Source organism: Aquarana catesbeiana, linkage group LG01 (genome assembly GCF_042186555.1).
Source record: "Aquarana catesbeiana isolate 2022-GZ linkage group LG01, ASM4218655v1, whole genome shotgun sequence".
Classification (NCBI taxonomy): Eukaryota; Metazoa; Chordata; class Amphibia; order Anura; family Ranidae; genus Aquarana; species Aquarana catesbeiana.
Window position 1 is genome coordinate 875921647 of NC_133324.1, and position 144179 is coordinate 876065825.

The window sequence follows — 144179 nt, forward strand, 5'->3', positions numbered from 1 at the left end:
AATGACGTGGGGGGTCCCCCTAAATTCCATACCAGGCCCTTCAGGTCTGGTATGGATATTAAGGGGAACCGCGGCCAAATTTTTTTTAAAAAAATGGTGTGGGGTCCCCCTCAAAATCTATACCAGACCCTTCAGGTCTGGTATGGATTTAAAGGGGAACCCCGCGCCAAAATTAATTCGAAGCTCATCCCTACTTCCTACCAATCATCTTTTCAGAGCTGAGAGATCCTGTGCAAAGTCTGCACTTTGAATGGATGTACAGGACAGATAGCTATAAATAAACAGGTACAACTTATATAGGAGGATTTGCTTAATCTCTGTGTATCACCTGAGGTCAGTCACTGCACTGGATATATGTGAGGGTTTACAACCACTTTTCCAAAAACAGTTACATTCAAAGCATGTTATGAAATATAACTATGACGGCTGGTTGTGCGCTCAACTGAACTGTCAAAGCTATTAAATTTCTTATAACTGATACGAAGCACCTCAGAAGCACCTCAGAAACTGCAGATCAAACACAGTGGCATGCATTAGGGGCGCACGGGCGCCGCCCCCCTATCCGATGGAGGGGGTGTGTTTTTTTGAGGCATGTGATTAGAGCCAGAGGCTCTAATAGGCTTCAAAAAAGGGTGGGCTCCACCCGGTTGTGTGACGATAGCGAATGAATATTAGTTATCACCACACTGATCCTCCTCCCCGCCAGTCAGGATGCGGATCTGAGACCAGTCACCCGATTGGCTGAAAGGACAGGTGATCCAATTGGATGCCTAGCAGGAGGAGAGAAGAGATGCACGGCGGAAGCTGCTGTGATCTAGGAGAGGAGCACAGGAGCCACTGCCTGACCCACAGCTCGCCGCCCATCACCCGATGCCTGACCCACAGCTCGCCGTCCGTCACCCGATGTCTGACCCACAGCTCGCCGCCCGTCACCCGATGCCTGACCCATAGCTCGCCGCCCATCACCCGATGCCTGACCCACAGCTCTCTGCCCGTCACCCAATGCCTTACCCACAGCTCGCCGCCCGTCACCCGATGCCTGACCCACAGCTCGCCGCCCGTCACCCAATGCCTGACCCACAGCTCGCCGCCCGTCACCCAATGCCTGACCCACAGCTTGCCCCCTTCACACAATGCATGACCCACAGCCCGTCACCCGCCACCTAGATGGGGTAGGTGCCAGACAGACAGGTGCTAGTTAAGTGCCGCTGGCCGCTCAGGGGGAGGGGGATGTTTGATGCCCCACCCCCCATCCCACAAAAAAAACCCACACCAACTGCCACTGATCAAACAGTAGTTAAGATGGCAGCTTCATTGGCTGTAGTTCCTCTTTAATTACTATACAGGGGCTTTACAATTTCTCCTCTATGCAATCCACCCACCCCCATGCCCCTTTGATGGAACTGCTTCGTTATCTGCAAATTCACAAATACGCTGCCTAAAGCACACTGACTCCCTGCTGGCTGGCACACTGACTCCCTGCTGGCTGTCACTTCTTTCGAACTTATAAATCTCCATGACCCATGTTCAAAAGGTATCCTCTCTATGATTTATATTCTCCAGTAGAGCAGCTTCCAACATCCATCATCCTATGTTTCCCTATGGGAGAGAGAACTTTGTAGAGTTGAGTTCCAATTTGGAATACAAACAGCTCATGTTCTGCTTGCTCTGATTCTAATTATAATATTGTATTCTGCTGGTACATGGTACCTCAAAGACTGTCAGGGCTCAAGCACCTAAGATCTCAGGGGCTGCAAAACAATAGAAGCACTTGCTTATGTTTAGTGGCCAGGGTGGATAAAAATAATTTAAAAATAAAAAAAAAATCTGATTTTTTTTTTTTAATTTAATTTTTTTTTATAGGGCGTACACACGGTCGGACTTTGTTCGGACATTCCGACAACAAAATCCTAGGATTTTTTCTGACAGATGTTGGCTCAAACTTGTCTTGCATACACACGGTCACACAAAGTTGTCGGAAAATCCGATCGTTCCGAACGCGGTGACGTAAAACACGTACGTTGGGACTATAAATGGGGCAGTGGCCAATAGCTTTCATCTCTTTATTTATTCTGAGCATGCGTGGCACTTTGTCCGTCGGATTTGTGTACACACGATCGGAATTTCCGACAACGGATTTTGTTGTCGGAAAATTTTATCTCCTGCTCTCCAACTTTGTGTGTCGGAAAATCCGATGGAAAATGTCCGATGGAGCCCACACACGGTCGGAATTTCCGACAACACGCTCCGATCGGACATTTTCCATCGGAAAATCCGACCGTGTGTACGGGGCATTAAAGTTTTTTGATTTTTATCACATTTAAATTTTTTTTTTCAAATATAAAGGTTATTCAACTCCAACAAGGAGCGAGGACCCCAACACATACAATCATGAGCAGGTGCCGATTAGGCCAAAGCAAGTTCGACAAAGTTTATACGAATAAATGGTAACTGCAATTACATTTGAGAGTGTGGTTATTGGCACATACATACATTTCTTAGTTAAACTTGTATCTGATAAGCCCACACCCTGTTGCAGAAATCATATTCGGGGTGTACCTCGCCTACTTTTCCACTTTACAACCATATAAAGAAAAGAAAGAGGAAGACAAGAGAGTCAAGGGGGAATTAGAGGGGACAGAGAAGAGGAGGGGGGTAAGGGAAGGGGAGAGGGAATGGGAGGCATGGCGGTGATATCTTCAATAAGTTATACAGGACTGAGTTTTGAAGAAGCTCAAAAAGAGCGGGGAGAGTTAACTTCCAAGCAATTGTTGACCCTCATCTGAATAGATGAAGATATTCCAGATATCCCAAGTCTGCTTGTGTACTTCCTGTTTTTGTTGCGCCGAGAGGATCAAGTCTTCCATCTTCTTGACCTCTTCGACTTTACGTATCCACATCGATGTGGATGGGGGACGGCTTTGTTTCCAGCACATTTAAATTTTAATAAAATGCTTTTGGAGTAAAAATCTAAAGATAGTTTTCTTTTTAAGATACATTAATAATTTATTTTATTCAGTATGAAATGGAGCTTGGTATGGAGCATGAGGCTGTATATTCTGCAATATTTAAATTTTTGTTAAACTCATTTAATGAATCCAAGCTCTGCAAGCTGATATAACATGCACTGCATTGATGCATTTGCACAATGTCACAGTAACTATGAGAAAAAAAAGTTGAGGAATATTCCTTCATCCCATTTGTTTTGCAAATCTATGTACACTACAAACTGTATGATTGAATCGGTTCTGATATCGCTGTTTTACTAACCTGGCAGCTTAATATTTTAAATAGGAAACCTTCATTTTGTTTGCAAATATTAAAAATTCTAACTACCAGCAAGAATAAGTCCTTACATTTAACCGCCTCACGCCCGCCCGCTGTCATATGACGTGATGGATTTTGAGCGGGTATATCTGAATGATGCCTGTAGCTACAGATATCATTCAGATATTGCCATTTTCAGCCAGCGATTCCCTACACCATAAGAATGATCATAGCGGCTATTCCGCCGCTTGATCATTCTTACGGGAGGGGAGAGGGGACGTGCTTATTGACCCCATATCTCACTTTAAAGAGGACCTGTTATGTCCTATTCTTATTACAAGGGATGTTTACATTCCTTGTAATAGGAATAAAAGTGATCAATTTTTTTTTTTTTTCAAAAAAGTGTCAAAATAAAAAAAATAAAGTATAATTAACAATAAAAAAAAAAAAAAAATGTAATGCACCCCTGTCCCCGTGTGCTCGCACACAGAAGCAAACGCATACGTAAGTCCCGCCCACATATGAAAATGGTGTTCAAACCACACATGTGAGGTATCGACGCGAACGTTGGAGTGAGAGCAATAATTTTGTCTCTAGACCTCCTCTGTAACTCAAAACATGTAACCAGTAAAAAAATTTCAAGTGTTGCCTATGGGGATTTCTAAGTACCAAACTTTGGCGCCATTCCACGAGCGTGTGCAATTTTGAAGCATGACATGTTAGGTATCTATTTACTCGGCGTAACTTTATCTTTCACAATATGCTAAAACATTGGGCTAACTTTACTGTTTTGTTTTTTTTTTTAAGCACAAAACTGTTTTTTTCCCAAAAAAAAGTGTTCGAAAAATTGCTGCGCAAATACCGTGCAAGATAAAAAGTTGCAACAAACGCCATTGTATTCTCTAGGGTCTTTGCTAAAAAAACATATATAATGTTTGGGGGTTCTATGTAATGTTCTAGCAAAAAAATTATGATTTTTACATGTAGGAGAGAAATGTCAGAATTGGCCTGGGTGGCAAGTGGTTAAAGAGCACCTGTCATTTCAGGCATCCACTCACCTGCTGCCACCATATCTCTCACCTTGTTGTGTCCCTGCCGCATCACCAGCCGTCCCATTAAAGTGAATGGGACTGTCGGTGAGTCAACAGCGGGTCAAAGGAGGAGCAACTGTGGGACAGAGATGACAGTTGCTCTTTAAAAATTATGATTTAAATCAAACCTTGTTACTAGTGATTTAAATCGATTCCACCCTGTTGGTGGGCTTTGCCAGAGTCAAGCATTTCTGGACCAGAGTCTGTCAATTAATATATACTGCACTGGGGGCCATAGCGTCCCTAAGAATCCATATGAAGCCTTACTCAACCAATGGGGTGTACCACTAATTAAGTTAGACTTACATTTTTTATTTTCACAGCAGTCAAACAATGGCCAAAACCTGGCAGTCTAGTATACCCTACAGTCGCAGTTAAAGTGATTGTAAATGCTCCCTTTTTTCTTTTTTTTTTTATGAACCCCTTCTACTGGCCCTTTAAGAGCTTTTAAATGCCAGGATGTGGAGGCGGGCATTCGGGTCATCTGATCGATGTGATTGGCTATAACAGCGGTCACATGTTAGGAAAGCTCCATCGCGAGTATTTATCAGGAGCTGTGAGCTCAGAAAAGTGTTTACATAGGACCTCTCAGCGTTAAAGCCCACCCACTGAGAGGCCATATATATGCGCCACGTTGGCGGAAAGAGGTTAAAATAACAAACATAACATAACAAATATTATATACTTACCCACTCTGTGGAGTAGAGCAGCCCCGATCCTCTTCTTCTCAGGTCTCCCACCGGCGCTCCTGGATCCCCCCCCCCCCCCTCCCCGAGTGCTAGCAAGTCAGCTTATTTTGTCACCTGATGGTGTTGGTCCTGATTCTGTAGCACCAAGCCCCGCCTCCACAGTGACGCTGGGTTTGTTCACATCCGTATAATAAGCCAATAACTCTACATCTCGCTCAAACTTGTGCCCCTCCGCCAGTGACACCTACAAAAGGTGAAATAACATAATTGTAATTATAAATAGCACACTTGGTGCCGTGGTAATCCATCATATTCACTATATGGGGGGGGGGGGTGACATGAACACATGAGATGACTGCAAAATTATAACAAAGGAGCTCTTTTTCAAACCCAATTTGTCATTTTCTTTCAAGATATACATACAAGACTTCATGGTTTATCAACACTTTTCAACCCCGACAGCATTTATTAGAAGTAGTAGTTATCCTATCCAAATTAACAAAAGAAATGAGCCTTGATATTATTCTGTGCCCCACTCACCTTGGCGCTGGTCTTGTCACTATCTGTGTACTCCGGGGGGGTGATGTTGCAGTTGGACACGATCTTGGCGATCTCATACACAGATTGGAACTGAGCAATCAGACTCAGCGTGTACGGGATCTCACCAATCAGCACCTGCGGACGTGTGGCTGTTATGCTGAGATCGTGATCTGGAAGAGATAAAATGAGTCAAGAGATAAAAGAGTCATTCAATGTTCATAATTATGATATATTTCGATATATTAAAAGTGAACATCCGACCTAAAATGTTCCTAAGATAAAAATAGTTCACGTACTCGTGTTAGCCTTCAAATCGATTCCTGTGTATGTCCCTATGGAGCTCCTTGATTCCAGGTTGTAAAAAAAGACCTTGACTTGCTTCCAAGTCGAATTAAATCCCCTCCTAAGCCCCACCCCTTATTTTTCGACTCTCGAATACCCAAATCTCTACTGCCCTGATACCCAGCCTGCTCCTGTCATTTATTTTGTGGGCCTTGCAGTCTGTATTTTCCTTATCTAGGTGCTTACAAAAGACTGGATCAGTGGGAGGAATAGTGCCCCAGCATTGAGGTCAGTGGGAGGAATAGTGCCACAGCGTTAGCGTCAGTGGGAGGAATAGTGCCCCAGCATTGAGGTCAGTGGGAGGAATAGTGCCCCAGCATTGGGGTCAGTGGGAGGAATAGTGCCCCAGCATTGGGGTCAGTGGGAGGAATAGTGCCCCAGCATTGAGGTCAGTGGGAGGAATAGTGCCCCAGCATTGGTGTCAGTGGGAGGAATAGTGCCCCAGCATTGGGGTCAGAGGGAGGAATAGTGCCACAGCGTTAGCGTCAGTGGGAGGAATAGTGCCCCAGCATTGAGGTCAGTGGGAGGAATAGTGCCCCAGCATTGGTGTCAGTGGGAGGAATAGTGCCCCAGCATTGGGGTCAGAGGGAGGAATAGTGCCCCAGCATTGGTGTCAGTGGGAGGAATAGTGCCCCAGCGTTGGCGTCAGTGGGAGGAATAGTGCCCCAGCGTTGGTGTCAGTGGGAGGAATAGTGCCCCAGCGTTGGCGTCAGTGGGAGGAATAGTGCCCCAGCGTTGGTGTCAGTGGGAGGAATAGTGCCCCAGCGTTGGTGTCAGTGGGAGGAATAGTGCCCCAGCATTGGGGTCAGTGGGAGGAATAGTGCCCCAGCATTGGTGTCAGTGGGAGGAATAGTGCCACAGCGTTGGGGTCAGTGGAAGGAATAGTGCCACAGCGTTGGGGTCAGTGGAAGGAATAGTGCCACAGCGTTGGGGTCCGTGGGAGGAATAGTGCCCCAGCATTGGGGTCCGTGGGAGGAATAGTGCCCCAGCATTGGGGTCAGTGGGAGGAATAGTGCCCCAGCGTTGGGGTCAGTGGGAGGAATAGTGCCCCAGCGTTGGCGTCAGTGGGAGGAATAGTGACCCAGCGTTGGCGTCAGTGGGAGGAATAGTGCCCCAGCGTTGGCGTCAGTGGGAGGAATAGTGCCCCAGCGTTGGTGTCAGTGGGAGGAATAGTGCCCCAGCGTTGGCGTCAGTGGGAGGAATAGTGCCCCAGCGTTGGTGTCAGTGGGAGGAATAGTGCCCCAGCATTGGTGTCAGTGGGAGGAATAGTGCCCCAGCATTGGGGTCAGTGGGAGGAATAGTGCCCCAGCATTGGTGTCAGTGGGAGGAATAGTGCCACAGCGTTGTGGTCAGTGGAAGGAATAGTGCCACAGCGTTGGGGTCAGTGGAAGGAATAGTGCCACAGCGTTGGGGTCCGTGGGAGGAATAGTGCCCCAGCATTGGGGTCCGTGGGAGGAATAGTGCCCCAGCATTGGGGTCAGTGGGAGGAATAGTGCCCCAGCATTGAGGTCAGTGGGAGGAATAGTGCCACAGCGTTAGCGTCAGTGGGAGGAATAGTGCCCCAGCATTGAGGTCAGTGGGAGGAATAGTGCCCCAGCATTGGGGTCAGTGGGAGGAATAGTGCCCCAGCATTGGGGTCAGTGGGAGGAATAGTGCCCCAGCATTGAGGTCAGTGGGAGGAATAGTGCCCCAGCATTGGCGTCAGTGGGAGGAATAGTGCCCCAGCGTTGGTGTCAGTGGGAGGAATAGTGCCCCAGCGTTGGCGTCAGTGGGAGGAATAGTGCCCCAGCGTTGGCGTCAGTGGGAGGAATAGTGCCCCAGCATTGGTGTCAGTGGGAGGAATAGTGCCCCAGCATTGGGGTCAGTGGGAGGAATAGTGCCCCAGCATTGGTGTCAGTGGGAGGAATAGTGCCACAGCGTTGGGGTCAGTGGAAGGAATAGTGCCACAGCGTTGGGGTCAGTGGAAGGAATAGTGCCACAGCGTTGGGGTCCGTGGGAGGAATATTGCCCCAGCATTGGGGTCCGTGGGAGGAATAGTGCCCCAGCATTGGGGTCAGTGGGAGGAATAGTGCCCCAGCGTTGGGGTCAGTGGGAGGAATAGTGCCCCAGCGTTGGCGTCAGTGGGAGGAATAGTGACCCAGCGTTGGCGTCAGTGGGAGGAATAGTGACCCAGCGTTGGCGTCAGTGGGAGGAATAGTGCCCCAGCGTTGGCGTCAGTGGGAGGAATAGTGCCCCAGCGTTGGTGTCAGTGGGAGGAATAGTGCCCCAGCGTTGGCGTCAGTGGGAGGAATAGTGCCCCAGCGTTGGTGTCAGTGGGAGGAATAGTGCCCCAGCGTTGGGGTCAGTGGGAGGAATAGTGCCCCAGCATTGGGGTCAGTGGGAGGAATAGTGCCCCAGCCATCATTGGAGCACAGGTGTGTCAGGAGGAGGCTGTCTCTCTGGAGCTGCTGCTGATCTGTGTGAGAGGGGACTGGTGAGGAAATCTATCCCAGCTCTCCTGGCCCCTTTCTGGGGAAGCCATGGAGGCCAGCAGGGCCTCTCCTGCTGGAAGCTCCCAGCCATCTCCTGGGCCATCAGGTAACATGCCTGCTCCTGCACAAGCCATGGCTGGGGATCTCTCTACCCCTGGTGAAGATGAAGGCTCAGAGGCCATCCGGGAGCGAGTGGTAGCCGGGATTAAAGTCCTGAATAGGGAGAGAGACAAGCTGTACAAGCTCAGAGCCGAGGTGAAGCGCCTGAGAAGACAGCGTGAGGGCTTACATAGCCAGAGACGTGGATCCATGGATCCGGAGATCCAACTGGCCAAGGTCCGGGTGGAACACCAGGAGACCATTGTGGCCATGATGGAAGGCAGAGATGGGCCCTTCAAAGAAAAATTCTGTAATGACAGAAGGTTTGCCAGGATGACAAAGATGGAGGTGGAGGAGGAGACCCCCAGTTTAGACCCCCTGTCCCCTCAGGGAGAGGTAAGCAGCCCCATGCCTTCCCAGGACTCAGGAGGCATGCTCAAGGTAATCCAGGCAATGGAGTCTCCTTTGCGGGGTGATCAGCTGGTGTTCCATGAGGAGGACATAACAGATAATGTGCCTGACAAGGTAAAGCCCGTCAAGCCCCATGTGGTGCATAAAACAGTTTTTGTGACTGATACTGACAATGTGCCCAGTGACAATCAGGCTGCTAGTCCTATGTGTAGCAATGCTGTGCCTGCTGATGCTGCAGTACAGCAAAGTTTGCATTTAAAAAATGACATTCCTGCAGATGAACTACAAGATTCAGCAGAGCCAATTAACCCCCATTTAGCTGAATCTGAAGCTGTTTGCCCCAAACCTGCTGAAGACTCTACAGCACAGCTTCAGGAGACAGCTGGCATTGCAGCAGAAACTGTGACTATTCCTGATAAGAATGTGGATATTTGTGTGACTGATAAAAATCATCCCAGTACAAGTGTGATGAACAATGGTCCCAGTACAAGTGTGATGGACAGTCCTACCAACTCCGTTCAAGTAGTGAATAATAATAGTAATGTACAGACTGCTGTAACTTCAGTGTGGGGCCTTGGCCCTGATAAACCCACGTTTGCTCAGGTGGTACGCTCTGCTCCTGGTAGCTCCGCCCCCAAGCGGGGTTTCCCCCTGCAGCCTACCACTTTGGGCACCCCGGGATCTGGTCTTGGGTCTCTGGCTTCTGCTGGGGGTCCGAGAAGAAATGTGGTAATTCTCAAATGGGAAGGTGGTGCGATCCCTCCAGCACGGCGTGCAGTGGTGGATTTGATTTTAGAGATGGGTTTTGGGGCAAATGATCTGTATGCTCTAATACATGTAGCTGGGACACGGGATTATACCATTAGTTTCACCAGGCCAGAGGGTCTTGACCTGTTCTGGGAGCGATATGAGGCTCGGTGCAGGTCAAGACCTGAATGGGAAGGTCTGGCCCCAGTTGCGGTTTCGCAAAGGTCAACGGTGAAAAAGATAACCATCATACTCACTAATGAGAGTGTTCCTGCTCGGGACCTAGAGGTTTGGTTAAGGAACTATGGTGAGGTTTTGACTAAGCCCAGCAAAATCCTTGATGAGCGTAACATCTGGACTGGGGGTTGGTCGGTTACAGTCAGGTTGGCCAGGGATGGGAATGTTGTCCGTCACCTGCCCTCCTCAGCTTTTATAGGGAGGGATAGGATGACTATTTTCTACCCTGGTCAGCCGAAGCTGTGTCACCGCTGTGGAGAAAAGGGGCATTTGAGCTCTTCCTGTTCAGCCTTGATATGTTCAGTGTGTCGGGGTCAGGGTCATATGGCTAGGGACTGCACCGAGATGATCAGGTGCAACCTGTGCCTGCGCCTTGGCCACCCCTACAGCAGGTGTCCTGAAGCCTGGCACAATATGGAGAAGGAGGTAATTGATGACATGTCAAGGCTGGACAGGATGGAGGGTGAGGCCCCTGGTGTACCATCCTCCTCTGGGGTGACCGTCTCCCCTGGTCCTGCTCAGGATCCCTCCCCAGTTCCTGTGGCCACCCCTCCTGTGTCTGTAAGTATTCCTTCTGTATCTGTCTCTGTATCCCCTCCTCTTGTGTCAGAACCTTCCAAGTCTGTGCCCCCTGAGTCAGTTCCCCCCCAGGAGTCTACCCCTCCTAAGTCTGACTCAAAGGGAGCACCCCCCCCACCAGGAGTGGTAGTGGGTACTAAAAAGGTCGCTTCTTCCTCTGTAAAGGAGTCTTCTGTAGAGACTCCAAAGAAAAAAACGGGAGATGAGGGCATCTCTGAAGCTGACCTGCAGTACCTGGAACAGAGAAGGAAGGTTGGGAAGCGGAAGAAGCAGGTGGTGAGGACAGAACAGGCTCCAGTGCCTGTCTCCAACCGTTATAGGTCCTCTAATTGGGATATCTCTTCATCTGGAGCTTCTTCGGAGCGAAGTTCTGATTCCGAAATGGAGTTTGAGGCGGCCTCAAGAAAGAGAGAGGCTTCTGGTGATGAGCAGCAGAGGGGAGCTAAGAAGCAATCCACCCAATAACCCAAATGGCGGTTCCCCCTCCGTTAAAAGTGGTGACAATAAATGTCGCCAGCATTAAGTCAGTAAGAGCTCGTTCTATGGCCTTCTTTTTGTTCAGCCAATTAGATGCTGAAATTTTATTTTTGCAAGAGACTAGGCTCACCTCCTTGGCAGATATTCATATGGCCAAGAGAGAGTGGAGGTATGGTCCATCTTACTGGTCTCTTGCGGCCGAGCCTTACGGCGGTGTGGCGGTGTTGTTTAAAACCGGCATGGTAACTGTCCGGCGGGTTATTGAGGTGGAGATTGGGAGATGTATGGTCTTAGACGTCCTTGTGGGAGGGCAGGACCTGCGCCTAATTAATGTTTATGGACCGCACACAAAGTGGGACAGGAAATGCCTTTTTACAAGGATCAAGCCATTTCTTTTTACATCCCGGCAAGTGGTCTTTGGAGGTGACTTTAATACAGTAACTAGGCCCAAGGACAGGAAGGACTTCAAGGACAGGCTGGGATATGATAGCGTTTTTTTAAATAGTATGGTTAGGGATGCTGGTCTTGTGGATGTGCACATTAAGCACCTCCCGGATGACACTGGGTTCACCTTTCATCGAGGTAATAGTCAGAGTAGAATAGATAGGTTTTTTTTGAAGGAGACCTCTGCTTTCTCACCCCCAGTGGTGCAGGCAGTAGAGTTCTCTGATCACTGTATGCTATCTGTGGTCCTGAATGCTTCAGACGCCCCTCAGAGGGGCAAGGGCATCTGGAGATTGAATTCGACTCTACTCAAGGAAGAACATGTTAGACAATCCTTTGAGGAATTCTTTCAGGCACAGGTGACCATCCTGGACTTTTGTAGCAGCAAGGCTGAGTGGTGGGAGCTGACCAAAAAGAGGATTGCTGGATTCTTCAGGGGCCTAGCCAATAGAAAGCAGTTTAATAAATACATGACCTACCAACGTTTACGGAGGAAGCTGGATATTCTTGTCTCGAGAGGAGGAGATCCTGGGGCAATCTCCGAAGTGAAACTCCTTCTCAGGAAGTGTCAATATGACCGGCATGCCTCTTTGGTTCTGGAGAGGGACTATGGGAAGTACCACTCGCCTGACCCTTACCAGAACTGCAAACAAGGTGTAGCTGTTAAAACGGTTGTTGGCCTTAAGGACAGTACAGGTTCCTTGACAAAGTCCAGGTCAGGGATTCTGGAGGTCGTGAGGTCCTTTTATGCTGACCTTCTTGGGAGGAAAGAGCTTGACCGTGACAAGATGGAAAGCTTTTTGGACTCTACTCCAGGTCTAAATGATGAAGATGTCCCATTGATGAATTTGACAGAGGAGATCACAGTTGAAGAGGTGATAAGGGCAATTGAACAGCTTGCCATCAAAAAGTCACCTGGACCGGATGGCTTGACGGCTGAGTTTTACAAAGCTTTTAAGTCTATTCTGGCCCCACATTTGGTAGAGGTTTTTAACAGTTGCCTTGCTGAGGGGGTACTTCCCTCTTCCATGAGGCACTCAGCTGTGATTCTTCTTTCAAAGGGTAAAGATCCTTCGATGGTTGAGAATTGGCGCCCCATCAGCCTTCTTAATGTCGATAGAAAGATACTGGCAAAGATCATTTTCTGGCGCCTATCGTCAGTAGCAGAGTCTTTGCTTTCTCGCCATCAGCACTGTTCGGTCCAGGGTAGGTGCACCTTCACAGCAGTTTTAGCTGTCCGGGAGGCCTTGGAGCGGTGCAGGGCTGCAGGCTGGGGAAAGTATTTGCTGACATTGGATCAGGCAAAGGCTTTTGATCGTGTTAACCATGAGTACCTGTGGTTGCTCCTTAGTAAGTACGGTCTGCCGGGTGGTTTTGTCGATTGGTTAAAAGTCTTGTATGAGGGGGCAGAGAGCTTTCCTCTTGTTAATGGTTGGGTTGGGCAGTCCTTTGGGGTTGGCTCCGGGGTGCGCCAGGGTTGTCCCCTGAGTCCCCTGCTCTATGTGTTTGCAATCGACCCCTTCATGAGGAGGCTAGAGAGCGGCATGTTGTGTGGGGTGCCAGTGGGGCTTCCGGGTGAGCCGCCTTTGAGGGTTGTTGCCTATGCGGACGATGTGTCGGTGATTGTCACTGGGGCGGATGAAGCAGAGGAGGTGGTCTCTCTGACATCACGGTATTCTGAAGCATCAGGCTCCAAGATCAATCAGGAAAAGAGTGAAGTTTTCTGGATGGGAAAGGAAGGTGAGGGGTTTGATCTCCCGGACACCTTTCCAGTGCCCCAGGAAAGAATTAAGATTTTAGGCATTGAATTTGGACCTGGCGATTATGGCCTCAAAAACTGGGAAGGCAGACTGGAAATTGCCAATACTAAGGTGGTCAGCTGGAAGAGATGGAAGTTATCTATGAGGGAAAGGGTTGATCTGATTAAGACTTACCTGATTCCGATCTTCTTGTATGTCAGCTTTGTCTGCATCTTGCCAGTGTCTCTCTATGCTAGGGTCAGTAGTGTGTTCTTCCAGATGTTGTGGGGGAACAGACTGAACCCCATCAAGAGGAATGTCACCTATCTATCCAGGAGGGAGGGTGGCTTAGGTATGGTCAACCCAGTTCTTTTCTTTTCACTGCTTTTTCTCAAGTTTAATATTGGTAATATGCTTGCAGTGGAACCTCCTGGATGGGCAGGCATATTTAGATCTTGGTTTAGGCCTTTTCTACGACTTTGGGAAGAAGGTGGCCAAGTGAAGAATCTCAGGGGTCATCGTGGTCAGCTACCAGCCTATGTCGCTCCGTGCCTGAAGTTACTACGGCAGTGGCGATTGTCGGCTGAAGATCTCAGATCGGTTCCGAGGAAAGTCCTTATGAGTCGAGTCTTGAGCGAAGTCTTTCATGACCCACTGGCCTTAAGGGATTGCCCAGGCCCAGTTTTGAGGGCAGGGTTAAGACTTATTAATTTGGACAGAGTACCCCCTAAATTCAGGGATCTGGCCTGGTTGTGCTTCCATGGGAGACTCTATGTTAGGGGCAATTTGAAATTCCGCAGTGGGGTGGATCGTAGCTGTCCTCGGGAGGAGTGTGCAGGTGAGGAGGAGACTATGGACCATTTTCTGCTTCATTGCCCTTTTAACATAGAGGTGTACAAACAGGTGGGGCGGGCCCTCGGTGTCCCTTTCCTCTCCAGGCTGGGTTATGCTGAGTGGGTGTACGGAGCATTCAATACTGGTGGGGTTTTTTGTTTAGATACACTTTTTCTAATTAGCCTAGTAGTCCGTTATTTCACTTGGAACGCACGGTGTCAGGTCTGCATTCGGCGTAAAATCCTTCCTGTTCAGGTGGTGGTGTATGACATTTTGCATGAGGTGGAGAAGATTCGGGTGCTTGAGAGAGACAAGCGGAGTCAGGGGGCTTGGTTGAAGGCGTGGAGGGGTTTCAAGCCTCCCTGACTGCCAGGAGTCTCTTTCCCGGGTGTGGCTATCTGTCCCTTATCACCCTAGATTACTATTTTTTTTTTGGATTAATTTTTGATAAATGGCTGCGTACATAGGTGATGGGTTGTGCCTCTTAGGCCCTCTCTGCTGCTTTATGTAAATAATTTTGGTAGTGGATTATGTATATATTGTATATATTCTGAACATGAATGTGTATTCCTTGGATTTCTGTTGAAGTTTTGTACTATGGTTTTGTTTTTTACTTTTGTATAAAATTGGTTGCTTGATTCTTTTAATAAAAGATCAATAGTGCCCCAGCGTTGGTGTCAGTGGGAGGAATAGTGCCACAGCGTTGGGGTCAGTGGAAGGAATAGTGCCACAGCGTTGGGGTCAGTGGGAGGAATAGTGCCACAGCGTTGGGGTCCGTGGGAGGAATAGTGCCCCAGCATTGGGGTCCGTGGGAGGAATAGTGCCCCAGCATTGGGGTCAGTGGGAGGAATAGTGCCCCAGCGTTGGGGTCAGTGGGAGGAATAGTGCCCCAGCGTTGGCGTCAGTGGGAGGAATAGTGCCCCAGCGTTGGCGTCAGTGGGAGGAATAGTGCCCCAGCGTTGGCGTCAGTGGGAGGAATAGTGCCCCAGCGTTGGCGTCAGTGGGAGGAATAGTGCCCCAGCGTTGGTGTCAGTGGGAGGAATAGTGCCCCAGCATTGGGGTCAGTGGGAGGAATAGTGCCCCAGCATTGGTGTCAGTGGGAGGAATAGTGCCACAGCGTTGGGGTCAGTGGAAGGAATAGTGCCACAGCGTTGGGGTCAGTGGAAGGAATAGTGCCACAGCGTTGGGGTCCGTGGGAGGAATAGTGCCCCAGCATTGGGGTCCGTGGGAGGAATAGTGCCCCAGCATTGGGGTCAGTGGGAGGAATAGTGCCCCAGCGTTGGGGTCAGTGGGAGGAATAGTGCCCCAGCGTTGGCGTCAGTGGGAGGAATAGTGACCCAGCGTTGGCGTCAGTGGGAGGAATAGTGCCCCAGCGTTGGCGTCAGTGGGAGGAATAGTGCCCCAGCGTTGGTGTCAGTGGGAGGAATAGTGCCCCAGCGTTGGCGTCAGTGGGAGGAATAGTGCCCCAGCGTTGGTGTCAGTGGGAGGAATAGTGCCCCAGCATTGGTGTCAGTGGGAGGAATAGTGCCCCAGCATTGGGGTCAGTGGGAGGAATAGTGCCCCAGCATTGGTGTCAGTGGGAGGAATAGTGCCACAGCGTTGGGGTCAGTGGAAGGAATAGTGCCCCAGCATTGGGGTCAGTGGGAGGAATAGTGCCCCAGCGTTGGGGTCAGTGGGAGGAATAGTGCCCCAGCGTTGGCGTCAGTGGGAGGAATAGTGACCCAGCGTTGGCATCAGTGGGAGGAATAGTGCCCCAGCATTGGTGTCAGTGGGAGGAATAGTGCCACAGCGTTGGGGTCAGTGGAAGGAATAGTGCCACAGCGTTGGGGTCAGTGGAAGGAATAGTGCCACAGCGTTGGGGTCCGTGGGAGGAATAGTGCCCCAGCATTGGGGTCCGTGGGAGGAATAGTGCCCCAGCATTGGGGTCAGTGGGAGGAATAGTGCCCCAGCGTTGGGGTCAGTGGGAGGAATAGTGCCCCAGCGTTGGCGTCAGTGGGAGGAATAGTGACCCAGCGTTGGCGTCAGTGGGAGGAATAGTGCCCCAGCGTTGGCGTCAGTGGGAGGAATAGTGCCCCAGCGTTGGTGTCAGTGGGAGGAATAGTGCCCCAGCGTTGGCGTCAGTGGGAGGAATAGTGCCCCAGCGTTGGTGTCAGTGGGAGGAATAGTGCCCCAGCATTGGTGTCAGTGGGAGGAATAGTGCCCCAGCATTGGGGTCAGTGGGAGGAATAGTGCCCCAGCATTGGTGTCAGTGGGAGGAATAGTGCCCCAGCATTGGTGTCAGTGGGAGGAATAGTGCCACAGCGTTGGGGTCAGTGGAAGGAATAGTGCCACAGCGTTGGGGTCAGTGGAAGGAATAGTGCCACAGCGTTGGGGTCCGTGGGAGGAATAGTGCCCCAGCGTTGGCGTCAGTGGGAGGAATAGTGCCCCAGCGTTGGTGTCAGTGGGAGGAATAGTGCCCCAGCATTGGGGTCAGTGGGAGGAATAGTGCCCCAGCATTGGGGTCAGTGGGAGGAATAGTGCCCCAGCGTTGGTGTCAGTGGGAGGAATAGTGCCACAGCGTTGGGGTCAGTGGAAGGAATAGTGCCACAGCGTTGGGGTCAGTGGGAGGAATAGTGCCACAGCGTTGGGGTCCGTGGGAGGAATAGTGCCCCAGCATTGGGGTCCGTGGGAGGAATAGTGCCCCAGCATTGGGGTCAGTGGGAGGAATAGTGCCCCAGCGTTGGGGTCAGTGGGAGGAATAGTGCCCCAGCGTTGGCGTCAGTGGGAGGAATAGTGCCCCAGCGTTGGCGTCAGTGGGAGGAATAGTGCCCCAGCGTTGGCGTCAGTGGGAGGAATAGTGCCCCAGCGTTGGCGTCAGTGGGAGGAATAGTGCCCCAGCGTTGGCGTCAGTGGGAGGAATAGTGCCCCAGCGTTGGTGTCAGTGGGAGGAATAGTGCCCCAGCATTGGTGTCAGTGGGAGGAATAGTGCCCCAGCATTGGTGTCAGTGGGAGGAATAGTGCCACAGCGTTGGGGTCAGTGGAAGGAATAGTGCCACAGCGTTGGGGTCAGTGGAAGGAATAGTGCCACAGCGTTGGGGTCCGTGGGAGGAATAGTGCCCCAGCATTGGGGTCCGTGGGAGGAATAGTGCCCCAGCATTGGGGTCAGTGGGAGGAATAGTGCCCCAGCGTTGGGGTCAGTGGGAGGAATAGTGCCCCAGCGTTGGCGTCAGTGGGAGGAATAGTGACCCAGCGTTGGCGTCAGTGGGAGGAATAGTGCCCCAGCGTTGGCGTCAGTGGGAGGAATAGTGCCCCAGCGTTGGTGTCAGTGGGAGGAATAGTGCCCCAGCGTTGGCGTCAGTGGGAGGAATAGTGCCCCAGCGTTGGTGTCAGTGGGAGGAATAGTGCCCCAGCATTGGTGTCAGTGGGAGGAATAGTGCCCCAGCATTGGGGTCAGTGGGAGGAATAGTGCCCCAGCATTGGTGTCAGTGGGAGGAATAGTGCCACAGCGTTGGGGTCAGTGGAAGGAATAGTGCCCCAGCATTGGGGTCAGTGGGAGGAATAGTGCCCCAGCGTTGGGGTCAGTGGGAGGAATAGTGCCCCAGCGTTGGCGTCAGTGGGAGGAATAGTGACCCAGCGTTGGCATCAGTGGGAGGAATAGTGCCCCAGCATTGGTGTCAGTGGGAGGAATAGTGCCACAGCGTTGGGGTCAGTGGAAGGAATAGTGCCACAGCGTTGGGGTCAGTGGAAGGAATAGTGCCACAGCGTTGGGGTCCGTGGGAGGAATAGTGCCCCAGCATTGGGGTCCGTGGGAGGAATAGTGCCCCAGCATTGGGGTCAGTGGGAGGAATAGTGCCCCAGCGTTGGGGTCAGTGGGAGGAATAGTGCCCCAGCGTTGGCGTCAGTGGGAGGAATAGTGACCCAGCGTTGGCGTCAGTGGGAGGAATAGTGCCCCAGCGTTGGCGTCAGTGGGAGGAATAGTGCCCCAGCGTTGGTGTCAGTGGGAGGAATAGTGCCCCAGCGTTGGCGTCAGTGGGAGGAATAGTGCCCCAGCGTTGGTGTCAGTGGGAGGAATAGTGCCCCAGCATTGGTGTCAGTGGGAGGAATAGTGCCACAGCGTTGGGGTCAGTGGAAGGAATAGTGCCCCAGCATTGGGGTCAGTGGGAGGAATAGTGCCCCAGCGTTGGGGTCAGTGGGAGGAATAGTGCCCCAGCGTTGGCGTCAGTGGGAGGAATAGTGACCCAGCGTTGGCATCAGTGGGAGGAATAGTGCCCCAGCATTGGTGTCAGTGGGAGGAATAGTGCCACAACGTTGGGGTCAGTGGAAGGAATAGTGCCACAGCGTTGGGGTCAGTGGGAGGAATAGTGACCCAGCGTTGGCGTCAGTGGGAGGAATAGTGCCCCAGCGTTGGCGTCAGTGGGAGGAATAGTGCCCCAGCGTTGGTGTCAGTGGGAGGAATAGTGCCCCAGCGTTGGCGTCAGTGGGAGGAATAGTGCCCCAGCGTTGGTGTCAGTGGGAGGAATAGTGCCCCAGCGTTGGCGTCAGTGGGAGGAATAGTGCCCCAGCGTTGGTGTCAGTGGGAGGAATAGTGCCCCAGCATTGGCGTCAGTGGGAGGAATAGAATCTTGGATCAGTGGGAGGAAAAGTGCCCCAAGGGCCGGATAAAGGTAAGCAGTTTGGAGACCACTGATCTAAAGGGATCACTCAGGTATGGTGTGTGTATATTATTATTATTATACGAGATTTATATAGCGCCAACAGTTTACGCAGCGCTTTACAATGTATAAGGGGGACAACACAATTACAGTACAGTTCAATACAAAAGGTACAGGAGGGCCCTGCTCTTAGAGCTTACATTCTAAAGGGAGGGTGTGGTGGTACAAAAGGTAATAGCTGAAAAGAATGATTTGATGGGGGTGGCTCAGGGACAGTTATGTGGGTGTGGGATAGGCTTCCCTAAATAAATGAGTTTTCAGGGATCTCCTAAAGGTGGACAGGGTAGGGGCTGATCGGACATACTGGGGCAGGGAATTCCAGAGGATGGGAGAGGCTCTGGAGAAGTCCTGAAGGCGAGCATGAGAGGAGGTAACAAGGGAGCTAGAGAGCAGGAGGTCCTGGGAGGAGCGGAGGGGGCGATTTGGGCGATATCTGCAGATGAGGTTGGTGATATATATATTTACATATACTGTAATCTGCAGCTGCTTGTACACTCACCTGGCTGGTGGGAAGCCACGATGATGAGACCACAACATGGAGGAAATGGCAGCATTTTTGCAAGTTATCTGAAATGAAATAAAATATATAAGTGTCAGATTTTATAGCTGCAGCCTGTGTGACAGAATACAGACTACCAACAAAGTCCTCTTCCCTCCTTCACCATCTATTGTTGATTCTTAGAACCCGCATGCATTCAGCTCATGTACTGTATGTCCTCCACTGGGTGGGCAGGAAGTCAGGTAAAGCCATCATGGCCTTCCTTTTTTCCTGTGTTTATTTTCTATCCACTGGGCACACAAGGCCTTCTGTAAAACTGAACTCCAGGTCAACACATACAACCGATTCAATCATACAGTTTGAAGTGTACATAGATTTGCAAAACAAATGGGTTAAAGGAATATTCCTGTACTTTGTTTTATCTTATGGTTACTGTGACATTGTGTGAATACATCAGTGCATGTTATCTCAGCTTGGATTCATTGAGTGAGTTTACCAAAAATGTAAATATTGCAGAATATACAGCCTCATGCTACATAACTAATATCTATTTCATGCTGAATAAACTAAATTATTAATGTATCTCTAGATAGATTTTTACTTCAAAAGCATTTTATTAAAATAAATTTGATAAAAATAAAAAAACCTGATTTTTTTGGATTTAAAAAAAAAAAAAATCATTGATATTTATCCACCCTGCTGCGAACTGTAAAGCCTGGTCACCAGCCCACCCCCCAGGGAACAATAGCAGACTGAACTCATCTCTGTTGCTCTGCTCTCTCCTCCTATCAGTATATTTGTACGTCCAGTACACCTGATTGGCCCCTCATGCTGCCCCTTGCTCCCCCAGTTGGGGCTTTTTCATACAGTAATACCTTGGATTGAAAGTAACGCGGTTTACAAGCGTTTCACAATACAAGGTACCACTGTATTTGGATTTACTGCTATAAAAAAGAGCATTGCTTGCTTGTATTGCACGCTCTCTGTAATCTCCACTTTGGTCTGCCCTGTTGTAGCTTTCTGTTAAGCTGTATGAAAACAAAAGCGGACAGAAGCCAAGATGACTCTTTTTTTCTGCAGAAAACAAATTCCTTTCCCACTCCCGGCAGCGCTCTCTGCAATCGTACGATCACAAGGCTCACACTGGTGACGCTGAGGGTTTTATATAAGTTATTGAAGATGGGCCAACAAATATAAAAGTCAGGATTGTGGGGAATACCGACAAAGGCATGTCAGCAGATGAAGAAAGGTGCTTGTGTATAAAACAGGAGTCAGTGTATAAGAAGTCAAATATTAAAAGGATCAGTCCACCCAAAACTAAATATCTCACTCTTGTGTCCTGCTGTGACTTTAATGGTGAGATTATTTGTTTTATATTATGGAGAATGGAACAGGAGGATCCGGAACACACAGGGTGGGTGAGGACATCCAAAGTACCAGGTGGATGGGAACAGGTGCGCCAATTATGGCGGGTGATCCCCCAGGGGGCTTTTATTCTCGGAGAATAAGTGCAGCACACCCCCCCCTCCCCAAGTCACCCTCGTGTCTGCCTACCTACCCACCTACCAGTACTGCCCCTTTAAAGTATACAGAACCAAGTATCATGTCGTAGTGCTAAGCATTTTATACAGAGCTTGTCAATAAGGCAGTAAAATAGATTCCTCAGCAACAAATAACAATAGATCCTCAACAGCAACAATAGATCCTCCCCAGCAACAATAGACCCTCCTCAGCAACAATAGACCCCCTCACCTAATAACAACTGATTCTACTCAGCAACAATAGATCCTCCCCAGCAACAATAGACCCCCTCACCTAATAACAACTGATTCTACTCAGCAACAATAGATCCTCCCCAGCAACAATAGACCCCTCACTTAGAAACAATAGATCCTCCCCAGCAACAATAGACACCCTCACCTAATAACAACTGATTCTACTCAGCAACAATAGATCCTCCCCAGCAACAATAGACCCCCTCACCTAATAACAATAGATCCTCCCCAGCAACAATAGATCCTCCCCAGCAACAATAGACACCCTCACCTAATAACAACTGATTCTACCCAGCAACAATAGATCCTCCCCAGCAACAATAGACCCCCTCATCTAATAGCAATTGATTCTATCCAGCAACAATAGATCCTCCCCAGCAACAGTAGATCATCCCCAGAAACAATAGATCCCCTCACCCAATAACAATAGATCCTCCACAGCAACAATAGACCCCCTCATTTAATAACAACTGATTCTACACAGCAACAATAGATCCCCTCACCCAATAACAATAGATCCTCCACAGCAACAATAGACCCCCTCATTTAATAACAACTGATTCTACCCAGCAACAGTAGATCCTCCCCAGCAACAATAGACCCCCTCACCTAATAACAATAGATCCTCCACAGCAACAATAGATCCTCACCAGCAACAATAGACACCCTAATCCTATAACAATTGATTCTACCCAGCAACAATAGACCCCCCTCAGCACAAATAAACTCGTCCAAAAAACCTACAACCCCTGCAGCAACAACAGATCCCCCTCAGCAACAAAAGTCCCCCCCCCCAGCAACAACAGATTGACCTCAGCAACTATAGACCCGCCACCCCCCCCCAAAAAAAAACAACCCCCTCAGCAACAATAGATGCCCCTCCTCTTACAATAAAAGACAATAAAATATCCTCCTCCAGCAACAACAGATCCCCCTTAACAGATCCCCTCGCAGCAACAATAGATGTCCCTCCTCCCACATCAATAGACCCACCTCAGCAACAACAGATCCCTCTCAGATCTTCAGCAACAATAGACTCCCCAAAATCAAATAACCCCTGCAGCAACAATAGATCCCCCTCAGCAACAATACCCCCCCCCCCAAAAAAAAAAAAAAAAAAAAAAACAAGCAACCCCCTAAGCAACAATAGATGCCCCTCCTCTTACAATAAAAGATCCTTCTCAGTAACAAAAGAGCCCCTCCAGCAACAAAAGATCCCCCTTAACAATAGACCCCCCAAAAATAAAAAAATGCCCCGCCTCCCACAACAATAAGTTCCCCTTAGCAACAAAAGACCCCCTCCAGCAACCACAGATTCCCCTCATCAACAATAGACTACCCAAAAACAAAGAACCCTTGCAAGAACAATAGATTACCCTCCTCCCATGACAAGTCCCCCTCAGCAACAAAATATCCCCTCCAGCAACAATAGATCCCACTCAGCTCCAAAAGACCCCCTCAGCAACAGAAGACTCCCCAAAAAACAAACAACTCCTGCAGCAATAATAGATGTCTTCTTCCCACAACAATTGATCCCCCTCAGCAACTAAAGACCTCATCCAGCAACAACAGATCCCCCTTAGTAACAATAGACCCCCAAAAAACAATCAACCCCTTGCAGCAATGGTAGATGCTCCTCCTCTCACAACAATAGACCCCCACAAAAACAGTCAACCCCTTGAAGCAATGATAGATGCCTCTCCTCCCACAATAGATTACCCTTAGCAACAAAAGACCCCTCCAGCAACAACAGATCCCCCTCAGCAGTAATAAACTTCCCCACAAACAATTTCCGCAGCAACAATAGATGCCCCTCCTCCCACAACATTAGATCCCTCTCAGCAACAATAGATCCCCATAAAACCAGCAACCCCCCGCAGGAACAATATATGCCCTTCCTCCCATAACAATAGATCCCCCTCAGCAACAAAATACCCCCCCCCCAGCAACAACTGATCACTCTCAGCAACAAAAGACCCCACAAAAAACAAACAACCCCCACAGCAACAATACATGCCCCCCCCCCTTACAATAATATATCCTCCTCAGCAACAAAATACCCCCTCAACAACAATAGGTCCCCCGAAAAAAAAAAAAAAAAACAACCTCGCAGCCAGCAATAGATGTTCCTCCTCCCACAACAATAGATCCCCCTCAGCAACAAAAGACTCCCTCCAGGAACAATAGATCTCCCAACATTCAGCATCCATAGACCCTCCAGCAGCCAGCAACAATAACCCCCCTTCAACAACAGTAGATCGTCCCGAGCAATATTAACCCCCCCCCCCCCGGAAAAATAGGTTCACCAGCATCAATAGACTTTTTAGCATGCCCAAGTACCTCTTGCCAGTACATACATTCAGTGCTGGAATATCATACATCCCTGTTCCCGATAAAAATAATCCCTGGCAAACTCACAGCTGGAGTATCCAATACCTATAGGAAGCCAGGGCCTGACTCCTCCTACAACTGAAATATTATATAGCTGGGGGCGTGGTCTTTATCTTGCCGTATTATGGGGCATATAAACCTTGTGCAGATGTGTGTTAGCCCTCTGAAAAGTGATCCGCAGTCGATTGCTTTTCAGATGTCAGTTGAGGTGAAAGTTTGCATTGTCAGTGCCTGTTTTAAGCCTGAAAAGGCCAAATCACTGCAGAACAGGGCAGTTGTGGTGTGGCCCCCCCATCCACTTGAATGGGTGGTGTTCAGTGGTGGTACTGCCAGCTAAACGTGACATGTGTACAGCCCTGAGTGGCTGCATGTCCTTCTTGAGGTGGGAGGTCGGGGGGTGTGGTAAAATCACAGCTCAACTGCCTGCTTTTACTGCCTCCCCCTGGCCACATTTGTTAATGAGCGCTAGCAGGTCTTTTCAGACTGTAAAGCAATGTGGTAAAACCTTCCTCGCCATTCCAGCAACCTTCGCAAGGAAAAAAAGTCCCAGATATCTCCTCATCCAACTGCACCACACACACCGTGCCCCATTCATTCCTATGGATGAGCCCTACTCATGGGAATCCTCCAGTAGAAACAATGAAGGTAGCACTCTTTGTGAATATATTCTACCCATATTTTAGTGTTTAATGGGGAAAAGTTAAAACCCGTGTCAGAGTTTCTGTGTCCCATTGGGGGAGATATACTCACTTCCTGTTTCAGACATACACTATATTACCAAAAGTATTGGGATGACTGCCTGTACACACACATGAACTTTAATGGCATCCCAGTCTTATGCCCCGTACACACGGTCGGACATTGATTGGACATTCCGACAACAAAATCCTAGGATTTTTTCCGACGGATGTTGGCTCAAACTTGTCTTGCATACACACGGTCACACAAAGTTGTTGGAAAATCCGATCATTCTGAATGCGGTGACGTAAAACACGTACGTCGGGACTATAAACGGGGCAGTAGCCAATAGCTTTCATCTCTTTATTTATTCTGAGCATGCGTGGCACTTTGTGCATCGGATTTGTGTACACACGATCGGAATTCCCGACAACAAGGTCCTATCACACATTTTCTGTCTGAAAATCCGACCGTGTGTACAGGGCATTAGTCCGTAGGGTTCAATGTTGAGTTGGCCCACCCTTTGCAGTTATAACAGCTTCAACTCTTCTGGGAAGGCTGTCCACAAGGTTTAGGAGTGTGTCTATGGGAATGTTTGACCATTCTTCCAGAAGTGTATTTGTGAGGTCAGGCACTGATGTTGGATGAGAAGGCCTGGCTCGCAGTCTCTGCTCCAATTTATCCCACAGGTGTTCTATTGGGTTGAGGTCAGGACTCTGTGCAGGCCACTCAAGTTCCTCCACCCCAAACTTGGTGTGCAGTCATGTTGGAACAGGAAGGGGCCATCCCCAAACTGTTCCCATAAATTTGGGAGCATGAAATCTCTAGGTATGTTGACACCTTAAGATTTTCCTTCACTAGGAATGGTCAAACATTCCCATAGACACACCTCCTAAACCTTGTGGACGGCCTTCCCAGAAGAGTTGAAACTGTTATAGCTGCAAAGGATGGGCCAACTCAATATTGAACCCTACGGACTAAGACTGGGATGCCATTAAAGTTCATGTTCGTGTAAAGGCAGGTGTCCCAATACTTTTGCTAATATAGTGTAAATTGGGAAGTCATAGGAAGCCTCTCCATAGTGGGTGGAAATCCCCTTGAGGTATTATTGCGACAGGATCCCCCAATGTAAGATTTCCCCTCATCTCCTGTTCCCTGATATCTCAGCTGCCCTCCAATGATGCTGATCATGCACCATTAGCTTCTTCCCCTAGCTATACTGGCCGGGGGGGAAGTGACACCAGGACCTGGAAGAGATATTTTACATGTTGCTTGCGGGTTCATTAATAGGCAGAGGAGACCAGCGAAATCATCGTTCACTGATCTCCCTCCATTCTACTTGGAGGTAGCCGCCAGGCTGATCCTGCTGTACTACGTACGGGGGGTGGCAGTAAAAGGGTTAAGGCCCTCCCACTGTTTGCGCAGTTTTGCCCTACCCACCATTCACTGCATCGCATGATGTGCGCCATTATCAGCCTGCACCCTACTCTGCCCCATTCTTAGGAAATCAGATTGTTAGAAGTTCCCAGGTACAGTGGAACCTTGGTTAATGAGTAACACGGTTAACGAGAGTTTTGAAAGACAAGCAACTTTTTTTTTTAACCACTTGCTTACTGGGCACTTAAACCCCCCTCCTGTCCAGACCAATTTTCAGCTTTCAGCGCTGTCGCACTTTGAATGACAATTGCGTGGTCATACAACACTGTATCCAAATGAAATTTTTATCATTTTTTTCCCAGAAATAGAGCTTTCTTTTGATGGTATTTGATCACCTCTACGGTTTTTATTTTTTGTTAAAAAAATTGAAAAAGACAGAATTTTTAAAAAAAAATTATATTTTTTTTATATTTTGTTATCAATTTTTGCAAACAGTTAATTTTTCTCCTTCGTTGATGTACGCTGATGAGGCGGCACTGATGGGCACCAATAGGTGGCAGTGATGGGCACTGATGGGTGGCGGTTATGGGCACTGATGGGTGGCAGTGTTGGGCACTGATTGGGCACTGATTGATGGCAGCACTGCTAGGTGGCACTAATAGGTGGCACTTGTGGGCATTGATAGGTGGCACTTGTGGGCATTGATAGGTGGCACTTGTGGGCATTGATAGGTGGCACTTGTGGTACTTGTGGGCACTGGCAGATGGCACTTGGAGGCACAGATGAGGCATCTGTGCCTCCTTCCTCTTCGGGACCGATGTCCCTTTGACATAAGCCGGTGATCGGCTTTTTTTTCCTCCTCACGCTGTCAGCGTGAGGAGAAAACGAAACCGATCACTGAGCTTATGTTTACATCATGTGACCAGCTGTCATTGGCTGACAGCTGATCACATGGTAAGGGGCCGGGACCGGCCCCTTACTCGGATCTGTGATCGAGAAAAATAATATGTGAATAGGGGCAGATGGCGCTACCTAAATTGGATAAGTAAAATTGTGTGTTAGCTAAGAAGCTATATATCCTGTGTACTCTCCTCAAAGTGGGCTAAACAGTGCATTTGTTCAAAAAAATAAAAATATATATAGAGTATACTTAAAAAATGTGTGTATATGTGCCCAATGGGATTAGTATCCCATACCTATAGGTGCAGACAAATATATACAAGCATACAAAAGAAATATATATATAAAACAAGTATGCAAACAATACATCAGTGGTGGTGACACCAAATTATAAATACTAAGTGTAGCAGTAACACAGCCCCCCTAATGATGTATAAGGGGTTAACGTAGACCAAATCCTCCTTCCAACTGTTATACTAGCTGGAAATGGCTATATAATCAGTCCACGGCCAGTGCCATATATTGGTTGAATATTCACACTATATCTCCGCTGTGCCCAATATGTAAAGCTGGTGAGGCAAACCCAGCCCTCTTCTTCACCATGAGAACAGACAATTGTAAATTGTGACAGCATATAAAAACCAAAATATGCCAAAGATATATCAAACGTGCCAAAAATTAAAAAATGCTAAATAATTAGTGAAATAATAAAAATCAGTGTTGTGAAAGTCCTAATTAACAATCAGTTCATTCAGGAGTTCCTGCGTAGAGTGACTTTAGTGATGGCAACGATAAATCTCCAGTGACTTAGGTGCTCCCCCTCAAGGGTCCCCACTCACCAGCTCCCCGCACCCCTGCAGGGGTAATAGGTATCTTATATCACCGGTGTTGTCTTGAAATCCAATGGAGTTGTTCCTAAAGGACTTCTGCTCCGGGTGTGAGTGTCCTTCACGATTAGATTTTTTCCTCATACAAAAGAAAACAGGGCTCCCATAGTGTGATACCGTATAAATTTTATTAAAAATATGCTAGGTACAACGACCAAAAATAAAATAAAAAAATAAAAGATGAAATAAAGTTTAAAAACCAATTAACCACTCCAAAAGGAGTGTAGGTATCACACTGCGCAAGGGAGATCAAGCCCGGAGAAGAGCTCGTGGATGCGGACTAACAGCTGAGCGGCGTGCACCCCAACTGCGTTCCACACTCTCTCCGATTTCCGCGTATGACGTAGGTACGTAGCTCCGCATTACGCGTTTCGTCATCGACGTTGTCAAAGGCGTAGCTAACGTACCTAGTAATGAGCTATTTGAAGGCAAGCAGGCATATCTCCTCCCATGGGCGGGATCCCAATATGTGTATTAACAAAAACAGCCCTTAAGGGACTGATCTAAATGCCGGGGGTGCTCGAGATATATTGCCTAAGTAATGGGATTTTATTATCCCTGCTTACCATCATTGAGACAGACTAGAACCTTAACTCACTCCTATACATAAGGCATTAATGCTATTTTGTACATTAACTCGGTATAGGCCACTCTGAACAAATCTTGGATGATACCATTTCTCCAGTCCATATGCACAGGACAAAAAATTGGGGTTTATATATTGTGACCCCTAGTGGTGTTTTAGATAATTACTAATGGACCTTGGGAATATATTTAATTCCACGATTAGAGCTTGATTATGTACTTAATTATAGTAGTGTATACTCAATAGATGTCTATATGTGAGCCGCTACCCTCACCCTACCGGGATCAGAGGTCCTTAGCCAAAACTACACTCGCATATACTGGTTCGGGGAATTGGTATCACCAAAAATAGCATATCTCAAAATACATGATAACTAGTTTATCCAACTCAATGTACATTTACCATACCAAAAGTGGGTGTGCATTAATTAAATGGGTAAGAATAAATCCTTCAGATTCACATCACATAAACCCCACCATGCCCTAGCTGATCTGGGGGGATACCATGAATCTCCCACTCTGAGGGGGGCTTGGTCAATGAGTAAAATGGCCTAAACCAAAAAAACAGGCCACAACTACAAAAAACCAGGGGGCCGAGCAGGTAACTAATATTAATATTAAAAGAAGGCACCACCCAGATCCCAAAAAATTGATGGGGGGGGGGGGGAGAAAGGACAGAAGGATATTGGATTGGGGAGTTTAATGACTGGTCCTCTGACCATAACCTCGGAACCTGTCGTGCGAGATTATCTTACCTAGGGGTCTAGTATAGATATCAAGAGAGCCAATACTTTAAGTAAAAACTAAGGGAGTAATCATGGGGCCTACATAGGAGTTCCCATAAAGTTCCCACTGTCAGCCATCTAAATGCCATGTGGGTACGTGATAAGCAGTTGTATATCTCTCTAGGGATTGGCAATGAAACAGTTTAGGTCTATATCCAAATTTAACCCCTTAGGGGCCAGAGATTGTAAGCGATAGATCCATTCAGTTTCATTGCGGGAAATGAGTGTGAGTTTATTATTCCCTCTCCCATGATCTTCAATGCGATCTATGCCATAGAATACAAGACCTGTAGGGTCCCTCTGATGTACCTCTACATATAGATAGTGTTTGGGGAACCCTTTCTTTATATTATTGATGTGTTCCCTTATTCTAACTGCTAGAGGCCGGGTGGTCCTACCCACGTACTGAAGATGACATGGACATTCCAGAATGTATGTCACATGCGTAGTCTGACATGTGATTAGTTTTTTTATTTTATATTGTTTGTGGTCGACTGTGGATTTAAATATTTCTTTCTTTCTAGGTTGTGGCTTGCTGACCCTACAACCCAAACATCTACGACATTTGTAGAATCCCTTCAGATTGGTACTGATTTTTGCTTGTTTCGGGGGGTCTATAGCATTGTGTACTAGATAATTCCGCAAGCAAGGTGCTCTTCTATACACGAATCTGGGTCTCCTGGGAAGAATTTTTGATAGTACCCTGTCTTCTTGTAAAATTGGCCAATATCTGTTGATGATCCTTTCAACATCTTTGTATTGGTTGTTATATCCTGTAATAAACAGAATCTCTTCTTGTTTGTTCTTTTTCCTCTTGGTGTTATTCAATAAGGCCTTTCTATCCACTTTCATTATCTCCTTCTTTAGATTTACCAGGGTCTCCTTAGCATATCCCTTATCTTGAAATCTTTGAATTAGCATATCCGCTTGCTTATCAAAGTCTGCAGTTAGGTCACAGTTCCTACGAAGGCGCATTAATTGGCCCTTTGGGATATTTCCCTTCCAGCTTGGATGGTGACAGCTGGAAGTGGGTATATACCCATTATGATCTGTGTCCTTAAAAAAGGTACGAGTACAGAGGGATGTTCCTGATTTAAAAATTTCCAAGTCTAGGTAATCTATTTTCTGGGGATTCCATTTTCCTGTGAACGTAATTCCATATTTATTATCACCAAGTTGTGCAAGGAAGTCTTCAAAGGCGTCTGGTGTTCCATCCCATAAGATGATCAGATCATCAATGTAACGCCTGTACATCTTGATCTGAGGGATTTTTCTTCCATAAATATATTCTTCCTCCCACATATTTAGGAAGAGGTTCGCTACACTGGGGGCATAACGTGCCCCCATAGCTACACCTTTGGTTTGTACATAATAATTTCTGTTATACCAGAAATAATTGCATTCCATGGCCAACTTGAGCCCCTCCAATATGTAGTTGATCTGTTGTTGCTTCATTCCTGTGTTTTCATGCAACGCCTTTTCTACTCCGGCTAAACCATCTTTTTGTACAATACTGGTGTACAGTGAATTGACATCTATGGTTGCCAGGATCCAATTTTTGCCTTCTTTGATTTCTTGGAGTTCTTGGATAAGCTGTTGGCTATCCCGTAAATATGATTTGCCTTGTTGTACTAACGGCTTCAGATATATATCTAGATATTCCCCTAGTCTTGAAAATATGGAATTGATCCCACTGATTATGGGCCTTCCTGGTGGTTTTTGTAATCTTTTGTGTATTTTTGGTGTGTAATACATAACTGGAGTTTTAGTGGATTTTGAGAACAGGTATTCAGCTTCTTTAGGATTTAATATCCCCATTTTCTTCCCTTTTTCAATGTAGGCCTTCAATTTCTTCTGGTACCTCTTTTTGGGATTACTCTTGAGTTTCTTGTAGGTATCCTCCACTCTTATAAGGTTTTCCATCTCCTCCTGGTAATCTTTCTTATCCAGGATGACCAGTCCTCCCCCCTTATCCGCTGGTCTTATAACTACTTCATGCCGTTCCCCCAATTTCTTAATAGCATCCCATACATGTTTCCCTTTTCTGTCCATCTTCTTAAGGTTTCTGAGGTCTTCCTCAACCATTTTTTTAAAAACGTTCATGCATTGGCTCCCTGGTGTCTTCGGGTTATAAATAGAGTTGTTTTTAAGGTTGGTTTGTATATATTCAGGAATATCTCGAGTTCTTGTGTCTTGGTTCAGGGCAAAGTGTTTTTTGAGGTTAAGTTTCCTCATGAACTTCTGAAGGTCAATGTAGGCTTCGAATTTATCTAACATTTTTTCCGGGCGAACTTGAGTCCCAAGTCCAACACTTTAAGTTCTTCATCAGAGAAAGTGGAGTTGCTAAGATTAAAAATCCCTTTTCCTAGTATACTCTCCTTCTTTTTCTTCCTACCTCCTCTCCTTCCTCTTGTCTGTCTCTTCTTTCCGGGTGGCTTGACATTAAGCCCCTGTTTCTCTCTTGGACGTTTTCCCATCCGTTGTTGGGGTGTAGCCTCCCCCCTAATTCTGGGATTGATAGGCATTTCTAAGGGGGGAATACCTATTATGGGTGGGGACATTATAGCTTCTGTTTCTATAATGTCCCCACCCATAATAGGTATTCCCCCCCTTAGAAATGCCTATCAATCCCATCCTCCATATAGGAGAGAAGCCGAGCAACAGAGGGATTTTCCCAGGGAAGGATATCGGGACAGACCCCCAGGAAGGTGGAAGACCCGTGTACCCTACAGGACCCCAGGATGGAAAACTCAACGTGGCAATGGAGGAGAACCCCCGAGAGGAGGACAAAGAAGGCTGGGAGACCCCTTCCCTATAGGGAGGCAGGAATTAGGGGGGAGGCTACACCCCAACAACGGATGGGAAAACGTCCAAGAGAGAAACAGGGGCTTAATGTCAAGCCACCCGGAAAGAAGAGACAGACAAGAGGAAGGAGAGGAGGTAGGAAGAAAAAGAAGGAGAGTATACTAGGAAAAGGGATTTTTAATCTTAGCAACTCCACTTTCTCTGATGAAGAACTTAAAGTGTTGGACTTGGGACTCAAGTTCGCCCCGGAAAAAATGTTAGATAAATTCGAAGCCTACATTGACCTTCAGAAGTTCATGAGGAAACTTAACCTCAAAAAACACTTTGCCCTGAACCAAGACACAAGAACTCGAGATATTCCTGAATATATACAAACCAACCTTAAAAACAACTCTATTTATAACCCGAAGACACCAGGGAGCCAATGCATGAACGTTTTTAAAAAAATGGTTGAGGAAGACCTCAGAAACCTTAAGAAGAAGGACAGAAAAGGGAAACATGTATGGGATGCTATTAAGAAATTGGGGGAACGGCATGAAGTAGTTATAAGACCAGCGGATAAGGGGGGAGGACTGGTCATCCTGGATAAGAAAGATTACCAGGAGGAGATGGAAAACCTTATAAGAGTGGAGGATACCTACAAGAAACTCAAGAGTAATCCCAAAAAGAGGTACCAGAAGAAATTGAAGGCCTACATTGAAAAAGGGAAGAAAATGGGGATATTAAATCCTAAAGAAGCTGAATACCTGTTCTCAAAATCCACTAAAACTCCAGTTATGTATTACACACCAAAAATACACAAAAGATTACAAAAACCACCAGGAAGGCCCATAATCAGTGGGATCAATTCCATATTTTCAAGACTAGGGGAATATCTAGATATATATCTGAAGCCGTTAGTACAACAAGGCAAATCATATTTACGGGATAGCCAACAGCTTATCCAAGAACTCCAAGAAATCAAAGAAGGCAAAAATTGGATCCTGGCAACCATAGATGTCAATTCACTGTACTCCAGTATTGTACAAAAAGATGGTTTAGCCGGAGTAGAAAAGGCGTTGCATGAAAACACAGGAATGAAGCAACAACAGATCAACTACATATTGGAGGGGCTCAAGTTGGCCATGGAATGCAATTATTTCTGGTATAACAGAAATTATTATGTACAAACCAAAGGTGTAGCTATGGGGGCACGTTATGCCCCCAGTGTAGCGAACCTCTTCCTAAATATGTGGGAGGAAGAATATATTTATGGAAGAAAAATCCCTCAGATCAAGATGTACAGGCGTTACATTGATGTTCTGATCATCTTATGGGATGGAACACCAGACGCCTTCGAAGACTTCCTTGCACAACTTGGTGATAATAAATATGGAATTACGTTCACAGGAAAATGGAATCCCCAGAAAATAGAATACCTAGACTTGGAAATTTTTAAATCAGGAACATCCCTCTGTACTCTGAATGGATCTATCGCTTACAATCTCTGGCCCCTAAGGGGTTAAATTTGGATATAAACCTAAACTGTTTCATTGCCAATCCCTAGAGAGATATACAACTGCTTATCACGTACCCACATGGCATTTAGATGGCTGACAGTGGGGACTTTATGGGAACTCCTATGTAGGCCCCATGATTACTCCCTTAGTTTTTACTTAAAGTATTGGCTCTCTTGATATCTATACTAGACCCCTAGGTAAGATAATCTCGCACGACAGGTTCCGAGGTTATGGTCAGAGGACCAGTCATTAAACTCCCCAATATCCTTCTGTCCTTTCTTCCCCCCCCCCCCCATCAATTTTTTGGGATCTGGGTGGTGCCCTCTTTTAATATTAATATTAGTTACCTGCTCGGACCCTTGGTTTTTTGGAGTTGTGGCCTGGTTTTTTGGTTTAGGCCATTTCACTCATTGACCAAGCCCCCCTCAGAGTGGAAGATTCATGGTATCCCCCCAGATCAGCTAGGGCATGGTGGGGTTTATGTGATGTGAATCTGAAGGATTTATTCTTACCCATTTAATTAATGCATGCCCACTTTTGGTATGGTAAATGTACATTGAGTTGGATATACTAGTTATCATGTATTTTGAGATATGCTATTTTTGGTGATACCAATTCCCCGAACCAGTATATGCGAGTGTAGTTTTGGCTAAGGACCTCTGATCCCGGTAGGGTGAGGGTAGCGGCTCACATATAGACATCTATTGAGTATACACTACTATAATTAAGTACATAATCAAGCTCTAATCGTGGAATTAAATATATTCCCAAGGTCCATTAGTAATTATCTAAAACACCACTAGGGGTCACAATATATAAACCCCAATTTTTTGTCCTGTGCATATGGACTGGAGAAATGGTATCATCCAACGATTTGTTCAGAGTGGCTTATACCGAGTTAATGTACAAAATAGCATTAATGCCTTATGTATAGGAGTGAGTTAAGGTTCTAGTCTGTCTCAATGATGGTAAGCAGGGATAATAAAATCCCATTACTTAGGCAATATATCTCGAGCACCCCCGGCATTTAGATCAGTCCCTTAAGGGCTGTTTTTGTTAATACACATATTGGGATCCCGCCCATGGGAGGAGATATGGCTGCTTGCCTTCAAATAGCTCATTACTAGGTACGTTAGCTACGCCTTTGACAACATCGATGACGAAACGCGTAATGCGGAGCTACGTAGCTACGTCATACGCGGAAGTCGGAGAGAGTGTGGAACGCAGTTGGGGCGCACGCCGCTCAGCTGTTAGTCCGCATCCACGAGCTCTTCTCCGGGCTTGATCTCCCTTGCGTAGTGTGATACCTACACTCCTTTTGGAGTGGTTAATTGGTTTTTAAACTTTATTTCATCTTTTATTTTTTTATTTTATTTTTGGTCGTTGTACCTAGCATATTTTTAATAAAATTTATACGGTATCACACTATGGGAGCCCTGTTTTCTTTTGTATGAGGAAAAAATCTAATCGTGAAGGACACTCACACCCGGAGCAGAAGTCCTTTAGGAACAACTCCATTGGATTTTAAGACAACACCGGTGATATTAGATACCTATTACCCCTGCAGGGGTGCGGGGAGCTGGTGAGTGGGGACCCTTGAGGGGGAGCACCTAAGTCACTGGAGATTTATCGTTGCCATCACTAAAGTCACTCTACGCAGGAACTCCTGAATGAACTGATTGTTAATTAGGACTTTCACAACACTGATTTTTATTATTTCACTAATTATTTAGCATTTTTTAATTTTTGGCACGTTTGATATATCTTTGGCATATTTTGGTTTTTATATGCTGTCACAATTTACAATTGTCTGTTCTCATGGTGAAGAAGAGGGCTGGGTTTGCCTCACCAGCTTTACATATTGGGCACAGCGGAGATATAGTGTGAATATTCAACCAATATATGGCACTGGCCGTGGACTGATTATATAGCCATTTCCAGCTAGTATAACAGTTGGAAGGAGGATTTGGTCTACGTTAACCCCTTATACATCATTAGGGGGGCTGTGTTACTGCTACACTTAGTATTTATAATTTGGTGTCACCACCACTGATGTATTGTTTGCATACTTGTTTTATATATATATTTCTTTTGTATGCTTGTATATATTTGTCTGCACCTATAGGTATGGGATACTAATCCCATTGGGCACATATACACACATTTTTTAAGTATACTCTATATATATTTTTATTTTTTTGAACAAATGCACTGTTTAGCCCACTTTGAGGAGAGTACACAGGATATATAGCTTCTTAGCTAACACACAATTTTACTTATCCAATTTAGGTAGCGCCATCTGCCCCTATTCACATATTATTTTTCTTGCTTATCTCATCCCTGTGGGGGGTGAGTAAGGGGAGGCTGCAAGCCTTTGGTCTGTGAGCGCGGAAATCTTATTTCCTTTCTACCGGATCTGTGATCATCCGAGTCTCCGTGACTCGGTGATCACAGCGCGCACACCGCGCGCCCTGCAGGGTGCGCGCAGTGCGCGTGCATAGGGGAGGACGTCATATGACGTCCTCCCGGAGATTGAGGTCCGCGCTGTAGCCGTCATTCGGCTATGGCCCGGACCTCAAGTGGTTAAATACTGACTCGGTTTGCGAGTGTTGTCTCGCAAAAGCAAGCAGGATTCGAGCCAATGGGGTGTGCAGTACCGCAGTTGGCCAGAGGTGCGGGGGCACCGGGGACACTCGTAACTGTTCGGAGCCATTCGGAAATACTCAGAAACACTCGGAAATACTACGTTCCCGAGTGTTTCCCAGCCTTTTTGAGGCCTTCCGAGTTCAGCCGAGCTGTCCCCAAATATTTCCGAGGCTCTCCGGCGCCCCCCACCTCTGGCCACATGTGGTATTGCATGTAATAGAAGTCAATGCGGAACAAATTATTTTCGTTTCCATTGACTTCTATGGGGAAAGTAGCTTTAATATGCGAGTGCTTTGGATTACAAGCATGAAAAGTATGAACGGAGGAGGGGGCTACTTTTCTTAGACAAGCTGGAATACAGAGGTCATTTGTTTTCGGGAAAGGTGATGTAAAGGTGAACTAACCCTTTAAACGGTTTCCACGGGAACAGATCTGAGGCATCTGTGTCACTCACCTCACAGCCCTTACCTCAAGAGTTCCCGCTTTGCAGCTCCTCTCCTAGGATTGGCTGCGTGCACACCTGCAGCTGGCCAATCACAGGAAGAGATCCGAAGAGACCATGTCACTCACCTCACAGCAGTTACCTCAGAAGTTCCCCACTCACAGCTCCTCTCCTGGGATTGGCTGAGAGGAAACCTGCAGCTGGCCAATCACTGAGAGAGATCTGAGGAGGTTGTGTCACTCACCTCACAGCTGTTACCTCAGAAGTTCCCCCACTCACAGCTCCTCTCCTGGGATTGGCTGAGAGGAAACCTGTAGCTTGCCAATCCCAGGAACAGGTCTGAGGAGACCATGTCACTCACCTCACAGAAGTTACTGATTCACAGCTCTTTTCCTGGGAATGGCTGAGAGGAAACCTGCAGCTGACCAATCACAGGAAGAGATCTGAGGAGCCCGTGTCACTCACCTCACAGTGGTTACCTCAGGTGTGCCCGCTTCACAGCTTCTGCTCCGGGATTGGCTGAGAGGAAACCTGCAGCTGGCCAATCCTGGGGGGGAGGAGCAGATCCTGGTCTCCACAAAGATGCCACCACTCATATACACTACACACTCTCTTCTGTACTGTATACATCTTCCGCCCGAGTTCACACATATGCGATCACAGACATCGCATTTGATTCGCACCCACACTGCGGTGCCGATCACATGCGATGTCTGTGCAATGCGAATTCAGCCATACAGTTGTATGGATGAACTTGCATTGGATTCGCACAAAAAAAGGCGCTGGATCCTTTTCTTCCCTCGTGCTGGAAGAGGATCGTATTTGTGTTCTCACCCATGCGATCCGATTCCTGTCCAAATCCACAATTCGCACTGCAATCTATGAACTGTTCTGGGGGTGTCATTAACATTGTATTGGCACCCGTAGCGATTCGCAGAGGGCAATGTGAGCTTCCTGCGGGAGAGGTGCGATGTGGGAACCAACACTGGAATGGCGCTTGTTCCCGCATTGCATATGTGTGAACCCAGGCTCAGTGATGATAAATGGATTGTTCAGCCAGGTCCCCAAATTACTCTGTTTTCCTACATCTAAGCCATCGTTCACATTGGAGCGACTTGTCATGCGATTTGACAGGTCAAAATACATTACAAGTCGCATCCTATTGCCAGCAATCACACTGGCAATAGCGATGCTGACTTTGCGGTGCTGCAGCAATTTGAAAAAGTAGTACATGCACTACCTTTGGCGATTTTGGGTGCGACTTAAATAGACATCTGTGTGCGAAGCTGCACTAACATGCGGCTTTGAAATTGTGCGATTTCAGATGCAGTCGCACGATTTCAAAGCCGCAGTCGATGTGAACGAGGGCTAAAGGAGATTTATTTTTATTAGGCCTTGCTTACACCAATGGCAGTCTCTAACGCCCCACAATGGATCGCTTTTCAGAGGGTGGCAGAGCAATGGCTCCTACGCATTCAGAAGCTGAACCTGCCACCCCTGAATGCTGTTTTAGTTTTTCTTTGTTTTAGACAGGAGGTGTATTCTCATATAATTAGTGCACAGCAACAGCGAGCCAAGCGCTCATGGTTGTAGTGCGACCCTGTTGACTTTAACCACTTTAGCCCCAGAAGGATTTACCCCCTTCCTGACCAGGCCATTTTTTGCGTCGCTTTAACTGACAATTGCGTGGCCGTGCAACGTTGTACCCAAACAAAATTGACGTAATTGTTTTTTCCCCACAAATTTCTTTCTTTTGGTGGTATTCGATCACCTCTGCGGTTTTTATTTTTTGCGCTATAAACAAAAGAAGAGCGACAATTTAGGAAAAAAAAACACAATATTTTTAACTATTTTTTATAATAAATATCCCAAATTAAAAAAAAAAAACAAAACAAAATTCTTCATCAGTTTAGGCCAATATGTATTCTTCTACATATTTTTGGTAAAAAAAATCGCAATAAGCGTATTTTGATTGGTTTGCGTAAAAGTTTTAGCGTCTAATAGGGGATAGATTTATGGCATTTTTATTATTAATATTTTCACTAGTAATGGCGGTGATCTGCAATTTTTATCGGGATTGGACACTTTTGATACTTTTTTGGGACCACTGACATTTATACAGCAATCAGAGCTATAAAATGGCACTGATTACTGTAAAAATTACACTGGCAGGGAAGGGGTTAACACTAGGGGAGCGATCAAGGGGTTAAATGTGTTCCCTAGGTGTGTGTTCTAACTGTGGGGGGATGGGACTGACTGGGGGAGGAGATCGATCATTGTTCGTAAGCATCAGATCTGTCTCCTCACCCCTGACAGAAGGTGGATTTGTGTGTTTACACACACATATCCGCATTCTGGCTCTGTCAGGAGCGATCGCGGGTGCCCGGTGAGCGGCCGCCGTCAAACAACGACGGCAGTCAGCAAGCGATTAATGGGCAAGTTAACAGGTGATGTCGCCTGTCAAACGCAACAACCCCCTAGACGTCTGTGTAAATGAGGCCTTACACAGTCTCCATGGGAACAGATCTGAGGAGACAGCGTCACTCACCTCACAGCTACTGTGCACACAGCAGTTACCTCAGGAATTCCTAAGATCCTTCCGGAATCAATGAGAAAACCCCAAACTACAAGAATGTCCCCCTTTTTGTTCAGGCCCAATATATATATATATATATATATATAGGAGGTGTGACAATTTCATTCCCAGAATGTCCGTGGCGTTCACTATGGTAGCACTATGGTGGCGAGTCACACAGCTGTAGCCATGTTCTGGACTACAGAAATATGGAGAAGGAGACAAATCCCCCTTTATAAACAGTTTATTCTCAGTTTTTACTGGACTACTGATGTTGTGCTGCATCATTCTCCTCTAGCCAACAGGGAGAGAGCTAAAGCCTATCTAGCCTGTTTTGTCATATTTAACGACCTGTCATAATTTGTAACGGAAGTGAAGTTCCGCTGCCGCCATCTTGCTACACCCTGCACTCGTACACAGTAAGGATACAGTGAGAAGACGGCAAGCGGACATCTTATTACACCCACCGGAGTCTGGCATTTCACACTTATTTTAACCACTAAACTGAGCTTATATAGTGACATCAGTGTTTTTAAATCCGTCGGACTGTTTTGATGTTGAATTGTAAAAGCTGCAGCAAGCCTCCTGATCTCACAGGTTTGCTAATCTGACAGAACACCAATGCTTTTACAATTCAACATCAAAACAGTCTTACGGATTTCCAAATACTCTATTTCACTATATAAGCTCCGTTTAGTGGTAAAAATAAGTGTGAAATGCAAGACTTCGGTGGGTGTAACAAGATGTCCGCTTGCCACCTTCTCACTGTATCTGTTATGGATGATATGTTTCTTTAAATGCAACTCTATGGTGCATCTCTGTTGTTCTTCTTCCTGTGTGTTGTTTCCTGTTCCTGCTGGGTCTTTCAGTAAACATGGCTTCTGTACAGTAATGGCTTGTGGTGTCTCTTTACACACACATACTTGCCAACAGTCCTGATTTTCCTGGGACTATCCCATTTTTGGGACCCTCGTCCCGATCAGAGCTTGTCCCGATTAGTTTCCCGGGATTTTGCCTTTGTCCCGGGAAAATCGGGAATGTTTTAGGAAAAAACGTCCGGCGGGCTACAAAAAGATTATTTCCCCTTGTGTTCAGTGGAGAGGGGAAGGGCAGCCAATCATCTTCTCTTTTCTCCACTGAACACACACACAAGAAAGCCAGGAACTGCTGGGAACTGTAGCTGCCGCGCTGCTGGGGGACACAGATCACTCTGTAAGGAGGGCTCAGCTGCTGCTGCCAGGGACACTGAAGTAAGGTGGGCTCTGTTGCTTGGGGACACAGATCGCTCTGAAAGGGGGGCTCCGCTGCTGCCAGCTGCTGGGGACACTGAAGTAAGGAGGGCTCTGTTGCTGGGGGACACAGATCTGTAAGGAGGGCTCTGCTGCTGGGCGACACCAGACGTAAAGGACAGCTCTGCTGCCAGGGACACCAGATGTAAAGGAGGGCTCCGCTGCTGGGGGACACCAGATGTAAAGGAGGGCTCCGCTGCTGGGGGACACCAGATGTAAAGGAGGGCTCCGCTGCCGGGGACACCAGATGTAAATGAGGGCTCCACTGCTGGGGACACAGATGTAAAGGAGGCCTAGGCTGCTGGGGACACCAGATGTAAGGGAGGGTTCCGCTGCTGGGGACACCAGATGTAAAGGAGGGATCCTCTGCCGGGGACACCAGATGTAAATGAGGGCTCCACTGCCGGGGACACCAGATGTAAATGAGGGCTCCACTGCCGGGGACACAGATGTAAAGGAGGGATCAGCTGCTGGGGACACCAGATGTAAAGGAGGGCTCCGCTGCTGGGGACACCAGATGTAAGGAGGGCCTCTGCTTCTGGGGGCACCTGATGTAAGAAAGGACTCTGTTGGGGGCACCTGATGTAGGGACGGACTCTGCTGGGGGCACCTGATGTAAGGGCAGACTCTGCTGGGGGCACCTGATGTAAGGACAGACTCTGCTGGAGGCACCTGTTGCAAGGACAGACTCTGCTGGGGGCACCTGATGGCATCTGGTGACAGGCGTTGTGGCAGGTGACACGCTCAGGGGTCCCACTGATTCTGGATTATGGTGAGTTGAATGATTTCATGCTATATTACAATGTAATAATAGTAATAATACGCTTCAATCATCCTGACACCACAACAACCATGGTGCTGGGATGATTGAAGTGCTAACACCAGGTGTTTGGAGTATCTTTATCTGCTGATTTGTTAAACTCTGGAATACACATTTCTTTGTGGTGTAGGATCTGGGCCTGCTGTCCCTCCATCCCTCTTTCCTTCCTTCTCTCTCCTTCCCTCCTTTCCTTCTTTCCTTCTTTCTCTCCCCCTCCCTCCCTCTTTTCCCCTCTCTTTCTCCATCTCTCATTCACCTCAGTCTCTAACCACACCCCCATTTGAACCACGCCCATATAAGCCACGCCCACTGCTCATGTAAACCCCGCCCATTTTTCAGTGTAGCGTGCTGCAGTTTTCTTTTTTGCTATGTCACACCTACAAACGCATGAGCCGCCCCCTAATTATAATAAAACTCCGCCTACAGCCAAAAAAGTTTCCCTATAAATTTTTTTACAATGTTAGCAGCATGTGTGCTGGGGCCAATCCTATTTATTTTGTTCATAAACGACCTGGAGGTTGGGGTAAACAGTTCAATCTCTGTATGAACGATACTAAGCTAAGCAGGCCAAAAACTTCTCCGCAGGGTGTGGAAACCTTTCAAAAAGATCTGAACAAAGTAATGGGGTGGGCAACTACATGGCAAATGAGGTTTAAAGTGGGTGTAAAACATTACAGACCACTTTGACCTACAGGTAAGCCTAGATTAAGGCTTACCTGTAGGTCCAAGAAATATCTCCTAAACCTACACAGTTTGGGAGATATTTGCAAAAAGACAGGCACTGCTGTCTACGACGCATGCGCTGTAGAGAGCGGCACGCAGGCGCACTGAGCATGCTGCTGCTAACAGCGATATGCTGTTAGTGGCGGCTCTGGCCAATCCGAGCGCCGGTGCCACGATACCCAGAAAGAAGATGGACACTCCGTAGCAGAGGGGACAGCGGGGACATCGCAGGCTCCTGTGTCAGCTAAGTGACACATAATGGGCTACTATGCGATGCATAGTAGCCCATTATGCTTTACCTTTGCAGGGAAACAAAGAGGAAGTAAACCCATCAGGGTTTACTTCCTCTTTAATGCAGAAAAATGTAAAATAATGCATTTGGGTGGCAAAAATATGAATGCAATCTCTACACTGGGGTAGAACCTCTGGAGGAATCTAATGCCGTGTACACACGGCTGGACTTGACAACGGGCTAAACTCCGTCTGCATTTCCGACGGAAAGATTTAGAACATGTTCTATATCTGAGTCCATTGGAAATGCCGACAGAAAAAGTCCAATGGGGCATACACACGGTCGGAATGTCCAACCGAAAGCTCCCATCCGACTTTTTCTGTCGGGAAGTCTGGCCGTGTGTACGCGGCATATGATGGAAAAGGACCTGGGTGTCCTAGTAGATGATAGGCTCAGCAATGGCATGCAATGCCAAGCTACTGCTAACAAAGCAAACAGAATATCGGCATGCATTAAAAATCAATTCCAGGTATGAAACGATAATTCTCCCACTCTACAAGACTCTGGAAAGATGTACTGGAAATGGAGCGAGTACAAAGAAGGGCAACTAAGCTAATAAAGGCTCTGGAGGATATTAATTATGAGGAAAGGTTGCGAGCACTGAACTTATTCTCTCTGGAGAAGAGACGCTTGAAAGGAGATATGATTTCAATTTATAAATACCGTACTGGCATGGGCGTAGCATAAGGGGATGCAGGGGTCACAATAGCAACCCTGCCCCTAGCTCCAGGGGGCCCCTGCAGCCTCCGTGTCATATTATCATATCCTCCGATCTGCCCTAGGGCCCCACAGCCACGCTCCAGTACTGGGCTTCTACTTTGCCTTCCACAGTCCACACCCCTCTGTTCCCATTGGCTGGGGAGAAGCTGTGAGCCACTTCCTGAATGGAGAGGAGCATGAGGTGAGAACAGCAAAGGATGGGGAAGTGTCTGTGCTGTGTGCTGGCAACATGGTAACCGAGGAGAGTGCCGTCCTGTAGCCACGATGGGACCGATGTCACTGGTGAGGTATGACACTGCTCAGTGTCTCCTAGTCACCAGCTGGGATTCTCTGTATTCCCCACCCGGGGATGTCTACCTACCCCACTTCCCTGACAACTGGTGAAAATACACACACCTTTGGGAGGTGACCTTCCCCCAACACCTGCCAACACTGACAGAGAAACCTTCAGAAATTGCTAAAACAAATCCCTTAACACCTCCTCGGAGGGCCCCTGAGGGGCTGCAGGCTCCAGATTTTGTGTCACATGGCTTTGCCACCCCAGATCTAAGTTGGCTGCCCCCCAAAGCCCCCTGACCACCCCCTCCACCCTGCATGCTATGCCCGGCTGCTGAGCTCCTTTCCCATTACAGCACTCTATACTGTTTATCCTCCACAGGGCTGAAATCACATTCCTTTACAACTGCAACTACACTGCTGTTCCGACCAGAGATTTTCACAGGTCAGAAGGGCAACATAAAAGCCAGATACACCCTGTGAAGACTGACAGACTGTGTGTAAAGGAATGTGATTTTAGCCCTGTGTTGTGGAGGGGGGGGGAGCTGTATACAGTGCTGGGATGGGAAAGGAGCTCTGCCAAGTGACCTGCCAGGGGTTCCTGTCCTCTGATTCTTCAGCGGTGATCCCTGTCTTCTGATGTAAAGAGGAACTCTGGGAACTCAAAACTCTTAAGCCACCTTGAGTATCTTGGCGTGTGGTGGATGTATTCTGGGGGGGGGGTCAACTTTTTCTTCGGGACCCACAAGCTTCACGCTACGCCTCTGCGTACTGGTGACCCCACAATAGGGATAAACCTTTTTCGCAGAAGGGAGTTTAACAAGACACGTGGCCACTCATTAAAATTAGAAGAAAAGAGGTTTAACCTTAAACTACAAAGAGGGTTCTTTACTGTAAGAGCGGCAAGGATGTGGAACTCCCTTCCACAGGCGGTGGTCTCAGCGGGGCGCATCAATAGTTTAAAAAAACTATTAGATAAGCACCTGAACGACCGCAACATACAGGGATATACAATGTAATACTGACATATAATCACACACATAGGTTGGACTTGATGGACTTGTGTCTTTTTTCAACCTCACCTACTATGTAACTATATGTGACTTCAGATGACCCCAAAACAAAAAACAAACAAGGAGACCATTTGACTTGACATTGTCTTCCAATCCACCTGTTTTGAAAAAATTTGGTTTAAAAGATTTCTCACAACACTAGCACAGTTTAGTGAATCTTGCTGAAACCATATTTTATGTCGTTCCAACAAAGGACTGTCATGTGATTGAGAGACAAGAAAACAAGTAACATACAGAGGATACATTACTATAAATAAAAAGATAGCCCAATGAATCTGTCAGCAAATATCCTCATCCACACCATAGTTTGTGGATTAGATTGAAAATGGCCTTCAGCTATCCAGTTTGGGTTGTTTTCAGGCTTCTAATGTACATTGTGCAAGATGATACCTTTGAACTTAAATTAGGCTTTATCGCTTTAAAACACCATTGATTCCCTTTATTGTAAAGATCACTTGCAATATTCTATGCGTGTCATCACCATGCAGATTATGGACCAGCTGCACTTTGTAGAAATGGAATTGAAGATTTCTAATGTTTTGATGCTTTTGGATCCAGAGTTTTTGGACACCCTATATGTTATTATTATTATTATTATTAATAATAATAATTTAATGATAATATTCCCCCCTGCCCGTGCCCCCTTTCATGAGTTTTCAATCAAGGTCAATAATGCAACCATCAACTCCTCCCCTCACGCCAGGGTTCTAGGTGTAATCCTAGACCCTGACCTGTCCTTTCAGCCACAAATCCAATCGATGTCAAAATCTTGTAGACTTCACCTCCTTAACATCTCTAAAATTCGCCCCTTTTTAACTACTGAAACCACCAAGTTACTCATTCACTCCCTCGTTATCTCTCGCCTTGACTATTGCAACACCCTTCTTATAGGCCTACATCTCCAAAGGCTATTCCCTCTTCAGTCTATCATGAATGCTGCTGCCAGACTATCCTACCTTACCAATTGCTCAGTGACTACCACCCCTCTCCTCCAATCCCTGCACTGGCTTCCGATTGCCCAGCAAATTCAATTCAAAATACTAACAATGACATACAAAGCCATTCACAACTCTGCCCCGAGCTACATCACCAATCTGGTCTCCAAATATCACCCAAATCATCCTCTCGGCACCTCTCAAGACCTTCTGCTCTCAAACTCCCTTGTCTCCTCCTCCCATGATCGTTTCCAGGACTTCTCCAGAGCCTTTCCCATCCTCTGGAACTCTCTACCTCAATCTGTCCGGAGATCTCCTACTCTGGCTGCCTTTAGGCGATCCCTGAAAACTCATCTCTTCAAGGAAGCCTATCACGACCTCCAACTATTATTATTATTATATTACAGTATTTATATAGCGCCAACAGTTTACGTAGCGCTTTACAACTTGAGGGTAGACAGTACAAATACAATGCACTTTGATACAGTAGGAATCAGAGGGCCCTGCTCCTTAGAGCTTACAATCTAAGAGGGAAGGTCAAGAGATACAAGAGGTAATAATTATGGGTGATGTGCTGATTGAGAAGATAAATGTACAGTTGTTAGGTGGGGGCCAGATAGGCTTCTCTGAAGAGATGAGTTTTCAGGGATCGTCTGAAAGTGGATAAAGTAGGAGAAAATCGGACGGATTGGGGTAGAACATTCCAGAGGATGGGGGAGGCTCTGCAGAAGTCCTGAAGGCGAGCATGGGATGAGGTGACAAGGGAGTTTGAGAGCAGGAGGTCTTGGGAGGAGCGAAGAGAACGATTAGGTTGGTATTTTGAGACTAGGTTAGAGATGTAGCGGGGGGTCAGGTTGTGGATGGCTTTGTAAGTTATAGTTAGTATCTTGAATTTAATTTGGTGACTGAGTGGCAGCCAATGGAGGGATTGGCAGAGGTGTGTGGCAGACGCTGAGCGGTTTGCGTGGTGGATGAGCCTGGCAGCAGCGTTCATGACGGACTGAAGTGGGGATAGCCTATTTAGAGGTAAACCAATGAGGAGGGAGTTGCAGTAGTCGAGGCGGGAGATGACCAACTAATCTTTTATCACTTCCATCAGCTCATCCCCCACAATTACAACCTTTTGTACCACTTGCCCCACCCTATTATATTGTAAGCTCTTATTTGTAAGCTCTTTTGAGCAAGGCCCTTATAACCCTTGTATTTTATTGTATTGTAACTGTACTGTCTTCCCTTTATATTATAAAGGAATGTGTAACCTGCTGACGCTATATAAATCCTGTATAATAATAACAATTAATATTATACAGGATTCACATCAGTTTACGCATAAAATGTTATGAGCATAAATGTTGTTATGGGATTTTGCAGAACCCTTAGGCCCCTTTCACACTAGGGCGGTGAGGGCGTCGGCGATAAAACAGCTCTATTTTTAGCGCTGTTTTACCGTCGCTTTTGCGGCTGTATTCGGCTGCTAGCGGTGCGGTTTTAAAACCGCTCGCATAGCGCGGCTATAGCCGCGGTATTGCCTCGGTATAGCCGCGCTGCCCCATTGATTTCAATGGGCAGGAGCGGTTTAGGAGCGGTGAATACACTGCTCCTTCACTGCTCCAAAGATGCGGCTTGCAGGAGTTTTTTTCTTCTCCTGCCAGCGCACCTCTTCAGTGTGAAAGCCCTCGGGCTTTCACACTGAACAAACAGCAGCGGCTGTTTTGGGTCGGTTTGCAGGCGGTATTTTTAGCGCAATAACGCCTGCAAACCGCCCCAGTGTGAAAGGGGTCTTAAACATGACTGCACAGCGATAAGCATGGTAACACACTACCATGTGTTGTGGTGTACTGCTTTGTAAAAATTAGTGCATATCTACATGCAGTGCAGACAAATATTGGAATGAGGAGGGCTAAGGGGACTTTCATGGTACCAACTGTACAGAAATAGCTTTCAAGAATGAATTAAAATGTATTGTTTTATTATAGCAATTAACAAAGATTTAAAAAAAAAAAAAAACATATAATGCCCAGACTATTACATACAAATAACTGTGCGGTTAAAAAGTATATAGATCTCCCTCATTGTGACTGGATTATATACAAAAATACCCCTATAGATGATAGGGGGAAGAGAAGAGGTTTAATTGCGTCTTGCACCAATCTTTATCAATACGTTTCACAGAATTACCACTTCCTCAGGAGTTTAAGAAGGAGTATAGATCTACAAATAAATAGAAAAACTGTGACACCAAACAGAAAAAATATATATGTATATACGTATATATATAAATTATACATAAGTCCATATAAACACATGGACAAAATAGGCTATATTAAACAAAGGTGCATCACATATGGGTACACATGAAGACCTATACACCATATCAGCCACCCATAATACATGTACAGCTCTGGAACTCACCTGGCCAACGCCCACGGAGGCCAGAAGCAATGGACAAGGGGAGGTCTCCCCGGCGAGTGTGGGGATCAAACATTAACAATGTGTAGATCTATTTATAGCAAAAAATTATTTAAGGGTAATGATAAAGTTATAACATGTCCATTATATGATATATGTAACACCAATCATCATATATACACATCTCATATATATAAAGAACTGAAGTAACACTAGGCGTAATATACAAAAGGACCGGAAAAGAGAGATACCACAATGATGATGCACTGATGAGTGTGGGTCAATAGTATCTAAATGAAATATACTATAATTAGAGAACATTTCAAGACAATGGGGGGCATTTACTATAGCGCTGCAGCGCTAATTACCTCAAATTAGCGCTAAAACGGTATTCACTATAGTGCTGGTAAAAAAATACTCCCAAAATCGAATTTACTATAGGTCCCTGAAACCAAATAGCGCCCAAACCCTTACTTTGCTAAAACCTGGAGTAGTGCACATGGAAATAATGTTTAGAGTATGATATAATTGCCTAAATAGTACTGAAATATGTAGTATATTATTTAAAGATAATCTGCTTTTAAATTGTGTGAAAAAGTGAATTCTACATGGAAATATCTTTAAAAGTCTGAGAAGAGATAAATTCCCCGTTTTTGTACTAGGTGCCAACGCAACTGAGCATGCTCAGACCTGCAAATAGCTCTCATTTTAGCTCCAGTGTCTTTTTTACAGGGCGCTATAGTAAATACCAGATTGAGCGCTGTGTTAAAGAGCATTTTTTGGGAGTGAAAATTGGCGCTATTATAGTCCAATGCAAGTTTTTGCCATTTATTCTAATGGTACAATTGTAACTTCCCCAAATAAATCCTTTTAATGTTGAGATGAAATGTATCTTTCTCTAAAATAAATTTTCCTTTGCAACATTGTTGGTTCTACTTAATCTATTTTGTTTTTAAAGCAGAGTTCCAATTAAAAAAAAAAAATTAAAAGTCAGCAGCTACAAATACTGCAGCTGCTGACTTTTAATAATCGGATACTTACCTGTCCCAGGGTCCAGCGATGCGGGGGAACGAAGCCCCGCTCATCTCCCCCTCCTCTCTGCGGCGCCAGCATTGTTACTGTGGGCGCCTGGCTGTGGCTTCACAGCTGGGCATGCACTGCGCATGCACGAGCCGCGCTGCGTGCTGTGACTGGCCGGGCAATCATCTGGGACCTGTGACATGTCCCAGATGATTGCCGAGAGGGAGGGGGGAAAGGTAATCTTCCTTCCGGCGCTGCGGGTGCGCCAGGAGGAAATGGGAGCTGGAACCCTCTAAAAAGAGGGTTTCCGCTCCCCCCCCCCCCCCAAAAAAAAAAAATTACATGCCAAATGTGGCATGTCAAGAGGTCACCTTCCCTTAAAGCGGAAGTTCCATTTTTGGGTGAAACTCCGCTTTAAGAATGCTAGAATGTGGGATGTTTTGGTGTTTTGGTATAATATTTTTTTCTCTGTCACTTTCACTTGTTATTCCATCTCACAACAATTTTTACCCAAACTCACACAGGTGTCTTTAGAATCCACAAACAATACCATTGCTGATGCAAATTTAAAATGAGACACAATTTTTTGTGCTTTTTATTATTTCCAAATAATCATATTTTGAGCCCAAAAAATGTGATATGTGTACCAACATCAGAAATCAAAATGTAATTCCTAAAATGTATTTATTTTTTTTTTAAATCAGAAAGGTTTTTATTGGTACAAGTATACATAGGAAGTACACAAACATTTTAGAATACAGTCTTACAAAGTCATATTTATGTTTATACAGAATCACCATCTCCTATCATTACATCACTCATTTGTCCTCAGCAATCCTCCTCACTCTAGTCTCAGAATACATTGCACAGATATTTACCCCCGCCCCACAGCCCCACTATTCCCCCCCATATTTCTCCACAGTTGCTGTTAGCTGAAAAATCTGTCCAGAATAATGGTCGCTACAACTCCCTTCCTATAAAGGTGTAGTTTTGGGCATCGCCATAGTAGGCGGATCAGATCTCCATGGTCTCTAGAACAGCGGGGGCAGTTTGCATCCTCCCGTAGTCTCATCTTGTATAATCTAGCAGGTGTAAAATGTACCCGCAGGACGATAAAGAGCTGGGACGGGCGTTGCGCTGTGTTGAGAGAGCACTGTTGTATAGTGTGTAGTACCTCCTCCCATTGATCCTCTCCAAATATACCCACATCTCCCTTCCACTGGGGCATCACTTTAGTTGGGAAATTGCCTTGATGTATGTATGCATGTATACTTCTGCCATGTAGTGACAGGGACCGGGGATTGTATCCAAAGTTCTCCACCTGCCTGTGTTCTCACCGCATGCTGTAGTTGCAGATACGGAAAATACATGTAATGGGGCACCCAAATTTAACCTGTAGTTCCGGAAAGGAACTCATTTTAATTCCCAAAAATTTGAGGGTAATATCACTATTGTACACTCACCCACAAAGAACCAGCAAATATTACAGAATAAATCAAGAAGAATAACTCTTGAGTAATGTAATTCCATCACATGTATGTCCAAAGAAATGCAGTATTTATGTGTATTTATGTATAAGAGGTTTTCACATGTTGCAGCTCCGTGGCTTAGAGGTTTGAACTTCTGCTTAGCATCCCTGCGCGTCTGGGGTCAAATCCCAAACATGCTGCTTCATGTAGAGAAGTTGTCTCATCTCCCAGGTCCTAAAACTATGTTTAAATGTAGTATGTGTAGGAGGGTTCCACCACCATTGTAAATATTGCCAGATACACTATCTAGCCAAAAGTACTTGGAGGCCTGCCTTTACACACACATGAACTTGAATGGCAGCCCAGTCTTAGTTCGTAGGGTTAAAATTTGATTTGGCCCACCCTTTGCAGCTAGAACAGCTTCTGGGGAGGCTAGGAAGGCTGTCCGCAAGGTTTAGTGTGTCTATGGGAATGTTTGACCATTCTTCCAGAAGAGCCTTTGTGAGGCAAGGCACTGATGTTGGATGAGAAGGCCTGGCTCACAGTCTCTACTCTAATTCAGCCAAAAGGTGTTCTATCGGGTTGAGGTCAGAACTCTGTGCAGGCCAGTCAAGTCCCTCCACCCCAAACTCGCTCATCCATGTTTTTATGGACCTTGCTTTGTGCACTGGTGTGCAGTCATGTTGGAACAGGAAGGGGCCATCCCCAAACTGTTCCCACAAAGTTGAGAGCATGAAATTGTCCAAAATGTCTTGGTATGCTGATGCCTTAAGAGTTCCCTTTACTGGAACTAAGAGGCCAACCCTTGAAAAACAACCCCACATCATAATCCCCCTCCACCAAATGATTTGGACCAGTGCACATAGCAAGGTCCATAAAGACATTGATGAGTGAGTTTGGGGTGGAGGAACTTGATTGGCCAGCACAGAGTCCTGACCTCAACACAACAGAACACCTTGGGGATGAATTAGAGTGGAGACTGTAAGCCAGGCCTTCTCATCTAATATCAGTGCCTGACATCACAAATGCACTTGGAAGAATGGTCAAACATTCCCATAGAGACACTCCTATAAGCATAATATTGCTTGATAAAAAGTTTATTATAAGTAAATTGTGAAAATGTACTCACATTGTGTACAGTTATAATATGCATCAAATAAAAAATTAAGCCGGCACCGTGTAAACAAGCAGTCGCCGCTCTGACCGGAGGTGACGCAAAGACGTATTGTAACTCCGTCCTACGCGTTTCGTCACTCAAGACGTCATCTGGGCTCCAATAGTATGCTATGGGCATTCCTCTTTCCTACATGTGCATATCCGGTGGATAGCCAGCAAGTAATTCACAGATTGCCCAGCAGACTCCAGTAAGCTACACAGTGGCTCATACTGTGAACGCTCAACACCCCTGGGGGGGTAGTGTCATCTGGTGAGTGCAATCTTATTACCAACATGGATGATATCACCTGGCACCACTGTCACTTGAAAGATTACCAGCACCAAATTGTGGACACTAATTTTTGAGCACAAGTCACTTTATTCCATGGACTAATTGCCTATGTTTCTGAGCACAAGCTATCTTTGGGATTAATTGCCTATTACCACTGTTCAAAATAGTTTGCATATTTTCCTTTGGTTTGATGATGTAATACATAGCCATATTTATTTATGTTTATGTTTTTGAGCACATGCTATTTTAGACTAATTGCCAACTGTCACTGTTCAAATTAGTCCGTATATAATTTTTGGTTTGATTACGCACCACTATTTATTTCAAATATTTATGTGTGTGAACATATGCTGGTATAGTGTTTTCGCACAGAGGGTCAAACACACCAGCCACTTTATATGCACAGGGTAACAGAAAGTCTTTATCTTCTATCACGTCGGTGTATGTTGGGGGATAGGTCATCCTCACACACCCCAGAGGGGGCAACACATTAGTTGGTCACCTCTTTTTTTGTTTTTGTTTTTTCACAACAGTTTTTGTTATTTTCCACATCAGGATGTAGCACATTGTCATTTTTCAATATTTTATTTACACTCACCTGTGTAGCAGACAGAGGGTGTAGCACACCACCACTTGTTTAAAGCTAATTTTGCCATCACAGAGGGTCTAACACATCAACATTTGGTACAACAAACTACCTCTCACATAACATTTTATATATACTCACCTGAGTAGTAGAAAGAGGGTGTAGCACACCAACACTTGTTTAAGGCTAATTTTGCCATCACAGAGGGTCTAACACATCAACATTTGGTACAAAAAAAACACCTCTCACATCCCCCACTCCTTTGATTTTGTTACAGTCAGAGGTTGTAGCACAACACCCCAACTTCATTGATTAAGGTTTTTCTCTTTAGTCTAAAAATTGTTTTCAGGTTCTGATTTTGTTGGTAGAGTCAAATTTAATAATCTCTCACCACCACCTGGCTTCCACTTTTTATTTTATTTCAATTAGGAATAGCGCCACACCTACACCTCTTCTAATCCATTCTCTTGCTCCACCTAGGTGGTAGTAATTTGTAGAAGCAGCAATTCCCCTTTTTTTTTTTAAATATCAGGGCACCAACCTGCCCCATTTTCTCAGTTGTAATTTGTTTGCGGTTTCCGTGGCGCAGTATCACCCACCATTTTTTATTTTGTAAGAATAATGACTGTTAAGTATAATCTTAATCTATAATCTTGCAGATAAAAATGTGAGTGTTGCCCGTTATACACTGAAAGTCAAGGTGTGCCTACTCTAAGGTTTAGACCAGGGGTCCTCAAACTACGGCCCGCGGGCCACATGCGGCCCGCTGAGGACATTTACCCCACCCAGGGCCGGATTCCCGACAGGCCAGGCTCGGGCCGGGGCCAGGTCGGCTCGGCTTGGGCAGGTCCACTCTGCTTCGGCAGGGAGCATATCCGCTCCGCTTAAGCCGCCTCCCCCACCCCAGTCATTGATGGAGGGCTCTGTGTGCCGCGCTGCATGCTGGGAAGTGTATTTCCCAACACAGTCCCGCGCGGATTCACGTCTTCCTCACGTGGCAGACAGGAGGCGCGGAGGGTGACAGCGAGAGCAGAGGCTTCAGGCAACAGCCTACTAACAATTGAGGACCCCTGTCCACCCCACTGTCCCCCTGTCCACCCCACTGTCCCTCTGTCCACCCCACTGTCCCCCCCACTGTCCCCCTGTCCACCCCTCTGTCCCCCTGTCCACCCCACTGAACCCCTGTCCACCCCCCTGTCAACCCCACTGTCCACCCCACTGTCCCCCTGTCCACCCCTCTGTCCCCCTGTCCACCCCTCTGTCCATCCCACTGTCCCCCTGTCCATCCCTCTGTCCCCCTGTCCATCCCTCTGTCCCCCTGTCCATCCCTCTGTCCCCCTGTCCACCCCACTGTCCCCCTGTCCACCCCACTGTCCCCCTGTCCACCCCACTGTCCCCCTGTCCACCCCTCTGTCCCCCTGTCCACCCCTCTGTCCATCCCACTGTCCCCCTGTCCATCCCTCTGTCCCCCTGTCCATCCCTCTGTCCCCCTGTCCACCCCACTGTCCCCCTGTCCATCCCTCTGTCCCCCTGTCCACCTGTCCACCCCACTGTCCCCCTGTCCACCCCTCTGTCCCCCTGTCCACCCCACTGTCCCCCTGTCCACCCCTCTGTCCCCCTGTCCACCCCACTGTCCCCCTGTCCACCCCACTGTCCCCCTGTCCATCCCTCTGTCCCCCTGTCCACCTGTCCACCCCACTGTCCACCCCTCTGTCCATCTCACTGTCCCCCTGTCCATCCCTCTGTCCCCCTGTCCACCTGTCCACCCCACTGTCCATCCCACTGTCCCCCTGTCCATCCCTCTGTCCCCCTGTCCTTCCCTCTGTCCCCCTGTCCTTCCCTCTGTCCCCCTGTCCACCCCACTGTCCCCCTGTCCACCCCTCTGTCCCCCTGTCCACCCCACTGTCCACCCCTCTGTCCCCCTGTCCACCCCTCTGTCCATCCCACTGTCCCCCTGTCCATCCCTCTGTCCCCCTGTCCATCCCTCTGTCCCCCTGTCCACCTGTCCACCCCACTGTCCCCCTGTCCATCCCACTGTCCCCCTGTCCACCCCTCTGTCCATCTCACTGTCCCCCTGTCCATCCCTCTGTCCCCCTGTCCACCTGTCCACCCCACTGTCCGCCTGTCCACCCCACTGTCCCCCTGTCCACCCCACTGTCCCCCTGTCCACCCCACTGTCCACCTCTCTGTCCCCCTGTCCACCCCTCTGTCCATCCCACTGTCCCCCTGTCCATCCCTCTGTCCACCCCTCTGTCCCCCTGTCCACCCCTCTGTCCCCCTGTCCACCCCTCTGTCCACCCCCCTGTCCACCCCTCTGTCCCCCTGTCCACCCCTCTGTCCATCCCACTGTCCCCCTGTCCATCCCACTGTCCCCCTGTCCATCCCTCTGTCCCCCTGTCCATCCCTCTGTCCACCCCTCTGTCCATCCCACTGTCCCCCTGTCCACCCCTCTGTCCCCCTGTCCACCCCTCTGTCCATCCCAATGTCCCCCTGTCCACTCCACTGTCCCCCTGTCCACCCCTCTGTCCCCCTGTCCACCCCTCTGTCCCTCCCTCTGTCCCCCTGTCCATCCCACTGTCCCCCTGTCCACCCCTCTGTCCTCCTGTCCACCCCTCTGTCCCTCTGTCCACCCCTCTGTCCCTCTGTCCACCCCTCTGTCCATCCCACTGTCCCCCTGTCCACCCCACCGTCCCCCTGTCCACCCCACCGTCCCCCTGTCCATCCCACCGTCCCCCTGTCCACCCCTCTGTCCCCCTGTCCATCCCACAGTCCCTCTGTCCATCCCACAGTCCCTCTGTCCCCCTGTCCATCCCTCTGTCCCCCTGTCCATCCCTCTGTCCCCCTGTCCATCCCTCTCTCCATCCATCTGTCCCCCTGTCCATCCCACAGTCCCCCTGTCCATCCCTCTGTCCCCCTGTCCATCCCACAGTCCCCCTGTCCATCCCTCTGTCCATCCCTCTGTCCCCCTGTCCATCCCTCTGTCCCCCTGTCCATCCCACAGCCCCCCTGTCCATCCCACAGTCCTCCTGTCCATCCCACAGTCCCTCTGTCCCCCTGTCCATCCCACAGTCCCTCTGTCCCCCTGTCCATCCCTCTGTCCCCCTGTCCATCCCTCTGTCCCCCTGTCCATCCCTCTGTCCCCCTGTCCACCCCTCTGTCCATCCCACTGTCCCCCTGTCCATCCCTCTGTCCCCCTGTCCTTCCCTCTGTCCCCCTCCCTGTCCATCCCTCTGTCCCCCTGTCCACCCCACTGTCCCCCTGTCCACCCCTCTGTCCCCCTGTCCACCCCACTGTCCCCCTGTCCACCCCTCTGTCCATCCCACTGTCCCCCTGTCCATCCCTCTGTCCCCCTGTCCATCCCTCTGTCCCCCTGTCCATCCCACTGTCCCCCTGTCCACCCCTCTGTCCATCTCACTGTCCCCCTGTCCATCCCTCTGTCCCCCTGTCCACCCCACTGTCCCCCTGTCCACCCCACTGTCCCCCTGTCCACCCCACTGTCCACCCCACTGTCCCCCTATCCACCTCTCTGTCCCCCTGTCCACCCCTCTGTCCATCCCACTGTCCCCCTGTCCATCCCTCTGTCCACCCCTCTGTCCCCCTGTCCACCCCTCTGTCCCCCTGTCCACCCCTCTGTCCACCCCCCTGTCCACCCCTCTGTCCACCCCTCTGTCCCCCTGTCCACCCCTCTGTCCATCCCACTGTCCCCCTGTCCACCCCTCTGTCCCCCTGTCCACCCCTCTGTCCATCCCACTGTCCCCCTGTCCATCCCTCTGTCCCCCTGTCCATCCCTCTGTCCCCCTGTCCACCCCTCTGTCCCCCTGTCCACCCCTCTGTCCATCCCACTGTCCCCCTGTCCACCCCTCTGTCCCCCTGTCCACCCCTCTGTCCATCCCAATGTCCCCCTGTCCATCCCTCTGTCCCCCTGTCCACTCCACTGTCCCCCTGTCCACCCCTCTGTCCCCCTGTCCACCCCTCTGTCCCTCTGTCCATCCCTCTGTCCCCCTGTCCATCCCACTGTCCCCCTGTCCACCCCTCTGTCCTCCTGTCCACCCCTCTGTCCCTCTGTCCACCCCTCTGTCCATCCCACTGCCCCCCTGTCCACCCCACCGTCCCCCTGTCCACCCCACCGTCCCCCTGTCCACCCCACCGTCCCCCTGTCCACCCCTCTGTCCCCCTGTCCATCCCACAGTCCCTCTGTCCATCCCACAGTCCCTCTGTCCCCCTGTCCATCCCTCTGTCCCCCTGTCCATCCCTCTGTTCCCCTGTCCATCCCTCTGTCCCCCTGTCCATCCCTCTCTCCATCCATCTGTCCCCCTGTCCATCCCACAGTCCCCCTGTCCATCCCTCTGTCCCCCTGTCCATCCCACAGTCCCCCTGTCCATCCCTCTGTCCCCCTGTCCATCCCACAGTCCCCCTGTCCATCCCTCTGTCCATCCCACTGTCCCCCTGTCCACCCCACCGTCCCCCTGTCCACCCCACCGTCCCCCTGTCCATCCCACTGTCCCCCCCTCTGTCCCCCTGTCCATCCCACAGTCCCTCTGTCCATCCCACAGTCCCTCTGTCCCCCTGTCCATCCCTCTGTCCCCCTGTCCATCCCTCTGTCCCCCTGTCCATCCCTCTGTCCCCCTGTCCATCCCTCTCTCCATCCATCTGTCCCCCTGTCCATCCCACAGTCCCCCTGTCCATCCCTCTGTCCCCCTGTCCATCCCACAGTCCCCCTGTCCATCCCTCTGTCCATCCCTCTGTCCCCCTGTCCTCCCCCTGTCCACCCCTCTGTCCCCCTGTCCACCCCACTGTCCACCCCACTGTCCCCCTGTCCACCCCTCTGTCCATCCCACTGTCCCCCTGTCCATCCCTCTGTCCCCCTGTCCATCCCTCTGTCCCCCTGTCCATCCCACTGTCCCCCTGTCCACCCCTCTGTCCATCTCACTGTCCCCCTGTCCATCCCTCTGTCCCCCTGTCCACCCCACTGTCCACCCCACTGTCCCCCTGTCCACCCCACTGTCCCCCTGTCCATCTCACTGTCCCCCTGTCCATCCCTCTGTCCCCCTGTCCACCCCACTGTCCACCCCACTGTCCCCCTGTCCACCCCACTGTCCACCCCACTGTCCCCCTGTCCACCCCTCTGTCCCCCTGTCCACCCCACTGTCCACCCCACTGTCCCCCTATCCACCTCTCTGTCCCCCTGTCCACCCCTCTGTCCATCCCACTGTCCCCCTGTCCATCCCTCTGTCCACCCCTCTGTCCCCCTGTCCACCCCTCTGTCCCCCTGTCCACCCCTCTGTCCACCCCCCTGTCCACCCCTCTGTCCACCCCTCTGTCCCCCTGTCCACCCCTCTGTCCCCCTGTCCACCCCTCTGTCCATCCCACTGTCCCCCTGTCCACCCCTCTGTCCCCCTGTCCACCCCTCTGTCCATCCCACTGTCCCCCTGTCCATCCCTCTGTCCCCCTGTCCATCCCTCTGTCCCCCTGTCCACCCCTCTGTCCCCCTGTCCACCCCTCTGTCCATCCCACTGTCCCCCTGTCCACCCCTCTGTCCCCCTGTCCACCCCTCTGTCCATCCCAATGTCCCCCTGTCCATCCCTCTGTCCCCCTGTCCACTCCACTGTCCCCCTGTCCACCCCTCTGTCCCCCTGTCCACCCCTCTGTCCATCCCTCTGTCCCCCTGTCCATCCCACTGTCCCCCTGTCCACCCCTCTGTCCCCCTGTCCACCCCTCTGTCCTCCTGTCCACCCCTCTGTCCCTCTGTCCACCCCTCTGTCCATCCCACTGCCCCCCTGTCCACCCCACCGTCCCCCTGTCCACCCCACCGTCCCCCTGTCCACCCCACCGTCCCCCTGTCCATCCCACCGTCCCCCTGTCCACCCCTCTGTCCCCCTGTCCATCCCACAGTCCCTCTGTCCATCCCACAGTCCCTCTGTCCCCCTGTCCATCCCTCTGTCCCCCTGTCCATCCCTCTGTTCCCCTGTCCATCCCTCTGTCCCCCTGTCCATCCCTCTCTCCATCCATCTGTCCCCCTGTCCATCCCACAGTCCCCCTGTCCATCCCTCTGTCCCCCTGTCCATCCCACAGTCCCCCTGTCCATCCCACAGTCCCCCTGTCCATCCCACAGTCCCCCTGTCCATCCCTCTGTCCACCCCACCGTCCCCCTGTCCACCCCACCGTCCCCCTGTCCACCCCACCGTCCCCCTGTCCATCCCACTGTCCCCCCCTCTGTCCCCCTGTCCATCCCACAGTCCCTCTGTCCATCCCACAGTCCCTCTGTCCCCCTGTCCATCCCTCTGTCCCCCTGTCCATCCCTCTGTCCCCCTGTCCATCCCTCTGTCCCCCTGTCCATCCCTCTCTCCATCCATCTGTCCCCCTGTCCATCCCTCTGTCCCCCTGTCCATCCCACAGTCCCCCTGTCCATCCCACAGTCCATCCCTCTGTCCCCCTGTCCATCCCTCTGTCCCCCTGTCCATCCCACAGCCCCCCTGTCCATCCCACAGTCCTCCTGTGCATCCCACAGTCCCTCTGTCCCCCTGTCCATCCCACAGTCCCTCTGTCCCCCTGTCCATCCCTCTGTCCCCCTGTCCATCCCTCTGTCCATCTCACAGTCCCCCTGTCCATCCCTCTGTCCCCCTGTCCATCCCTCTGTCCCCCTGTCCATCCCACAGTCCCCCTGTCCATCCCACAGTCCCCCTGTCCATCCCACAGTCCCCCTGTCCATCCCACAGTCCCCCTCTCCATCCTACTTTCCCCCTGTCCATCCCACTGTCCCCTTCTCCATCTCACTGCCCCCTGTCCATCCTACTTTCCCCCTGTCCATCCCACTGTCCTCCTCTCCATCCCACTGTCCCCCTCTCCATCCCACTGTCCCCCCTCTCCATCCCACTGTCCCCCCTCTCCATCCCACTGTCCCCCCTCTCCATCCCACTGTCCCCCCTCTCCATCCCACTGTGCTCCTGTGCATCCCACTGTCCTTCTAACCACTCTGCAGTCCCCCCTCCACCCCACTGCCTCCCCCTGTGCATCCCGCTAGTGTGGGGTTCTTTGGGGTGCTGTGGTTAGGGTGGTCCACTTTGGGGTGCCTTAGATATGATGGACTGATTTGGAGTGTTGAGATAGAATGAGCCACAAGCTGGTCTAGGTAGGAGGAGGGCGGGACTTTTATCACAGCGCGTCCGAACTATAGTCCGGCCCTCTAACAGTCTGACCAATAGTGAACTGGCCCCCTGTTTAAAAAGTTTGAGGACCCCTGGTTTAGACAAATGAACAGGGCCCTTAAAACCCAATGCTAACTGTAGCACCAAATATCCTGTAGAATTTTTTTTTAAGCTAGTAAATAAATGTACATAATTTTGTTTCTGCTGGCAAAATAAAAGTACATTATTGAGCTTGTCTGTTGTGGTGCTTTTATTTCCTTTTCTTTCTTCTTTTTAATGAGTTTTGGGGAAGTGCAATAACTTTCTTTTATTTTTTATAATTTCTATATGTATTTGTGCACCAAAAAAAAAATGAATCTCTTCAGCACACCTGCAAGTAAATGATAAAGGTGGAATCTTTTTATATGACAGCTGTGGAGAATTGCAGGTAATGAATTCAGCTGGTGGATAGGCAGTGTTGTATGTGTCAGCCCTGGTTCACATTAGTGCAATTTGACATGTAAAATCAGTGGCAATTGCACTGTTCTAATTGGTGCAGCGCCGCAATTTCCAAAAGTAGTTTCTGTACTACATTTTGGCGACTTCGGGGTGTGATTTTTATTGACATCAGTGCGGAAACCTGCACAGATGTCTCTGAAATTGCCCCCGCAGTTGGGACTGACATGCGGGAATTAAATCTTGTGAGTTCAGCTGAACTCGCACGATTTCCTCCCGCTGTCTGTGTGAACCAGGGCTCAAACTGGGCCTTTGTAATTCAGCTTCTGCTATCCTAGGGTCCTAGGGACACCGTTTCTTATTAAACTGCCTTAAGTTTACCTTCAAATATCATATGTAGAAATACAGATTCGCATATCTGCAAATAAACAAAAATTTAAAAAATCTAATCGTGGGTGCGATCAAATATTCGCAGCTGCGATCAAAAGAGCGTGGTTTCACCTTCTGACCCGGAAATGAGTCATTGTAATCACCAGGAAGTGCCTGTGCTGGTGAGGATTTCCATCTAGGTGGACATGGCGAGGTCCCTCTTTAGCAAAGAGGAGGTGCTGTTCATTTGCTGGGTAAGTGTAGGATATCTACTTGTGCTTACTCAATGTGGGGTGGATGTGGTAGTTGGGGTTCATTGATTTGTTTGGCATCACCACACATTTGCTTCTGGCCCAAGTGCAGACATCACTTCCTGCATTTGTTGTGCTGATGTAAATCAGTAAGAACTATGCAAATATAAATGAGAGCTCCTTTCCATTAAAATATATATGACGTGTTTCACAGTTGGACGACTTTTCCAGCAAATTTGGACCTCCGAGTTGCATGACAAGTTGTACCCCATGATTCTTAATGATAACCATTCATATCTGTGCTACTTCAAGTTGCAACAACTTTAAAGTAGACCCTGTACTACTTTGGTGTGACTTTCATGTGACTTGAGGTACATAGGGCGCAATATTACACAGGCATTCCCAGAAGTTGGGGCCAAGTTGTGGCAGCAAAATAGTGTGACTTTCAGGTCGCAGCAGTGTAAATTAAATTCATGGATAATACCTTTTGAATTAGGCCCTATTCTCACTTGTGCATCCTGCAAGTGGGTCAGATTCGTCCCTGCACTACTTTGGTTTGACTTTGATGCAACTTGAGGTCCATATACCGCAAGATTATACAGGCATTGGTCGCACAAGTGCAAATGGGGCCTAATTCAAAGTTGTTATCAATGAATCTCATTAGGTTCCTTTCACGCTTGGCTGACTTTTCATACAACTTGAGGTCCATAAGGCCCCTTTCACACTTGTGCGACCTGAAAGTCCCGTGATTTTGCAGAACTTTTTGCGGCAAATTTGATGTGATTTGAAGCAATGCCAGTGTAATCTTGAGGTCTAGGATGCAGGAGTCACAGGACAAGTTGCACAAGTGTGAAAGGGGCCTTAGGGCCGGTTCACAATGCTGTTTTTTGCCCCGCGCTGCAAATCACATGCAATGTCTGTATGATGCAAACTCAGCCATACAGATTGTATGGTTGTATTTGCATCGCATTTGGACCAAACTCGCACAGAACCATTTTGTTTGGTCCGCAGCAGAATCGGATCGCATGGGTGTTGTCTTAATTTGCAGTTCGCTTTGCGATATGCAAACTGATTTGGGGGTGTCATTAGCTTTCTACTGACACTCCCAGCAGTTCACATATGGCAGTGTGAACTGCCTACGAGTTGTAGGCGATGCGGGAACCCGCACTGGATTCGCAGGGTTCCCGCATCGCTCCAGTGTGAACTGGCCCTGACCCTAGGTTCACACTTATGCATTTTTTAGTGCATTTTACAGTTTGCATAAACACTCTACAGTCCATTTAACATGGTTTCCTATGGTACTAGTTAAAATATATGTGTTTTGTGGCCAGTACATATTTGGAAATGGTCGGGGACTTTTTTCACGCCATTTGCGGGTAATAGATTTCAATGGAATCGCACCAGAAATGCAACTGTTGCTTTTGTGATGCGATTTTTGATGTGTTTTGTGGTTATTATTTTCACACTGTATATAGCTGGTTGCTAACCGGGGGGCCGGGAAGCCAGCTGCCATGTCCTTAACAACCAATGAGTCATCAGCTGTCAGTGGCTTCCCCACTGAAAGTAAAAAAAATGCCAGCCCCAAAAAATGCAAAAAAACTGCATGGGGTCCCCCCGTACATACCAGGCCCTACCTCCGACGCTGCGGCCAGTCGATCTGTCCGCTTCCATAGCGCACATATCATATATAACTATGGGGTGTGGCCGCTGGATGACGTCAGTAGGAGACCCCACCCCTTTGTGACATCACTGACCCATCATGCCCTGGGTGGTGAAATCACAAGGGGTGGGGTCTCGGAGTGACGTCATCCTCCCCATCACAGCATCGGGGGAGGTTTGTTTTTATGTTCAGCGGGAGCGGCGGCAGGAGTGGTGGAGGAGAAAGACTGGAGGATGGACCAGGGGAAGAAGAAGCCGGAGGAAGATGGAGAAGACCGGAGGAAAAAGCAGAGGATGATGGAGGAAGAAGCAGGGAGAGAAGCAGCTGGAGGAAGAAGGAGAAAACCGAAGGAAGACCGGAGGAAGATGGAGGAAGAAGACATTTTTAATAAAGGAATTGACAAAAACCGGCTATTGTCTGTCTTTTGTTACATTTCACTGCTTTTTTTGGTGAATGTGTAGGGGTGCAATGTACCCGATACTCATTCACATAGGGGGGGCAGGATCCAGATTCCGATAAGCCCATCGCTCACAAACCCCCACAACCACCAGACAAGGATTGTGGGGATGAGGTCCTTGTCCCCACTGGACCCCAAAGCACCCTCTCCATGTTGAGGGCATGTGGCCTGGTATGGTTAAGGAGCGGGGGGGGGGGGCGGCGCTCGACGGTCCCCTCCCTTACTTCACCTGCCAGGCTGCTTGCTTGAATAAGGGTCTGGGATGGATTTTGGGGGGGACCCCTATGCCATTTTTTTTTTTAAATTTTGGCATGGAGTTCCTCTTAATATCCATACCAGGCTCGAAGGACCTGGTATGGACTGGTGGGGGGAACCTACGCCGTTTTTTTCTTTGATATTTACTCTATATTGCTGGGAACCGGCAATTCACTACAGCCACAAGCAATTTTAAATGAATTTTTTTCCTTTAGAACTGTCATTTTGCTGCTGTACTGTAATAAACACGGGAAAGGTGCGCTACTTTACAGGCATACTAAGGACACCCCCAGGCATGATATTTAAAGGAATTTAAAATTTGTATTGTTTCACTTTAAGCATTATTAAAATCACTGCTCCTGAAAAAACGGCTGTTTTAAAAACATTTTTTCCAATTGATACATGCCCCCTGGGGTAGGACCCAGGTCCCCATACACTTTTTATGGCAAAGAACTTGCATATAAGCCTTCAGTGAGAACTTCGGATTTTGCAGGTTCGAGCCCTATTGACTTCCACTATTGCCGCATATGTGATCTGACAGGCATGTTTGCCGGCAATAGTGCTGCTTTCCATTTGTATTAGCGCCCAGTTTCTGAGAGTTGAAGCCTTAATTGGGCCCTATTTTCTGGGACTGCAGGATCATTTTCCGGCGCTATAGTAAATGACCACCAATGTCTCTTTAAGAATAGAACAAGATGGACTGAGCAAGCCACACCACTCTCCTTCAAATACAGGTTTGCAGCAAAAGACTAGTTAAGCAGATGTTCCAGATTTCAAATATCCACTGATAAGTATGATCCTATACATGAATTGTGCAGACCATCACACCTTCACAAGCAGGTAAGTGCCTGGAACCATAAACATCACCATTAGACAAAACTGTTTAGTAGTCCTATCCAGGGCCGTCTTTAATTTTGATTGGGCCCTGGGCAAACATTTTCTTGGGGCCCCACCCCTCCATTCTGAGACATACAAAAAATAGCAGGTAGACTCAAAATCAGTTTACTGCAGCAGATCACGCAGCAATTGCAATTGTTTGCCAGAGGTTACAGCCTATCCTTACTGCTCACTGGCTGGTTTCTAGAGGTTACAACACATAATTTCTGCTTGCCGATTGGTTGCTAGAGGTTGATGTACATTATTAGCCCTCACTTGCTTGCTAGGGGTTACAGTACATCATTATCACTTACTGATTGGTTGCTAGAGATTAAAGCAGATCACTACTGTTCGCTGATTGGTTGCTAGAGGTTAATGCACATCATTACCTCTCACTGAGCAGTGGAGCAATCCCAAATAATTGAGCAAGTAAAGGGGCACATTAATACACATATTACAGGAGAGTGTCAGAGAGTGCAGACATACTGCAGGAGACAATCAGAGACTGTGGACATACTGCAGGAGACAATCAGAGACTGCGGACATACTGCAGGAGATTACCAGAGACTGCGGACTTACTGCAGGAGATTACCAGATACTGCGGACATACTGCAGGAGACAATCAGAGACTGCGGACATACTGCAGGAGATTACCAGAGACTGCGGACTTACTGCAGGAGATTACCAGATACTGCGGACATACTGCAGGAGATTACCAGAGACTGCGGACTTACTGCAGGAGATTACCAGAGACTGCGGACATACTGCAGGAGACAATTAAAGACTGCAGACATACTGCAGGAGACAATCAGAAACTGTGGACATACTGCAGGAGACAATCAGAGACTGCGGACATACTGCAGGAGACAATCAGAGACTGCGGACATACTGCAGGAGATTACCAGAGACTGCGGACATACTGCAGGAGATTACCAGAGACTGCGGACATACTGCAGGAGACAATCAGAGACTGTGGACATACTGCAGGAGATTACCAGAGACTGCGGACATACTGCAGGAGATTACCAGAGACTGCGGACATACTGCAGGAGACAATCAGAGACTGCGGACATACTGCAGGAGACAATCAGAGACTGCGGACATACTGCAGGAGACAATCAGAGACTGCGGACATACTGCAGGAGACAATCAGAGACTGCGGACATACTGCAGGAGACAATCAGAGATCGCGGACATACTGCAGGAGACAATCAGAGACTGCGGACATACTGCAGGAGACAATCAGAGACTGCAGACATTATACAGGAGATGGTCAAAGAACTTTCAGCAATGCACAGCTTTACAGTTGAATAACACAGCTCAGGGTTTCAGCAGTCAGGCATTTTATGGGTGTAAAGACATACCTGGCCAGCCAAACTCACTACATACATTCAGGTGTGTGGGCGGGGCTTCCACTCTCTGCTCTCACTACAACAGTTCCACTGATGCTTTGTGTTGGGGGCTGCATCACCTATGAATTGGGGCCCCGATGACAGCTTTGCAGAGCGCACAGAGGATACAGGAGGATGTATTCCCGCGCTAGTCAGCTGAGAGGGGCGGGGCTGGGAGCTCCACTGACGCCGCCCACGTGCAGCCTGTGTACTCGCATCTGTAGTGAGAGCCAGTGATCGGAGTGGGAGTGTCATTGGAGCTCCCGGCCCCGCCCCCGGACCTCTGTATTCACCAGCCAGTATAGAGGAGGCGGGGCCGGGAACTCCAATGACACTCCCACTCCGATCACTGGCTCTCACTACAAGCCGTCACGTAGGCGGGGTCAGAGCGTCAGTGGAGCTCCCGGCCCCACCCCCTCTCAGCTGGTTAGCACGGAATACATCCTCCCGTGTCCTCTGCGCACTCTGCAAAGCTGTCATCGGGGCCCCAATTCACGGCTAGCGCGGGCCCCCCAACAAAGATTGGGCCCAGGGCAAGTGCCCCGTTTGCCCTGCGCTAAAGACGGCCCTGGTCCTATCCCATATTATAACTTGCCAACAAATACTGCCAAAAACATTATACCTGTGGTCTTGGTACAAATATGCAGCACCGCCAGGAGAACGTCTCAAGGGGAGGGGTAGCTCACCCTCTATTTATGTGTCTGATGCCTGCCTGGCAATTGTCCCATCCGCGCCACGTGCGGTGGTGGCAAATGACGTTGCCAAACCCGGCTCTCAAATGTGCATGCACCAGGCCGGGCACATGCGCATTGCTGCAGAGTTCGTTTAAACTTCCGCCCCTCCGTGAATCCCCAGCCAATACCGGATATGCCATCGCCAGTGACACCTTGTGACCAGACAGCCAAGCTGCACCTAGTGCAGGCAAGCCGCATTGGTGTCAATCAGGCGAAGCTGAGGGGACACCCTGTCCACTAATGTCCAGTCACCCGTCCACCAATGTCCAGGAGCAGCAAACCCGCTAGATTATGACCCAAAAAGTCCACACTTCACAACCTCACAAGGAGCAGCAGGACAAGGCCAAAACATAGAGCCGCACTGTCTCAGCATGGGTAGATAAATACAGTGCAGGAGGCCCATGCATAGAAAGCTTAACCAACTATAAACAAAGAGAAAACAACGCATATACCGTAGCTGTAACACCTAATAACAATCAACTATGACCAAATGAAAAAGAAAATATAATGTGAAATCAAGAAAATAACTATATAAATCCTGCAAAATCTTAAAAAGAGCAAATAATCCATACATTTACTCCAAGGGGTGAAGAGGGGGAAAAAAACGGGGGAAAAAGGAAAAGGGGAAGGAGGGGGAGAGAAAGGCTTAAAAGGACAGTGTATCTCTGTAATGTCACAATTGCGTATGTTGGGTACTTAGACACATTCTATGTAAGGGAATTTTGCTGACATTTAAAGGAAAGGTCCATAGGTAATTTTTTTTCATTAATCCCTGGAGGCACAGTGGCTGACAATCTTTTAATCCAAAGTGTTTCATGCTGTAATATGTGTTTATCCTAATCACCTCCTCCTGGATCAGGAGGGACTACCTCCAATACAAAAAAGGAGACTACAGTGTTGTCAAATATATGATGGAGACCGATGTGTCTTGTAATTGGGGTCACGATCTTGCCGCTGCCCAAATAATACACATGGTCCCCAATCCTCTGGCTGAATTGTCGGATGGTCTTGCCGACATAAAAAGCTTTGCAATGGCAACTCATGATAAATGACACCTTGTGTTTTGCAATCTGCAAAAACATGTAATTGGTGCCATTGCCCATTTGGTAGATAGATTCCCTGACCCTCAGTTAACCATGGGCATCTTTGACATTCCCCACAATGGTAAGTTCCTCTTTTCAAATGATGGCGGTAGGTAAAAGAGCCATAATGACTACTTGTGAGTTTATTGCTCAATGATGTAGCTCATCTAAAGACCAACTCCGGATCAGGTCGAAGGTATTTAGAGAGGGTATGATTACCAGTCAATAAATGCCAGTTTTTAGACATGATTGATCGTAAAGTCTGCTCATGTGCAGAAAATCAGGTAACACATTTAACTGTTCCTGAGTTGGTTCTTGGAGTCTTTTTATGGAAAAGAGGGGATTTTTGGGACTTTGAATGAGGTGGGTAAATGAGGCCAAAGGATCAGTCACCATTATACAAAATCATATTATTGGTAAAAGTAACATAGTAACATGATGAATACCCATATACGGAATAAAAGTCACATAGTATAAACACTATGTCTATGATTGATACATTCAGGGATAATTTTTTGCTCGGGGGGGGGGGGGGGGGCAGGGGGTTCAGCAGCAGGTACTAAGTAAAAGTATTTTTAAACTAAACAAATTGCGCCAAATTCATAAAGACTGAAAAAAGGAAATGCTATGTGTTGCTCAAAGTAAGCAATCACAACCTTAATTGTATTTTCTCAGATCCTCTTGTAAATTGAACCTGATTTCAGTTTTGCTTTCTTCCAGTTTTTATGAACATTGCCCAGTGAGGTTGGCTATTGTCCAGTCTAAGGCCTGGTGCTGGCTGAACGAAAAAAAAAAACGAAAACGAAAAAACGGATCAGTGCTCTCTACCACTGGACTGCCTATCACAGGGCGGTGCACTGTAATAACCAATCTTACTGGGCAGATGCAAAGGGCACCATCTTGTGGAAGGCAGCACACTCAATGATTTTTTTGTTAACCCAGAATACTAGACAAGAGAAGTGGTACTGTGCAGAGTCCATACATACAGAATGTACCTATAAACTTTTGAGCTTGAGAATGAGGGGCATGACAGGGAAGCAGTGTAAAATATGCTGAGGCTGAGTCTTCCATAATTGCTGTTATGTTAGCCTGATGGGCCCTGACTGTTCAAATGCAGTGATTTGGGATCGTGGGCAGAATCTCTGTGATTCTGTCCGCAATTCCAAATCACACTGCAATGCTGGAAAAATGCAGCACATGTGTTTGTGTTCCATTCATTTCTAGTAGTACTGATACACGGTGTTGTTTTGGATGCTTGTTGTGCAATAAATCTCTTAACAATCACAGCAAAAAGACACCACATTGTGGTGCCAGTAAAAATGAATGGACCACAAACATGTGCTGCGTTTTTGCATTTTGATAAATGTTGTATCTTCATTAAATGGAAAAAGAGAAGAGGCTGACGACTGCTCCCTAACATGAGGCACCTCCATCCCTAATTTGCACATAAAGAGAAAAAGATTCGCCCATGGGACTTTGAATGAGGTGTCCATGATGATCACAAGTAATTGAATAGAATAGAATAAAAAATATATAAAATTTATTAGAATCATTGTCATACAATACAGGTCATGCATCTGGATGGCAATTCATAAGAACGGCAACATAACATAATGGTCCTAAAAACATAGCCAAGATAACATTGATCAGAGTAAAATGAATACAGATATACATAATACATCTCTAACCCGACGCGTTTCGCGAGCTTTCCTCGCATCATCAGGGGCTGATGTGTATATCTGGTGTCTGTAACAACAGATAAAAAAGTAGATTCAAGTTTAGGTTGTGATTGGACAAAAATGCGAGGCCAGAAATAATGATCCCATACTTACTTATCAGGCAATTGGCTCTGGGGGCCGACCCCCGGCAGGGGCGGTCGGAAAGCATCTCCCACGGGAGCTGAAGGGACAAGGTCACAGCATGGAGGACCATGGTCAGGCGTAGGGCAGGCACGGCAAGAAGATGGAAAAGAAAGAGAGATGGCTGGACCCAAATATTACCCAGAGTCATTGCAGAGCTTGCTCACTGGAATAAATTGAATGAGTATAAATGTATATATGCAAACATACAAAAATGGATATAGCAAGAAGTGTCAGGAGGTATGCTCTGATGCAAGGGGTGCAGAGGTGTCCCACAATGCTAGAAAAGAAAAACAGAGAAGAAAAGGAAACGAAAGGAGAGAAAGGAAAAGAGAGAAAAGAGAAAGAAAAGAAAAGAGAGCCAAAAGTGTTGCCCCCAAGTTATGCAGGGTGTATTCAAAAGATGAAAAGATATATGAATGTATATATATAGGTAGTAGGTGTAGCAATGGTTATGGTATCCTAAATAGCTCATAATATAGTAATATAGCAAAATATATGGTAATATAGCTTTATATGGTATACTCAGTATAAGAGATTATAAAAGTAGCTATATATGTAACTTAGTTAATGGGTATCAAGATGTTATAAAAGTATAGAGAGATGTTGTACTAGAGTATATAAGAATATCCTGCAAGGCAAAAAAGAAAATCAGCATGAGGTGAATTGGGAGAGTGTAATGGAAAGAGGAGTGAGGGGTGATATAGAAAAGGACAGAAAAGGGGAGAGAAATGAGTGTGAATAAACACAGCAGGAAAAATAGGGAAAAAAGTGGTGTGAGAGAAGTGAATTAGGTAAAGGAGTGAAAGTATATACGGATGACACTCCACATATTGGGTGGCTGGTAAGTGCATTGAAAGGATGATATGTAGTAAAATTATAGTGGTGAACATAATGCTTACCAATGTGCTCTCTGGTGGATGTGTAGAAAGAACCCAGCTGAGGAGGAAGTATGCCGTGCCGCAACCCCCGCCTGCCGGGGTCGGCCCCCGGAGCCAATTGTCTGATAAGTAAGTATGGGATCATTAGTTCTGGCCTCGCATTTTTGTCCAATCACAACCTATACTTGAATCTACTTTTTTTATCTGTTGTTACAGACACCAGATATACACATCAGCCCCTGATGATGCAAGGAAAGCTCGCGAAACTCGTCGGGTTAGAGATGTATTATGTATATCTGTATTCATTTTACTCTGATCAATGTTATCTTGGCTATGTTTTTAGGACCATTATGTTATGTTGCCGTTCTTATGAATTGCCATCCAGATGCATGACCTGTATTGTATGACAATGATTCTAAAAAATTTGATATATTTTTTATATTATTCTATTCAATTACTTGTGATCATCATGGACACCTCATTCAAAGTCCCATGGGCGAATCTTTTTCTCTTTATATCTTCATTAAATGTAACCATATTGCTACACTTAGAGGCACCTCTCTTCTCTTTTATACTGATTTGTGACACAACGCTTGTATATCAAGACATCGCTTGTATAGCAAGTCAAAATTTATTTAAAAATTTTGCTTGTCTTGAAAAACGCTCTTAAACCAAGTTACTCTCAAACCAAGGTTTTACTTATTTCATTTGTTAATCATGTATTAATACTTGCAAATAATGTGTTAATAATTTCACCATATTTTGCACCTAAAAAAATGAATAATAACTTTAATGTTGTAAACAGGACAAAAACTTATTTATCATAAAAAAAAAATTCTTACTCTGCTCACATGCAGAGTATAAGGTCCCATTCACACAGCTGTCCAGGGCGTACACCACCCATATCACCATATTTCTGTGGCGGGTACAGCTAGGTTTTTGCAATTGGCTGTAGCTGCTCAGCCTGCACAAATCAATAACAAGCTGACAGGCTTTGCAGTTGTTCACCTACGTACATGGAGTGGTTACCTGAGTTTAGGAACAGAAGATCAGCCCATGTCTGCATACAGGATCACTCATCTATTCCTAATGTGTGGAATTGTTTCCTTGTGTGATTGTAAGCATACACCCATGGACAATGCAAGCCTATCATTGATTTGTACAGATTTCCTGACTACAGCTTGTTTCAAACACCTGGCCCTACCCATTGCAGAAATATGCTGATCTGGGTAGTGTGTGGCCCTGGAGGGTAAATAAACCCTAACTAGAAACACCCCCCTGACCTCCAGTTTGGGTTTCCATTGACCAGCAATAGGTGGCCCTCTAGTTGGAGGCTACTATTTAGATACGGGAGTGGATGCCTCTCCATGGCACAGATAAGTAAGTCATAGGCAGCTATTGGAATTGAACTCACCAAATCCTTAAAACTTTGGATGCTATATACGAGAAAGGAATTAGGACTTCTCCGGTGCTACGTAGATCATAACAAAAAAATCTTTCTTTTTTTCAATACATGTTTTAATTAAATAAAGTGCCTAAAATCATGAAAACTAAAAGAGCTGTAGAGTTTTTTTTACAATTGACACCACATATATACTTATCAATGAAGATCCACCTTGTGGAGAACAGGTACAACTCGTCAACAAGTATCTTAGGCTGCTTCATCAGGTAGAGGTGGAGTATAAGCACAGCCTGAGAAACGTGTTGAAGAATTGTATCTGCCCCCATTGATATTATGACTAAAATTGTATTTGATGAAGAAAATATTTAATGTTTAAAAGTTGGGAAATAATTAGGTACCAATTTGGTGAAAACATAGGTTAACTAATATAAGTATAAATGTGGCATTAATTCTAATTTTATGTTTTTGTGATATAAGACACATTATTTAACAAAGACATATATTTAAATATTAAAAATAAAAAGATTCATATGTGTTATAATTCCAAGTAGCACCTGAAAGTCCTAATTCCTTCCTTGTATATAGTATCCATGACACAGATAAAACAGATAATTGGAGTAATTGGAGAATCTCAGTAAGATACCCCCCCCCCCCCCCGGTGATGTAAGTAGTTCCAGTGAAATGAATAAGCTGCATTCTCACAATTATGGTTCACCCCACAAAGTAGATGCGTCTACCGTGTGTAGGCAACAGGCATACTTTAAAATAATTTGCTGCAAGCTACTGTCAAGATGGATGAGCTTATGGGAAGCACTGGAGGTTAGCAGAATTATATGGCTTACAAAGGAGCAATGAGTGAGCTATAATTAAACAGCGGTTGGATGACAGACAAGCATATACAAGGCCTCTGGTGAAACCGGAGCTCGGCCATATTGTTACAGTCCTATACCTTGTTGGGGGGGCGGCAGGCTGAACTGATACAGTTTGAAAACAGGATGCCTAATACACAATAGAAATAAAGAATGGGGAGTTCCCAGTAATAACATTAATTCTCTTCACTCACCATCCTACAGGGATTACATCAGAGCTGGGATAACAGCTGAGGAACATGCTGAGAGGGGAAGCCCTTTGTATGAATGCATTGCACTCTGAGGTGTCCATTACATGAAGACATGAAAACAGATCACAATAATATGACACAAATGTCCTGAAGGTAAAAAAAAAAATATCTGTGAGAGAAAAAATATGTTTAGTCTGGTATGAAGAACTCCTTTTTTGTTCAGTTATGTAAAGAAGTAATTAAATAAAATGTGAATATAAATCAGATACGTCAACTATGTAAAAGAATGCAACCTGGTAACTTTTAACTTTAGCTAATCTGCTCTAAATCCAATCACTAAAGTCTAATTTAAGCATTACTGTGCTATTGTAGTTGCAAAAGTTTTAAACAATCTTTTTAAATCTGCTTTTGGGTTGCGGCAGGTTAAACCTGAGTAGGAGAAGTGTAAAGGAAAGAACCCAACACAACTGTTCCTTTTTTAGCTTTTTATCCCAGCAGCCAAAGAACACAATAAAACAACTTGACCTGCAGACACATGTTAGAAAAAAGGTCTTCAGATGACAAAAAGAGAAGTACTTCCTTAGGATCTGAAAAGTAATGTTTTACTTACCAACGGAACCTCTACATTTCTGGAGAGTTCCTCTGGAGAACACCCTTTAGACAAGGCTTCCTATAGGATATCTGACACTTAGGCTTGCACAATTTTCTAAGACTTTTAGGATGCCAGTGGTCAGGGCTGTACTGTTCCAATATCCCTTTTAAGCAGGATCCTAAAAACAGTGCCTGTGTCTAGTTTTTGCAAAGTCCTCTCACAATATTTTGGAGGCCATTTTGGGATGCAGTTGTGCTATAAATAGTGGTGTCGATAGAGACATAAATCTGGTAGGGACAGAAACAGGAACCTGTTTAATAAGGTTAGGCAGGCACTGGAATGGATTCGACTTGACATTTGGGATTGCATGGAAGTCCAGGAGATTCTGAAAAGCCTAGGTGTTGGATACCCTTTTAGAAGTTTTGTCGGAAAGGTAAAAACCAGAAGAACTATCCAGTGTTTGTAGAAGTTCCCTTGGTAAAGAAAATGGAAATGCTTCAGAGCTTATAGGGAAACTGTAGTCCCTGTAATGCTGGCCCTGTCCCCCTCACTGGGGCCATTATAGTTGAAAATCTGGTGTGTGTGTGCAGATATGCTGAAGGGTTTTGCTCAGCATTTGGGTGCACATCAGTGCATGTGGTGAGTTTCCCCATGCAAGCACAGACAAACAGCTATTTGGGACTTTATTCATAACTACACATGTCTTAGCACATGTGTGTGGAAAACCTGCCTGTGTGGAGATGTGTCGAAAGTATCTGCTGGGTCCCGAAAGGCCAGGCAGAGCTATTCAACACTTCTGTGCATGCGTGGAATCAAGCGCAACATAATTCTTGCCTAGGCAAGAAATGAGGAAGTGCAGTACTGAAGCACAAGAAAAGTAAAAAACTCAATTAAAATCTACTTTTGGGAGAGGGAGGGAGCTGGAGCCAGGTTAAAATAAATAGTTTTTTGTGATGTAGGTCTGCTTCTCTTGTTCTCCTTACTGTAGAAAGTGATAACTGTTAATTTGAGACCTTTCAACCAAAGAAATTGTCCATGGGACTTTAAAGAAGCTGCACCAAACAACGAGTCAAAAAATACTTAAAAGATTAAAAAGATGAAAAAAAACCCATCAACCATGCAATAAAATTTCTCCTGCCCTTTCTACAACTCCCGGACAGAGTGTTTCCCATGCTGTTTCTCCATTACACTCCATAGTTTTTTGCCAGAAAAGGAGTTTTGACTGTGACTTTCATATGGTTTGTACATTGCCGGGTAAGTTATGCCTTGATTTCTTTGGCTACTGCCCTTGAAGAAACTTTATTGTATAGTTGAAGTTTTTTTTTTACTTTAGTCTCTGATATGGTTTCTTTACAGATATCCTAGGAAACATTGTTTCTCAAAATGCGTTCAGTGTCAGGATATTAACTGGCTAGTTTGATATGTACAATATCTCACAAAAGTGAGTACACCCCTCACTTTTTTGTGCACTGTCACATACTGAAGCAGAGCATGATCCCCTCCCTTTAGGAGACTGGCCTGCAGGGCAGTATTCCAATATGATAACGACCCCAAACACACCTCCAAGATGACCACTGCCTTGCTAAAGAAGCTGAGGGTAAAGGTGATGGACTGGCCAAGCATGTCTCCAGACCTAAACCCTATTGAGCATCGGTGGGGCATCTTCATATGGATGGTGGAGGAGCGCAAGGTTTCTAACATCCACCAGCTCCGTGATGTCATCGTGGAGGAGTGAAAGAGGACTCCAGTGGCAACCTGTGAAGCTCTGGTGAACTCCATGCCCAAGAGGGTCAAGGCAGTGCTGGAAAATAATGGTGGCCACACAAAATATTGACACTTTGGGCCCAACTTGGACATTTTCACTTAGGGGTGTACTCACTTTTGTTGCCAGCGGTTTAGACATTAATGGCTGTGTGTTGAGCTATTTTGAGGGGACAGCAAATTTACACCGTTATACAAGCTGTACACTCACTACTTTACATTGTAGCAAAGTGTCATTTCTTTAGTGTTGTCACATGAAAAGATATAATAAAATATTTACAAAAATGTAAGTGGTGTACTCACTTTTGTGAGATACTGTATACATGTTATCATGCAATTATCCATCATGTTTTGAGATGTTTCATGGAATTTTATCATGGTTTTAATTTTTTATGTGAATAAAAATCAGATCTTTTACGTATTTTTGACTTCTTGTTGTTTGGTGCATCTTCTTTAAAGTCCCATGGGCAATTTCTTTGGTTGAGAGGTCTCACAATTGGGGTCTCTCTCCATGCAGTGCCCCCATGGGAAATGGTGTTCATGCACACTCGCTTCTGAGCCCTGCTGCCATGTCCATTGACACAGACAGCGGGACTCGGCCCCCCACTCCCTCATCACTGGCTTTGATTGAAAGCACTGAGAGCCAATGTATCCCAGTGCCCTGACTAAGCAAAGCCAGTGAGACCCAGAAGTGAGGGGAGAGAATTGCACAGGACCAAATGAGGATCAGGTAAGTATTGGGGGGGGGGGGGTGAGGGGCAAAATCAGTGCCTAAACAATTTTTTACCCTAATGCAAGGAATGCATTAAGGTGAAAAATGTTTAGGCTTTAGAGCCACTTTAAGCCCATTGTCAAATTCATCTTCCTGTTAGATATATGGTATAAAAACTACTAAAAAGGACCAGTTGTGTTGCTTTTTTTGCATTATATAAAGTGAAGGTAGTGCTGTGCCATGAACCTAAATCCTGTGTGCAATAAAGTGCAAGGTGCTCAATGAAAGATATGGTTGAAAGAGGCAATGTTCAAAGGTCAATATATATCCAATCCTAGGCAGTATAAAAACGTGTCGCATGCCCTGCGATTTCTTCGGATAAAACAATAAAAGTGTATCAATAAGACAATAAAAGTATATGAAACACTCAAATGATTCTTCATAGAACAGTGATAGGAAACATATCCATATGGTGTGCAAATGCAATGAAAAAACAGTGCTCAAAAGAAGGTGCACTACAATTGCAATAAATCCTGAAGGAATAGGTAAAATCCTAAACGGCATATAAAAGCATACAAAAAAGTTTCCTCCATATTGATATATGCTGCAAATATCCTTATAGGTGAAAGCAAAAAAGATAAGTAGTGTCCATATAAAGTGCAAGGTAGGGAAGTGGCTGTATATTAGCAGTGTCAGCATAAAATGACAAACTGCAGTTGCATAGTTGCCAACATTGCAAAAAAAATATGTGGGACACTTTTTGGGCTCTAGGCGGAGCCGTATAATAATTAGGGGGTGGGGCATTCGTTTGTAGGCGTGGCTTAGTAAAAATTCACAAGTGCGGCGAGTGAAAAATGGGCGTGGCTTACGTAAAAAGTGGGCGGGGCTTAAATGCCCGTGGCTCAAGAGGGTGTGGTTAGAGTCTGAGACGAATGAGGCATGAAGAGGGGAAGGGGGAAAGGGGGAAAGGGGGAGAGGGGGAGAAGGAAAGGGGGGGAGAGGAATGGAGGGACAGCAGCCCCAGATCCTACACAATAGAAATATGTGTATTCTAGAAAGTTTAACAATCAGCAGATAAAGATACTCCAAACACCTGGTGTTAACGCTTCAATCATCCCGGCACCATGGTTGTTATGGTGTCAGGATGATTGAAGCGCATTATTTCTATTATTACATTGTAATATAAAATTAAATCATTCAACTCACCATAATGCCGAATCAGTGGGATCCCTGAGCGTGTCACTAGCCACGTCGCCTGCCACCAGCAGAGTCTGTCCTTACATCAGGTGCCCCCGGCAGAGTCTGTCCTTGCATCAGGTGCCCCGGGCAGAGTCTGTCCTTACATCAGGTGCCCCCGGCAGAGTCTGTCCTTGCATCAGGTGCCCCCGGCAGAGTCTGTCCCTGCATCAGGTGCCCCCGGCAGAGTCTGTATAGACCCCCTCAGTGCAGACCCCCTCCATCAGTGCAGACCCCCTCCATCAGTGCAGATCCCCTCCATCAGTGCAGATCCCCTCCATCACTGCAGACCCCCTACATCAGTGCAGACCCCCCTCTATTAGTGCAGACCCCCCCAGTGCAGCCCCCCTCTATTAGTGCAGCCCCCCTCAGTGCAGACCCCCCCAGGTGAAGCCCCCCCTCTATTAGTGCAGCCCCCCTCTATTAGTGCAGACCCCCCCTCAATGCAGCCCCCCTCTATTAGTGCAGACCCCCCTAGGTGCAGCCCCCCCTCAATTAGTGCAGCCCCCCCGCTCAGTGCAGGAGCGCCGGCCGGTGTTGTGCCTGCCGAGAAAGTTCCCCTCGGCAAGTATGACCCCCTGTACTGCGCAAGCGCAGCGCTTGCACAGTACGGGGCTGGGGAACTTCGGCAAGACACGGCGATGGCGGCGCCGTTGTAATCTGCTTCAGTGGAGAGGGGAGGGGCCGTGCAGCTAAAGGAGCCGCTTCATTGGCTGCACGGATCGAGCCCCCTTCCTCTCTCCACTACACAAAACTGTCACTAGGGGGAAGATCGAGCGGCGGCGCCGGCCGCCATTTTGCTGGAGCCAGCTGCTCCAAAAACAAAAAAAAAAACATTACGGATTTTCCTTATGGAAAATCCCGATTCGGGACAGCCTCCATCCGGGACGAGGATCCCAAAATCGGGATTGTCCCGGGAAAATCGGGACTGTTGGCAACTATGCAGTTGCTGGTGACAATTCTCTGGCATAAAGTGCTGATGATAGGTGACTTCCTGGTTCCTGTGCAGAGTAATGTATAGATGTACCCTTACCTTACCGCTGTAAAGTAACAGCATGTGGGTATATCTCAATGTGTTTCTTGGCAGCCTCCCAGTATGGCGTATTCGGCTCCACTGGTGTGTGTCTCCAGTCTGGAATCAGAGTCCTCCTATTGTTATTGTCCCTGGTGTGTCCACATCCAATGAACCTCGCAATAGGGCATGGGGTAATGTAAAGAGGGATGCGTGATAGTGTAGTATTTCCAAATGTTTGTTGACAAAATAGTAAAAGTAAAATCAAGATAGTCACAATAAGAAGTATCAAACAGGCATATAACACATCGCCCACGTCACTTCCAGTGCCTCATGTTCCCAAGGGTGTTATCACTTTATATATTTTCTGGGTTCTGATATTTCCTTCAGTGTTGCAGCATATTGATAAAAAACACACACATTTGGTAGCGCGGGAATATCATTGCATTATATTTCTTTTCATTATACTTCTATTCAGAACAGATCAGCAGCACATATCAAACAGATATAACACAACACTTGCAATGGGATATTTAACCAACCAAAAGGGACCTCTATAAGAGAAGCCCATTGCTAGGGTTTACATACACTTTAAAATACATTATAGTGTTCCCTTAACCACTTCCCGACTGGCGCACGCCGATGTACATCAGCAGAATGGCACAGATGGGCAAATGGGAGTACCTGTAAGTCCCATTTGAATTCCCCGCCGTGTCATTGCGTGCGCGCGCTGGCCGGGAGCTCTGTGAGTCAGGTCGCGGGTCCCGTGGACTCGATCGCCGCGGGGATACCTGCGATCGCCTCACGGAGAGGACGAACGGGGAGATGCTGATGTAAACAAGCATCTCCCCGTTCTGCCTAGTGACAGTGTCACTGATCTCTGCTTCCTGTCATTGGGAGCAGAGATCAGTGACGTGTCACAGCTAGCCCATCCCCCCTACAGATAGAAAACACTCCCTAGTATTGACTTAACCCCTCCCCGCCCCCTAGTGGTTAACCCCTTCACTGCCAGTGTCATTTACACAGTAATCAGTGCATTTTTATAGCACTGATTGCTGTATAAATGACAATGGTCCCAAAAATGTGTCAAAAATGTCCGATGTGTCTGCCATAATGTCACAGTCACAATAAAAATCGCTGATTGCCGCCATTACTAGTAAAAAAAATTATTCATAAAAATGCCATAAAACTATCCCCTATTTTGTAAACGCTATAACTTTTGCGCAAACCAATCAATAATCGCTTATTGCGAATTTTTTTTTACCAAAAATATGTAGAAGAATACGTATCAGCCTAAACTGAGGAAAAAAAATGTTTTTTTAATTATTTTTTAGGGATATTTATTATAGCAAAAAGTAAAAAATAATGCGTTTTTTTCAAAATTGTCACTATTTTTTGTTTATAGCGCAAAAACTAAAAACCGCAGAGGTGATCAAATACCACCAAAAGAAAGCTCTATTTGTGGGAAAAAAAGGACGTCAATTTTGTTTGGGAGCCACGTCGCACGGCCGCGCAATTGTCAGTTAAAGCAACTCAGTGCCATTTTGCAAAAAGTGCTCTGGTCAGGAAGGGGGTAAATTCTTCCAGGGCTGAAGCGGTTAATAGAAGGCTGTCATAGGTCTTGGTGCAGTATGTGTATCTTCAGGCAAAGTGTCCAGGGAGCAGTCAAGCATGAGGAACCTAACTAACCTTTGACATTGCCGAAATTAAGGACTTGAATTATTACCTATCCGCCCATTGTATCTATGATTAAAAGGTCTTTCAATTTTGTTTAAGGGTGACTCCCTAAAATAAACAAGGCTGGTCGCTGTCACTTATATAAACATTGTGGTCTGTTATTTTGTTTTCCATAAATCTGTCTGCCCAAGTTATAGGTTCTTTTTGTGTAGTTTCAACCCAAATCCAATTTTAACGTGTACTAAAATTAATCTCTGGAATTCTGAAAGTTAAGTTGTTTCTGCACATTTCTTTTTCTAAGCAGAGAAAATATACATACCTCCCAATGTTTAATGGTTCAGAGATAAACTCCACTTTTAGTAAAAAAAATTTTTAAAATGGATAGAAGTTAGACACAAGTCATTTTTGCACTGACGTTAGAAATTCCCTTTTTCCATCTGTTTCCAGCTATGTTTTTCTAATCTGCAAAAAAAGTTAACTTTCTATTCTTTGCCACTATGGCAAATATTCTCTACACCCCAGAATTCCTATTTCCTTGATTATTGTCATTGTCATTGTCTCAATGCTTGTTTTCTAGAAGTCTGTAGAGAATGTGAGGTCAAATTATGGGCAATCCCTGCAACAGGTAAGAAACTTTGGTAAGAAACTGGCTATATAGTAGTAGATTTTGGGAGGAAAGTTTGCCCAAATAGGTGTATGAACATGCATTCGAAAAAAAAATTGTAAACCCAATGACTGGGTGATTGTCATTTGAAAGTACTTCAAGCCTTTCTTTGCTTTTAACAGTAGCCTTTAGTATGAATGTAATTTCCCAAACGAAAACTACATACACCATACATCCCAACTGTCCCGGAAACGGTGGGACTGTCCTAAAATGTCCTAAAAAGGTAAGTTGTTCCAAATATCTTGGAGAACTAAAAAGAGATCTTCTGTGGATGTAGGCTGCCTCAAATACTTCTGTCTCTTCATGTAATCCCAGACAGACATTTTTCTGTACCCCAGTTTCTATGTTTTCATGCATAAATAGATCATTTAGCCTTGTTTCCACGTCTTATGCCCAAAAAGATAGGAACTGGGGTGCAGAAAAATGGTAGCAGGTGCTCTGGACTCAAAATTTGAAATATTTGGCTGTAACAGGAAGCAGTTTGTTTGCGAAGGACTGGAGAGCAGTACAATGAGTGTCTTCAGGCAACAGTGAAGCATGGTGGTGGTTCCTTGCAAGTTTGGGGTTGCATTTCTGAAATGGAGTTGGAGATTTGGTCGGGATCAATGGTGTCCTCAATGCTGAGAAATACAGGCAGATATTTATCCATCGTGGCATACCATTAGGGAGACGTGTGATTGGCTCCATATTTATTCTGCAGCAGGACAAAGACCCCAAACATGCAGCCAATGTCATTAGGAATTACCTTCAGCGTAAAGAAGAACAAAGAGTCCTGGAAGTGATGGTTTGGCCCCCTCAGAGCCCTGATCTCAACATCATTGAGTCTGTCTGGGATTACATGAGGAGACAGAAGAATTTCAGGCAGCCTACATCCACTGAAGATCTGTGTTCTCCAAGATATTTAGAACAGCCTAACTGCCGAGTTCCCTCAAAAATTGTTTGCAAATGTACCTAGAAGAACTGATGCTGTTTTGTAAGGTGAAGGGTGGTCACACCAAATATTGGTTTGATTTGGATTTCTCGTCTGTCCATTTTCTTTTCATTTTGTTAATTGATAAAAATAAACTATTAACACTTCTATTTCTGAAAGCATTCTTAATTTACAGCTTTTTTCCCACCTACCTAAGACTTTTATATATATATATATATATATATATATATATATATATATATATATATATATATATATATATATATATATATATATATATATATATATATATATATATATATATATATATATCTCTATATATATATATATATATATATATATATATATATATATATATATATATATATAGAGATATATATATAGAGATATATATATATATCTCTATATATATATATATATATCTATATATATATATAGATATATATATATAGATATATATATAGATAGATATACTGTACTGTATATTATATGTGTGTTACAAAAAACCTTGTTCTTTAAGACAACAACCATAACATTAACAATGGGCACCAATCACTATGGCACACTTTAGTGTACAGTAAACTCTCTCTCCCATGAAAGGCCCAGTTGGTTGTATTTGCCTCCCAGGCCAAATATTTCCAGTCCTCTCTGATATAAATACAGGAAATGAATCGATGATAATCTGTTTACTGCAAGAGGTGGTCTAAGTGGCCTGTTTTTCAACATTATTAACAAAAGACTACAAATGAAGGAAAATGTGAAATTGTAGACTATATAATAGTACTGTGATGTTTTAGCGTGGGAAGTGTATGTCAGAGAGCTGAAAAATGAAATAAACAGGTTGTAACTGTCACATTTCCACTAGCATGGCAATAGGCCCAAAGTAACAAAGTTGCTTTGAAAAATGGGTTGTAATGGATTATATTTAGTAAAATGCGAAGGCTACATTTTCCATTTCATTACAAGCATGCTGATTTGTTTTGAAATACTTCTAAGCAAATTGTTTGGCTAATGTATCTGAAACTGAAGGGATAAGTGAAATACGTGTCACAATTGATTAGACCATTTTGGTTTGAGTTGTTTGTGCGCCTTTATGAAATAATTAAGGTCTTGATGTAACGTTCCATGTTTCTCAGCATCATAGCACATAATGTTTTATAAATAAAATGCAGTATACAGGAACTGAAAGTTGAATTGCCTACAGCATATACTTTATAATCTGGTGTGAACAATAGTAGATGTGAACAAATGTTAGATGTTTTTGAGAGTTTTATTAGATCCTTCCTCTACCTATTAATTCGAAGGTGTGCGCTCGTACTTGTGTGCACAAAGTTTGAGGTTACACAAAGAATTTTGTTTGAGCTTTGTGGGCAGTGTGGCAGCTGGCCTGTAGGCAAGGACCTACTGCATATTACTATTTGGTTGCATTTGTGGCACGGTTTATTATTATAACATGTCTTTAAAGCGTAAGTTCACCTTCAGCACTAAAAATCAAATTCCTTCATAAATCATGTCTAACATTGATGACAATCTTAATATGCATATTTTTTTTTTGTAAAAATTACTCACCCCTGAGTTCTGCATATCCCATTTTTGTGAGTCGTTTTAAAAAAATGCACCGAAAGCTTCTCTTCTGCTTTCTACTTCCTTCTGGCAATGCCTTCTGGGATTGTAGTTCACTAAGCTAAAAAAAACTACAGGTCCCATGAATCATTGCATTTGTGGCTGTATAGGAGGGGCTGGAACGTGCACTAGCATTTCACTCTGCTCTGCTCAGCCTCCCCCCCCCCCCCCGTGAGCTCCACATTGCTGTCTCACAAAGCTCTGATTATAAATAAGAATGGCGGCCTGTGCATTGTGGGCGCACGGGCGCCGCCCCCCTTCCCCTGCTGCCGCCTCCCTATCCATGCGCCTGGCCCCTTTCAGGATGCCAGAGACATGGACTCCTATGGCGGGGGCGGGAGGGGGTGTATTTTTTTTAAGCACCTGATTAGAGCCAGAGGCTCTAATAGGCTTCAAAATAGGGTGGGCGCGGGGCGCAGAGAGTATGTCCTGATTACACCCACTTGTGTGACCATAGTGAATGAATGTGTGACCATAGCTGTGAGTGTGCCGCGAGCTACCCATGAAGGGGGGGGATACTTTGCTAAGTGCCGCAAGGAGGTGGAGGGTTACGGGTGCTGTGAGTGTGCTGTCAGTGTCTGTGATGCTGATCTATATGCTATTTGTGATGCTGATCTATATACTATCTGTGGTGCTGATCTATATACTATCTGTGGTGCTGATCTATATACTATATTTGTAATGCTGAGCTATATACCCTATCTGTGAGGCTGAGCTGTATACTCTGTTCTGTGATTCTGGGGCTTTATACTCTGTCCTGTGATTCTGGGGCTGTATACTCTGTCCTGCGAAGCTGAGCTATATACTCTGTCCTGTGAGGCTGAGCTATATACTCTGTCCTGTGAGGCTGAGGTATATACTCTGTCCTGTGATGCTGAGCTGTATACTCCTGACACTATTGGTGGAAGCAAGTGGAATACAGGGGACGGAGTAGGTAGATTCTATAAGAGGTGGGGCTTATGAGAAATGGGAGGGGTCAAACAGGAAGGGCAGGGTCTGGCACCCCCCATCCTAAAACTTTATCAGCCTCCACTGCAAGAATAAGAATAAAGAGTTGCATGAAATTTAAGAAAAACTGGAAAGTCCCAGTATACACGTGTCTATATATACTGTTTATCAAAAACATTTCTTCTCTACCTCTCACTCTTTCTGTATCTCTCTCTATATCTCTCACTCTCTGTACCTCTCTTTCCCCTTTCTCTCTCTATTTCTCACCCCCCCCCTTTCATACATACCTCTCTCCATTTATCTCTATTTATACCAACATGTGTTATAATAAAAAAAACATACAAATCTCATACGTTTATGCGTATACATATGTGAAATCTCATCTAAAGATAAATTGTACAGCGTTATGGGTGAGACTACCCAAATCGATTCCCTTTTACAACTTTTCAATTAATATGTGGAAAATAATCCCACACACAAAATCACACACAAAACTAGTGATCATAGGATGATCATGTTTACCATAATTCACAGGAAAAAGAGGCATATGGGTAGTACAAAAACACAAAATTTCAAACGAGTCAATTTTCCCTGAGCTACGGTCATTGCTGCATGACATTAATTGGGACCAAATTTTGGAATCATTTAACACAGAAGAGAAAAGGAAAAGCTTTAGGGACATATTAAACAAAGGTATCAAACAGTGCATTCCAATGCGCAATAAATATAGTAAAGCAAAAATTAAACCTGGGTGGTTAAACCGTAATGTGAGCAGCCTCATCAAGGAAATAAGTATGGCCTTTAAAAAATATAAAGGGAATGGGTCATCACCAGCATTCCTGCACTACAAGGAATGCAATAAGAAATGTAAAATCGCAATCAGGGCGGCTAAAAAAGATTACGAGAGACACATAGCGGAAGAAAGTAGAAATAAACCCAACATTTTTTTTAGATATATTAACAGTAAAAAGACAAAATCGGAGCACATTGCACACTTAAAAGATGTGGATGGGAGGATGGTTACAGATGACACAAAGAAGGCAATTGTACTAAATGCCTTCTTCTCCACAGTTTTTACACAGGAAAAAGAAGGGTTTATGGACAGCGACTGCAGTGTTAGTGACACAACACGCGACATACCCAAGTGGCTAACTGAGGCCGGAGTCAACAAAAGACTTAATAAACTTAACACAAATAAATCACCAGGACCAGATGGCTTACACCCATGAGTCTTCAGAGAACTCAGTGAAGTTATAGCCAGGCCATTGGTACCAGTTGATTGGGGAAGAGCCAACGTGGTACCAATATTCAAAAAAGGGCAGAGACATATTCCTGGGAATTATAAGCCAGTCAGCCTAACATCAATAGTGGGTAAATTATTGGAGGGGACGATTAGGGATTATATCCAAAGTTTTACTGAGAAGAAGAATATCATTAGTGGTGATCAGCATGGGTTTATGGGAGGATGTTCCTGCCAGACCAATCTGCTAACATTCTACGAGGAAGTAAGCAGCAATCTAGATAGAGAGAGGGCTGTGGATGTGGTGTATCTGGACTTTGCCGAATGACCTGAACATAATAAAAGAATGGGCAGACAAATGGCAAATGATGTTTAATGTGGAGAAATGTAAAGTAATGCACTTGGGGTCAAAAAACATAAATGAAAAATATTCACTAGGTGGAGAACAGCTGGGAGAATCAAGGATGGAGAAGGATCTAGGGGTGCTAATAGATTGAGATTGAGCAACATCATGCAGTACCAAGCTACAGCTACCAAAGAAGGCAAAATATTAGCATGCATAAAAAAGGGATATACTCCAGGGACAAAACTATAATTTTGCCAATTTAGGTCTGGTCAGACCTCATCTGGAGTTTTCCGTCCAGTTCTGGTCACCAGCCCTCTGAAGGGATGTGCTGGAACTGGGAAGAGTCCAAAGAAGGGCAACAAAACTAATAAGGGGACTGAAGGACCTCAATTACCAGTAATGACTAAGGTCTATGTAGGAGGCTGAAATGCATTCATCTTTACAATAATTTATTCTATTTTTTGTTTTCGATGGATGAAATAAAGTAAAATTTTTTATGTCAAGATGTCCTGGTGCTGGATTTTTACTTTTCTTTTGGATTTTTGGACGTCTAGTACTACGTGAGTCCGAGCACAGATGTCTTGATTTCATCCTGCTTACCTATATGGGATTTTTAAGTTGTAGCACTTTTCCTATTGTTTCACAGATTATGCAGGTAGATCTTCAATTTCAGTTGTAACTAGAGTTGAACACCATCTGTACATTGTTCAAAAACTTTGCAGTCAGCAATAATCCTGAGGGATGTTATTGACCCAATATGGTTATGCAGTGGCGGAATTATAGGGGTCATTGAGATCGCCATGGCGACCGGGCCCCTTGCTGCAGGGGGCCCTCAAGGGCCCCCTGTACTCTTCGATAGGAGGAACGGCAGGGGCGGCTGAGACAAGCTCCCTGATCGTCAGCCGAACTGTAATCGGCACTGACTGTGCAGGGAGCTCGTCAAAGTGAAAGCACAGTTTGCTGTGCTCTTTGTCTCCCCCTACAGTGCAGTACCCGGCAGGAAGAGCTAAGGTAAAGAAGGTCTGCTGTTTTTTTTTATAAGACTGTATGTGTGTTTATCTGTGTGCTGCATGTATGTGTGTGTGTGTATGCATGTGTGTGTGCATATGTATGTGTGTGTGCATGTATGTATGTGTGTGTGCATGTATGTATGTATGTATGCATATGTATGTATGTGAGTGTGCATGTATGTATGTATGTATGTGAGTGTGCATGTATGTATGTGAGTGTGTGTGTGCATATATGTATGTGAGTGTTCATGTATGTGTGTGTGCATGTATGCATGTGAGTGTGCATGTATGTGTGTGTGTGCATGTATGTATGTGAGTGTGCATGTGAGTGTACATGTATGTGCATGTGTTTATCAGTGGCGATGCGTCCATAAGGGCGCACAGGTGCTGCCCCCTCTCTCCAGCCACCCCTCCCTCTATAACCAATGGATAGATTCATAGCATGAACCTATCCATGGCCACCGCTGCCACCCCCATATTTAGGTGTCCAGCCCCTTTTCAGGCGCCGGACGCCTGAATTACAGCATCGGGGGGTATCTTTGAAGCACCTAATAGGCTTCAAAATAGGTGAACTGCGAGTGCCATGCTAGGCACTCACAGTCCACCCAGGTGTGTTAGAAAAGCTAATTAATATTCACTTTCCTAACACTGAACCGCCTTTCCGCCAATCGGGTGTGCGGGTCTGTTACCCGTCACCTGATTGACTGAAACGATAGGTGCGGCTATTGGACATCTATCAGGAGGAGAGGACAGGAGATGAGCCAGCAGAAGATGCATGGAGGACCCCGCTCGTGGCCGTCACCTGCCCCACCGAGACAGGGTAAGTGCTGGGCAGACAGCGAGCGGGCGGGGGGGGATTCACAGTGGCAGCATTTGATGGCACACTGGCAGCATTTAATGGGCACACTGGCAGCATTTAATGGGCACAGTGGCAGCATTCAATGGCACAGTTGCAGCATTTGATGGGCACACTGGCAGCATTTAATGGGCACACTGGCAGCATTTAATGGGCACAGTGGTGGCATTTGATAGCACAGTGGCAGCATCCGATGGGCACAGTGGCAGACTTCGATGGGCACAGTGGCAGACTTCGATGGGCACACTGGCAGCATTTGATGGGCACACTGGCGGCATTTGATGGCATAGCGGCAGAGTTTGATAGGCACAGTGGCAGCATTTGTTGGGCACAGTGGCGACATTTGATGGCACAGTGGCGGCATTTGATGGGCACATAGTTACATAGTAGGTGAGGTTGAAAAAAGACACAAGTCCATCAAGTCCAACCTATGTGTGATTATGTGTCAGTATTACATTGTTTATCCCTGTATGTTGCGGTCATTCAGGTGCTTATATGATAGTTAAGTTAAGGGCACAGTGGTGGCGTTTGATGGGCACAGTGGCGGCGTTTGATGTTTTTTTTTCTAAATTTCTCAGTTTGCTTGTGCCTCCCTAAAAATTTTGAGCACCAGCCGCCACTGGTTTATGTGTGCGTGCATATGTGCATTTATATAAAATATATGTGTGTATTTTTATATATGTGTGTGTGTGTGTTTATACATGTGTGTGTGTGTGTGTGTTTACATGTATGTATGCACATTTTAGATATACGCTTTTAATCCTGACCCCCTATATGTGTACAATCAGAACCGATTTTTTTATTTTTTTTGCTTGTTCATAGTACCAGCAAAAAAATGCAGTTCCCCCGAAAAGCGATCCATGCTCAGTTCGCTTTTCAGAGGCATTTGACAGCCGGTAAAGAGGCAATATGTTGCCTACTGACCGCCTGTTTTAACCCCTTAAATGCATCATCACTATCCCGTAACTGCATGCAATGCACACAGTTGTGGAGTGGTTGTAGGGCAGCCCCATTCCCCTAGGGGTATACTTCAAGGGTGCCCTGACTGGAAAAAGATTGAGAAACACCAACATAGAGGAACCCATCTCTCCATTTTCCTCCTGCAGCCGCTGAATGCCTGTGGGAGGAGAGGAGGAGAAGCAGGGGGGAAATTGAGAAATCAGTTCCTTTATATGCAGCCACCCACTTGTGACCGGGCTCTGTTGTTCCGCCATCGGGCTCGGAGAAAAGAGCCCTGTCCGGGGGTCAGGGGGGCCCTCCATGGTTTCTTGCATCGGGGCCCTGAAGGTTCTAGTTACGCCACTGTGGTTATGACTATATTGGCTTAATTACATCATCTGGGATACTTGCCACTGGGTTTGCAGTGTCAGGGATCTTTCATTTGTGATGGGAATAGTGGCAGGGAAAGCTCTACGGGCGAGGTGTTTTGTTGCATTGGCAAGTCATTGTGACTGATGTGGATCTACATTGCTGGACATGATTGACATTGGATTTATGTTGTTTATTCAGTCTATAATAATTATAATAATTATGTCTATAACCCCCCCCCCCCCATAGACCCCCTTATTTCTTTTGGGTGACAGGATATGGGGATGGATGTGGGAGTTGATAGGGTTGAAATAATGACTTAGAGTTCCACTTTAATTGTTTCTGCTTTTTCTTACCTGTGTACGTATCAATTGTTCTATTTAAATTGTTTGTGCTCCTTTCTTACCTGTGTACGTATCAATTGTTCTATTTAAATTGTTTGTGCTCTTTTCTCTTCTTTGTACGTATCAATCTGTATCTAGATGGAATTTGGAACTACTGAATAATCATTACATGTTCGCTGATAAGAAACTCTTTGTACCTTAACCTCATTTGGTAATGCCGATAAGATTACTGCTTGTAGAGCTGCTTATAAAAGAAGTAAAGGGTGCAGTTCTCTGAGGCTCAGAACTGTGATACAGACATACCTGACTCCGTGTCATCTTTCTTATAAAAGCAATAATTTGACAAAGCAATATAAACTTAAGCAACTTGTTTAAAAGTTGAACCTAACATTTTGGCGCCCGGAGCAGGGACTCACCAAGTTGCTACAAGAGGTGGCTGAGCTACGCTGACGGAACAAAAAGGAATAGGCATTCCGGGAACCACAGATTAAAAAAAACCTGGCCAGGTAAGAAAAAGCTTTATTTTTCTTATATTCTGTGCTCCCCTGATTTGTGCCTATCCGTTCTGTCAGTTACGGTTCTCCTGGTTTTAAAACACCAGCCTCTGTAGTGGTGAGTCTAGAATTACTGCATATTTTAGTTTATATTGCTGGAATTATTTGTTTGTTTTTTGTTATCTGTGTTTGTCTTGTCTGTCTTGTTGAGAAAGTGAATGAGCCTTGTCAAGGATGGTATGAGTTAGAAGGGGATTGCCGAACTAAGCAACGGAATGCGCCTTACCTCACATGATTGGGAACCTGAGGGCTTGTGAGCTTGGGGGTCTGACGCTTATGCTTAACCTCACATCTAACTCATAAACCATAGACGGGTTGAGAGTATAAGCCCTGTCTGCTCCATAAAGCAGGGATAAGAGTGTATGTGAGGGATTCCCAGATTTGGGGAGGGTAATGAGGTCTCCATAAAGCCCGGAGATCTAGTCGGATACCTGGCCACTTAAAGGAATGCTTGTATATGTTGTAGCCGCATTCTGGTTTGTTATTGGGCTAGCATATAAAGTAATTATTTGTTATTGGGCTAGCATATAAAGTAATTCGGTTTCAGAAATCTCATTCCGGAAGAGGTTTCTAGTATTCTAGCACCCTAGGAGGAAGGCAACGAGGAACTAGTGTAACTTAGCTGGTTTGTTATTGGGCTAGCATATAAAGTAATTATTCATTCTTGTATATGTTGTAGCCGCATTATATTGTACACTAAGTGTCCCACACGCTACCTAGGCAGGACTGTTGGAATGGGCCAGAGGAACACAAAACCCCGTCAGGGAATTGTGGCACACTATACGGTGCCACAGATAATTAAGAACATTTATGGGAAAACCGAAGCACAGGACTTAAAGGATGTCCTTCGTAAATTTAAGGTGAAAGGAGCAGCGGGTTTAGACCCGGATGTATGGAGTGAAATAAAAAGGGACAGACAAGGAGAGGTGTTAGAGAAGCAATGGATGCGTCAGGTTCAATGCTTAATTAAGGTCTCAAATAGAGCGAAAGAAGAGGGGTGGAAGTATAATCCTGATTGTGATAGTTGGGATATGAAAGATAGAAGAACAAAAAATGTTGACATTTTAAATAATCTTAGTTCAACCATCCCACCCCCATACACTGACATAGAACGTAAACCACACAAGATATATCCTGTACTTAAGGGTAGAGAATGTTTTTTTTTTCAGATTTGTGGAGTATAAGAATTTCATTCAGAAACTGTAGCCCCCGTACGCACTGATACATGCATTATAGTAAAGCCAGCTGTTTTCTGTAGATTTGTGACACAGTTAATGAATACACATGAAGCAACCTGGCAGGATGAGGAGGATTTATGCAGACATAAAATGACTCTGACCCTGTTTAACCAGTTTATGACTGACCTGCAGACTGAGCTGAGGGGGATGGCAATTTAGAGGCAGGACATGTCAGACATATAGACTCAAGGGCCCCTTTTATTGCTAGATTAGAAGCTTTCTGTCAGGCAAAACAACAAGAGAGGGGGTCAATATCACCCATGAAACAAATGCCAGGACAGACTGTATCGGAATTTTACTTCTCTATGGAAAGTATGATGGCAGATGAGGGATTGGACTTGGCCCTGCTAGTCACAATCCGAGCCTTCAATAGACAATTTATGGAAGGATTAATTCCACAGATAAGTGAAAGACTGAAAGCTTGCACACCACCCTTAATTTGTTGCGATTTTTGGCAGAAAAAGGTTGCAAGGTTAATAAGAAAAAGTTACAAGTGTGTCAGGAAAAAGTTATCTTTTTGGGACATTGTATATCACAAGGTACAAGACATCTCACTGAGGAGAGGGTTCAAGTGATAAAGGGAATGTTACCCCCACGGAATTTCAAACAATTGCGTATGTTTTTAGGTATCGTGTCATATTGTAGACAGTGGATACCACATGCTAGCGCTTTGATGCAGCCATTATACGATTGTTTGAAAATTGTACCGTATATGCTTACAGAAGTAGCTTATGAATCGTTTATCACTTTGAAAAAGCTATTAATTTCTGCCCCGGCTATTGGTATACCAGATTACACCAAGATATTTAATCTGTACATTGCTGAGATCACTGGACATGCCACAGGTGTTCTGACACAGGCACATGTAAAACAAAGACCAGTCGCTTACTTTTCAGCAGCATTAGATCCAGTATCTAGAGGTTCACCGTCCTGTGTACGGGCGGTAGCTGCAGTGTCAATTATCATAGATAAGTCATCAGAGATTGTTCTAGACAATCCAGTCGTAGTGCATACCACACATGACATACATGCAATCTTGTTTCAGGTACAGCCCAAACACATTTCAATGGCTAGGCAATTAAGGTTACAGTGTACTTTACTCTTACCTCCAAATGTCACTTTTCAGTGCTGTACAACCTTAAATTTGGCCACCTTTTTGCCTCTTCAGTCACCAGATTTGGCAAGGGGGAATGATAGTACTAATAGTACTAGTGAGAAAAGAAATGAGGACACTGACACTCTTTTGTTTAAAGAAGTAGATCAGCACGATTGTTTTCAGCTCATGGAACAGGAGACAATGGGATTCCCACACGTTACAGATACACCAATTTTAAACGCTGAGTACACCTTGTATATAGATGGTAGTAGGTTTGCTGATGACAAAGGTAAATATCACACAGGGTATGCTGTAGTGACTGATACGCAGGTAATTGAAGCACAGGCCTTACCAGCCCACATGTCAGCACAGAAGCAGAATTAAAAGCTTTAGAACAAGCCCTAGAATACTTAAAAGGACGAGAAGGGAATATTTACACTGACTCTGCCTACGCTTATGGTGTAGCGCACGATTATGGCCACATATGGAGGGCTAGAGGTTATCTGACAGCAGCAGGTACACCTGTAAAACATGGAGAAGGGATTAAAATCAGCTACAGCTAAAGCCACAGCTAAGAAACTGATCACTGAGTTAATACCTAGGTTTGGTCTTCCTGAAACCATAGAATCAGATAGGGGGACACACTTTACAGGAGAAATCATGCAGAATGTGATGACCATGTTAGGGGTACAACAAAGTTTCCACACCCCTTACCACCCACAGAGTTCAGGATCAGTGGAGAGAGTAAATGGGACAATAAAGTTAAAAATACAAAAAGCCGTGCAAGAGTTAAACAAGCCTTGGCCAGAATGCCTACCTCTGGCTTTATTCTCTATAAGGTACACTCCAACAGGAAAAACAGGATTATCCCCATACGAAATACTTTTTGGGAATGCACCTAGATTAGGTTTATACTTTCCACAGAGTATGCAATTGCAATGTGATAGTTTGACTGCATATGTGATACAATTACAACAACATCTAACTAAGATCCACAAAAGTGTGTATTCTTCTCTTCCAGACCCTAATTCAATAACAGGTGCACATACGCTGCTACCAGGGGATTATGTATATGTAAAGAAACACACCAGAAAGACATTGGAACCCAGGTTTGAAGGTCCTTACCAAGTACTCTTGACCACAGCCACCTCAGTAAAGCTGGAAGGAAAACCTACCTGGATACACGCATCACATTGCAAGAAACAACCCGATAAAACAACATGATGAAATATCTACTTACATATTTTTTGTTGAAGATTGTTGTTTTACAAATATATGCATGGACTCCTGGTATTAATGTACTTGAAGTAGAGGAAACAACAACTTTCGAATGGGCTATAGATGATCCTAAAGTAGCAAATGATTCAGGATATGAGATGAATAAGGATTATAATGTAGGTAATTAACACTAGAACATACCCTACAGAATAACCTTGTATCCGCAATTATTGACAAAGGTAGACTAGTACATCTTTCCTCACAGATACAACAGGATACTGCACCACATTGGTGGGATATATTTAGTGGAATGTCTTCTACAGCAACCAATATCTTTCACTGGTTGTTAAGTCCAATGGTAATTATTATTCTAATATTAATATCACTTACAATCACAAATATATGTGTATACAGGAAAATAAATAGGAAAATTAGGAGAATAGACAGGGTATACTGATAAATGTGTATTGACATCACCCTACTCCTATAAAACTCCTCTTCTTGAATTTTAAGATGTTGGTAATACCTAGGGGGATGGGTTCTACCCCTCTGACAACTCGCGGTCAGGGAAAGGACTCTGGGGAAAAACTGACTAGAACTTATTCATGAGGACCCAGGGGGAGGGAGAGGATGATGTCAAAGGGGGAAATTGATAGGGTTGAAATAATGACTTAGAGTTCCACTTTAATTGTTTCTGCTTTTTCTTACCTGTGTACGTATCAATTGTTCTATTTAAATTGTTTGTGCTCCTTTCTTACCTGTGTACGTATCAATTGTTCTATTTAAATTGTTTGTGCTCTTTTCTCTTCTTTGTACGTATCAATCTGTATCTAGATGGAATTTGGAACTACTGAATAATCATTACATGTTCGCTGATAAGAAACTCTTTGTACCTTAACCTCATTTGGTAATGCCGATAAGATTACTGCTTGTAGAGCTGCTTATAAAAGAAGTAAAGGGTGCAGTTCTCCGAGGCTCAGAACTGTGATACAGACATACCTGACTCCGTGTCATCTTTCTTATAGAAGCAATAATTTGACAAAGCAATATAAACTTAAGCAACTTGTTTAAGAGTTGCCCCTAACAGAGTCTTGCAAGGAAGCCTTGCAAGAAGGGGGAGGCTTTATCAACCCTCCTTGTAAGATATTCTCTCAATGTTGAGGGCATATGGCCTGGTGTGTGGCTTCACGGCATTTATTCTTCTCAGAGGGACTGTACTTATTTTTGTAAACAAGGTGCAATCATGGGACCCCCCTAAAAATTCATAAAATATCAATATTCAGTCCTGCAGCCCTGGTGGTCAGGAAAGGGGGGAGCAATGAGTGTGTGGCCCCCTCTTTCTAATCTCTACCAAACCACATGCTGTCAACAGTAGGAAGACCCCTGTGTGCTGATAGGGACAAGGACTTCATTCCCACATCCTGTCCCCCATAAGGGAAATGGGCGACGGGGGGGGGGGCTTTTTGGATTCTATAAGTCCCCAAATATTTGCCCCCCCCCCCACATGTGAATGAGTACATAGTATCCCTTGTTACTCATTTACAAACAAATGTCAATTAAAACCACCCATGTGCCTAAGTGAGTCCTTCATTATAAAAAAAACTAAAATATACAATGCCCTCCAATGTTAATCACGTTGCCCAGGGATGTGGATCCATGTCAATCACGATGAGTAATGCCCATCAATCTTCTCCCGCACCTACTCCCATTGCAAATGACAGATCCCTGGTGCTGCTGGAATATAAACACAATGGCCGGGATTTATGAACAAATTTAGTCAATGATGTTGTCCAGGATGCCTGCCAGCTTGTTGACACACAGAAGCCAGTGACAATCTGTTATGTCAGATGGATGCGTCAGGTTCAATGCTTAATTAAGGTCTCAAATAGAGCGAAAGAAGAGGGGTGGAAGTATAATCCTGATTGTGATAGTTGGGATATGAAAGATAGAAGAACAAAAAATGTTGACATTTTAAATAATCTTAGTTCAACCATCCCACCCCCATACACTGACATAGAACGTAAACCACACAAGATATATCCTGTACTTAAGGGTAGAGAATGTTTTTTTTTTCAGATTTGTGGAGTATAAGAATTTCATTCAGAAACTGTAGCCCCCGTACGCACTGATACATGCATTATAGTAAAGCCAGCTGTTTTCTGTAGATTTGTGACACAGTTAATGAATACACATGAAGCAACCTGGCAGGATGAGGAGGATTTATGCAGACATAAAATGACTCTGACCCTGTTTAACCAGTTTATGACTGACCTGCAGACTGAGCTGAGGGGGATGGCAATTTAGAGGCAGGACATGTCAGACATATAGACTCAAGGGCCCCTTTTATTGCTAGATTAGAAGCTTTCTGTCAGGCAAAACAACAAGAGAGGGGGTCAATATCACCCATGAAACAAATGCCAGGACAGACTGTATCGGAATTTTACTTCTCTATGGAAAGTATGATGGCAGATGAGGGATTGGACTTGGCCCTGCTAGTCACAATCCGAGCCTTCAATAGACAATTTATGGAAGGATTAATTCCACAGATAAGTGAAAGACTGAAAGCTTGCACACCACCCTTAATTTGTTGCGATTTTTGGCAGAAAAAGGTTGCAAGGTTAATAAGAAAAAGTTACAAGTGTGTCAGGAAAAAGTTATCTTTTTGGGACATTGTATATCACAAGGTACAAGACATCTCACTGAGGAGAGGGTTCAAGTGATAAAGGGAATGTTACCCCCACGGAATTTCAAACAATTGCGTATGTTTTTAGGTATCGTGTCATATTGTAGACAGTGGATACCACATGCTAGCGCTTTGATGCAGCCATTATACGATTGTTTGAAAATTGTACCGTATATGCTTACAGAAGTAGCTTATGAATCGTTTATCACTTTGAAAAAGCTATTAATTTCTGCCCCGGCTATTGGTATACCAGATTACACCAAGATATTTAATCTGTACATTGCTGAGATCACTGGACATGCCACAGGTGTTCTGACACAGGCACATGTAAAACAAAGACCAGTCGCTTACTTTTCAGCAGCATTAGATCCAGTATCTAGAGGTTCACCGTCCTGTGTACGGGCGGTAGCTGCAGTGTCAATTATCATAGATAAGTCATCAGAGATTGTTCTAGACAATCCAGTCGTAGTGCATACCACACATGACATACATGCAATCTTGTTTCAGGTACAGCCCAAACACATTTCAATGGCTAGGCAATTAAGGTTACAGTGTACTTTACTCTTACCTCCAAATGTCACTTTTCAGTGCTGTACAACCTTAAATTTGGCCACCTTTTTGCCTCTTCAGTCACCAGATTTGGCAAGGGGGAATGATAGTACTAATAGTACTAGTGAGAAAAGAAATGAGGACACTGACACTCTTTTGTTTAAAGAAGTAGATCAGCACGATTGTTTTCAGCTCATGGAACAGGAGACAATGGGATTCCCACACGTTACAGATACACCAATTTTAAACGCTGAGTACACCTTGTATATAGATGGTAGTAGGTTTGCTGATGACAAAGGTAAATATCACACAGGGTATGCTGTAGTGACTGATACGCAGGTAATTGAAGCACAGGCCTTACCAGCCCACATGTCAGCACAGAAGCAGAATTAAAAGCTTTAGAACAAGCCCTAGAATACTTAAAAGGACGAGAAGGGAATATTTACACTGACTCTGCCTACGCTTATGGTGTAGCGCACGATTATGGCCACATATGGAGGGCTAGAGGTTATCTGACAGCAGCAGGTACACCTGTAAAACATGGAGAAGGGATTAAAATCAGCTACAGCTAAAGCCACAGCTAAGAAACTGATCACTGAGTTAATACCTAGGTTTGGTCTTCCTGAAACCATAGAATCAGATAGGGGGACACACTTTACAGGAGAAATCATGCAGAATGTGATGACCATGTTAGGGGTACAACAAAGTTTCCACACCCCTTACCACCCACAGAGTTCAGGATCAGTGGAGAGAGTAAATGGGACAATAAAGTTAAAAATACAAAAAGCCGTGCAAGAGTTAAACAAGCCTTGGCCAGAATGCCTACCTCTGGCTTTATTCTCTATAAGGTACACTCCAACAGGAAAAACAGGATTATCCCCATACGAAATACTTTTTGGGAATGCACCTAGATTAGGTTTATACTTTCCACAGAGTATGCAATTGCAATGTGATAGTTTGACTGCATATGTGATACAATTACAACAACATCTAACTAAGATCCACAAAAGTGTGTATTCTTCTCTTCCAGACCCTAATTCAATAACAGGTGCACATACGCTGCTACCAGGGGATTATGTATATGTAAAGAAACACACCAGAAAGACATTGGAACCCAGGTTTGAAGGTCCTTACCAAGTACTCTTGACCACAGCCACCTCAGTAAAGCTGGAAGGAAAACCTACCTGGATACACGCATCACATTGCAAGAAACAACCCGATAAAACAACATGATGAAATATCTACTTACATATTTTTTGTTGAAGATTGTTGTTTTACAAATATATGCATGGACTCCTGGTATTAATGTACTTGAAGTAGAGGAAACAACAACTTTCGAATGGGCTATAGATGATCCTAAAGTAGCAAATGATTCAGGATATGAGATGAATAAGGATTATAATGTAGGTAATTAACACTAGAACATACCCTACAGAATAACCTTGTATCCGCAATTATTGACAAAGGTAGACTAGTACATCTTTCCTCACAGATACAACAGGATACTGCACCACATTGGTGGGATATATTTAGTGGAATGTCTTCTACAGCAACCAATATCTTTCACTGGTTGTTAAGTCCAATGGTAATTATTATTCTAATATTAATATCACTTACAATCACAAATATATGTGTATACAGGAAAATAAATAGGAAAATTAGGAGAATAGACAGGGTATACTGATAAATGTGTATTGACATCACCCTACTCCTATAAAACTCCTCTTCTTGAATTTTAAGATGTTGGTAATACCTAGGGGGATGGGTTCTACCCCTCTGACAACTCGCGGTCAGGGAAAGGACTCTGGGGAAAAACTGACTAGAACTTATTCATGAGGACCCAGGGGGAGGGAGAGGATGATGTCAAAGGGGGAAATTGATAGGGTTGAAATAATGACTTAGAGTTCCACTTTAATTGTTTCTGCTTTTTCTTACCTGTGTACGTATCAATTGTTCTATTTAAATTGTTTGTGCTCCTTTCTTACCTGTGTACGTATCAATTGTTCTATTTAAATTGTTTGTGCTCTTTTCTCTTCTTTGTACGTATCAATCTGTATCTAGATGGAATTTGGAACTACTGAATAATCATTACATGTTCGCTGATAAGAAACTCTTTGTACCTTAACCTCATTTGGTAATGCCGATAAGATTACTGCTTGTAGAGCTGCTTATAAAAGAAGTAAAGGGTGCAGTTCTCCGAGGCTCAGAACTGTGATACAGACATACCTGACTCCGTGTCATCTTTCTTATAGAAGCAATAATTTGACAAAGCAATATAAACTTAAGCAACTTGTTTAAGAGTTGCCCCTAACAGAGTCTTGCAAGGAAGCCTTGCAAGAAGGGGGAGGCTTTATCAACCCTCCTTGTAAGATATTCTCTCAATGTTGAGGGCATATGGCCTGGTGTGTGGCTTCACGGCATTTATTCTTCTCAGAGGGACTGTACTTATTTTTGTAAACAAGGTGCAATCATGGGACCCCCCTAAAAATTCATAAAATATCAATATTCAGTCATGCAGCCCTGGTGGTCAGGAAAGGGGGGAGCAATGAGTGTGTGGCCCCCTCTTTCTAATCTCTACCAAACCACATGCTGTCAACAGTAGGAAGACCCCTGTGTGCTGATAGGGACAAGGACTTCATTCCCACATCCTGTCCCCCATAAGGGAAATGGGCGACGGGGGGGGGGGGCTTTTTGGATTCTATAAGTCCCCAAATATTTGCCCCCCCCCCCACATGTGAATGAGTACATAGTATCCCTTGTTACTCATTTACAAACAAATGTCAATTAAAACCACCCATGTGCCTAAGTGAGTCCTTCATTATAAAAAAAACTAAAATATACAATGCCCTCCAATGTTAATCACGTTGCCCAGGGATGTGGATCCATGTCAATCACGATGAGTAATGCCCATCAATCTTCTCCCGCACCTACTCCCATTGCAAATGACAGATCCCTGGTGCTGCTGGAATATAAACACAATGGCCGGGATTTATGAACAAATTTAGTCAATGATGTTGTCCAGGATGCCTGCCAGCTTGTTGACACACAGAAGCCAGTGACAATCTGTTATGTCATTTAGTGGCAGTAGTGCTACATCCCCTAAATGACAGACTTCTGGCTACATCAGCCAGAGGTTTGGGCAGATGGGTGGGAGACCTTGCCAAATATTACCAGTTTGCTGGCTGAACCCATTTTTAATCCAAACCCAAAGCTTATCCCTTACAGCCATCAACCAGCAAGTGTCACAAGAGAATACAGCCTCCTCCTTGCATCCTCTACCATAAGGATGGGCATGTTTTGTAATATTAAAAAACCTTTGAATACCCTTTTCTTTGCATTCATGAGCTCTGTCTTAGTGATTCAATCCCAGCAGGTCATATCTTTAAGAAAGGAGAAGCAGCTTGAGGTTTCTTCTTCAGCAGTAAGTACCAGCAGCAGTACAGTGGGGCAAAAAAGTATTTAGTCAGCCACCAATTGTGCAAGTTCTCCCACCTAAAAAGATGAGAGAGGCCTTTAATTGTCATCATAGGTATACCTCAACTATGAGAGACAAAATGTGGAAACAAATCCAGACAATCACATTGTCTGATTTTTGAAAGAATTTATTTGCAAATAAGTATTTGGTCACCTACAAACAATATTTCTGGCGCTCACAGACCTGTATCTTCTTCTTTAAGAGGCTCCCCTGTCCTCCACTCATTACCTGTATTAATGGTACCTGTTTGAACCTGTCCACAACCTCAAACAGTCACACTCCAAACTCCACTATGGTGAAGACCAAAGAGCTGTCAAAGGACACCAGAAACAAAATTGTATACCTGCACCAGGCTGGGAAGACTGAATCTGCAATAGGCAAGCAGCTTGGTGTGAAGAAATTAACTGTGGGAAAAATAATTAGAAAATGGAAGACATACAAGACCACTGATAATCTCCCTCGATCTGGGGCTCCACGCAAGATCTCACCCCGTGGGGCAAAATGATCACAAGAACGGTGAGCAAAAATCCCAGAACCACACGGGGGGACCTAGTGAATGACCTGCAGAGAGCTGGGACCAACGTAACAAAGGCTACCATCAGTAACACACTACGCCGCCAGGGACTCAGATCCTGCAGTGCCAGACGTGTCCCCCTGCTTAAGCCAGTACATGTCCGGGCCCATCTGAGGTTTGCTAGAGAGCATTTGGATGATCCAGAAGAGGATTGGGAGAATGTATTATGGTCAGATGAAACCAAAGTAGAACTGTTTGGTAGAAACACAACTTGTCGTGTTTGGAGGAGAGAGAATGCTGAGTTGAAACCAAAGAACACCATGCCTACTGTGAAGCATGGGGGTGGCAACATCATGTTTGGGGCTGTTTCTCTGCAAAGGGAACAGGACGACTGATCTGTGTACATGAATGAATGAATGGGGCCATGTATCGTGGGATTTTGAGTGCAAACCTCCTCCCATCAGCAAGGGCATTCAAGATGAAACGTGGCTGGGACTTGACAATGATCCCAAACACACTGCCCAGACAACGAAGGAGTGGCTTCGTAAGAAGCATTTCAAGGTCCTAGAGTGGCCTAGCCAGTCTCCAGATCTCAACCCCATAAAAAACCTTTGGAGGGAGTTGAAAGTCCGTGTTGCCCAGCGACAGCCCTAAAACGTCACTGCTCTAGGAGATGGGCCAACATACCAACAACAGTGTGTGACAAACTTGTGACAGACTTACAGAAAACGTTTGACCTCTCTCATTGCCAACAAAGGATATATAACAAAGTATTGAGCTGAACTTTTGATATTGACAAAATACTTATTTTCCACCATAATTTGCAAATAAATTCTTTCAAAAATCAGACAATGTGATTGTCTGGAATTGTTTCCACATTTTGTCTCTCATAGTTGAGGTATACCTATGATGACAATTACAGGCCTCTCACATCTTTTTAAGTGGGAGAACTTGCATAATTGGTGGCTGACTAAATACTTTTTTGCCCCACTGTAAGGCGATCTTTCTGAGGCAAATTTCGAATGATGCACAAGTCATTTTTAGGGGACTGTAGGAAGTGCAAATAAGGGAGCATTCATTTGTAAAACGGCTATTCAAGCAATAATCTCTAGCAGTCTCATGTAATTTGTCTCCAATCTTTACCAGTCTCCTGAAAGGTTAAATTCACCTTTTTTATTCTACAGTACAGATTCCCTATGTGCTAATATACCATTAATGTCCCTCTGTTGCAGAAAAAGATGTCCCTATGTTCTAGGGTAGGCATCACCCCAGCCTCCTGTTTCTTCTACAGAAAACTCTTTCATTACTTCCTGGTATACACCCTACAGGATGGAAAAAAACATTAGTAGAGTGAGCATGTTTTTCAGCAGCTGACCTCCTTAAAGTGTTACTAAACCCAGGACCCTGCATTCACTATATCTGGTCTCTCACATTACACAGAACATGGAAATGCAAAATTTTGTAACAAATATAAACTGCTAAATACCTTTTCTCATCAGCAGTTAGTTGTTTAAAGCTTGTAGGAGTTTTTATTCTCTCCTCTCTATCCTATGAGGCTGCAGGGCCCCTGACCCTCTATCTGGACAGTGCTGATTGGCTCTTTCCCAAGAAAAAAAACTTTCTAGCAATACACACCAAACTGAGCATGTGCAGAGTGCCCCCAAGGTTCTATTAGGAGATGAACTGAGGACAGTGGAAGAAGGAGAGGATCAGAGAAGATAGGATCAAACAGCCTTTTTACACAATGAAGAGGATTAACCCCTTAGGTTCTACAGTGAGTATAACAAGCATGCTTTACTGCATATACAGACTGATTTTACTGTTGTGGGACACTTTAGCACACACTCTGCACCTGCCCTTCCCCTCCAGGAGATTGCTCCCACCCACCTCTTTAGTTACATACAGTCATTGTCATTGAGCACTGTTCTCCCTGTATACAGTACATAGCCAGTGTGTTCCTCTACTGATGGTGGGTTTTGTACCTCTCCTTCTTCCTGCACTGATCATTTATTTGGCACAGTGTGAACACTGGAGCAGGAGAAGAAACTTATGCCCCGTACACATGGTCGGACTTGCCAATGGGATAACTCCGTCGGCATTTCCGACGGAAAGATTTAGAACATGTTCTCTATCTAAGTCCATCGGAAATGCCGACAGAAAAAGTCAGATGGGGCATACACACTGTTGGAAAATCCGACCAAAAGCTCCCATCAGACTTTTTCTGTCGGGAATTCCAGCCATGTGTACGTGGCATAAGGGATCACATAACAGCCTACAGTGGGGACGGAAAGTATTCAGACCCCCTTAAATTTTTCACTCTTTGTTATATTGCAGCCATTTGCTAAAATCATTTAAGTTCATTTTTTTCCTCATTAATGTACACACAGCACCCCATATTGACAGAAAAACACAGAATTGTTGACATTTTTGCAGATTTATTAAAAAAGAAAAACTGAAATATCATATGGTCCTAAGTATTCAGACCCTTTGCTCAGTATTTAGTAGAAGCACCCTTTTGATCTAATACAGACATGAGTCTTTTTGGGAAAGATGCAACAAGTTTTTCACACCTGTTTTTGGGGATCCTCTGCCATTCCTCCTTGCAGATCCTCTCCAGTTCTGTCAGGTTGGATGGCAAACGTTGGTGGATAGCCATTTTAAGTCTCTCCAGAAATGCGCAATTGGGTTTAAGTCAGGGCTCTGGCTGGGCCTTCAAGAACAGTCACAGAGTTGTTGTGAAGCCACTCCTTTTAGCTGTGTGCTTAGGGTCATTGTCTTGTTGGAAGGTAAACCTTCAGCCCAGTTTGAGGTCCTGAGCACTCTGAAGAAGGTTTTCGTCCAGGATATCCCTGTACTTGGCCGCATTCATCTTTCCCTCGATTGCAACCAGTTGTCCTGTCCCCGCAGCTTAAAAACACCCCCACAGCATGATGCTGCCACCATCATGCTTCACTGTTGGGACTGTATTGGACAGGTGATGAGAAGTGCCTGGTTTTCTCCACACATAACGCTTAGAATTAAGGCCAAAAAGTTCTATCTTGGTCTCATCAGACCAGAGAATCTTATTTCTCACCATCTTGGAGTCCTTGAGAAAATGGATAGAACCTGAGTTAAATATATGAGTGTCACAGCAAAGGGTCTGCATACTTAGGACCATGTGATATTTCAGTTTTTCTTTTGTAGCACTAACTCTTGGTGGAGCTGCTGGTTTAAGCGGGCTTGTTACCTTCACTCTCGATACCTCTGTTTCACCAGCACCGGGTCTAGGGTTCCGTTGAGTTTACCTCTGGACGATAAAAGCACCAACACTTGAGTACGTTTTCAATGCTTTATTGAACCAAGTAACGAAGGAAGTAGCAGGAAAGAGGCAGGAGGGAAGCTGCAGGGAAGCTCAAATACCTTTCTTTAGGATTCTTGAGAATGTCCTTTAAAGTTGAATATTGTAATCAGATGCAATCCCCTTGTGGGACACAATCTTTGCTCGCCTGGATAGGCCTCTCTCACTTGCCTAGCAGCCAGTACGTAGCACGAACAAAAGTCTCTGCCACAGACTTGCTTGAAATAAACCCGTACGATCCTTTGCCACAGGATGTATTGTTTTTTTGCGGTGAAATGTCAGACACAGTACTTGGACCTCTAAGCCAACCTGGCAGTACTATGCTGTAGAACTACTTTAGGATACGTCCTCCAACCGAGCCACCAGGCCCCTCTCCAGACCAGCATGATCCTTCCATGACGGGTCCTCCCCTGGGATCTTCTCGGTTGTCCAGCTTCTTCACTCTGGATAGACAGCTCAGGACCATTCCTCGGCTGCTGTGGTAGGCCCCAGACATGCTTCTGTGCCCACCCACGCGCCGCAGCGCCGAGCCTCCGGAACGGAGTACCACGAGGTAGCACTCTAACGCATAGCTGTCGGCCAGGAGGGCCAGCAGGTGGCTGAAAAAACGAACCCCAAAACATGGCGTCTGTCCCATAAATACCCCCCCAGAATGCAACTCGGAGGACCACCTCCACCGAGTTGTCTCCGGGACAGAGGAGCACCCATACGCTTCGACACGTTGCCCTTCCAACACCAGCCAATGGTAACAGCGTCACCCACCGGCTCAGTGTGGAACCACACGCAACGTCAGCCAAGCTGGAACAGAGGCAAATCTAACTCCCTTAACGAGCAATTCACTAAATTTACCTATCAGATCATAAATCTACCAGCGCTACACTTTTTTAATAAATCTGCAAACATGTGAACAATTCTGTGTTTTTCTGTCAATATGGGGTGCTGTCTGTACATTAATGAGGAAAAAAATGAACTTAAATGATTTTAGCAAAAGACTGCAATATAACAAAGAGTGAAAAATTTAAGGGGGTCTGAAAACTTTCTGTCCCCATTGTATGTGAGCTGTAGTATTGAAAATAGGAGACATGTGTCCCTAGAAACCTGTAAAGCTCACCATACACTATACAATCTGAATGTACATCCTCTTTTAGATCTATAATCGCATGTGTAGTACAAGGGCAAGACTGAATGGATACAAAGTGCTTGGATACATAGGTGTGTCCTCCTAAAGTATAAATAAACTTTTTTTTAAAGTTTTGGATAAAGTGAAGAGGGATTAGAACCCCCGTCAGTTTTTATTGCTATCTGTGCCTCCGTTAGGGAGATTCACCCTCTCTATTTGCCCTGTTTACCATTATCATTGAAAGCGAAAGTAAATCACAAATTTTGAGTTGTCCCCAGAAAAGTAATAGAGGGGAAATCTTCCAATGGGGACACTAGTTCTGATGGGACACAGATGGCGAAAAAAATGTGACAGGGTTATAACCCTCCCTTGCTCTATCCAAAATAGTAAAAAAAGTTTAGCCTATAGTTCTACTTTAATATATAGTTTTGCTAAATCTAAAGGAGATTGTACAGAGATTGTACAGTCAGATTGTATAATGCATGGCCATCTTTATACACCTAAAATGAACTATACGCACTTTCTGTGCCACTAATTATTAATGGCACCCCAAATCGGTAGCAAACATGCATTTTGCCACATGCAAAAACACATGACAAATTCAACAAAATGCGCCATCAAAATTCAGAATCAAACTGATCACGCTTTTGGTGCTATTAATTAATAATGACACCCCAAAATCTGAAGCAAACATGCATTTCCCCGCAACAAAGCGCATGTTAACCTCTTACCGATGACCGTACGCACATATGCGGCCTCGGCTTTCAGGGGTTACACCGGGATGATGTGTGCAGCCGCACCCGCATATGTAAACGGTGTTCAGCGGTGTTCAAATCACTATTTTTATTTTTTTTTAAAGCAACACCTATGGAGATTTTTAGGTACCGTAGTTTGTCGCCATTCCATGAGTGTGCACAATTTCAAAGAATGACATGTTAGGTATCTATTTATTCAGCGTTATATCATCTTTCACATTATACAAAAAAATTGGGCTGACTTTACTGTTCAGTATTTTTTTAATTTATGAAAGTGTCTTTTTTCCTAAAAAATTGCGTTTGAAAGACCGCTGCGCAAATACGTAAAATATTGCAACGATCGCCATTTTAATCTCTAGATTCTCTGCTTAAAAACTATATGTAATGTTTGGGGGTTCTAAGTAACTTTCTAGCAAAAGATTTGGATTTTAACTTGTAAGCAACAAATGTCAGAAATAGGCTTAGGCATGAAAGGGTTAAAAAAATTTGCAAACTACAACGCGCCAAACTGCTCCGTGAGCTACTTTGCCACATTTGTCACGCTTAGGGCACTCTATTTAAATCAATGGGCTGCCCAATGTGTGTCGCATGAAAAACATGCCAAAAACCGTGCGTTCCCACTACGCTAGGTATGAATGGAGCTTAAAAGTGAAATTGGTGTGTTTACAATACTCCCTCTCTGAGCTGGAGCTGAATTACAAGAACCATGACAGCTTAGAGTCTCTGCCCCCTCCCTCCCTCCCATATACTTGTATAAAGTTGGCCATACACTAGGCAATCTTATTGTACAATCTGTGTACAATTTCCTTTACATTTACCAAAAAAATGATATAGGAGGACCCACCTCAACAATTTATTCAATTTGTATCAAATCAGGCAGGTCCTTGCACTACATAGCTGATGGTGGAGGAGATTTTACAATCAGATTGTACAGTGTATGGCCAAAAAGTAGGAAAGTGGATGGAAATAAAAAAAGGGGTGGTATATTAATGAGGGAAGTGTGGTCCTATGAGGTAAAACATGCCCTATTCTGTGATGCAGTAAGGTAATGCATGATGGGATATGTGTTTCCTGGATGGTCCCATGATGCTACTACAGGAAGTCAAAGCTCAGAATGTACATGCAAATTTTGAACAAAGTAGTGCAGAGTGAAAGCTGCTATGGACTAGGTAGACTAGGTAGATAAGCACATTGGGATGGCTTGGGCAGAAAATACATATTTATTATGAAAAGTGAAATTCTGTCTGAAAAGGTGAACTTAGCCAAAGCATGTCTCTAAGGTTTGCCATACATTATACAATTCTCTTGTACAGTTTGCCTTTAGATTAACCAAAACCATATAATATGAGGTCAAACCTAAACACTTTCAGGCAAGCCCTTGCACTACATAGCTGAAAGTAAATCTAAAGGAAATTGAATAAGAAAATTGCATAATGTATGGCCAGCTTAAGCTTCAACAATGCCTATCGCATGCCTGTAGTCTCTGACCCAATGCTGTATCTTGGCCTAGGCTGACAAGGCCCAGGCCTAGGGCGGCACTTTGCAGGGGGGCGGCACGAAAACAGTCTCCGCCGGCTTGCACTTTTAGTGTAGTGCCAGTCTTACGGGGCGGACCGGGCCGGGAGGTAAATTGTTCTGGTGCCCTATTAAGCGGCCGCACTGCTGTCTGTATGGCCAGCGTTCCGCAACTGTGTGGGGGGGGGCTGCTGCTTCTAGTTTTGACTGTGCTATCATCATCACAGTGGACCTCTCACCTGAGTTCTCAGCTACAGTTCAGGGCAGGTCTGAAACAGGAAGGGGTGTGGCCCTGACAGGAAGGGGTGGGTCATATTTAAATTAGGGGATGCACGAGTTTAGTCAGGCCTAGGGCAGCACAAAACCTAAATACACTACTGCTCTGACCATCTCCTACTGCACTCTGTGACAGTTTTCTATGCAAGTAATAATGAAAGTAATATTAAAACCTGTTGCCCCTTACTGCTGCTATGAAGGCAGTTATTAAGGCCTGGCATGTTGTTGTTATTATTAAACCTAATATAGTGCAGAGTAAAAGGTCCCCATCCACGCCGCTTTGGTTTATTCCTATGTTACCGGAATTCCATTCCTTACCGGACCCCGGTCTATGGGCTGCCAAAGGAGTTAGATACCTTGCAGACATCTGTGATGGGAGTGCACTATTTACATTTGACAGGTTGGGGAACAAATTTACACTGCCTAATGTGTTCTTTTTCCGATTACTGCAACTCTGACATGCATATGCATCCCAATTTGAATCCTCTCCGTTTCGATTAGAGCAGGATGATTTGGAGGTTCTCCTTCGGGATGACGCTCTCAAAAAGACACTATCAGTGATCTAGAAGTCACTACTGCCCTCCAATCATTAGGGTCTAGATGCTCTGCTTACTCTGTGGTGCTCGGAGGAGCAGGAATTGGATCATGAAGACTGGGAGGATCTCTGGGACAGCTCATTCCAAGCATTAATATGACAGGTTGATCCAATTAAAATAGTGCACAGAATTTATTTCACCGCAAAGACTACATCATATCTACCCTAGTTCCTCTTCTTGCTGTTGGAGGTGTTCTAGCGACCCTGCAGGATTTGCCCATATCTTTTGGGAGTGCCCTCAGATTAGTAGCTATTGGCGGGATGTGACCCAGTTCATATATACTCTGACTACTATGCATGTCCCTGTAAAGGTTGGAATTTGTCTCCTGGAGTTAGTTGACTCTTTGGCCGTTAATAGGGCTATGCGTACTTTATTGGGTCTCTTATTATTTTATGCCAGGAAGGCTCAAGTGGAAATCAGCCACGGCCCCTACTTTGTCCTTCTGGAAGCGTCTAATCAATAGGGTTGTACCCCTATACAAAGCTACCTATTTGTCTTCAGGTTGCTCTAAAAAATTTGAGAAGGTCTGGCACTTGTGGACAGACTCAGACTATACAGCTGACGATCAGGAGTCCATGGACTAAATCTATTCACCCCTGGTATGGTTTAGCCTAAGATATATACGGTTTTACTCCTTTGCAGTGACTCACGCTTCATTAGATTGGGTATAAATCCAACTATGAGTAAATGTTCTCCTGATGTATCACTCTGTTGGTTGAGAGGGAGCAGGAATCTTCTTGTAATTCATTAATCCTTGAAATAAATTATTAGAACAATTGAGCATAGTGTATGGAATGTTTTGTTCTTTGTATTTGATAAGTTGTATTATTTTGTAGTTTGTGTTATCTGTATTTGTTAGCCGGGGAATGCCCAAAGGCTATGTTCTGTACTTATACAAATCATCTTCAATAAAAATAAATTTTCCCCAAAAAAAAGTCTGTTTTCTTTCTGTTTAAAAATAACAAACATGCTATATTTACCTGCTCTGTGCAGTGGTTTTGCACAGCGCAGCCCAGATCCTCCTCTTCTCGGGTCCCTTGCCAGCACTCCTGGCCGCTCCCTCCTGCCGAGTGCCCCCACAGCAAGTAGCTTGCTATGGGGGCACCCGAGCCCAGCCGCTACTCTGTGTGTCCATTCAGACACGGAGCCATGGCTAGGCCCAGCCCCCTCTCTCTCCTCATTGGCTCACTGACTTTGATTGACAGCAGCGGGAGCCAATGGTGCTGTTTTTGTCTCAGCCAATAAGGGAGAGTCACTGGACAGCTGAGGCTCTCGTGCAACATCACTGAATTGAGATGGGGCTCGGGTAAGTATCAGGAGGAGGGGGGCTGCTGCACACAAAAGGTTTCTTTTTATCTTAAAGCGGAGTTCCACCCATTTAAAAGTCAGCAGCTACAAAAAGTGTAGCTGCTGACTTTTAATAAACAGACACTCATATGTCCCAAGGTCCAGTGATGTGGGTGCATGAAGCCTCACTCCTCTCCCTCTCCCCTCTGCTGTGCCAGCATTGTAACTGTGGGCACCCGGCTGTGGGCTGCACATGTGCAAGCTGCGCTGAGCATTGTGAATGGCTGGGCAATCTTCTGGGACCTGTGACGTGTCCCAGAAGATTGCAGGGAGGGAGGGGGGAGAGGTGAAATTCCTTCCGGTGCCGTGGCGCCAGGGGAGGAAGTGGGAGCTGGGTGCCTGTCAAAACTGGGTACCCGCTCCCCCCCCAAAAAAAATGACATGCCAAATGTGGCATGTCAGGGGGTCACCAGTACTTAAAGCGGAGGTTCCATTTTTGGGTGGAACTCAGCTTTATTGCATAGAATGCATTAAGATAAAAACCTTCTGCCTTTAGAACCACTTTAATGTTACGTATGGTCCTTTGGTAATGTCATGGGTCACATTTGAGGCTCCATATATCAATAAAGTTGACCACCACTCCTGTACAAGCACTGCATTGTCTTCCTCATTTACTGGAATATAGTATGGTAATCTATACATCAGAAAATATCTTCATATCTCCATTATACTGGCACCTAAAGAGGAATTAGTTACTGTACACCTTCACAGAAGGTATTATCATGTCTCATTTCATCCCAAAAAAAGAGAACTGTTCCTCACTTCAGGACTGCAGACACAGCATGCAATATTGACTTGGCCCTGGGACATGGAGGAGCTTCAGTCGCCATTTGTCCTGTTCCATCTGATTTGATTGGAATTATGGAGACCACCATGAGGAAACCCAACATCTCAGTGTGACCACAAGAATCAGGAAATGAGTCTTTACTTTCTATCGCCTGCTGCACCATCCATGTCATTCCTCCTCCTCCCAGAACATTTTGTTTGCTTGTTTTTCTCACGTTACCTTTAACAAGACCACCGCAGAAGCAATGAGTGATGCTTACTAACATTGTTTCCTCTCTATATGGCCTTGACAAAAGCTTTCACCGTTGTCATTATCGCTTTAGAGAGTGGAGGGTAATTGCTGAATTATAGCCGAGGAAACATCACTTTCACTGGCATTGCTTAAATTACTCTTACCTCTGGGCTGCAGTAACGTGATCCTTATCTGAGGACAGTACACCCAGCATTGGATAAAGAGGACTCAGAAAGGCAGATACAAATCTAGCGGGTAACAGGTTTCACCTCTTCATTGCTGACAGGATCTTACAGTGATGATTGCCACATACAAAGTTACCTATTTAGTTTTCAGTCAGTGATCTCAAGAAGATGGGACATGAATGTTGATGTTTTGCCTTGGTCAGTAAATTAGGTGCTATGCATGTGTGCAAAGTTTTTTTTTCTGTGATGGTAAATTAAGCTCGAATAGTTGTTCCTAGTTTCAGTGTATATTTGAACATGAGGCAATTAAAGGCAAACAGCTAAATGCACAGTTGACATGTATATGGGTACATGGGAACAAGACTACAGTACAGTGGAGGCCCGTTCTTTGACCCAGTTGTTTGACAATAACGAATTAAGCAAATTAATATTCGCTATTGTCTTCCTGATTCTCCTCCCGGTCAATCAGGAAGCGGGCCCTGAGACCCGTCACCCGATTGGCCGAGACTAGAAGCGATCCTATTGGCCACCGAGGAGGAGGAGGGAGGAGACCCAGGGGAAGCCACTGAAGCCAAGGAGGAGGAGACGCAGGGTTAAGCCACCGCCCGCTGCTGCCAGTGCTGCCCACGACCTAGATGGGGTAAGTGCGGGGCTGGAGACCGACCGACTGGAGGGGTTAGTTGGGTGGATTGATTGCCGCCCGCCCCCCCAAAAATATACCACAAACTTCTACTGCTACAGTACCTGTCAAAGGTATTTCTGTCCAACCGGTACTGAGATTTAAAAACAAAACAGCCAAACCGATGACCAACTTTTCTCCACTGCTGTCATGCAGTACTGCTTGGTCACTTCTATACCCCCAGCCTGTGATTGGACAGTGAAGGAGTAGCAGCAAACAGATGTGCTCTACAAACTCTTACTACCATAATATTCCTGTTGACACATATGCATGCAGCACACCAGAGTGGCTCCAAGTTCTGACGCTTCCTCTAGTGCACTGGTCATCAACCCTCAGGGCCCACTAACAGGCCAGGTTTGCAACATAACTGTAATACATCACAGGTGATATCATTTGCTGCTCAGTGATTGCAGTATTCTAGTCTGCATCTCCCCAAGGTAATAAATAAAACCTGGCCTGTTAGTGGGCCCCGAGGACAGGGTTGATGACCACTGCTCTAGTGTAGCTATAATTGTGTTAATCATAAAAAAATCTAAATTGGTGCCAAAAGCATAATTTATAAGCTTGCCAGGATCTGTACAATAGAGTTATCATCTTTGCTTGCTGCACGTGGGACCATTTGGGTCAAGGAGAAAGCTTGCAACATACAGAATAGACATAGCACAGTGGATATTTGGATAGTGTGTGATTGGAGGAGGATCTTCATTCTGTTTGAAAAAATCTAATACTATAGCCGCTGATTATTAATAAAAGGACACTTACCTGTCCAAGGATCCAGCACTGTCCTCACCCAGGCCGGTTCTTCTCCAGTTTTGTGTCCCCGGTATCGGCATCTTTAGTGTGGGAAGTCGGCTGTGATGCCTTGCGACTTCACAGCTGGCTCCCTACTGCACATGCGCAAGTCGCACTGCATTGTGCGAATGGTTCGGCAGCCTTCTGGGACCTGTAACGTGTCTCCAAGAGGTTGCGGGCAGGGTTGGTGGTGAACTTTTGGCTGAAATGCCTAGGTGATCCAACTAGTGGTGTTAGCAGGTACCTACCAAAACTAGGCAACCCCCCCCCCCCCCCCCAAAAAAAAATGGCCAAAAATGTTAGAGGAGGGGGAAGGACGACTTAAAGCGAAATTTCCCTTTTAGGTCACCATTTAGGAGCTATCAGTCTTTCTAATGCACAAAGTTGGGATCTACTGTACATTAGGAAATTTTTAGCTAGATTCCCATAGAGATATACAGTAAATTTGGGATTTAACCAACTAGTATCTATTTATATTTATATATTTATAGCCTAAATATAAATTCTAGGTACACAAACTGGTAAAAAGCCAAATCTACCAAGAGCTATTAAATATTCGCATGCTGTTGTATTTAACTTTTGTAAATCACTGTATTTTATGATTCATAAGTATGGGTCAATTCTCACTGGACTGTCCTTAACCTTTCCTACAATACTGGAAGAATGGTATTACCCTCTTGTAGTTGCAATCTCTTTATAAAGAGTCTACTGGTGTGTTATGGCAGGGTGGGGGGGGGCGTCTCCCTATGGGAACATAATAGTTTAGGGGGGGTCGCTGTACTAACATTGGATAGTTAGTACAGGATCTCCTCCTGAGCTTTTCAGTTTTTTTTTCATTTAGCCCACTGGGTTGAACAAACAAAAAACTAATAGTGTGTACTAGGCTTAAGCTTACCATCAATCAGCAGAGAAGTCCAATAGAGCTCTCTCTTCATATAATCTGCACGTGTGGATACCTTATGTGATTCCAGGTTCTCACTTAGTGCAGACTTTTTGAACATCAGCTCACTGACAAGCAATAGAAATTAATTAACCTTAGCCTGATTCATTGCTTGCACGTGTCAGTAAGTTGTCTAAGCTTTGCCCTTTCATTAAATTTGGATTATTCAATTATCCGTGCCCTTCCTAGCTGAAGCAACATTGAGCTATGAAGGGCACCAGTAGACATATTACACATTTAACCATTACAGGAATAAAACTAAGAAGCAATGCACAGCAAAAAAAAGGCTGGAGTTTTATGTTTTGCTCCAAAGTATGTCCATGCCTTGAATGATTAATTCAGAAATGTGGTTTAAGTGTCATTATTAATGCAGTTTATGTACTGTTTTATAATATTTCAGTATATTCAATATGTGGGTGGGGTGCAGGGTGGTGTGGCGGCCGCAAAAAAACACTCAGAGGCCAAGGTAGGTGAAAACAGTATATTGTGACACTCAGAGGTGTAACTAGAATCTTCAGGGCACCGGTGCAATAAACCAAGAAGGGCCCCCACCAGGGGCATGCTAGGTCTACAAAAGATCTGGGGCTAGAGCCCATAGCAGTGAAGTAAAGAAGGTCATACGCTTGGGCGGGCATACACATGTACTCATTGCATCAGGGTCCCCAGAGAGCCTCGCCTTACATCAGGGTCCCCAGAGATCCCCCACTTACATCAGGGTCCCCAGAGCCCCCCACATTACATCAGGGTCCCCAGAGAGTCTCCCCTTACATCAGGGTCCCCAGAGAGTCCCCCTTACATCAGGGTCCCCGGAGAGGCCCTTCTTACATCAGGGTCCCCAGAGCCCCCCTCATTGCATCAGGGTCCCCAGAGATCCCCCTTTAAATCAGGGTCTAGAGAGAGCCTCCCCCTTACATCATGGTCCCCAGAGAGTCCCCCTTACATCATGGTCCCCCATAGAGTCCCCCCTTACATCAGGGTCCCCAGACAGTCCCTGCTTACATCAGGGTCCCCAGAGAGCCCCCTTACATCAGGGTCTCCAGAGAGTCCCCGTTACATCAGGGTTCCCATAGAGTCCCCCCTTACATCAGGGTCCCCAGAAAGCCCCCCTTACATTAGGGTCCCCAGAGTGCCCCCCTTACATCAAGGTCTCCGGAGAGCCCCCTCTTACGTCAGGGTCACCAGAGCCCCCCTCATTGCATCAGTGTCCCCAGAGAGCCTCCCCTTACATCAGTGTCCCCAGAGATCCCCCTTTAAATCAGGGTCTAGAGAGAGCCTCCCCTTTACATCAGGGTCCCCAGAGAGTCCCCCTTACATCAGGGTCCCCAAAGAGTCCCCCCTTACATCAGGGTCCCCAGATAGTCCCTCCTTACATCAGGGTCCCCAGAGAGCCCCCTTACATCAGTGTCCCCATAGAGTCCCCCCTTACATCAGGGTCCCCATAGAGTCCCCCTTACATCAGGGTCCCCAGATAGTCCCTCCTTACATCAGGGTCCCCAGATAGTCCCTCCTTACATCAGGGTCCCCAGAGAGCCCTCCTTACATCAGGGTCCCCAGAGAGCCCCCCTTACATTAGGGTCCCCAGAGTGCCCCCCTTACATCAGGGTCCCCAGAGAGCCTCCCCTTACATCAGGGTATCTGGAGAGCCTCTCCTTACATCAGGGTCCCCAAAGTGCCCCCCCTTACATCAGGGTCCCTGGAGAGCCCCCTCTTACATCAGGGTCCCTGGAGAGCCCCCTCTTACATCAGGGTCCCCAGAGCCCCCCTCATTGCATCAGGGTCCCCAGAGCCCCCCTCATTACATCAGTGTCCCCAGAGATCCTCCACTTACATCAGGGTCCCAAGAGCACCCCTCATTGCATCAGGGTCCCCAGAGAGCCTCCCCTTACATCAGGGTCCCCAGAGATCCCCCACTTAAATCAGGGTCCCCAGAGCCCCCTCATTGCATCAGGGTCCCCAGAGAGCCTCCCCTTACATCAGGGTCCCCAGAGAGCCCCCACTTACACCAGGGTCCCCGGAGAGCCTCCCCTTACATCAGGATCCCCAGAGAGCCCCCTTACATCAGGGTCCCCAGAGTACCCCCCTTACATCAGGGCCCCTGGAAAGCTCCCCTTATATCAGGGTCCCCAGAGAGCCTCCCTTACATCAGGGTCCCCAGAGAGCCCCCCTTACATCAGGGTCCCCAGAGTGCCCCCCTTACATCAGGGTCCCCGGAGAGCCTCCCCTTACATTAGGGTCCCCAGAGAGCCCCCCTTTCATCAGGGTCACCAGAAAGCCCCTCCTTACATCAGGGTCCCCAGAGAGCCTCTCTACTTACATCAGGGTCCCCAAAGAGCCTCCCCCCTTACACCAGGGTCCCCAGAGCCTCCTGATCACATCAGGGTCCCCAAAGAGCCCCTTCCTTACATCAGGATCCCCAGAGAGCCCCTTCCTTACATCAGTGTCCCCAGAGAGCCCCACATTTAAATCAGGGTCTAGAGAGAGCCTCTACTTTACATCAGGGTCCCCAGAGAGTCCTCCTTACATCAGGGTCCCTATAGAGTCCCCCCTTACATCAGAGTCTCCAGATAGTCCCTGCTTACATCAGGGTCCCCAGAGAGCCCCCCTTACATCAGGTTCCTCAGAGATCCCCCTTACATCAGGGTCCCCAGAGAGCCTCCCCTTACATCAGGGTCCCCAGATAGCCCCTCCTTACATCAGGGTCCCCAGAGAGCCACCTTGCATCAGGGTCTCCAGATAACCCCTCCTTACATCAGGGTCTCCAGAGAGCCCCTTTAAATCAGGGTCCCTGGAGAGTCCTCCCTTACATCAGGGTCCCCGGAGAGCCTCCCCTTAAATCAGAGTCCCCAGAGAGCCCCCCTTACATCAGGGTCACCAGAGTGCCCCCCTTTCATCAGGGTCACCAGAGAGCCCCTCCTTACAGCAGGGTCCCCAGAGAGCCTCCCCCTTACACCAGGGTCCCCAGAGCCCCCTCCATTACATCAGGGTCCCCAGAGAGCCCCTTCCTTACATCAGGGTCCCCAGAGAGTCCCTTCCTTACATCAGTGTCCCCAGAGAGCCCCCCTTTACATCACGGTCCAGAGAGAGCCTCCCCTTTACATCAGGGTCCCCAGGTAGTCCCTCCTTACATCAGGGTCCCAGAGAGCCCCCCTTACATAGGGGGGCTCCAGAGAGCCCCCCTTACATCAGGGTCCCCAGAGAGCCCCCTTACATCAGGGTCCCCAGAGAGCCCCCCATACATCAGGGTCCCCAGAAAGCCTCTCCTTACATCAGGGTCCCCAGAGAGCCTCTCTACTTACATCAGGGTCCCCAAAGAGCCTCCCCCCTTACACCAGGGTCCCCAGAGCCTCCTGATCACATCAGGGTCCCCAAAGAGCCCCTTCCTTACATCAGGATCCCCAGAGAGCCCCTTCCTTACATCAGTGTCCCCAGAGAGCCCCCCTTTCATCAGGGTCACCAGAAAGCCCCTCCTTACATCAGGGTCCCCGGAGAGCCTCTCTACTTACATCAGGGTCCCCAAAGAGCCTCGCCCTTACACCAGGGTCCCCAGAGCCTCCTGATCACATCAGGGTCCCCAGAGAGCCCCTTCCTTACATCAGGATCCCCAGAGAGCCCCTTCCTTACATCAGTGTCCCCAGAGAGCCCCCCATTTAAATCAGGGTCTAGAGAGAGCCTCCACTTTACATCAGGGTCCCCAGAGAGTCCTCCTTACATCAGGGTCCCCATAGAGTCCCCCCTTACATCAGAGTCTCCAGATAGTCCCTGCTTACATCAGGGTCCCCAGAGAGCCCCCCTTACATCAGGTTCCTCAGAGATCCCCTTACATCAGGGTCCCCAGAGAGCCTCCCCTTACATCAGGGTCCCCAGATAGCCCCTCCTTACTTTAGGGTCCCCAGAGAGCTCCCTTGCATCAGGGTCCCCAGATAGCCCCTCCTTACATCAGGGTCCCCAGAGAGCCACCTTGCATCAGGGTCTCCAGATAACCCCTCCTTACATCAGGGTCCCCAGAGAGCCCCTTTAAATCAGGGTCCCTGGAGAGCCCTCCCTTACATCAGGGTCCCCGGAGAGCCTCCCCTTAAATCAGAGTCCCCAGAGAGCCCCCCTTACATCAGGGTCACCAGAGTGCCCCCCTTTCATCAGAGTCACCAGAGAGCCCCTCCTTACAGCAGGGTCCCCAGAGAGCCTACCCCTTACACCAGGGTCCCCAGAGCCCCCTCCATTACATCAGGGTCCCCAGAGAGCCCCTTCCTTACATCAGGGTCCCCAGAGAGTCCCTTCCTTACATCAGTGTCCCCAGAGAGCCCCCCTTTACATCACGGTCCAGAGAGAGCCTCCCCTTTACATCAGGGTCCCCAGGTAGTCCCTCCTTACATCAGGGTCCCAGAGAGCCCCCCTTACATAGGGGGCCTCCAGAGAGCCCCCTTACATCAGGGTCCCCAGAGAGCCCCCCTTACATCAGGGTCCCCAGAGAGCCCCCCATACATCAGGGTCCCCAGAGAGCCCCCCTTACATCAGGGTCCCCAGATAGCCCTTCCTTACATCAGGGTCCCCAGAGAGCTCCCTTGAATCAGGGTCCCCAGAGCCCCCCATTACAAAAGGGTCCCCAGAGAGTCCCCCCCCCTCCAGAGGTTTTCCTGTATCTGGCTGGTCTCCGCTGTCTGTGCACCTCCAACCCCCAGCACATCTCTGGGGGGAGGTGGGAGGAGGCGATCGGCAGCTCTATGGTGCCCATGGGATCTCCCTGGGGCTTGTAGTTCTCCTCCCCTGAGTGTATACAGTGAAGAGGGAAGGGGCCTCTGACCCGGGCATGTATCAGCAACAGTGTAGAAGCATTGCGACTCACTTGTACACTGAAGAGTGAAACTGATACCTGCCCAGGCCATAGACCCCTCCCCTCTCCACTGTATACACTCGGGAGGAGAACTACAAGCCCCAGGGGAGATCCCGCGGGCACCATAGAGCTGCCGATCGCTGCCTCCCACTGCCCCCACTGCATCCCAAACTGACAGTCAGAGGTGCAGGGGGAGATGCCGGGTCTTGGGGCCCCCCTACAGCGGCAGAATCACAGGGCCCAGTCGCAAGTGCGACTACTGCGACCCTAAAAGTTCCACCACTGGTGACACTTCCAACAACATACAAACAGGCCTAGCGGGAAGGCACAGCTGACCAGAGCCAGTTACAAACAGTAGTAAAGGATCAAGATCCTAGAGAGATGTCGACAATTTCTGCAGCGAGGAGCAGGAATGTGGACTAGCCCATCCACACCCAAGTGGGAGGCTTCCTACAAGGAGATGGCGTAGTCCCTGCACTTTCCCTTCTCCTCTGGAACCTTTCTCTGCCACTAAGCACTGTCCCTGCCAGACAGGGAATCTGCCCCTACAGAAGCCACTTGCATACCCAGGAGCCAGAGTCATAAGTAGACTCTGCTTTACCCAAGATGGGTAGTTTTCTGTAGTCTTAACTCTAAATTTTGACAGCCTTCACAGTGGAAGCACATGAAATTATATTGGATAGGCAGAGGGCAGGTGAGGGCATAGGGGTGATCTGGACACCCAGCACATAGCACTATGGCAGCAGAGGTGTCCAGTGCATCCCCTCATTTCAACAGTACAAACAAATTGCCACTGGGGTGCCTTGATGGGGCTCTGTAGCTTACGCATGAATTTGCAAATGTGTGCAAACTAAACCCCTGTTTTTAACGCATACTGTTAGACAGGATAATTCAGTTGGTTGCAGGCTGGTCGGTATGTTGAGCTGGGAATTTCTTTGGTTTTGTTTTGTTAAAGTACAACTAAAGACAAAACTTTTTTGTTTTGGACAGAATGGAGATGGATTAGAACACCTGTCAGTTTTTTTTTTTGCTGTCTGTGCTCCTGTAAGAGCCCTTTCACACTGGGGCGGGGGCTGCGTCGGTATTCGACCACTAGCGAAAGGGTTAAATACCACCGCAAAGCGCCTCTGCAGAGGCGCTTTGCCGGCGGTATAGCCGCGCCGTCCCATTGATTTCAATGGGCAGGAGCGGTATACACTCCGCTCCTTCACCGCTCCGAAGATGCTGCTAGCAGGACTTTTTTTACCGTCCTGCCAGCGCATCGCTCCAGTGTGAAAGCCCTCGGGGCTTTCACACTGGAATGAAAGCAGCGGCACTTTCGGGTCGGTTTGCAGGCGCTATTATTAGCGCAATAGCGCCTGCAAACCGCCCCAGTGTGAAAGGGCTCTTAGGGAGATTCACCCTCTCTATATATTCTGTTTATCATTATCATTGAAAGTCAAAGTAAAAGAAAATCACACATTTTGGGTTGTCTCCAGAAAAGTAATAGAAAGGAAATCTTCCAATGGGGGCACTAGTTTAGGTAACCCTGGGGGTCCCCAAGGGATTCCCTTAATTTGCAAGATATTCTCTCACTTCCTGTTTTGGTTATGGGACAGGAAGTGAAGGTAAGTATCCCCAATGGGACAAATATGGCAAAAAATAAACTGACAGGGATTATGACCTTCCCTTAATCAATCCAAAATTAAAACAAAAATTTTTTTGCTACTTTAATCAGTGGTTAGACATAGCAGTTTTTGCTGTATTGAACTTGGACAGCAATGTCTAAAACGTACCGTAGATCCCAGCAGAAGATAGGGTTAATGCTCTATTTCCTCTAAAAAGAGGCAAATAATGGATTATATTTAAAACTTTTCTGGGATTTAATGGCATGTAAATAAATGGATGCATGCTGCCTTTAATTGCACTTTAAGCTTATTCAAGTTGTTGTAGTGCCCCATATTTAAGAAGACCCACAGACATGCTCCTTCTGTACTTCTTCGCATTTTGTCAATGAATTGTGTTACTCCTGGAAATGTCTTTATCTGCCTTCATTTCCAGTAGTTTCAACATCCAGGAACAGCATCAACTTCCTGATCTAAAACGCGTCCTCTATATGATGCAACATGTCAATACGAGCACCTGTACAGTTCTTGGCTGTATCTCATGGATTAACCTCCTACTGCTGCCCTTCATCCAAAAAATCAGATAAACAGAGAGAAATTATGTTTCCATTAAACATTCTCTTTGAACGATTTCCAGACTTCCTTCACAACAAGGTAGATTCCTTAAGGGAAGAACCTACACTAAACTACACCAAAGCTGACCATACACATAAATCTAACCGATTCCTCCATCCAGGTTACACAGCACAAATGGATGAATCTGCTGCTGATGCTATTGTATTGTATTTAATAGCTACTTGTCAAAATTTCCCAACGGTCCTTTCATCTGATTTGATGCAGATGTTGTTCGGCCAACAATTTTCCTTCCACCTCCTTTAATTTTTTTCAATTAAGGGATGTTGGATGGGAGGCAGCCAACAGAGCCACCCACTGAGCAAATTTTGGCAAGTTCATTGGGAACTGTCTTAAATTTGCTAGCCACTGTTTATCTTGTTGTAGGAAAGATCTTATCTATTCTACCTTAGGTGTTTGACACAACTTTACACCCCCATCTGCAATCCCATTTACAAACAATATTTACAAACAAGTCTGCCAGTTCAGCTGTCATTGTGCCTTGCCAAGAAAGATGCACTTTGACAGCAGTAGTTTGCAGGCTGCATCTGTTAAATATACAGTTAGTTGAAAGGAGGACACAACATTATGAAGAAAAGAGGGTCTAGGTTTCAAGACAAGGTTATCTTAATGAACCATATGCCAGTATCTGTCCCTAAGGATGCTAAGCATTAGTTGCTATGTCCTAGGTTTAAGCCTGAGGCCCCTGAACCACTTGAAGAAGGCTTTCTAGATGTGGTAGTAAACTCTGCTGGAGGAAGGCTCACGAGCCCAGATCATGGTGGAAAAAACACCTCAGAGAGACTACATTCTCTCAAAATCTCGGTGTCAATAGCTGTGCCGTTCAAGTCAGTGACTGGGAAGAAGGATGCAGAACTGGGTATAGAGACTGCATATGGAAGTGGCCACAAAGCATATGCGGACATAGGTGGGAGTAGAAATGGATAGTTGCGATTAGGACCTGCAAACATCACATAGTGACTCAGTCTGATAATAATCAGATGTGAGGTACACATGGCACAGCCAAAATGTAAAATAGGTCTTGGAGGTCTTCCAGTATCAGAATAATGACTGGTCTTCTTTCTGTTGTCAGAACTAGGAAACAATTTCAGGGAAACCTCTAGATGGTGTCTGTTTAGAAGTGCCACCACAAGCAGAGCTAACAGCAAGCTGTGCCCCTGCAGTCGTAGAAGCATTACAATTGCCTAAAAGTACATTATGTCTTGTGAAGTGATAGGCAGGTGCACAGTAATGATCAAATACCCTGTCCCTGTTTTACTGCAGGAACATGAAGGTTGAGGCTGGTCTCCTTTGACATTCGAGCCCTAGGCTTCTGCCTAGCTGGCCATGTGGATGATCCAGCTTTGCTTCACTGTCCTGTCTGTGCAAGTAGTGCCTCTTAGATTGCTGTAGAAGTCTGTGGGGGTACCATAAAATCTATGGAACTGAAATGCACAGACATGGCCATGGACAGCAAAGACTGACTCAGATATAAGGCAGACCTCTTTGCCCCTGAGAATGTACCAGATTGCCAGACAGTACAAGTACATACTAAGGCTCAGGTGTGTAAAACAAGCTGCCAGCAGCAGGATCCCACAATCTGCTGTGTCCCCGGTGCCATTTTAGTGGCTAACTGGAGAAGTAGTCAGAGTGTAGGGGAAGATACACATGCTGGGTCCAACACTGCCACTACATTTGGGGCTCTGGTATGACACTGGATGAAAGTGGGGTTTGGTATGACACTGACAGGAGCTATTGATTGAAAAATCTTTAACTTGAAGGTCTTGAACCAGCAGAGCTAAGGAGAGACTTTCTACTTCCCCAGGGCACTAAGCTAAATTAGGCTTGTCAGTATATGAGGGGAAATGGCCCTTGCTTTGCTTTGCTCAGTGTGTAACCTAATTGAGATGGCAGCTATTATCTATTGGTAGAAGACTGACTGACTGTGTCCTCCAAATGAATGCTGGGAGAAATGAGTTTTAGAGTCAAATTTTAGATTAGAGTGCCAAGGAAGCTGCAATCTTGGTCACTGCTGATCTGCAGTTGCCTTGGTACTACACATGTGACAGTTATGACACCAGCAATTTGATGGTTTGACAGTTGGGTTAGGAGTATAAGCAAATGTGATAGTTATCATTCATGGCATGCCTTTAATTTAACCATTTTGGGAAACAGTTAAATCCGTGGATTTAGTTCTGCTTTAAGGTTTTTGGAGATTGAAAGGTCGGAGGCTTTAAGGGTTGGGCTTGCTGGGGGCTCTTTTTTAGGGGTTTAGGATTAGGAGGTTGTTTAAAAAGATTAAACTGGGGATTTACCCCCAAAATGTATAAACTAACTGTCTTCCTATGCTCAACCATTATAAACTTTGCTGCCTGCTTCACATTTCGAATTGCTCAATGAAAAAATATAAACGATCACTGACTAGATCCTTACTGCTGCAAAAGCGGTGATTCCTAGACACTGGAAAACCACAATTACTCCTACAATTAAAGAGTGGGTTCACAAGGTACAAAATCTTTACACTATGGAAGAAATAAAGGCAACAGCTCACAAAACAACTGAAAAATGTAACAAAGCATGGCAACCATGGGTCGTCTTCAAATATTCTGAAGAATATGACTTGATAAAAAACAAACTCTGGCAACCCTTGGACTCCTGTCTTCTACCTATTTCCTACTTTCCTTCTTTCATCCTCTTTCAATCCTGTTACCTTATCTATACCACTCTGTATTCTACGTAACATATACATGCATAAAATGTATAATGAATAAACAGTTCTGAGTAAATAATCAGATTATACGCAATATAAGGATTAACGCTGACGATAGGTCCTGTTTTATTAAAGTTATATCAACAATTAATCGATTGTACTGTCAACATATATCACATTGATTACTGCCTAACAACTAATTTGATGATGTTATGTACTCATTACTGAACTTATACTACAAATAATTATTTGTACAAATGTTATTACCTTGTACAATTGCACAACTGTTATTTTCTTTTCTCTTGCAATAAAAACTTTATTGTGAAAAAATAAAAATAAATGATTGTAAACTTGTGAAAAATCCACACTGCAAAAAGTGCGTAAATAGTGAAAAAAAAGTGTGTAATAATGACAGCTACTGACACAGGTCAATATATATAAATCTAATGTGCAAAACAAATATATATATAAATCCACATCAAAAACAAAAAAAACCAAATGAATAAAGGTAAAACAATTCCATGCTGCTAATAGCAATAAGTGAATATCCTGCAATCAATTAAAATAACAACAGTCCTTTATGCAATTTCTCTTGTCACCACGTGTTCATTTGTGATCCATGCTCTTCTTACTTAAAAGTGTTTCTTTCTATAAATGTGCTCCACCACCAACAGTAAGGGGGGCACTCACCAGATAGCTTTGGGCAGCCAGGACCCTCACAGCTTATATGGAATTCCTTCATGTTGGTATAGGCTCAGCATTCATTCAGTGTCACCAGCAGGGATATCCTAAAATAAGAAAACAATATCGAATGATCGTGTACATTTTATCATATTTGCTGGTGCCCTATAGTGGCACCCACTGTAAATCGCCTGGTTTGTTTAAAATCCTCGCCGCTTGTATCTATGAGCTGGCGTGCGTTCCAAATTGAGGTCCTAGTTGCGGTGGTATTTCCGGTTTCTTCACGTCCGATTCAGGTGGAATGCAGGTGGAATGCCCCCCAGCTCATAGATATGAGCGGTGAGGATTTTAAACAAACCAGGCGATTTACAGTGGGTACCACTATATGGCACAAGGAAATGTGAGTTTACTGGCTTATGTTTTTATGGGAACATTTTTTAATAAAATGTATTGCACAATCATTTCTCATTTTGGGATATCCCTGCTGGTGACACTAGATGTATATACATTGTGAAGGTTCTGGTGGCCCAAAGCTGTCTGGTGAGTGGCCCCTTACTGTAGGTGGTGGAGCACATTTATAAAAAGGAGAATTTTTAAGTAAGAAGAGCATGGATCACAAATAAACATAAAGGACCGTTATTGTTTTACTTGATTGCAGGATATCCACTTATTGCTATTAGCAGCACGGAATTATTTTACCTTTATTCACTTGGTTTTTGTTGTTTTTGATGTGAATTTATACATAAGATATGTATGCCTGTCAGTGCTCAGACCATACGCCACACACTGCATCAAATTGGTCTGCATGTCTGTCGTCCCAGAAGGAAGCCTCTTCTAAAGATGATGCACAAGAAAGCCTGCAAACAGTTTGCTGAAGACAAGCAGACTAAGGACATGGATTACTGGAACCATGTCCTGTGGTCTGTTGAGATCAAGATAAACTTATTTGGTTCCATGGTGTCAAGCATGTGTGGTGGCAACCAGGTGAGGAGTACAAAAACAAGTGTGTCTTGCCTACAGTCAAGTATGGTGGTGGGAGTGTCATGGTCTGGGACTTCATGAGTGCTGCCGGCACCGGGGAGCTACAGTTCACTGAGGGAACCATGAATACCAACATGTACTGTGACATACTGAAGCAGAGCATGAGCCCCTGCCTTCGGAGACTGGGCCACAGGGCAGTATTCCAACATGATAACGACCACAAACACACCTCCAAGATGACCACTGCCTTGCTAAAGAAGCTGAGGGTAAAGGTGATGGACTGGCCAAGCATGTCTCCAGACCTAAACCCTATTGAGCATCTGTGGGGCATCCTCAAACGGAAGGTAGAGAAGCGCAAGGTCTCTAACATCCACCAGCTCCGTCATGGAGGTCAGGAAGAGGACTCCAGTGGCAACCTGTAAAGCTCTGGTGAACTCCATGCCCATTTTGGACATTTTCACTTAGGTGTGTACTCACTTTTGTTGCCAGCGGTTTAGACATTAATGCCTGTGTGTTGAGTTATTTTGAGGGGACAGCAAATTTACACTGTTATACAAGCTGTACACTCACTACTTTACATTGTAGCAAAGTGTAATTTCTTTAGTGTTGTCACATGAAAAGATATAATAAAATATTTACAAAAATGTGAGGGGTGTACTCACTTTTGTAGGATACTGTTTATATCAGACAGGTCTAAAGTTCGGCCTGCAGGCCAGTCGCGGCCCTCATTCCGGTTTCAAACGGCCCGCCTGCTAATTTTGAAATGTATATATATTGTGAACCCCAACAAATCCCCGAGCGCCGGGGGCCACAAAAGATTTATATGCTGGCTGCCTTGCAGGGGAAGGGGAGGGGGCCAATGGCTGTGTGTTGAGTTATTTTGAGGGGACAGCAAATTTACACTGTTATACAAGCTGTACACTCACTACTTTACATTGTAGCAAAGTGTCATTTCTTCAGAGTTGTCACATGAAAAGATATATTAAAATATTTACAAAAATGTGAGTGGTGTACTCACTTTTGTGATATACTGTATTTCACTCATTAAAATGCAAATCAATGTATAACTTTTTTGAAATGTGTTGTTCTGGATATTTTTATTGTTATTCTGTTTCTCACTGTTAAAATAAACCTACCATTAAAATTATAGACTGATCATTTCTTTGTCAGTGGGCAAACGTAACAAAATCAGCAGGCAAACAAATACTTTTTTCCCTCACTGTATATATAAGAGTATGAGCACAAATGGAAATCCCTCCATACATGGAGCCAAAAGGAAATGTATTGAACAAAAAAAGACATCAATGGATGAACAGAAAGGACACCGTCTAGTGACAAACCCAATTAATATACATCAAGATGTCTTGATTCGATACTGAATCCATTAGGAATGACCCAATGGAAACTGAATATCAATCTTGTGGCAAAACAATATAGTTACAAAAATATGTTAAAAATTATTATAAATATAAAATATTCTCAGTTAAGAATGAAAAAGAGGTCTATATATGCTGTGACAAAACCTCAAAAAACATCCAAAAGTACTACACATAATAAAACCATAAATTGCGAAGCACAAATATAAACAAAAAATAAAATATAAAAACATTATTATCCTAATAGTCCCCAAAAGGAAAAAGACCACAAGATTATAAAAAGCTATCCTAAGCAATAAATCAAAAGGTCCATATTAATTCAGCCCATAAACATGGCAACCTGAGGAGTCAGTTTTTCAATGGCTACAAATAAGCTGTCATTGGGATTTTTATTTTGACACTGGGCAAAATGTTTGGACACAATGTGCCCAGGAGAAACCTCTTTTAAAACCCCCCACATGTTCCCAAAGCCATACCTGTAAGGATCTAATAGTTTGTCTCATGTACTGCTTCCCACATTTATATTGCAATATGTAAACCACGTTTTTAGTGGAACATATAATGAAGGAATTGATGATGTATTCACGCATAGTCTGTTGTTAATGAAAATGTTCAATTCTTCTTCCTTTAAAAGAGTTCAGAGCACAAATTGAACATTTTCAGCATGGGAAAAAACATTTAGGTCTTGAAAAAAAGTGGGCCTAAAAGATCGGTCTACTACATTGTGGGCTATTCTATGTCTCCAAGATGGTACATCCTGAAAATAATATGGTGCTGATCTGGGAGCAAAGGTCCCAAAAAAAAACGCCATTTTTGAGAATTGAGCAATGTTTTTTAATTATTCTTTTAACCACAAAATGCTGGGTTGAATATGAAGTAGCAAAGGAACCTTTGAAGGAATCATAAGGACCCTCCCTCCTATTGATACCATTCAGCAATAGGTTCCTGTCATAGTTTCTACTTCTCTAATGGTGGAATCTATGGCATTTCCATCATAGCCCTTATCCAACAACCAGTATTTTAATTCCTGGGCCTGTAAAAGGAAATCTTTCTTATCTTCCTTAAGCCAAGAGGCATGGTGGCAACTGTCAACCGATATTAAAACATTTTGATCAGTTTTTTTACAGTGTGTCAAGCTCAACTATTTACAGGTGTTTTTGTTTTTAGCCAAAAAGCAGCAAAGCATTCAACATCAGTAACTTTAATTCAACCAGGTGTGGCAGAGGGGCTGAGAGTGTTCTAGGAGTCGAGGTGCAGAACAGAGAACCTAAATGACCTAGCAGCGTCTTCAGGGGCATAAATAATTTTTTGTCTGTAGTTAGGTTTTAAACATATTTTGAAATAAGCTCTGATGTTGCTTATATTAAAGAAAAAGCATTGAAGATCTTGTCTTCCTTGTTCCTTGATGTTTTCTAGCTGAACGGAATGTTTACCAAGCCTCCATCCGGATTCTAAATAATCCTGTGGCCAGTTACCACATCATTAACAATGCATAAATGTCTATTCACTGTAATGAAAGTTAATGCTTTGCTAATGACTCATTAAGTACCTCTCACATTATTGAGTAGGCAGTTATCAAATGTACTTGAGACAATAACTTCAGCAGAACGATGAGTTTGTAAGGGTACAACAAGCTGAATATGTCAGTCGATAATGTTTTCTGCAGGGAACAAGTGCCCTGGATTCATGTGTCACGTGTTATTGTTGTAGTAGTGCTATTTATTGTATGATTGGAATGTTTATTTCACTTGTTATCTTCCACACTTTCTCTTTCCTGCTTGGCTTTGATCATGGGAGCATTGAACACAAAGACTGTGCATTCCTCACTGTCACCAGTAACATATGCATTCTGTATAGCTGCTAGCAGTACAAAGAAGGCGCCACTCTTCTTACCCTGCATAATTCACCTCCAGTGGTATTTATCTCAAGGCAAAATCTTCTGTCTCTCTGTCCATATATCATGATAATTGCTTTCTTGTAGTGAAACTGTACTCTGGAGCAACACTTCCCATGACTGTGTATTGGTGCTTGACTGCTTAAAAACATCATGTTCTTCTCATGGCTGGTGCATTGTAAACCATTACAATCTACTCATACAGCTAAATACACAGTTGTAATAGACTGTATATATATAGAGACAGGCTCAACTGGTTGTGGCAGTGGTAAACCCTGCACCAAATTTTTGCCAGTTCCTGACTAACAGATTGCTTCCCTTATGGGGTTTCATCAAACAAACAGGCAGCCCATGTAGCTTTTTAGTGTTCTGTCAGCAGTTATTCTTTCACCTGGGAGCAGGTGTCCCTCAAGGGCCACTGACAGACTCCCCTCAGCACTGCTTCTCCATCTCCCACCCGACTCCCCTGCTGGCATGGCTCATGTCTATTTAGGGGGTTCTTAGTTCCCTGCCAGGCCCCCAACCTGGGGATTGGCTAAGGGCCCCTAAATATGCAGGACAGCCCTCCTAGTTTCTACCCACTAATTTCCAAAACGTTCTCCAACATTCTAGAACCAGGGGGAAGAACCAGAGAGCTGCCTGGATGAGTCATCCAGCCCTGAATTCTGGATTTCCTGACTCAGGCTTAGCCCTGAGCCAAACTATATTTTATCTACACTACCACTAGTAGCACACTAGAGGACGCTACATTTACAAAGCCCATTAGCTCAAGCTGAAATGTACTCAGTACTTCCCCCTTTCTGCTTGCTCTCTACAGACAGGGCCCTAGAAAGTCCTAAATAAACAGTTAAGCTGGCCATTCACTATTGGATGTATTTTTTTTAGCCTGTACTATACAACATTGATTATTAATTTCCCCTGCTGGGCCACCAGCAGCTGCTGTCAGAATATTCGATCAGTGGCTGCATCTTATTAGATGTAGCCAATGTTCAGCCAACAATTTTTTGCCGGGCTCCTTTGACTTTTCAGTGTTGGGCAGGAGGGGACCGACAGGGCCACTGAGTAAGCAAATTTCAGGAATCAGCCGAACAGTATACGGCCAGCTAGTAATCGAAATGTGAACAGCTGTATTTTCTCATTAAAACATCCACAATGCTTTATAAATCCTGTGTCATGGGTGCACCTTGTATTAAATGTTTATTGTTAAACAAAGATTCTATATAAATTGTATAAAACTGATCAAAATGAACAGTCAATTTGACCTGTAATTCTTAGCAATACATTCCACCATGGTCCCCAGCAGGACTTTTTCTCTCTTGCTTTGAGTTTTTCCCATGGCACGAAAGACTCTTTGCCGTCACATTAGATGTAATAATGTAAGTTTTTCACAGTGTACTTTAAGAGTGAAACTGTGTGGGAGTGTTCTCACCCTGCGAACATGGTAATCTTAGACAGGTATAGACTGGCAACAAAAGTGAGTACACCCCAAAGTGAAAATTTCCAAATATGGCCAAATTAGCCATTTTCCCTGACTGGTGTCATGTGACTCGTTAGTGTTACAAGGTCTCAGGTGTGAATGGGGAGCAGGTGTGTTAAGTTTGGTGTTATCGCTCTAACTCTCTCATACTGGTCACCGGAAGTTCAACATGGCACATCATAGCAAAGAACTCCTCCTGAGGATCTGAAAAAAAGAATTGCTGCTCTACATAAAGATGGACTAGGCTATAAGAAGATTGCCAAGACCCTGAAACTGATCTGCAGCACGGTGGCCAAGACCATACAGTGGTTTAACAGGACAGGTTCTACTCAGAACAGGCCTCGCCATGGTCGACCAAAGAAGTTGAGTGCACATGCTCAGCGTCATATCCAGAGGTTGTCTTTGGGAAATAGACATATGAGTGCTACCAGCATTGCTGCAGAGGTTGAAGAGGTGGGGGGTCAGCCTGTCAGTGCTCAGACCATACGTTGCACAATGCATCAAATTGGTCTGCATGGCTGTCGTCCCAGAAGGAAGCCTCTTCTAAGATGATGCACAAGAAAGCCCGCAAACAGTTTGCTGAAGACAAGCAGACTAAGGACATGGATTATTGGAATGTCCTGTGGAGATAAACCTATTTGGTTCAGATGGTGCCAAGCGTGTGTGGTGGAAACCAGGTGAGGAGTACAAAGACAAGTTTGTCTTGCCTACAGTCAAGCATGGTGGTGGGAGTGTCATGGTCTGGGGCTGCATGAGTGCTGCTGGCACTGGGGAGCTATTAGTTAATTGAGGGAACCATAAATGCCAACATGTATTGTGACATACTAAAACAGAGCATGATCCCCTCCCTTCGCAGGGCAGTATTCTAACATGATAACCACCCCAAACACACCTCCAAGACGACCACTGCCTTACTAAAGAAGCTGAGGGTAAAGGTGATGGACTGACCAAGCATGTCTCCAGACCTAAACCCTATTGAGCATCTGTGGGGCATCCTCAAACGGAAGGTGGAGAAGCACAAGGACTCTAACATCCACCAGCTCTGTGATGTCATCATGGAGGAGTGGAAGAGGACTCCACTGGCAACCTGTGAAGCTCTGGTGAACTCCATGCCCAAGAGGGTTAAGGCAGTGCTGGAAAATAATGGTGGCCACACAAAATATTGACACTTTGGGCCCAATTTGCTTTTTTTTACTTAGGGGTGTACTCACTTTTGTTGCCAGCAGTTTAGACATTAATGGTTGTGTGTTGAGTTATTTTGAGGGGACAGCAAATTTACACTGTTATACAAGCTGTACACTCACTACTTTACATTGTAGCAAAGTGTCATTTCTTTAGTGTTGTCACATGAAAAGATATAATAAATTATTTACAAAAATGTGAGGGGTGTACTCACTTTTGTGAGATACTGTATATATCAGGCATGTCTAAAGTTCGGCCTGCGGGCCAATCGCGGCCCTCGTTCCGGTTTCGAACAGCCCGCCTGGTAATTTTGAAATGTATATATTTTGTGGCCCCCAATGAATCCCTGAGCGCCGGGGGCCACAAAAGATTTATATGCTGGCTGCCTTGCAGGGGACGGGGAGGGGGCCAGATGAGTGCCGTACATACAGGAGAATTTCCTGTTTTCACGGTGGCCTCTGTAAAAGGAAGTCCCGTCTCCTGCGCTGCCATTGGACGACTGTTTTATCCATCATAGGAGGCGGGACTTTCTATTAAAGAGGCCGCCAAGAAAACAGGATTTTCTCCTGTATGTCTGTACAATTCAATACAGGGGGAATCAGAGGGCCCTGCTCGTTAGAGCTTACAATCTAGGAGGAAGGGTCAAGTGATACTAAAGATAATAGCTGTGGGGGATGAGCTGATAGAGAAAATAAAAGTACAGTTGTTAGGCAGGGGCAGAATAGGCTTCTCTGTAGAGGAGGGTTTTCAGGGATCGTTTAAAAGCAGAGTAGCAGATTGGTCTGACAGATTGGGGTAAGGAGTTCCATAGGATAGGAGAGGCTCTGGAAACGTCCTGGAGGTGAGCATGGGAGGAGGTGACAAGGGAGGACAATTAGGTTGGTATTTTGAGACTAGGTTAGTGATGTAGGTGGGGCTAAGTTGTGGATGGCTTTGTAAGTTATTGTTAGTATTTTCGATTTAATTTGTTGTATGAGCAGAAGCCAAAGGAGGAAATGTCAGAGAGGATTAGCAGACACTGAATGGTTGGTAAGGTGGATGAGCCTGGCAGCAGCATTCATGGTGGACTGAAGGGGGGATAGCCTATGTAAAGGTAAGCCAAAGAGGGAGTTGCAGTAGTTAAGGCGAGAGATGACCAGGAAGTGAACTAGGAGCTTTGTGGTGCCATTGGTCAGAAAGTTGCATATTTTTAAGATGTTGCGAAGGTTGGGACGGCAAAATTTGGACAGTGATTGGACATGGGGCCAAAATGACAGTTCAGAGTTCAGGATAACACCTAGAACCTGGCATGTGTGACAGGCTGATAGTTGTGCCATCGATCTTGACAGAGAAATCAGGGGAAGGGCACGTGGGGGAGGAAAAAGGATGAGCTCAGTTTTGGATAGATTGAGTTTGAGGAAGTGGTGTGACATCCAGGCTGATATGTCTGTTAGTAAATTAGTGATATGTGAGGACACTAAAGGAGTGGGCTGAGGAATAGAGAGATAAATTTGGGTGTCATCAGCATAGAGATGGTATTGGAAGCCATGGGAGGCTTTAAGCAGACCCAGGTAGGAGGTGTAGATCGAGAATAGAAGAGGTTCCAGAACAGAACCTTGGGGAACCCCGACTGAGAAAAGAAGAGGAGAGGAGCAGTGGCGAGCCAGAAGGATTTGGATGGAAAATTGTCCGCTCAAAGAGCACCTGCATTCAATCAATTATTTGGGTGCTGGTGGCTGTTAATGCATAATAGCCTGCTGTGGGAGATTCGTCCATCCTCACTGTTTAGTGAGGATGGAGGAAGGAAGACTTTATGTGTATGATCAGTTTTACTGGCACCTTTGCTGAACAGCTTGCTCTGTGAAGTGTGAAGAAAAAATATGACTATACAAAAGTAATGCAGAAGTGGGCATAACTTTTTTATTAACTTACATAGGTTGTTCAAATTTCAAATTTTAGTAGGGCAACTGATTCTCTGTAGTAAATCTTCTTTTTTTTCTTTGCAGGTAAAAAATCAATTCCAAGCAAAAGCAATGTACCATCATTGAGTTCTTGACAAAGGAGTGGTGCAGTCTGTTCAACATTGATGGTCTCCCAATACTTATTTTATCGTCAAGTGTTGGTTTCCCCTTCTTTAAACCTCTTCATCCATCTGTGCACATGGCTCTTCTCAATGTGTTATCTTTGTAAACATTCTGTAGCTTTCTGGGGATGTTGGACAGCCTGCACCCCTCCTTCGTCAAGAACTCAGTGACTCTGCACATTGCTTCTGTTTAGAATCCATTATTTACCTGCAATGAAAAAGAAGAAAAGTTACTCTAAAGAAAGTGTTATGCCCTGTACACACAATAGGATTTTCTGACAACAAAATCCTGGATTTATTTCCGACGGATGTTGGCTCAAACTTGTCTTGCATACACGTGGTCACACAAATATTGAAATTCCGAACGTCAAGAACGCGGTGACGTACAACACGTACGATGAGCTGAGAAAATGAAGTTCAATAGCCAGTGCGGTTCTTCTGCTTGATTCCGAGCATGGGTTCAACTTTGTGTGTCGGAATTGTGTACACACGATTGGAATTTCCAACAACGTATTTCGTTGTCGGAAAATTTGAGATCCAGATTTAAAATTTTGTTTGTCGGAAATTCTAGCGGAAAATGTCCAATGGAGCCTACACACGGTTCGGAATTTCCGACAACAAGCTCCCATCGAATATTTGTTGTCGGAAAATCCTATTGTGTGTACAGGGCATTACTCTACCAACTTGTGAATTAAATGACCTTTGTGAGTTAAAGCGGTATTTAACCCCAAATCAAAAATGTATTATATTGCAGCTTACCAATCATTAGATGTGGAGGCTGCACCAGTTTTCTTAAGCTTTTTTTTATCTCTGTTTTCCCCAGGTGGTCTTCCCAGTAACACATCTCCTGTATTAGTGAGACACAACTCTAGAGCAATGAGAACATGAGGCACAGCAGACAGCAGCAGTGTCAGTCTGGGAGGGGGGGGGGTTAAATGTATTAGCAGATTTAGATGCACTAAAAAATTGAAGCCAAACTGCAGCTCACACTTTATAATCAGTTATAGCAACAGTTTTTTCCTTTTGAGATACAGATTTAGCATCAATAAATAAAAGCCAATCATTTTAATCAACCCTGCCAGTGTTAAGTGATTTGTCTCATCCATGTAAACTGATACATTCTGCTGGAGAGCTTGAATTTGTGAAAAACAACAGATTTGCTGGCTGAATTACCAGATGAAAATAGAAGAAAGAAAGCCTAAAAAAGGAAATTAATACAGCCATCATACCTAAGAATTGGCAAACTGCAATATAATAAATTGCTTTTGGGATTAATACTGCTCTTTCAAAAAAAGTTGTGTGCACTTTTGCATTACTATCGGTAGAGCCTTCATATAATTAAAGGCATTTGAAATTTAAAAAAGGAATTCATATATGAAAACAATCATTGCATATGTTAACCATACACAGTTATTAGAATTCAAGATTTTTTACAATAGTAAGATCACAAAAATATTTTATCACATGCCTACAGTACAATCCAATGTGGCTCTTGACAAAGCAGACATTCATATATCTCCCCTTTTATGTGCTTTAGCGCTTTAAGGAAAAGTGTTAGCACAAGTTTAAGTAAAAACAAATCTGTGGGATTTTAAAAGATTGCATGGCCATCAAAATCATTTCTTTATGTCGGAGTGATACAGTTACACTAGAAAGAAGTAAGCACTTTCTGGGCCTTTCACAGACCTAATCCTGCGTGCATCTTATCAAAGATCAAAAATGTTCTTTGCACAAGCTTTTAAAAACACTTTCCAAAGTTATTAATAGTTTCAAATTGCCTTGATATGCTTTCCTGTGCTTAGGGAGGCCTTTGTTCCTTACAAATACTAATAGAAAGTGAACAGCAATACTTCAACTGTTTTCACTTTTTGGATGCAAAAGGGGAGTCATTAAGCTTGAAAAATCTCCTTTCTCAGAGATAACATCTCCTGGCCAGAGGAATAGGAATTAGACTGTATTTACATGATTTAAAAATAATTTTATTGCATATCATGTATTCACCAGCTGCTTCTGGATCAAATATTCAGGGAATTATTTTATCATCTAAATGTCAGTAGAATGTAATGAAGCTATTGTTTAACTTCACAAATTAATCTGGAAACAATATAATTCATTTATAAAAAAAAAGGCAAAGGAAAGTGAAGGTATAGGAGGTATTACCTATTGCAGAACTAAGAGCAGGAGCATGCGGGCGATTCCTGGTGGCTCAATCACACATCTACAATCACAAGTGCCATGTAGTAGTGGTTAATTATGCATTACCACTCAATACTCAGGTTAATCACTACTGCATGGGATTATACACCCCATTAATACCCATCATACCATAAGAACATGCCCAAATATAAAATAAACACACAACAAGGATTGTGGAATATTCAGGCCGCAGCCCCTTTATTAGGTTTAAAACAATTTTAACCACTTCCCACCCGGCCTATAACAGAATGAAGGCCGGGAGGTGGTTGTGTTATCCTGACTGGACGTCATATGACATCCAGCAGGATAAGCCGCGATTGCATGCCCGCGGGGGCATGCAGCACAGCGATCGGTGGTGTGGTGTGTCACTTTGACACACCGCATCTCCGATCATGGTAAGGAGTCTTTGACGGAGGCTCTTTACCATGTGATCAGCTGTGACCAATCACAGCTGATTACAGCGTGTAACCAGGAAGTGGCTGTAAATGGCTTTCCTTGGTTCGCTCTGACAGGGAGAGTCGATCGGCAGCTCTTCTGTCAGAGGGGGGGTCTGCACTGATAGCACATTGATTATCAGCTTAGCCCCCATCAGAGGTACCCACCACATCTGCCAATCACTGCCTATTAGTTGCCATTCAGTTGCCACCAAAGTGCCAATCAGTGCCCATCAGTAAAGGCTGTCAGTACCTCAATCACCAAGTGCTCAGCAGCTGAGGTAAATCTTACTAGCAACAGCAGGCAGATTGTCACCTGAAACACAAAACAGAAAGAACCAGCAAAGCAGCCAAAGAGAGACATGTATTTAACAATCATCATAGCCCTCTATTAAAAAATTCAACATTTATTTATAACGCAAATGGGTGTTAAGGGTGACAGTCCCATGGGGCCACTTCTCTATTTTATTCTTTCTTGGCCCTGACATGATACTACAGGCTACCACAGACTACTTGTGTAGTTTACACAATAAGAGTCCTTTGTTTCATTTGTGTAGTGATCAATGGCTACTCAGAGCAAATAAAGATGAATTGTGGTTATGGATATTTTTACATAGATACGTTGGTCCAGCTTGGACCAATGTAACTATGTATACACCATACCTGGCTGATACCTCAGATAGCTGGAAATCACTGAAGTAGTGATCTCCACTGGCTTCCAGGTCCAGTGCCGATTGGCTGTTCTGCTGCTTATTGAACACAAGAGGATGTTTGCCATTCAGAGAATGCTTTGCAATTTTCTTGTCACTGCCTTACCACTCCACCTCGTGCCAAGTGAGTGTCCTCCTGTGCTTACAATTAAGCAGGGCAGCTGCTCAGCATGGGACCTGGAAGCAAGTGGAGATCACTGTGTAGATGGGGCCTAATAAGGGTACCCAGTTCGGGAGTAGCCACCACAAAGTCTCAGAGAACACTGTATTTACAGTGCATTGAAAAAGTACTCACACCCCTTGAAATTTTCCACATTTTGTCATGTTACAACCAAAAACTTAAATGAATTTTATTGGGATTTTATGTGATAGACCAACACAAAGTGGGACATAATTGTGAAGTGGAAGGAAAATGATAAATGTTTTTCAATATGTTTTACAAATAAATATTTGAAAAGTGTGGCGTGCATTTGTATTCAGCCCCCTTTACTCTGATACCCATAACTAATATCTAGTGGAACCAATTGCCTTCTGAAGTCACCTAATTAGTAAATAGAGACCACCTGCGTGTAATTTAATTTCAGTATAAATATAGCTGTTCTGTGAAGCCCTCAGAGGTTTGTTAGAGAACCTTAGTGCACAAACAGCATTTTGAAGGCCAAGGAACACACCAGACAGGTCAGGGATAAAATTGTGGAGAAATTTAAAGCAGGGCTAGTTTATAAAAAAATATCCAAAGCTTTGAACATCTCACGGAGCACTGTTCAATCCATCATCTGAAAATGGAAAGAGTATGGTACAACTGCAAACCTACCATGACATGGCTGTCCACCTAAACTGACAGGCCGGGCAAGGAGAGCATTAATCAGAGAATCAGCCAAGAGCCCCATGGTAACTCTGGAGGAGTTGCAGAGATCCACAGCTCAGGTGGGAGAATCTGTCCACAAGACAACTATTAGTCATGCACTCCACAAATCTGGCCTTTATGGAAGAGTGGCAAGAAGAAAGCCATTGTTGAAAGAAAGCCATAACAAGTTCAGTTTGCGAGAAGCCATGTGGGAGACACAGCAAACATGTGTAAGAAGATGCTCTGGTCAGATGAGACCAAAATTCTACTTTTTGGCCTAAAAATAAAAAGCTATGTGTGGTGGAAAACTAACACTGCACATCACCCTGAACACACCATCCCCACCGTGAAACATGGTGGTGGCAGCATCATTTTGTGGGGATACTTTTCTTCAGCGGGGACAGGGAAGCTGGTCAGAGTTGATGGGAAGATGGATGGAGCCAAATACAGGGCAATCTTAGAGGAAAACCTGTTAGAGTCTGCAAAAGACTTGAGACTGGGGCGGAGGTTCACCTTCCAGCAGGACAATGACCCTAAACATACAGCCAGAGCTACAAATGGAATCTTTTAGATCAAAGCATATTCATGTATTAGAATGGCCCAGACAAATTCTAGACCTAAATCCAATTGGGAGTCTGTGGCAAGACCTGAAAATTGCAGTTCACAGACGCTCTCCATCCAATCTGACATAGCTTGAGCTATTTTGCAAAGAAGAATGGGCAAACATGTCACTCTCTAGATGTGCAAAGCTGGTAGAGACATCCCCAAAAAGACTTGCAGCTGTAATTGCAGCGAAGGGTATTTCTACAAAGTATTGACTCAGGGGGGCTGAATACAAATGCACGCTACACTTTTCACATATTTATTTGTAAAAAAAATTGAAAACCATTTATCATTTTCCTTCCACTTCACAATTATGTCCCACTTTGTGTTGGTCTATCACATAAAATACCAATAATAATAATAATACATTTACGTTTTTGGTTGTAACATGACAAAATGTGGAAAATTTCAAGGGGTATGAATACTTTTTCAAGGCACTGTATCTTGTCACTTGAAATAGGATAGTAGCTACAGCAATGCACTGAGAGGTACAAGAGTGGTAGCAGACGAATGACCCACACAGTATTTACCGGTTCACATACTGCAGGTTCCCCCAAATGATGTGGAGCACCCATTTTATTGCTCTCCCTGTCAAGATGGCCATTTCAAAATCTTTTGATATTTCAGCATCCAATCAGATAACCATCCTCTCCAAGATGGCTGCTGGAGCCCACAAAGAGTAACAATTACCCTTATCAAACTCCTCTCCAACTGAAGAAGCAGCACAAAGCCACCTACAGGTTGGAGGAATGTACTGCAGCCTCCATCTGCATTCAACTGGAGTAGTGGTGATTATTATAGTGATTTTGAGCTTCCAAGGGGATGCCACAGGTATGGTATATGCATAATTACACTGGTCCAAGATGTAAAAATATCTATACCTAGAATCCAGCTTTAAAGCTGAACTTGACCTATGTTCTCCCTATCTCAAAAGCCACTCCGAACATTTTATTTTTTGAAAACTATATTATATAATTTTTTTCTGCAGTCTTTAGGCTGGAGCAGTGACATTATGGGTTCTTCCTTATCTTCCCCGGTGATGGTGTTGGGTGGTCCTTCCTCCTTGAATGAACAGCAAATCAATGTTGTAACAGGATGGGTAAATGGCCAAATTATCAAACATGAAGTTACTGTAACTTGCAGTTTGATAAACAGGTAAAAAAAGTTACGCTGCATTCACACTTGAGTGGTTTTTTTTTTTTTGCGTGATTTTGTGTGTTTTCTTGCAGCAGTTTTCAGTTGTTTTGGAACTTTGGTGTTTTTTTATTGGCCAATTGAAAAAATTATCATCCTTTGTTGCTATGTTTTTCATTTTTTTCATCTGCTTCCTGGGTAAAATCTCTTCTTACTGTTCTTTGCTATGCTGTGTGGTGTATCATGTTCTGCAAAGATGAGTGATGATGAGATGTGAGATGAGAGTGTGTTTTGTGGCGGCAGCGACTGTTACGTCATATTTTGTGCATGAAAGAGAGAGGAAGAAAAGGGCACGCAGGTACTGGATCCACCCCATGATTGTTGGTTCAGAAAAGAGAGGCCAGCTCTTGGTCATGTACAGTGACTTACGTGCTCATGAAGAAAAACATTTTGAGTACACCAGGACGTTTGTAAAATGGTTTGTCCAACTTCTTTTGAATCATGATGATTGCCATTGTTCCTTTCTTATCATGTCCACTAAACCCTCCTTTTTTCCTCACAGTTTTGATGAATTATTGGATTTAATCAGTAGTCGTTTGCAGCGAATGGAGACATACTTCCGTAATAGTATACCTCCTGTTGAACGACTGACTAATCATCACACTGATGTAATTTTTATTATTTGAAAAAAAAAAATTTTAGAACTGGTGCATAAAGAAACCAATATGCTTATTTTATATATGCCTAAAATAAACACCAAACACACTTGTTGAAAGTAATACAAAACGTTACTTTTGTAAACAATATGAAACATTCTTGAAATATTAAAATCTCTTTTTTTCTCCACATATACACATATATAGAAAGAAACTTAAAAATATATATACTTTTTTAAAATAATAATAACATGTAAGGCAAAACAACAGGCTCCGCATTGCCAAAACTAGTTGTACTCCGTGATGAAAATAGTACTAGCATGGATACAGACTTCCAGTCCTGGTCACACATGGGCAAGCACACGTCCAACAACAAGGAGTAGTTATTACCCAGAAATTAAACATATTTTAGGCATACGGTCAACAAGGTTAGACCAACCCCAAAACTACAAAGTGGCCAAAAAAAGGAGCAAAATAACCCAAAATAGAGCTAACGTAGCTAAAAAAAAAAAACCATTAGAGATGATGGTAGGTGTGTGGGGAGTTGGCTGGCTCATTAGGTGACATGACCACATTCATGGGCATAATGTGACCAGGTGGAGGAAGAGGGATTCTGAGGAACATTCTGACAATTAGAAGATTGTGGTGTTGGCAGAGGAAGGGGGTGGGCAGGATGTGGTGATGGCATATGATGGGGGGAGCAGAATGTTATGTTGGCAGATGATGGCGGGGGGCAGAATAAGACCTATATGTGGTGGTTAGCAGAACAAAAGTGCCAATATATTGTATGATACCTGCCAGCTTGTCTGCCTGGAGTTCTTCTCCATAACACCTTCCAGACACCTTGCAGAAATGTGCAGATGAGACCTGTTGGTATTCATCCATTCCCACATACTGGTCATAATGAGGAAACCAATGAAAAGCAAGGCGCTAGCACATATATAGTAATTACATATAATCAAAGAGTGCATAATAATCCAGATGCGCTTGAAAGTCCAAAATAGTGAAAAAATGTGAAGAAAAACTTTTAAATAATGTCACAGTCGAAAAAAAATATACATTCCTAAGTCCTGCATACTCTTCCACTTGCCTTACAGAAGCTTCTTCTTTGAAGGTACCTAGCAACCAGACAATCTACAAGTTTACCTAGCAAGTGTACTACGCCTTTCGAGTTGGAAAATCTAAGGCAAGTTACATAGTCCGTGACACTTACTGTGCTATTTGGGATGTGTTAAACGATATTGTGATGAAAAACCTACAACAGAAGAATGGTCACAGATCTTTTTTTATTATTATTATTATACAGTATTTATATAGCGCCAACAGTTTACGTAGCGCTTTACAACTTGAGGGTAGACAGTACAAATACAATACACTTTGATACAGTAGGAATTAGAGGGCCCTGCTCCTTAGAGCTTACAATCTAAGAGGGAAGGTCAAGAGATACAAGAGGTAATAACTGTGGGTGATGTGCTGATTGAGAAGATAAATGTACGGTTGTTAGGTGGGGGCCAGATAGGCTTCTCTGAAGAGATGAGTTTTCAGGGATCGTCTGAAAGTGGATAAAGTAGGAGAAAATCGGACGGATTGGGGTAGAGCATTCCAGAGGATGGGGGAGGCTCTGGAGAAGTCCTGAAGGCGAGCATGGGGTGAGGTGACAAGGGAGTTTGAGAGCAGGAGGTCTTGGGAGGAGCAAAGAGAACGATTAGGTTGGTATTTTGTGACTAGGTTAGAGATGTAGCTGGGGGCCAGGTTGTGGATGGCTTTGTAAGTTATAGTTAGTATCTTGAATTTAATTCGGTGACTGAGTGGCAGCCAATGGAGGGATTGGCAGAGGGGTGTAGCAGACGCTGAGCGGTTTGTGTGGTGGATGAGCCTGGCAGCAGCGTTCATGACGGACTGAAGTGGTGATAGCCTATTTAGAGGTTAACCAATAAGGAGGGAGTTGCAGTAGTCGAGGCGGGAGATGACCAGGGAGTGGATTAGAAGCTTTGTGGTGACATTGGTTAGGAAGGGGCGGCAAGAGATGTTGCGGAGATTGAGGCGGCAAGCTTTGGATAGTGATAGAATGTGGGGTCGAAAGGTTAGTTCAGAGTCCAGGATTACACCTAGGACCTTGGCGTGGGGAGATGGGTTGATAGTTGAGCCGTTGATATTGACAGGGAAATCAGGGGAAGTGGCACCTGAGGGAGGAAATATCATGAGCTCGGTTTTGGATAGGTTGAGTTTGAGGAAGTGATGTGACATCCAGGCTGATATGTCTGCTAGTAAGTTGGTAATGCGTGAGGAGACAGATGGAGAGAGCTGGGGGGTGGAGAGATAGATTTGGGTGTCATCAGCGTAGAGATGATATTTAAAGCCGTGGGAGGCAATCAACTGACCCAAGGAGGTGGTGTAGATTGAGAAAAGGAGAGGTCCAAGAACAGAACCTTGGTGGACCCCAACGGAAAAAGGAAGAGGAGGGGAGGAAGTAGAGTTGTAAGTGACACTGAAGGAGCGGTGGGATAGGTAGGATGAGAACCAGCGAAGAGTACAGTCATGGAGACCAAAGGAGTGGAGTTTTTTGAGGAGGAGGGGGTGGTCCACTGTGTCAAAGGTAGCAGAGAGATCCAGGAGAAGTAGTACAGAATAGTGTCCATTGGCTTTAGCCATTAGTAGGTCATTTGAGAGTTTAAGGAGAGCAGTTTCCGTGGAGTGTTGAGGGCGAAAACCGGCCTGAAGGAGATCAAGAAGTTTATTCATGGTCAGATGGTCGCTTAGTCGGTTGTAATCCAGTCTTTCAAGAAGTTTGGAGGAGAAGGAGAGTAAGGAGATGGGACGTAAGTTGTTGAGATTGGTGGGATCCAGTGAGGGCTTTTTTAGTATGGGGATGACTAGCGCATGTTTTAGAGAGTTTGGGAAGATGCCACAAGAGAGGGAGAGGTTGAAAATGTGAGTTAGAGAGTGTAGAATCGAGTCAGAGGGTGAGCGTAGCATTTGCGAGGGAATAGGATCCAGGGGGCAAGTGGTTAGATGGGTGCTAGATAAAAGTTTAGCAACCTCAGTAATAGTAGCAGGGTTGAATGAGGGAAGAAATGATTGTATCTGTGGACATGAGGTGTTGCATGGGGAGGTTTTTGCGCATTGGTGATCTCCTCATGAATTGTATCAATCTTAGTTTTGAAGTGATTGGCAATCTCCTGGGCAGTGAGTGAGTTGGTGGGTGGAGGCAGTGGAGGACAGAGTAGAGTGTTGAAGGTAGAGAAGAGTTGACGTGGACTGGATGAGAAGGTGTTAATGAGTGTGATAAAGTAGGTCTGTTTGGCAGTGTGAAGGCAGGAGTAGTATTTTAGGAGGGCAGATTTATATTGTGTGAAGTCTTCCTGGGTCTTAGTCTTATGCCACAGGCGCTCAAGAGCGCGGCTACGTTTTCTGAGACTTCTGGTGTCATCTGTTTGCCAGGGTTGTAGCAGTCGGGGCCTAATTCTGCGTGTAGTAAGGGGGGCAAGCTTGTCTAGGGAGGAAGACAGTGAGCTGTTGTAGATGAAAGTAGCTTGGTTGGGGCAGGACAGAGGTGAGATTTTTCATAGAGGTGATCAGTAGCAGAGTAGAGAAGAGAAGGGTTGAGGTGGCGAAGGTTTCTACGTGTAACTGTTAGGCGGTTGGAGGGAGAAGAGGTGGAAGACAGGGAGAGAGCAAAACTAATAAGGTGGTGATCAGAGAGTGGGAGTGGATTGTTGGAAGGGTTGCACGGAGTGCACAGATAGGAGAAGGCAAGGTCAAGGGTGTTGCCGTTGGAGTGGGTAGGATCTCCGAAGTTTTCTGGCAACACTGCAACTTCCCAAATTGGAGCGCCAATTGATGAGAATCACATCAGGATCATAAAGCCAGTGGGCAGTGGAAGACAATACTTTACCAATGATAAATATTTTTCATTTGTTTTAATGGCAGTGGCCGATGCTAATTATTGCTTTTTGTTATATAGATATTGGGTCATAGGACAGCAGCTCTGACACAAGCATTTTTGGCCATTCTTCATTTGGACGCATGCTGCATACAAATAGTCTGGACCTTCTTGAAAACTGTCCACTTCTTGGCAAAAATGGCCTTCTTCTACCCAGTGTTTTTGTGGGGCATGAGGTCTTTGCTCTGGGTGAGCATCTGCTACAGCCCTATTTGGGTCTCAATCTAAGTGTACAGAAGAGAGTGTTAAATTAACAGCTAATAAGAACATGTAGAGTTGTTGAATGTTTGGAATTTTGGCTAACAAATGGCGGCTTCTGCATGCTCCCATCTTCTTGAACATGGAAAATGCAATCTGTGCTGTTAAAGATGCATGTGCCCTGCACAACTTTGTTAGGCAGCGTGATGGATTCCAGTTTGAGGACTTATTTATGCATAATATAGAAAGAACTCATTGGACTGGTGTTCGGGCAGCACAAGGTCAGGGATGTCAGCACATGTCAGGGATCAATTTGCATCCTACTTTATGTCTCCAACAGGACAGGTCCCATGGTAGCTTGAAGCAATGAATAATTGTACATTTTGACAAACATGTAAAGTTTTACCCTGTATCTATTGGTTAATAGAACTATCTTCTAAGCTGTACTGCATCATACAAAAATGCTTTTTTGATAAGAAGCCTTTTAAATATATGTATATTTTTGTTTACAGTACATCATCCATACAATATCCACTACTAGGGGTCAGAGAGTGCCCTTGTATATTTGTGACATTACTGACACCTACCTATTTGTGTGTCCCCATGTGGCCTTGTTATCCCTCCTGCTGGCAGCTTCTGTGATATCTAGTACCTGGGAAAGACTGGAATGTTGTGGAGGCTTCTCTTGCATCTCCTGCACTCCTAAAGGTGGAGACAGAGAGTGTGAGGGCAAGGAGTGGCATGAGTGCTGGAATAGCTGGCAGGCAATGTCCACTCTGTAGGTGGGTAGAGCTGGTAGTTGCAGTCCTCATAACGGGCTGCAGGAGCAGCTTGGCACCAGAGCAGAAGACAGAAGCAGGACCAGGAGATTGACAGCAGTCAGTAATGACCAGGGGCAGAATTGGCAGGCAGAGCAACTCCAGAAGCAGGAAAAGGTCAGTAGCAGCCGGGCAAAGCAGTACAGACACAGCAGGCAAAGGCAAGTCCAGTAAACAGGCCAAGGTCAGAGTAATCAGGTGAACCAGGTCATACACAGTTTAGAAAGTACAGCAGATCAGGTTTTAGGAACACAAGAACAAGCTGAAGACCATTCAGCAATAGGGATGAGCCGAACACCTCCCCTGTTCCTTTCGCACCAGAACATGTGAACAGACAAAAAATTTACGCGAACATGCGAACACCTTTAAATTCTGAGGGACAGAAACGTGAAAAAAACAAAAGTGTTAATTTTAACCACTTGCCGACCAGCCGCTGTCATACGGCGGCAGGTCGGCATGATCCTGCAAACTACAGTAGCTGTACGTTGAACTGGAAATTTGGCTGCACACAGCCCAATCTCCTCTTTCTAATAATAATAACAATTTTATCTAATGATATAAATGCATCTCACCTTCTGATCGTATGCCATCCTCTGGTGTAGCTCTCCTCTGGGGTGTGCCCTTTCCTTACAAACAGACACAACACATCCTTACGTTCTCAGCTCCAGCATCACACTCCCAGCAAGACCCCCCCACCCCGCCGAGCAGTGTCCTGGCTCTTTATTAGCATAACAGGAAGTCCCAAAACTCGAGGGTTGGGCTTCCAACAGCCAAACACCTCTTACAAAGCTTGTGACCTCACAGGAAATGAACACAGGATGTGAATGACTATATAAGGATTTAACAACACAACAAAATACATACAGCCAAATGACGGTGACTAGAGTTCCTCGTGGTTGGGAGATTATCTGCAGGTGTACGTCATGGCACCCCAACTATGTTGATCAGGCATACCGGGGTGACAAGGGCAAACAACCGCTAAACCGATAATGTCTTTGCAGCGTGAACACATCCCCACCAGACGATCGTTCTGTGCAATGCATAGGGGCCCTTTGCTGGCGGACATGTCCTCTCTCCGCAAACACCTCTCTCCAAACACCAGGAAGTTTTCCACTACCTAACAGGTCTCAACCAGCGTCAGTCTGCCCCAGTCAGCTCTTTAGAGCGGGCTGCGAGAGAACAGACACTGGGAGACTCTTATGACAATACATTAATCATAACATTTTCCACAACAGTCCCTCCTCTTGTCATATGATCCCATGTGTCTCTCGATGAATCCTGATCTTCTTCTTAGTCCATAACAAGTAAAATACGGCTTGACATGTAGACTCTGTTGGAGATGACGTGGTGAGCTGTAGTAGTCGCTGGTCAGTCTGGGATCCTCTGTGTCTTGTACGTGGGTCGGGGTTCGGGGCATCTCATCAGGGAAGATGTGGTCATCTGGTCAGGCTCTGGTCACGCGTCCAATCAGGCAACAGGAGCACCTTATCACGGCATATAGAAGGAATAGAAACAAAAACAACATGAGTGTATACCCCTACTTCCTTCACTATGATCTGCTGCAAAATAAAAATTAAATCCCAAACGATTCCCAAACCCTTAAAAAGGATTCCAACCTTCACTAGCTATAGCTCTGGCTTTGCCTTGCAGGGATCTAAGCCTTATCCA